This window comes from Hemibagrus wyckioides, linkage group LG28, assembly GCF_019097595.1.
Source record: "Hemibagrus wyckioides isolate EC202008001 linkage group LG28, SWU_Hwy_1.0, whole genome shotgun sequence".
Lineage (NCBI taxonomy): Eukaryota > Metazoa > Chordata > Actinopteri > Siluriformes > Bagridae > Hemibagrus > Hemibagrus wyckioides.
The window spans coordinates 10211409-10355587 of record NC_080737.1 but is presented as its reverse complement, the minus strand read 5'-3'; the positions used below and the strand labels follow the sequence as shown (position 1 = coordinate 10355587).

The following is a 144179-nucleotide window of genomic DNA, read 5'->3' as shown; positions in this document are numbered from 1 at the left end:
CTGTGGAATTAAGACCTTTTAGAATGTTACAAAATATATAGAAATTAAACAACTGAATTGACAAAAAAGACAGGTATAATCATTTAATTTTAATTTAATTTTAATCATTTTAATTTAACACTCCTACCACCCCCAACAAAAAAGTACCAGTACATCTCAAGAATTAGAATATCATGAAAAAGGTCAATATTTTTTGTCACTCAGTTCAGAAAGTGAAACCCATATATTATATAGATTCCTCACACATAGTGAAATATTTCAAGCCTTTATTTCTTGAAATTGTGATGATTATGGCTTACAGATAAGGAAAACCCAAAATTCTGTGTCTCAGAAAATTAGAATATTACATAAGATTTAATATTTCAAAGAGAAATGTCAGACTTCTGAAAAGTATGTTCGTTTCTACGCACTCAATACTTGGTTGGGCCTCCTTTCGCATCATTGCGGCATGGCATGGAGGCAATCAGCCTGTGGCACTGCTCAGGTGTAATGGAAGCCCAGGTTGCTTTGATAGCGGCCTTCAGGTCATCTGCATTGTTGGGTCTGGTGTCTCTCATCTTCCTCTTCACAATACCCCATAGACTCTCTATGGGGTTCAGGTCAGGCGAATTTGCTGGCCAATCAAGCACAGTAACACCATGGTCATTGAACCAGCTTATGGTACTTTTAGCAGTGTGGGCAGGTGCCAAGTCCTGCTGGAAAATGAACTCAGCATCTCCATAAAGCTTCTCAGCAGAAGGAAGCATGAAGTGCTCTAAGATTTCCTGGTAGATGGCTGCGTTGACTGTGGACTTCAGAAAACACAGTGGACCAACACCAGCAGATAACATGGCAGCCCAAATCATCACTGACTGTGGACACTTCACACTGGACTTCAAGCAACATGGATTCTGTGCTTCTCCACTCTTACTCCAGACTCTGGGACCTTGATTTCCAAATGAAATGCAAAACTTACTTTCATCTGAAAAGAGGACTTTGGACCACTGAGCAACAGTCCAGTTCTTTTTCTCCACAGCCCAGGTAAGATGCTTCTGACGTTGTCTCTGGTTCAGGAGTGGCTTGACACGAGGAATGCGACATTTGTAGGCCATGTCTAGGATTCGTCTTAAGCTCCCCCAAATTCTTGAATGGATTTTGCCTGACAATCCTCTCAAGGCTGCGGTTATCCCTTTTGCTGTTGCACCTTTCCCTACCACACTTTTTCCTTCCACTCAACTTTCTATGAATATGCTTGGATACAGCACTCTGTGAACAACCCGCTTCTTTAGCAATTACCTTTTGTGGCTTACCCTCCTTGTGGAGGGTGTCATTGACTGTCTTCTGGATAACTGTCAAGTCAGCAGTCTTCCCCATGATTGTGTAGCCTACTGACCCAGACTGAGAGACCATTTAAAAGCTCAGGAAACCTTTGCAGGTGTTTTGAGGTAACTAGCTGATTAGGGTGCAACACCATGACTTTCCAATATTGAACTTCTAATTCTCTGAGACACAGAATTTTGGGTTTTCCTTATCTGTAAGCCATAATCATCACAATTTCAAGAAATAAATGCTTGAAATATTTCACTCTATGTGTAATGAATCTATATAATATATGGGTTTCACTTTCTGAACTGAGTGACAAAAAATATTGACTTTTTTCATTATATTCTAAATTTTGAGATGTACCTGTACACATCTATGTGTATCCACTCATGCACATTTCAATCAAATGGTCTGTAAATGAAGACTGGTCAGAAAAAAAATCTAACCTGCTTTAAAACCCAGCTACACAACTGTAGCTGTACAACCACCCAACAGCAACACTGCTTTAAGAAAGAGTTATATATATTTCCACAATTAATTTACACCGTTTTCATATGCATTTACACCATTGTCCAGGATCCTTCCTCCTGTGTGCAATGCGTTGTGGGCAATATTATCCATTAGAGTGTGCATTGTTCTGCACTTTGAATTTCTACCGGAAGTAGTAGACCATCCAGGAATTTTTGGAATACTCTTTTCAGTATACTATGATTTGGGGCATACTAATTCTATTTTTGAATACCATTTAGGACACATCGTATGAGAATTTGGACACAGCATACGTTTTTGTGTGTTAACTAACATCATTACCAATGCGTTGGTGGTGTATAACATACAAAGCATATATTTGTCCATTTTGTCAGCAATTGAGTTCAAAACATTATGGAAAACCACTGAACTTTACAACACGTGACGCTACAAGAGTGAAAAAAAAAATCATCCTATGATAAATGTAACTACTTTCTACTCAATGACATTGACAGAAATGTAGTGGAGTAAAAAGTAGAGTATTTGTCTTTCAAATGTAGTGAAGTTAAAGTAAAAAGTATCCAGAAAAAATAATACTCAAGTAAAGTACAGATACTCAAAAAGTGTACTTAAGTACAGTACTCAAGTAAATGTACTTCTTTACTGTCCACCTCTGGTTATTCTACCATAATTTAAATCATATCTAAGGCTGGGTTTGATTAGGAGTGGGATTATTAGATAGATGAATTCAGACCCTCGGTGTGAAACATCACCCCCTGGACACAGGTGGACACAGCGTCCCTCATTTATTCCAAGTGTAGGGTCGCTTGAGTTCAGACACCATTAGTCAGGTGTGACAGCATTAATCATACTGCAGAATTACTCTTCACTAAACAGCTTACGAGACAGATACCCCCGCTGAAGAAATCTGTTTGCTTCACTTTTGTTCAGTCTGAATTCTTCAAATCTGCATTTGGCATACATTTCTTAAACCTGTTGTATTTTGCTGACATTTTAGGTCAGAGATTAAATAACTTCATGCTCAAGGGCAGGGAATAAAAAATATGATAAGGATAATTTAAGACAAATAAAGGTACTTGTGCACTGGAAGATCCCAGACCAAGAAAATCATTGTCAACGAATGACATTATCAATTAGTCGGCCGGCGTACGTCACCACACATTCAATCATAGCGTTGTTCTGGGTGCACATCGGAAGAATGGAGGAGAGTACAAGCACGTCAGATGAGTGTGTGACCCAAGTTCTCTAAGGTATGGGAGCATTTCATATTAAATTCCGCGTGAAATGTTGTAACTTGCAAACTTTACAAAGCTTGCACATAACAAGCACATAAAAGATTTGTCATGTGCCATATTTGTGTAGTTAATGTGTTGGTCATTCACACAGAATGTGTTTTATTCCTAATTTCTTTTCCATTATTTTTCAATGAATGCGATATACGTATGTGTTTGACCATTGCATCCCCTTGTTTGAGTTTTGCAGCCCCTCGCGCGTCTCATGTTAACATGATTTCAACTTTTCCAATCATCAGTGTCACTCACAGAACACTGGAAGAATCAGAAGGCCCCAGAGGCGGGGCAAGTGTTGCAAGCTTCGTTTACGGTAGCAGGTTGTCATGGTAACTTCAGGGAACATCCTGAGACCTTGGTGTACTGTACTGCGCTTTTTAAAACCATTCCTAAACACAGAGTCTTGCATCTGTAGATGCAAAGATGCCTTTTGTGTGAATGCTTTATTCTGTGTGAATGCTTTATCTGCATGTTTACAGTGTCCGGTGTTTATTGTGTAAAGAGCGTTGCGTTACTCCTCATTCACAATGTAGATGATAAGCAGCGGTAATAGTTGTAGTGCAAGACTGTTAAGTACTGTCAAAGTAAAACAGTTTGCTCAAAATAAACAAACAATATTTGTTTTTAATCAGTATTTGTTACCAATTAAAAATAATTCAATGCAAAATTTCTAGAAGATTGAATGGATCATAATTTGGTAGTCCAGTAGTTCTGCCTCTTGAAGAAACACAAACAGTTTATGGTTTAAGTTTTAGAAGTTCAAAGGTTTTCTGCTTAAAAGCTGGAAAAAACATTGTGGTAGTGTAAAGTTTTAGTTTTATGTATATATTTGTAATACCCAATGTGTAAATTTAATTTGATATAAAAAGGTGTTTAAAAATGTGGTGTTTTTATCCGATTCATTGATTAATCGAAACAATAATTGCCCAATTTATTAGATTATGAAAATAATCGTTAGTTACAGCCCTACCACAGTGTTAAACGTACATTTATGTATGCTACGGCAAAGAGATTTACCAATAGTTACCAACCAGAATTATCATCCATAATTGGATCACCGTCTGACCCCACAGAACTTGATCAGTCAACTGATCACTTGGAGTTAAAAACACCCTTCACTGTTAAAAATTGTCCCGTTAAAAAACAGTAAGTAACTGGCAGCACGGTTGCCAGCAAGTTAGTGTTAAATTAAGTGTCTTGCTGTTGTTGAAATTTACAGTTTGTTACTGTTTTTGGAAATACAGCATAAAGCTGTTATTTTCTACATTAACAGTAAATTACTGTCAAAAGTAGGGCTACACGATTATGACAAGAATCATAATTGTTGATTATTCCCTTGAAATTGTAATTGCGATTATTGAATACGATTATCACAATTTACATTAAATAATGTTTTGAATAGCTTTATACCATTGTTTGAAGTAACTGTATGCCATATTTTATAACATATAAATATTTTTTTATCTTGGTGACTTTTCTATCCTATTTCTTTGAGGGTGGAATCAGTCAATTGAGTATCTCCGAGACTTGAGGGTCAATCACCATACTAGTATTTATAGTGCTGAGAATTCCTTTATCAATTGACAGTTTGAATCTTGGCCATTGTTCACCTAAGCCATGTATGTATTTTAACTTAAATACTGCATTAGTTGAATAATAGAAAGTCATGATGTTCAGACTGTAATGTCTTAGTGCTTTAACAGTTTATATTTTATTTAGATCTATCTTTAGGCTTATTTAATTTAAGGCTTTTCTATGTCTTGGGTATGGAATAATATTCAAAAGGGTCCTTATGTTAATGTTATTTGCTTAATTAATGTTTATTTGCAATTTTTTTTATTGTGAACTATAAATATGTTGTTATATTGAGAAATGGTCTGCTAAAAAGAAAGGAATTATTTTTCTAGATACACTACTCACAAAAAGTTAAGGATATTTGGCTTTTGGGTGAAATTTATGGAAAATGTAAAAAGTTCACCCTACAGTGATATTATATCATGAAAGTAGGGCATTTAAGTAGCATGCAATGGTGATTTCCTCATCTCAAACAATTTATTGAAACAAAAGCCAACAACAGTGGTGGGTATAACACAACAAAAAATGTCAGTGTCTCAATAATTTGTCATGTGCCCTTGACCATCAATTACAGCTTGACAACGACGTCTCATGCTGTTCATGAGTCGACCTATTGTCTGCTGAGACAGGGCCTTCCACTCTTCTTGAAGGGCGGCCCTCAAGTCATTGAGGTTCTGGGGTGCAGGGTTACGAGCCTCTACACGGCGACTCAGCTGATCCCATAGGTTTTCCATGGGATTCAGGTCTGGAGAAAGTGCAGGCCACTCCATTTGAGGTACCCCAGCCTCCAGCAGCCATTCCCTAATGATGCGACCTCGATGAACAGCATGATGAAGAGGACTGTTTAAATACCAATTCTAATTGAACCAGAAAATTTATTGGTCGATTCATGGATCAAACACCAGTTGTGAATTTTGCCATTAAGCACCTTGTTAGAGAACAGCAAGTTATGCAAAAAGTACTGAAACACTGAACAGTTGGACATGTGCATTCAAAAGTGTAGAGAAGGTCAAATTAAGGTCACCTGTAAAGGTTATAGTGCATTTTAGGTGCATCCTGAAATTTGACCCGAAAGCCAAATATCCTTAACTTTTTGTGAGTAGTGTAAGTCCCTCAAGCCAACTCAAAAGAACTGGGCGTGGTGAAGAAAAAAAGGAAAACTTCAGTTGGTTCCCTTTTTGCAGCAGGTGAGTCAAGATTCATCTTTTTACCTTCTTGTGGTGGTGTCCTTTTCCTTGGTTTGGTTGGCTTGCTGTTTTAATTGTCTGTGTTTTTGTTGCTGTTTTCTTCCTCTCTCCATGCAGATTAAAATATACTTTATTGATATGAATCTTTTTAAAAGAAAAAAAACTAGCAGAAAAAAGTACTTGCAGTAAAAGAGATTCCCTTTAAAATCCTAAAGTTTCGCAATTTAAAATTGCTTCCTCAGAGGATTACTACTCAAACTATTAGGGATAGGGGATAGGGTTGTGTTAGGGTTAGGGTTATGAATAGGATAGGGTTAGGGTTGTGGATAGTGTTAGGTTTTTGAATAGGTTAGGGTATTGAAAAGGATACTGTTAGGGCTAGGTTTAGGGTTTTGAATACGATAGGGTTAGGGTTTTGGATAGGATTGGGTTAGGCTTGCGATTTATGAATAGGATAGGATTAGGGTTAGGGGATAGGGTTGTGTTAGGGTTCAGACTAATTTCGTGTGTGTTTCCTTGGAAAACAATATGGTTGTGTGTGCGTAGATATAAATATATAAATAAATAAAGTATATATATTGTCTATATCTTTTACAATTTGAGCCATAAAACTATGTAAACAATAAATCCTGACATTGTGATTGTGATTATGCCCATGCCATCCCGTTAGGGTTAGGGTTAGCGTAAGTAAGGGGGTTGGGGTTGAAGACCAATTGGAGGGATTAGGGGTAAGGGTTGGGAGGATGATAAAAGATGGAGAAAAGAAAATGTAGGAAATGGAGAAAAGACCAAAAAAAAGCAAAACCACCAGACTTAATGCAGGTCTTCTAAGAAAAAAAAATGTCATTTTTATTTTAAACCCTAATATCTGGAATGGCCCTGTTATCCACTGTCTAGGTGATAAGTGCTGATACCGCTGATACCGATAAGTGCTAATTGTAAATGCCGTGAAACATAGTAATCATGCCAACAAATAAGTGCTAATCATCAAACTCTACAAGTAAATATTTTTTAAAATTTTTAATTCCACACCAAACCTGGTGTTTTAAATAATTCCACCCCACTCAAAAATAGACATGGGTCATCCAGCAATCGTTCACTAATTCAGACTCAATTGATGAACTGGGTGAACTGCTCAACAGCAGCTGCTTGGTGATGTGGGGGCTTGAACCTGGATCCCCTGATCAGGAACGCAAGCCCTTAACAACTTGAGTCACTGCTGCCATTAAATGTAGGTAAGTATGGAAAGGGTGACTGGTTATGTCCCCACATACAGCTCTGGAAAAAAATAAGAGACCACTGCAAAATAATCAGTTTCTTATGCTTTTTTCTTACAGGTGCATGTATTGGTGAAATGAACAGTTTTGTTTAATTTTTTATGAACTGCTGACAATATTTCTCCTAAATTCAAAATATAACTATTGTTATTTAGAGTGTATATTTAAAGGAAATGACAACAGATCGAAATAACCCAAGATCATGCAGTATTTGCAGAGCTTTAATAACTCAAATAAAACAAAATGCAAATAATTTGTAAACAAATTGTGTTAATGCTTTGGCTAAATAACATTAAGAAATCAGTATTTGGTGGAATAACCCCGATTTGCATGCGTTTTGGCTCCATGCTCTCCACCAGTTTTTCACATTGCTGTTGGGAAACTTTATACCACTCTTTTTGCAAAAAAGCAAACAGCTTAGCTTTGCTTGGTGGTTTGTGACCATCAAGTTTGATAACATTGAAGAGGTTTTCAGTAGGGTTCAAATCTGGAGATTGGGCAGTGGTCTCTTATTTTTTTTTTCCAGAGCTGTATATGCACATACATATACACATGTCTACAAACATACACATGCATACACCTATAAATATATATTACACCATATATTAGGGATGCATGTAATATATATATATATATATATATATATATATATTAGGGATGCACGATATTTATCGGACAGATAAATTATCGGCCGATATGGGTGAAAATGACATCATTTTTATTGCCCCGATAAATAAATTAAATCAGATAACTAGATCTGATAAAGTATGCTTGCTGGTAAATCAATCAATCAGTCTGATTTACTGTATCCGAGATTCATCTGCTTTCCAAGGAGTACACGTGACTGCAGCTTTCAACTGCAGTGACTCTCAGCCCGTTTACCTTCTACTCCTTCTTTGAGGCCAAATACACAAATATTCTTTCTCTTTTGGCGATTTTCCAGATCATCTGTCTTCATCTCGAGATGTGCGATCCACTTTGTTGCCGAGGTTAATGCAGACTCTGTTTTATCAAGTTTGTCCTCTATTGCATAAATGCAGGCCTCAGTTACCTCAATCCATTTTTCGTTGACTGACACCCCGCGTTTAATGTCAGTCAGATTGCTCTCCAAAGCTGAGACAGAGTGTGGCATTACTCCTAAGCAACTGTTTATGCCGTTTAACTTTGAAACGAATTAGGAATGAAGAGCTTTTAGCTCTGTTAGGATTAATCTTAGTAAAGATAATAATGATTCACGAAACATCATAGCCCTTAAAACAGCTTCTAAGGTAAAAATTGTTAAGAGTAGAGAGGAGGATTTGTAAGAGGCTTACGAGTTTCTATAGCAGAGGACAAAATGGCGGAAAGAAGAAATATTCTCTAAACACTGAATGATCGTGAGTTAATTAAACACTACAGATTGGATCACGATGGGATAATGTTTCATCTTCCACCCAACAGAGTATGCCATAACGCCAGAAATGAAAGTGATTACAACACTGAGGTATTTGGCAACTGGAAAAATGCAACAGTAGTGATGACTTGTGTCCGTCACAACCTTCCATCAGCAGAGTGACCACACAAACTATTGAAGCACTTTCACAGTCTCATATAGTGACACAGTTCATTTCATTTCCACTGGATGTTCACACTCTGCAGGCTCACAAAAGGGCATTCATGGACATAGCGGGGTTCCCTGGTGTTGTTGGTGTAATTGATGGGACGCACACCTGCATAATCGCACCATCGGAAAATGAAGACATTTTTGTCAACAGAAAGAGGTACCACAGCATCAATGTGCAACTTGTTTTCAGTGCAGATTACAAGATTTTAGACATTGTTGCAGAATGGCACCATGGCTCCTCACACCTTACCTCCACCCAGGCCCAGGACCACAGCTAAACTACAACAGGGAAAATCAGCAAAAATCAAGAATGCATGATTATAATGTGTCATGGCTATGCAATCAAAAAATGTCGTTATAATGGAAGTCTATGGGGCCTATAGGGGGCAAAATTTTAAATCTGATGCTGCAAAAAAACTAACAATGCATAAAAGCTAATGTTGTTACTAATCTTTGACATGTCCAAGGCTGTGATAAAACAATAGGGTACCTAAACAATAGACTAACAGTGAATCATTGTGTATGAAAGTAAAATGTAGTTACAAATGTGCTTGAATATACTACAAACAAGAGATAGGCTATTTAATCAAACATATTCACATTATTGTTGAGTGCATTAGGCCACCTTAACTTGTGATGTCTTTTGCACTGACACTTAGAGCCCACAAGAAAACACGCTCAGTAGTTCAGTGGGGTATTGGCCAGCTGAAGAGGAGGTTTCATGTGTTGCATGGAGAAGTGCACCTGTCACCTGCTAGGGTCTGCAAAGTCATTACAGCCTGTGCAGTGCTTCACAACATCTGCAAAGCACGACAAATCCAAGAACCTCTCAAAAGCAGCCATGGTAACGGTGATGAAGATGATGATGATGAAGATGATGATGAAGACATTCAGTTTACCCAGGGGAGAGACATGTCAGAGTGGGATTCGTCACAGAGCTCAATTATACAAATTTGCATTTTAGGTAAGTAACAGTTGATGTAATATCCAAACTGGTGTCTGTAGCTTATTGAACAAACATTACATACAACTGTAGTTGAACACAACTGCTGTTATAAAGACCCTGTCACAGTGATACACTTTTTATTTGTCATTCTTCTTATATTTTAGCAGCTCAATTTTTAGCTTATAAAACTCCTCCTGTAAACAGAGAACTTTTTTGTACTGTGTGAGGATCAATTTCAATCTCCAACTTTCTGTCCAGCAGGGATGGTGTTGGGGTGGCTGCAGCAGGCAGACTTATCTGAGACACTGGATGAGTCCTGCGACATTGATGGCACTGGTTCCTCTGACAGCTCCATGCTGCAGAAAATGCGGAAAACAATTCTTTTATTTATTGTTTTGTTTGTTGTTCACATGCGAGAGCACAAAAAAATGGCACATGGTCTATATATTAAACAGCACTTGTTCTTGATATTTCTCTTTATTTGCCTATTGCCTACTTGTCCTGCCTATTGCCCTTTGTTGTATTCCCATTAGCTGGATCATTGAGCTGTCTGTGCCTTCCTTCAGTCCAGTGACAGATATTTCCGAGTGTCCAAGTACATTAAATACAGTTTCCGCTACCTGAGACAGTTGTTTAGCGGGTGGTCCTCCACCTAAAAACACAGTAGCTTAGGTGTATAGTTCTGTAGGCATATTTAACCAAGCCAGATATAGTAAGAAACTGCAATATCACTCACCTGTGCTTGAAGAATCCTGTTTGTGTGCTGTAATGTCCCTCCTGGCTTGAGAATGCAACACATACCACCGCTTTTCACATTCCTCACTGGTGCGCACAACCAGAGGGAATGAGGAGTTTCTCTCAGGTCTGCCTCTTTCCTTGAGCTGTGACGCCGGAGCCAAATTTACCTTTTAAAATTGCTTTATTTTCTTCAACTAACTGAGCTAAAAAATAAACACTGCTCTTCTGTCCAATTTGGTTTTCTTGTTCTTTTACTTCCTTCCATCTCTTTTGGATTGTTGGCTACATACCATCCAAAAGTGCGCCTTAAATATACTGTCCTGCAATCATGTAAACTGGTAAAAAGTGAGCCGATTTGCTCCCATCAATCTGAAATGCTGATTACAAGTAATAAAATCAGTATGGTATATAAATGTAAGAACTTAAATATAGTAACTACTGTGTGGAAATTACAGTGGTGGACTTGCTCTGCCTAATTTTAAAATATACTACTAGGCTGCACACATTCAAAAATAAAATTTTTGGATAAACTCATCTGAATCTCCATGGGGCACATTAGAGTTATTGTCTTGTAGCTCTACTTTGCACTTCTTTTCCAATCAAACCCGCTCAATATACTGATAATCCAATGGTACTTAACACTTATAGTTTTATAAGTTTAGACATTCCTATGTATACCTGTGTAGCACCACTACAACTGGACGAGAACTGTGGCTCTGTGCCGTGACGTCATCACGTGACGGTGGTTCACGGAAATAAAATATAAGCCGGTGGAAGGGGAGCACTCTAGGAGGAAAGGTAAAAAACAGATACTGCAGATCATTAGGGCCCAAGCACTAGCAGTGCGAAGGGCCCTCTTGTTCTTCTAAGGATTATTCTTTTTAGGGCCCAAGCACTAGCAGTGCGGAGGACCCTCTTGTTCTTCTAAGGATTATTCTTCTTCTTTTTTTTTCAATCATCCGGGCACTTTTGGGGGTCTTAACATGCTCATCAAAAACTCATGAAAATCAGCAGACAGGTTGGAATCTGCAGCCATTAGGACTTCACCGTGGCTCGGCCCTGGGCATGGCACACACCCGTTACATCGCCCCCTGGAAAATCTTGCTGCATAGCTGATACACACTTGCATGTATCCATGTAAAACTTGGTACACACTTAGATCTCATTGAACTGAACAACTTTCACACTGCATGTCATTAAGTCTAATCCACAGGAAGTGAGTTATTTTGAGTTGTTTGCAAAATGCACCCAATGGAATTCGAAATACTCCTCCTAGGGAATTGATACAACCGCCACCAAACCCAGGCTAAAATGATCTCAAGACATTGATACAACCGCCACCAAACCCAGGCTAAAATGATCTCAAGACATTGATAATGCAAAATTGTGAAGGGATTTTTGATATCTCAAACGGTTCAGCCGTGAGGAGCCCTTAAACTTATGGCGAATAAAACGAAACAGGAAGTGGCTAATAAATTCTGTGTACATTAAGTGATCTACATGAAACCTTAGGATTATGTTAAGCATAAAAAGCTGATCACAGATATGACAACTGTGAGTCTCGGTCATAGCACCACCAACTGGCAGCAGGAAGTGTGTCACCTTTTAAAATCTCTAATATTTTGTCCCTTACTTTCACCTGATTTGGTTCAAAATCAGTCAGAATAATGACAAGACATGGCTGATACCTTAAATCGTGTTACTATGGCGACAATTTACATGAGAACATAATAGAAGAAAATGAATCTTCTCATATCTTACGAGTGGAAAGGCTTTATTTTCCAAAATTTTTCACATAGAGAGTGCAAATGTTTATGAGAAAGGCCAGTGGGGCTGGTCCCTGGGCGTGTTTCATGTTTCAAAGTTTCATGATTTTGTGGTGCTCAAACGGCTCACAACAAATTTTTACATTTATTAGTCCACTGACTAGACATGGTTTTGGCCTGACTCCTGCAGTACTACACTATGTCCACTAGAAGTTTTCCCCATTATTATTATTATTATTTTTTTTTAAATATGGCTTCATGTTCGCAATTTATATATACAGAGTCAACCAAAAAATGTATATACACTTCAGGAAAAGAAAAATAGTATCATGTATATTATATTAGTATAATATTAATAATATTATCATATTATTTTCATAATATCATCATATATATCAATCTATAACATATGGCAATAAATTTAGTAATAAAATATTTATACAAATTTTTCTTTTCCTGAAATAGACATTGTGTAGACATTTTTCTGGGTGACTCTCTCTCTATATACACTATATTGCCAAAAGTATTCGCTCACCCATCCAAATAATCAGAATCAGGTGTTCCAATCACTTCCATGGCCACAGGTGTATAAAATCAAGCACCTAGGCATGCAGACTGTTTTTACAAACATTTGTGAAAGAATGGGTCGCTCTCAGGAGCTCAGTGAATTCCAGCGTGGAACTGTGATAGGATGCCACCTGTGCAACAAATCCAGTCATGAAATTTCCTTGCTCCTAAATATTCCACAGTCAACTGTCAGCTGTATTATAAGAACGTGGAAGTGTTTGGGAACGACAGCAATTCAGCCACGAAGTGGTAGGCCACGTAAACTGATGGAGCGGGGTCAGCGGATGCTGAGGCGCATAGTGCGAAGAGGTTGCCAACTTTCTGCAGAGTCAACCGCTACAGACCTCCAAACTTCATGTGGCCTTCAGATTAGCTCAAGAACAGTGCGCAGAGAGCTTCATGGAATGGGTTTCCATGGCCGAGCAGCTGCATCCAAGCCATACATCACCAAGTGTAATGCAAAGCGTCGGATGCAGTGGTGTAAAGCACGCCGCCACTGGACTCTAGAGCAGTGGAGACACGTTCTCTGGAGTGACGAATCGCGCTTCTCCATCTGGCAATCTGATGGACGAGTCTGGGTTTGGCGGTTGCCAGGAGAACGGTACTTGTCTGACTGCATTGTGCCAAGTGTAAAGTTTGGTGGAGGGGGGATTATGGTGTGAGGTTGTTTTTCAGGAGCTGGGCTTGGCCCCTTAGTTCCAGTGAAAGGAACTCTGAATGCTTCAGCATACCAAGACATTTTGGACAATTCCATGCTCCCAACTTTGTGGGAACAGTTTGGAGCTGGCCCCTTCCTCTTCCAACATGACTGTGCACCAGTGCACAAAGCAAGGTCCATAAAGACATGGATGACAGAGTCTGGTGTGGATGAACTTGACTGGCCTGCACAGAGTCCTGACCTCAACCCGATAGAACACCTTTGGGATGAATTAGAGCGGAGACTGAGAGCCAGGCCTTCTCGTCCAACATCAGTGTGTGACCTCACAAATGCGCTTCTGGAAGAATGGTCAAAAATTCCCATAAACACACTCCTAAACCTTGTGGACAGCCTTCCCAGAAGAGTTGAAGCTGTTATAGCTGCAAAGGGTGGACCGACGTCATATTGAACCCTATGGATTAGGAATGGGATGTCACTTAAGTTCATATGCGAGTCAAGGCAGGTGAGCGAATACTTTTGGCAATATAGTGTATATAAACTGATATAGAAATATAGTTTAGAGGGAGAGTCATTGTCCCTTTTGACATCACTGGACATGATCTGTTTCATTACACCCAAACTGTCACTTTTGTCCTTATATAATTTAGAGTGAGAGGCAGTTTTCTTTTTGCCATCAGTGTACATTGCTGTGATCACTTTCATTAGACCCAAATTGTCTGCTCACCCTTGCATGGAGGAAGGGTGAGGCCAATCCAAAGACTGCTTTGTGAATGTATATATTGTAAATAAGGGCTGAGTTTATTCAGAGACTGGGGGTGTGAGCTTTATTGTATATATTTGCCTGTTTGCTTATACATAGTGGTTGGGCGAAAGTTTACCTTTGTGTCGGCTACTTTATTATTGGTTACTGCTGTTCAAAGACCGTAGCCTGTTCACATTTAATCCATATCAGCAAGGTGTGATTTCAAGAATATATAATTTTATCTTATCACTTAGTAATTGCAAAATTACTAAAAGCAGGACTGTTTGGGAAAATTAATTGGGATTGCAGTTGAGTGAGGAATGCTGGGAGAAAGTCATAAACATATACGCTCCAGCACTTCCTGACTAGAATTAGTGCCTAACTAGAACCAGAAGATATGAACACATCACTCCTATCTTATCCACAATGCACTGGCTCCCAGTCAAATTTTGCAATGGTTATAAAATACTAATAATGACCTATAAAGCTCTAAATGGTCTTGCGCCACAGTACCTGAGCGATTATTTATGATCCACCACGCCTACTCCGATCAAAGGGTGCAGGTTATTTGGTAGTACCTCAAGTAGCAAAGGCTACAGCAGGGGGCAGACCTTTTTTTTCAAAGCCCCAAAGTTATGGAACAGCCTTCCAATTAGTGTTCGGGATTCAGACACAGTCTCAATGTTTAAGTCTAGGCTGGAGACACATTTGTTTTGTCAAGCTTTCATTGTATAGTTTTTCTTAAGTAAAGGAGCAGACCTGGAAGGTTCATGGGCATAGAGTGTTTGGTGTACTGGGATGTTTGGATGCTGTCGCCTTACCACCCTCGCAAGTCGCTCAGGTTTGCTGACTGAAGTGGTTGGACGCTTTATGTCCCGGGAAGCCTTCATGTCTGTCACCTTCTGGCTCTCCCTTTTAGTTATGCTGTATAGCTAGTCTTGCCAGAGTCCCTGCCTTCACTTAACCTATAACCTTGTCTTTAAACATCACATCACCATAAACATACTTAATATTTCTCTCTCTCTCTCTCTCTCTCCCTCTCTCTCTCTCTGTCAAGCTATACATCCCACTCCCAATCTCCTAGTGTTCTGAGTTTCCAGTGTGATCACTGCCTCTACCCGTGGTCGGAGTCTCGTCACTTGGTGGTGTTCACTGACGCCGTGGATGTATCTGTGTGGACAGCCTGTGACCCAGAAGAGAGCCGTGGACAGAGCCACTTGGGGACTTTCACACAGTCACAGATCTGCCATTTCATCTGTCAGCTTGTGACAGCAAGGAATTAGTGCCTATAATGAACTCAGAAACTACACTGACCTAATAGTTCCTCATGGGCCCTTGATTGCTGTTATAGAAAGGACATTAATTAGTTACAGTTTCATTATTTACTGTCCAGTGTCACCCAAATGAGGATGGTTCCCTTCTGAGCCTGGTTCCTCTCAGGGAGTTTTTCCTTGCCATAGTCACCGCAGGCTTGTTCATTAGGGATAGAATAGGAATAAAATAGTTTAATAATTTAATAATATTTTTTTCTCCTTTCTTTTGTAAAGCTGCTTTGAGACATTGTCCGTTGTAAAAGAGGCTATACAAATATTGAATTGAACTGAATTTCCTCACAGAAAAACTTTGTTTTTGTTTGGCTGTAGCTCGTTCACCTGGATTCTATAATCTGCAGCTCTGATGGAGCAGTACAGTAATCTCCTGTTTATCGCGGGGGTTACGTTCCAAAACCGATAAATGAAAATTCGCGATACATGGACGCCACCCCAAATGCTTTTTTATTGTTTAAACCCTCCCACACCCTTTAAACACACACAGAAAACATTTGCAAGCATATAGCAAGATGAATTTTGGGTAAATTCTTAGAAATATCACATTTATAGTGAGTACTGTATGTATGAAGCCTTAGAAGGTGCAGGGCGTTTGGGCGACATAATAGGGCTTGCAGAAAAAACGTAAAAAAAAGACGAAAAGCGTACACAGAACAAAACGAAAGTGACACGCGATGAATTGGGATGCTGGAGAATTCTGCTTCCCTTTCCCCAACTGAATGCATAGCCAGCAGCCAATCACAAGCGTGATTAAATGAATTGGGCATTCCGATTGGCCAGACTTGTTCCTCCAGCTGTGCTGTATTTTAATTTTCAGCATCCCTGCACTGCGCTTTCCTAAACAACGCTATATGTTCTTATTAACATTTTACTTCATTTTCAATTCATGTTTATATTTTGTAATTAATATTTTTTTAATTAATAAATTACCTTATTTCAACATAAAAACAATTCACTATACGGTTTGCGCCTACCGCGATAAAAAATTAGTTATATTCCAAATAAATAATATATGAACTGCGATATAGCGGGGGATTACTGTACTGCTCCTCATGCAATCAAAAACACCACAGTTTTCTTGACTGTGATTAATCTCCTGTTTAATTTCAACAGGTTTGCAGTAGGCTAATATATGACTTTGCAGCTGCTAGGTTAAGGCATCAAGTATTGCCAGACTATCTTTTGTGATGTGTTTATCCACCTTCTTTACTATTTATTCCTCAGGAACCTATGCAGAGCTTTTGGTTTTAATATTTTTTTTATTGAATTTTTAATATACATATACAAAACATTTAACAAACCCCCAGCCCTCACCAACAAACCCCTAGAGTAGCGCTCTTGCTGTCCATTAAATCCGATAAGAATAACAGATGTTGTTAAAGAAAAAAAAAATCAAATAATAATGATTATGGTAAATAAATAAAATAAAATAAAAATAAAATGAATTAATTTAAAAGAAGGAAGAAGGGGTTCAAATAATAATTATCTAAAACGGTCAACATAATCAGTGAAAGGGTGCCACATCTTAAAGAAGTTTTTTTCCGATCCTCTTAATGAGTACCTAATCTTTTCAAGGTAGAGACAAGACACCATTTCTCTAATCCATTGAATATGTGTGGGTGGGAGAGGATCCTTCCATTTTAATAGGATGGCTCTGCGTGCCAGCAGAGAAGAAAAGGCAAGGGTTTTGCGTATTGATGCTGACAGCCATTCTTCCCTTGGAGCAACTCCAAATAATGCCACTAGAGGCTCTGGCTCTAATCTGTGTTGAAGAACCAAAGAGAGTGCGTTAAATATCGATCGCCAATAACAGTCTAATTTTGGACATGTCCAGAACATATGGATTAAAGTACCCTCAGCACACTGACATCTATTGCACAAGGAGCTAGTACCAGGAAACATTTGGGCTAATTTAACTTTGGATATATGAGCTACTTTGAACTGGATGAGAGAGTGCTGAGCACACATAGACGATGAATGGACCTGCTTAAGAACACGGTTCCAAGTGTCATCTGAAAATGGTCTGCCAAGGTCTTCCTCCCAAGCTCTCTTAATGTTATCTAAGGAGGAAGATGGGTGATTATTCATTAAATTGTAAATAATGGAAATTGAGCCCTTAGCTAGTATATTACATGAAAGGTAACTATCCATAGGATTTTCAGGAGGCATCACAGGAAAAATCCGAAAAAAGTGACTTAACATAATCTCTTACTTGCAAGACTCTAAAGAAATCAGATTTAATAAGACCAAAATGAGACAATAACTGTTCGAAAGAAGCAAATAAATTATCAATAAATCTCTTTTGAAGCATTTTATCCCCTTGTCAGACCAACTCCTAAACGTCCCATCCTGCATTGAAGGCAAGAAGAGGTGATTACGGGCAAAAGGGCCAAGAAGAGAAGGATCCTTAAAACCAAATGATTTCCTAAACTGGGTGTATTTCCATGTCCACCCAGGGGGGTTTATTAGGTAGAAGGTGATAATGCCACCAATACAGTGTATTTCGTATGTTAGCTGCCCAGTAATAAAGCATATGACATACCACCACAGATTGCATCTAGACCACTGAAGTTATGTTTTACACAAACTAGGAAGCTTACCATTCCAAATATAAGTAGAAATAACAGAGTCCAAGGATTTAAAAAATGATTGAGGGATAAACAGCGGTAAACAATGAAAAAGATAAAGAAATTTGTGGAGAACTACCATCTTAATGGAATTAATGCGTCCAATAAGAGAAATCTTTAAAAGGGGCCAATTTAGAAAGTCTTTCTTAATCTGTTCCAAAAGCGTGTGTAGTTAAAGGCAGCATATTCCAGACATTATTTAAACTGTAATGCTAATTTTAAAATCAAATGAAATGTTTAGTAGCAGTTTTGTTATCTGTAATGAGGAATGTGTGTGATTGACGGATGTCCTTCATGAAAAAGTGAGAGATTCATTGCCATTTGTTAATATAGAATCATATATTGTTAAAGAATGAAACTAAATTTTGGCAACCGTTAAAAAGTAAGAAAAATGCAATTGGAAATAAATTTTTCAACTGAATTTGAATTATGTCTTTAATTTATTAGACCTCACAATGGAATTGCAATTGAAAATACACATTGAAAATATAGCTGCTGGCAGCAGTTAAGGGGCCAAGTCCACAATCTGTAGGGATGAAGACCAGAAACCACTGAAACCATCAGCACATGCTTACTCCAAGTAGATTTATTTGATTTTGACTGAAGACAATTATTAAATTATTTTTTTTGCAATTAAATAGTGAATGTGAGGTGATGGAAGAGAATTTAAGATTTAATGATGGTAGTTGGAGACCGTGAAAAGGGATTCTTCACAGTCGATATTACCCAAGTCTTTGCAAAACATTTCTTTCAACTTTCAGTGAAAGCTCAGCAGACTTAGCAGTTCTAGACAGTGAAGACATATCATGTATGGCACCAACTGGTCAGCTATCTTTTGTTAAGAATCTAACTGCAGTGACCTGACAAGTTTCAAAATTTCCGATGGACTCTTGTTTGTCTGTCTTCAAGTCCTCTGATGTGCATAAGCACTCCTGGCAGCTCAAGATTCATGATTACATAAATGAACTGTTGGGTTGTTGGGGAAAAAAAAAGATATTTTGATACCATTAATCCTATCACTGCCAAAATTGATACGTATTGTTTAAAGAGGGCTCTGACCACAAATTATTCAAAGAATATTGCTAGGGCAAATGATACAGCCACTGTTGTCCCGGAAGGGAGTCATATCTCAGGGAAGGATCTGTGTTCAGAGGAGACAGGAGATATTGATAAAATTAAATAAACTTCTATCCACTGATCTGTGTTATAATTGTAGTTTCTGTATGACTCTAATCATTCTCTAGTCACAATTGCTAAATTTGCATTTTTTCTGTGCAGATAAATGGGAGAGATGCAGTGTGAGGCAGCGATGCACTTAGCCTCACCTTGGATTGTGCAATCCCTCACAAACTGCATAGTCTAACTGCTGAAGTCTTGCATTTCACACTCCTGTACCTCTGTCCTGAGGGTAGGAGTGTGAACAGTCCATGTTGGGGACGGGTGGGGTCCTTAAGGATGGAGGCAGCTATCCTGTGGACTCTGCTGTGGTAAATAGTCTGCAGAGAGGGCAGTGGAGTCCTGATGATCTTCTCAGCAGTCTTCACCACTCTCTGCAAATGTTTGCGGTCCCTCACTGTAGTGCTGACATACCACACAGTGAAGCAGTTGGTCAAGACACTCTCAGCAACATAATTGTAGAAGTTGTTGAGGATCTTAAGTGACACACCAAACTTCCTCAGCCTCCTCAGGAAGTAAAACTGCTGTTGTGCCTTCTTAACCAGCTGCTCACCCTCTCCATTTCAAGCTCTCGGATAAACAGTGATTGGTGAGTTCTCCTCTCCTTCCTTATGTCTACTATCATCTCCTTTGTCTCATCTGTGTTGATGGTGAGGTTGTTGTCCTCACACCATGTCACAAGACCACCTCCCTTCTGTAGGCTGCTTCATCCCATCCAATGATCCGTTCTATCACTGTGGTGTCATCAGCAAACTCCAGGATGTTGTCCTTGTGGGATACGACACAGTCATGTGTGAACAGTGTGTAGCGGATGGGACTGAGAATACTGTGGTGTGCCAGTGTCTGTTATGATGGTGGCTGAAGTCCTATTTCCAATACTGATAGACTGCAGTCTGCCGGTCAGGAAATCCAGGAGCCAGTCGCAGAGTGTGGGGTGTAGCCCAAGTGCACACAGTTGTTGGTGAGTTTATGGGGGGTGACCGTGTTGAAGGCAGAACTGTAGTCAATAAAGAGCATCCTGATGTAGGTGTTCATATCTTCCAAATGTGAAAAGGAAATATGTAGGGCAGTGGCAATGACATCTGAGGTGGACCTGTTGGGGTGGTATGCGAACTGCAGGGGGTCCAGTGTGCCTGGTATGCTGCTCTAAATGTGGGCCAGCACCACTCTCTCAAAACACTTCATGATGACTGGAGTGAATGCTATAGTCTGCAGAGTGCTGTAGATTGGAGTGAGTGCTATAGTCTGCAGAGTGCTGTAGACTGGAGTGAGTGATATAGTCTGTAGAGTGGTGTAGACTGGAATGAGACTGGTCTGTAGAAGTTCAGGCAGGTCGGGGGGCTCTTCTTGGGGGGGGGGGGGGTTGAAGGGGGGTTTGAAGTCTTGAAGCAGGTGGGTATGGTGCTCTGACTGAGGGAGAGGTTAAAGATGGAAGTGAGTACATGGTGACAGGGTTTGTTTGTTTGAGTCTTTGTCTGTAAGCTGGGTACAAGAACAAAGAGATGTGGTCTGATTGTAGTGGGGGCAGGGGGCAGCCCTGTATGCACTGCGTATGTTACTGTAAAAATTGTCCAGTGACAAGAGAAGGAAAACCTCAAAATTAGCCCATTTTACTAAAAAAACTGCCCAAAACTAACCCAAACTTTCATGGCTAAGATGTTTTTTTTTCTCTTTACTTTGGTTACAAAGAATGGGGAAATAACACTTATTTCCCAGGAACAAGAAGAAAGTAAAAATTTGTTCCATAGTGATATCAGAGCGCAGCATTCTCTTAATTCCCGTTGTGATGTAATCCTTGCTCTCAGCTCGTCCAGTTTGTTTTCCAGAGATCGCACATTAGCTAACAAGAGGCTGGCCTAGCATGGAGCCCTCCCCTCTTGCCTCTCGGGTTAGCTATGGGGTGGCGGTGGCTGCGGGAGCGGGTAATGATTTGTAGCTCCGGAGGTATAAAATCTGTAAATTCAAAATGATTGGCTGAATTGAAATGCCCATTAATTCTTGTCTGTTGTATGTTAGCAGGCATGGCATTTGTGCACTGCAGAAGAAAGAAGAAATAAACAAAAAGAATTAAAAAAAAACAAGAGTGGGGCGAGCAAACGCATCTGCCTCGGGGGGTGGGGGGGTGTCATGTTATTATATCTAGTTGTTAGTACGTACTAAAGTGTGCTTATAATAGGCATGAGAGTATCATAATTGGACGATGGAGCATTAGAACAAGGTATCCTGGTCTGATTAATCACATACAGAAGGAAAGCCATTGGAGGCATTGTGATGCTCCAGGCAATTTTCTGCTGTGAAATCTTGGGTACTGGCATTCATGTGGATGATGATTTTGGCTAGGGATGCAACAACCCACGGTTCAATACGTACCTCGGTTTTTTAACCAAGGTTTTCAGTTCGGTTTGGTTCTGATGGCTTGGCAAATTAAAGTGTTTTTTTTTCATTATTCTTTGCTTAAGCGCCCCTAACTTTAGCGCTCACTGATTCCAATCATCCAATTATTTACTCGCGAGGAGGCGTGTCTGTCTCAGCGCGTAGACATACAGTACAGGCAAACAAACAGGCGGTTCAGAGAGTAATAAAACACATGGAATTTATTTAAACGAAAAACTGAAAAAAACGCGAGTCACATACGCGTATTGAACCATGGAGGTCCTACCGAACAGTTCAATATTATATGGAGTATTGTGGCATCCTTAATTTTGGCACATATCACCATCTAAACATTTTTACAGACCAAGTACAGCAGTCAAGTCAGTATATATATATATATATATATATATATATACACCAGTTAAAATGACTGTGTAAAAAAAATGAAACCATAATAAATCATGTCAGAACCATGTCATTAGAACCTTTATCCTCCTTAAATGTGAAATTACATCATATAAAAATTAAGTAAAAAACAAACTTTTGTTAGGAAAAAAGGGATATTATATGAGAAATATATATTAAAAAAAAAGGAAAATGTGAGGAATAAGAGAGATCGTTGTCACAGGCAGAGAGTAATCAATACTTGCAGCTCCTTTAATGTCACTGTAGGTCTCTTGTGAGCCTCCCTGGTAAGTTTTTATCTTGTCCTTTAAGAAATTTTTTGAAGGGATGTCCTGTTCTTGTTGATGTCACTACGGTGTCTTTAATGCTATGGTGCAATCAATTTTTGGTAATTCTTTTATACTTATCTCCTTATTTCAACAAGGGAGATACTATGCATGCTTTGTAAGCTCTTTGTGGATCATGACCTCAGCAACCAAAAGAAAACAAAGTGTCAGGAAAATCCTACAGGGTTGATTAGAAAAATGTCATCAATGGCCACTGTATGATGATTACTTTTGGACACAAGATTCAGAAGTCACCCACATGCACAATTATAAAAAGGTGTGCAACCAGAGTATTGCAGCTTATTTGTTGTATTTTTGTATTTGTCCGAAATGTTTCTTTCACTTTCACAATTTTAGACATTGTAATTTAACCCTGAGGGTGGGAAACATTTGACATTATTTGGTTTGATTTTTTTTGCATCACAACAACCTGCAATTTAAAACAGTGTATTTTATATTAATTTTGTATCCAAATATATACCCAGCTATTTCTGAAATGAGTCAAACACAAATCTGCATTTAAAAAGCAGTTAGCTACTTCTTGAAAATATATCATGTATAAGAGGGGAAATGCATTTACAGATTCTTTAAAACTTTCTGACCAAGTAACCTTGTCATAACTGCACACCTTGCATTTACAAGGGAGAGATGTTTGTATTATAAAATTGCAGTAATCGCTTTTTTGTGTAATCCAGAATGTTTCTATTATTATATATTTTCTGATGAATTATTCTCTCTCTCTGTCTCTCTCTCTCTCTCTCCCTCCCCCGTATGTGTGTGTGTGTGCCTTCGTACAGAGCACAGTGCAGCTGCCCGCCTGCCCCCCAGTCCTACCAGGACTTCTCTAGGTTGTGAGGTGTAAATACATGGAAAAGGAGCAGCAAGGGAGGAAAAGAGTGCCAGCCCCAGAGTAAAACAAAGTGATGGATATTACATTGCCCTTAAGACATCCAGCATTATCTCTTCAGTATTTAATTGGATTTATTCTTTGTGGAAATTGTGAATATACATTCATCCAGCATTTCTTGCGGACAGGAATGTCGGAAATGTGCATAATTCATAATTCATGACCTAATCAAAACCACTATGTAATAATCCATTACTTAATCAAAACCACTATTAAAGTAAAAATGGCAAAACAGGGAGCTTGTGGGAATTTCTTAGAACTTGTATGACTAGCTACACATCATTATACAAAATGCATCGCTATCTATTCAAATGACTTATCCTCAACTAGAGTTAACCGTTGTTGTATTGTATTATTGTTGCTTGACTCACTGACTAACTAGAAAAGATTAACTTTTCTCAGAACATGTGTAGAGTTCTATGTTTACCTTTGAAAATGAACCCAATGTACTGTACAATAAATGCACTTGTGTAATTTTGTCTTTGTGTAGAAATGTTTGTGTGTGTATTTATTTGTTTATTGTTAGGAGATGGTTGAAGTCCTTAATTATGTAATTTTATATATATATTTTATATATACACAGCTCTGGAAAAAAAATAAGAGACCACTGCCCAATCTCCAGATTTGAACCCTATTGAAAACCTCTGGAACGTCATGAAGAGGAAGATGGATGGTCACAAACCCTCAAGCAAAGCTGAGCTGTTTGCTTTTTTGCAAAAAGAGTGGTATAAAGTTCCCCAACAGCAATGTGAAAAACTGGTGGAGAGCATGGAGCCAAAACATATGCAAATCGGGGTTATTCCACCAAATACTGACTTCTTAATATTATTTAGCCAAAGCATTAACACAATTTGTTTACAAAATATTTGCATTTTGTTTTATTTGAGTTATTAAAGCTCTGCAAATACTGCATGATCTTGGGTTAATTTGATGTGTTGTCATTTCCTTTATATATACACTCTAAATAACAATAGTTATATTTTTTAGGAGAAATATTGTCAGCAGTTCATAAAAAAATGAAACAAAACTGTTCATCTCACCAATACATGACCTGTAAGAAAAAAACATTTCAAAACAAAGAAACTGATTATTTTGCAGTGGTCTCATATTTTTTCCATAGCTGTATATACAGGGGTTGGACAATGAAACTGAAACGCCTGGTTTTAGACCACAATAATTCATTAGTATGGTGTAGGGCCTCCTTTTGTGGCCAATACAGCATCAGTTCATCTTGGGAATGACAGATACAAGTCCTGCACAGTGGCCAGAGGGATTTTGAGCCATTCTTCTTGCAGAATAGTGGCCAGGTCACTACGTGATGCTGGTGGAGGAAAACGTTTCCTGACTCACTCCTCCAAAACACTCCAAAGTGGCTCAATAATATTTAGATCTGGTGACTGTGCAGGCCATGGGAGATGTTCAACTTCACTTTCAAGTTGAGGTGCACATTTAATTCTGCAGTGAGTTGGGCAGCTGTGGTTTTATGTTTTTTGGATACAATCCGGGTTAGCGCCCGGACATCCCTTTCAGACAGCTTCCTCTTGCGTCCACAGTTACTCCTGTTGGATGTGGTTCGTCCTTCTTGGTGGTATGCTGACATTACCCTGGATACCGTGGCTCTTGATACATCACAAAGACTTGCTGTCTTAGTCACAGATGTGCCAGCGAGACGTGCACCAACAATTTGTCCTCTTTTGAAATCTGATATGTCACCCATAATGTTGTGTGCATTGCAATATTTTAAGCAAAACTGTGCTATTACTCTGCTAATTAAACCTTCACACTCTGCTCTTACTGGTGGAATGTGCAATCAATGAAGATTGGCCACCAGCCTGGTCAAATTTAGCCATGAAACCTCCAACACTAAATTGGCCATTGTTTCAGTTTCACTGTCCAACCCCTGTATATACACTATATTGCCAAAAGTATTCGCTCACCTGCCTTGACTCGCATATGAACTTAAATGACATCCCATTCCTAATCCATAGGGTTCAATATGACGTCGGTCCACCCTTTGCAGCTATAACAGCTTCAACTCTTCAGGCCAGTCAAGTTCATCCACACCAGACTCTGTCATCCATGTCTTTATGGACCTTGCTTTGTGCACTGGTGCACAGTCATGTTGGAAGAGGAAGGGGCCAGCTCAAACTGTTCCCACAAAGTTGGGAGCATGGAATTGTCCAAAATGGATGCTTGGATGCAGCTGCTCGGCCATGGAAACCCATTCCATGAAGCTCTCTGCGCACTGTTCTTGAGCTAATCTGAAGGCCACATGAAGTTTGGAGGTCTGTAGCGATTGACTCTGCAGAAAGTTGGCGAACTCTTCGCACTATGCGCCTCAGCATCCACTGACCCCGCTCCATCAGTTTACGTGGCCTACCACTTCGTGGCTGAGTTGCTGTCGTTCCCAAACACTTCCACGTTCTTATAATACAGCTGACAGTTCACTGTGGAATATTTAGGAGCGAGGAAATTTCACGACTGGATTTGTTGCACAGGTGGCATCCTATCACAGTTCCACGCTGGAATTCACTGAGCTCCTGAGAGCGACCCATTCTTTCACAAATGTTTGTAAAAACAGTCTGCATGCCTAGGTGCTTGATTTTATACACCTGTGGCCATGGAAGTGATTGGAACACCTGATTCTGATTATTTGGATGGGTGAGCAAATACTTTTGGCAATATAGTGTATGTCTCTACATCTGGCAACAAGAGGTTAGCAGCAGATCCTTAGGTCCTGTAAGTTGCACAGTGGGGCCTACATGGTCGCCAACTTTCTGCAGAGTCAATCGCTACAGACCTCCAAACTTCATGTGGCCTTCAGATTAGCTCAAGAACAGTGCGCGGAGAGCTTCATGGAATGGGTTTCCATGGCCGAGCAGCTGCATCCAAGCCATACATCACCAAGTGCAATGCAAAGCGTCGGATGCAGTGGTGTAAAGCACGCCACCACTGGACTCTAGAGCAGTGGAGACGCGTTCTCTGGAGTGACGAATCGCGCTTCTCAATCTGGCAATCTGATGGACAAGTCTGGGTTTGGCGGTTGCCAGGAGAACGGTACTTGTCTGACTGCATTGTGCCAAGTGTAAAGTTTGGTGGAGGGGGGATTATGATGTGGGGTTGTTTTTCAGGAGCTGGGCTTGGCCCCTTAGTTCCAGTGAAAGGAACTCTGAATGCTTCAGCATACCAAGACATTTTGGACAATTCCATGCTCCCAACTTTGTGGGAACAGTTTGGAGCTGGCCCCTTCCTCTTCCAACATGACTGTGCACCAGTGACCAAAGCAAGGTCCATAAAGACATGGATGACAGAGTCTGGTGTGGAGGAACTTGACTGGCCTGCACAGAGTCCTGACCTCAACCCGATAGAACACCTTTGGGATGAATTAGAGTGGAGACTGAGAGCCAGACCTTCTCGTCCAACATCAGTGTGTGACCTCACAAATGCGCTTCTGGAAGAATGGTCAAAAATTCCCATAAACACATTCCTAAACCTTGTGGACAGCCTTCCCAGAAGAGTTGAAGCTGTTATAGCTGCAAAGGGTGGACTGACATCATATTGAACCCTATGGATTAGGAATGGGATGTCACTTAAGTTCATATGCGAGTCAAGGCAGGTGAACGAATACTTTTGGCAATATAGTGTATATATAATTTATATTATTAAAATATTATCAATAACTATATCATAAATATTATACATCCCCAGCATTATCTCTTCAGTATTTAATTGGATTTATTCTTTGTGAAAATTGTGAATATACATTCACCCAGCATTTCTTGCTGACAGGAAATGTGTGTAATTCATAATTCATAACCTAATCTAATTTTTATAATCAGCCTGAAAATATGACTACCTGCAATAATAATGAATTTTGTGGCTACAAATTGTTCCTTTTTTAAATAGCCAGACTAACAAAAATACTGTGCTGTCAGAGTCAAAAAGCTCAGGAGGATCTTTATCATGTACTGAGGCATTACAAACCAGCAACACACTGAAAAAAATATGTAAAAATATGTCCAAAAACACGACCCCAAAACAACTGGATGCAGACTCACTGTAACTAAACAGATGAAGATTAAAAAAATCACCTGGTCTTCATCAGCTGTCCAATTTTGTCCAAAATCACAGCCTCAGGTTCTTGTTCTAGGCTAATTGGAGTAATTGATGTGGTCTTCAGCTAGTGTAGCCCACCCACCTCATTGATGTGATGTGCATTCTAAGATGCTTTTCTGCTTACCACAGTACAGTGTGTATTACTACAGTAAAGAGTGTGTTACTACAGACTTCCTGTCAGCTTAGACCAGTGAAGTCATTCTCTCCTGATTTCTCATCAGTAAAGTGTTTCACCCTACAGAGTGTTTGGTTGTTTATTTGTTTTTCGAACCTTTCTGATGTTTGATGTGAACATTAACTAAAGCTCTTGGCCTTTATCTGTATGATTCTATTCACCCACTGGATTGGCTGACTGTGTATAAATGATCAGGTGTATATACAAGACATATACAAGAGAACAGGTGTTTATTTTAAAATATATTTCCATACACTCCTTACCATGCATATGCAAGAAACCCTAATGGTAGAACAATGTACACTGCAAATGTATTGCTTCTATATCATTTACTGCCAATCATGTCAGCATAATTAAGTAACTACTGATTTCAGTGCCCACAAGATGCGGACAGATGACTTATTCATTTATTAGATGAACTGTGCATAAAAGCCAAATAAACCATTTTGCTTTTGTTCTACTTTATTCAACAGTATGATTATTTCATCTTATTAGACATTTTGGCATGTTCCATGTTGTTTTGAAACAAGCATTACCATAAGTAGGTTACTGTGCTATTTCGACTGAACTGTTTCATACATGGTGGTTTGAGGGTGTTTCTTTATCCAAATGATGTTGCCATGCACAAGCATATCAATGTAAAATTTGTTGCATTTATCAATGGTCATTGCGTACAGCTGTGCATATGCATGCATGATAAATACCAATTTTCTTGTTCATAAAAACGGGTTTTACACACAAACATAGTACTTTGCAACTTCATTAGACATGTTGACCCTCACAGTTTCATACCAGTTAAGACTTCCACACTGTGGTATATTTTCACAGATTATAAATAGCTGGGATTAGCAAAATGTCGTCATGAATTGTAAGTCCATCTCTTAATACTTACTGCTAGAAACATTAAATTACTTGGTGGCTTTGGCACGCAGATGTGATATTTTTAAAAATATCAATGTATCAGGATAAAAAAATAGATTTAAAAACAGTTTTCTAAGTGTACTAAAAAATAAACCATAGTTGGACTATTAAATTCATAGCATGCTGATGGATTAAAGGTATTTCTAAGCCTAGATATTGATTACAGGGATCATGTTCACAACATGCATGAAATTAATTTTGCAGTGTTTAAAATGTTCGAGCATAGGAACCCACTTATGCAGCACACAAAGCTTAACCATTTTGATTTTTTTTTTGTTCAGTATAATTGTTTTCAAGTCAATTATGGCTCAAGTTAATCTAAAAAATGTATAAAAGCACCATTGTTAACATTAATAGACAGGTTTTTTTTACTTTTATACACACTTTTTTTCAGACTCCAAATAACTCTCCAAAGTTAAGTGCAACTTCTTAGCAGGGCTAGAAAACACCACATCTATCTATGTACATTGAGTGGCCAAAAGTATGTAAATACCTCTAATAATCATTCCATTCAGATGTTTTTGCCACACCCAATTGCTAACAGGTACATAAAATCATTCATAGACAAACTGGCAGTAGAATAAATTATACTGTGAAGATCTCAGGTGACTTTAATCCTGGCACTGTTAAAGGATGGCTCGTTTGCCTCAACTCAGTTCATGAAATTTCTGCCCTGCTAAATCTGCCCCATCAATTGTAAATTGTTTTATTATGAAATGAAAGCATCTTGGATCAGCTCTGCTGAGTGTCTAGCAAATAAAAATCACTTATCTTCTGTTGCATCACTCACTTAAATGTTCCAAATTGCTTCTGAAAACAACATATGCACTAGAACTGTGCATTAGGAGCTTCATGTTTCCATGCTAAGCAGCTGCACTAAGAATACTATGCCAAGCATCAACTGGAGCGGTGTAAATCTCTGGAGTGATAAATCATGCTTCACTATCTGGGAGTCTGCAGACAAATCTGGGTGTGGCAGATGCTACCTACTTGAATGCACAGAGTCAACAATTAAGTTTTTGGGGAAGGGATAATAGACTGATTCAAATGAAGGGTAACATTAATTCTACAGCATAAATATGTAATATAAGAAGAATTGAGGAGATACCTTTACACATGGGCATGATAATGCCCATGTGAACAAAGAAAAGATCATAAAAGGCATGGTTTGAACATTTTGAGAAGTAGCCTCAACCCCATTGCACACATTTAGAGATGAACTGGAATGTTAAAGGCAAGCCTGACCTCACAAATGCTCTTCTGACTCAACAGGCTCAAATCCTCACAGACACTCTCCAGAATCTTGTAAAGTCTTCCATGAAAATGTAGACTGTTAGGATTGGTATCTATCTAGCTAGCTAGCTATTGTGTTTTTATTCTTTACTTCATTTTATATGGAGTAACTGTGCATATACTTGATATAGCCATAGTACATCATTTAAATGTGTCTTGTTGGGTGATTATTTTGTAGTTGTGGTGAGTTATAACTGATTCAGTGATTCACTGCATGTACCACTGATTAGCAAACTGTCATGAAGACATTCTGAAAATACCCAGTGTAGCAAGATGTCAATAAATAGTTTGTGGTTTCTTCTTCGTAACCATGTAATATATTACATACATTAATACCTGTTTTTAAATAACAAAATACATATAAACTGTAATAATGAGCTTAATATATGTATTTGCATCTGTCATACATAACTAAATAACTATGTATATATGTATATATTTTTTATATACACAAAGGGTGTATTTATTCAAATAATATCATCTAGAAGATGAGGGGTGGCAACCCAATCCAAAGTCCGTGGCTCAGAGGCTGCCATTATCATGCACATGAACTGCTTGCCAGTTCTCTTGTCAATGGGATAAATACTGGTAGGAGTAAACCTTCTGTTGCTCTCCACAAACTCACACAGCTTCTGATACACATGGGGGTACTCATGGCGGAGGAACACTCCACGAATTCTCAGTTCCCGTTGAATGTTAATGAAACAAATCTCTCTAGCTTTTCTCCCCTCTTCACCTTCCTTGTCAATGTCAGCTGTACCTGGTGGTGGAGTAAGAATCAAAGTCTCCATTTCACGTTCTTTCCCGTGGACACTCCTTTCTGGGCTGTAAGAGGCTAAAGCAACCTTGGCATACTTTCGAACTGTTGGGGCCTTTACCCTTGGTGGTGATCTCTCAGGCACTTGTTCACCAACTGCAATGGATACATTCAAGAGAAAACATTCATTGGGATCATAGTCCTTACCTGCTTCCTGGAGCTCTTTACAATAATCTCCAAGGTTATCCATGTAACTATCTAGTTCACGTATGGATAGATATGTTGGAGACATTAAAAGGCTTTCTAGGCCATACTGAAGGAAATTTGTTGATGAGCCTGGGTTTGGAAAGCTCAAAAACAGCACTCCTCTTCCTCGTGACAGGTATCCCACTTTGGCTATACGTGAGAAAGCTTTGTGGACATCTGTGGTTTCTCTACAATATTTAATAATGTGGCGACATATACTGCCAATTCTTCCATACAGACAGCTCTCCTTGTGAATAGCCCAGTCCTCCCTGCGGCAGTTGCGAGAGCAGTAGTATGTGTAACAGCTGTGGCAGGATTTAAAGTACAGGCATGCATTAAACAATGTCTCTGTCCGACGACATTTATTGTTGGAACACATCATTGTCTCGTCCTCATCCGGACTCTGGTCAGGAGAGCAGTTCTCATTATTTTGCAGGCCATCACATCTCATCTCAGTTATGGTGTGAGGATCTATTGTTATGGATGTTGATGGTTTGTCATGGGACATGCTACTCTCATATAATGGCTTTGAATTCTTTCTTCCTGATGATACTGATTCTTCATCAATATGCTTCTTGAGTTGATCCATCACTGCTTCACTGGCCTGTATACTAGTGGGGGGTTTATAATCAATGACTAGGTCAGCTAAAAGCTTGTCAAGTTGTTCTAAGCTTTGTTGGAGTGAGGTGCTATGATATGTTTTATCTTTAGTTGAAAGGGGAATTGTCTCATGGTAAGCAGCATCTTCATCTGGAACTATTTTAGAATCAAGCACGTCCCAACTGGCTGAGCGGGCTTCTGCCTTATAGCCCTTGCAAGGTTTGATATCATTGTCTGTAATAGTAATTTCAGGAGTAACATACCACTGTTTGCTTGATGTTCCCTTAGTATCAATTGGGTTTTTGTCAATCAAGGAATTATCAGACAAGGATAAAGCTGCATAACGTCTAGGTGAACTGGAAAGATTAACAACCACAGGTTTTGGTCTGTCATTTAATGACAAAGTTTGTTTCCTTTGACATAGTAGATTCTCATCACTTTTTCCATGAGACACAGGTTGTTCCCGTGCTACATGAGTATTGAGGATATTGTCCCAAGACCTTGAGTGAGTCCTTGAGTCAGTTACTGATCTTGTCGGCTCCATACACAAGTTACTGTACCAAGGGGTAGGCATGGACTCTTGTCTAACTTTTGCTAGTGTAACATTAGGTGTATATGAAGGATAGGGTGTAGAGAAGCCAGACACATCTGAGCCAAACAAATCATTTGATTTTGGCTGAACCATGTGTGCATGACGCCTGTCATCTGTGTAGTATACCTGGGCTGGAATGTAAGTTTCCAGTGCAGGTACAAAGGGATCGCCAACATAGAAAATCCTAGGAGGAACTGTTTGAACCTGATGTGTCCTAGGATCATCCTCAATTAAGGTTCGTGCAGGGGGTGTCTGTATTATGTACTGTGCTTGGTCAGTATTATAAAGATCTCCTTCTGTGAAATATGGCCTGTCAGGTATAGTATGAACCACATGAGTTTTTTTATCTTGGAAATAATGTACTTTAGGAGAGTAGGTATGGCTAGGAATGGTAAAATAATCATCCTGATAGTAAGTTCTTTTTGGGGGTGAAGATTCATATTTCCCCAAATTGTCTACATTGGAGAATTTAGTTGGCACATTGGGGTTTGACTTAGCTCTTCTCTCCCTTCCATATGGTCTCATCTCCCACTGAGAAGGTATTCTGTGTGGTGGAGTCTTTAATGGCAGCATGTAACTGGTTGGCATACTTTGGGAATACTGGTAGGTAGGTGTGTATTCACCTTTGAAATATTCAGTGGGAGTTGGTGTTCTAGAGGTGGATACATGGGGAGGTACTGTAAGACTCTGACTGCCAGTAGTATACCTATGCGATGGTATATCCATTCTTGTAATGGATGACTTTTGGCCATGTTGCTGCAAAGCTGCCTCATCAGGTTTAATGTCTACTCGACATCTTACATGAGGACTAGTGGCAAGTTTAACAGGCCTTCCCTCATCCAAACTTTCAGGCATATAAATAGGAGAGTGCCTAATGGTATCAGTCCTCTGTGGTTGCAATTTGATGGGATGTACCTCATTAAGGACAGTATAAGTCGGTCCATAGAGGGTGTCCCTGGCAGACAACTCTGGCCTCCACTGAGAATGTTTTGGAGATCTATGAAAATCATGATTCCTTCTTACTGCAGGAGGGGAAGAATCAGTCATTAAAGGAATAAAATTGGTTTGGACTCGGGAGGCACTTCTTGATCTCGTTCTTCTTCTAAGTGCAACCTCACCAGCCATTTCAGCAGTCAGAACTTGAGGGTTTACTTGCATGTTATAAAGATCTGGGGATGAAAAACGGTGTAGTTTGTGTCTTTTATGTTGTGCTAACACATTCCAGACATCATCTGGGTTGGCTACATATCTGTTATCCCTTGTCCATGGGTACTCCATATTGATTTTGTTATATTTGGGCTTGTGTAGAGCATCAAAAATATGACTGAGCTCGTTAGGGTTGTTCCAGGGATCCTCCAGTTCACTGATGTATGTGGAATCACATTGTTTACAGGAAGAGTAGAGCTGTATGTGAATATAGATGGAATTCAGTTCAGCAGTTTGATACACAGCAGATTCCAGTATATTGGTTGGATCTGTGATTGTCATCTTAGTCAATTATCATCAAATCATTTTCAGGTGAATATACCCTGCAAAATTAGGGGGGAAAAAAATTACACTCTATTCAAAAAAATGTTTATAATACTGTTACTGTTACTACTACTACTAACAACAACAACAACAACAACAACAACAATAATAACAACAACAATATGCCTGGAAAAAATTGTTATCCTTCGTAAACAGAAATCTATCGTCACTTAGTTCATGATATCTACAAGTAACCAATGTGAAACAAAAAGTTATGAAATGTTGAAGATACAATTTCTGGTAAATATATTGTATGTTTGTATGATCAGCAGTGGTGCTGGAGTACATGCAAGAGCAGAGGAGGAATAAAGTGTACAATTAACATTTATGCATCCACATGGCCCCTTCTTAAACATACAGCTGGCCCAGAGAGGATATCATTTGGGTCTCACTCACTTGTTTAAACTCTTGTAGACTCTTATATATATATATATATATATATGTATATAGTGCATTTTAGGTGCATCCTGAAATTTCACCCGAAAGCCGAATATCCTTAACTTTTTGTGAGTAGTGTATATATATAGAATGTATGTATATATATATATATATATATATATATATATATATATATATATATATATATATATATATATATATATATATATATACACACACTACTCACAAAAAGTTAAGGATATTCGGCTTTCGGGTGAAATTTCAGGATGCACCTAAAATGCACTATAACCTTTACAGGTGAACTTAATTTGACCTTTACACTTTTGAATGCACATGTCCAACTGTTCAGTGTTTCAGTACTTTTTGCATAACTTGCTGTTCTCCTACAAGGTGCTTAATGGCAAAATTCACAATAAACACTATAGTTTACTAAACTTGTAAACCTGGGTTTTGTGGAATATGCTAAAATCAGACAAATTAACATAAAATACATCCAATTCCTTTTAAATATGTTGTATATTTGTATGACCTACAGTGGTGATAGAATACATGCAAGAGCAGAACCATAACATTAAAACCAACTGTTCTCCTTTGTGCTGCTGACCCATCAAGGTACACTATATTGCCAAAAGTATTCGCTCACCTGTCTTGACTCGCATATGAACTTAAGTGACATCCCATTCCTAATCCATAGGGTTCAATATGACGTCGGTCCACCCTTTGCAGCTATAATAGCTTCAACTCTTCTGGGAAGGCTGTCCACAAGGTTTAGGAGTGTGTTTATGGGAATTTTTGACCATTCTTCCAGAAGCGCATTTGTGAGGTCACACACTGATGTTGGACGAGAAGGCCTGGCTCTCAGCCTCCGCTCTAATTCATCCCAAAGGTGTTCTATCGGGTTGAGGTCAGGACTCTGTGCAGGCCAGTCAAGTTCATCCACACCAGACACTGTCATCCATGTCTTATGGACCTTGCTTTGTGCACTGGTGCACAGTCATGTTGGAAGAGGAAGGGGCCAGCTCCAAACTGTTCCCACAAAGTTGGGAGCATGGAATTGTCCAAAATGTCTTGGTATGCTGAAGCATTCAGAGTTCCTTTCACTGGAACTAAGGGGCCAAGCCCAGCTCCTGAAAAACAACCCCACACCATAATCCCCCCTCCACCAAACTTTACACTTGGCACAATGCAGTCAGACAAGTACCGTTCTCCTGGCAACCGCCAAACCCAGACTCGTCCATCAGATTGCCAGATGGAGAAGCGCGATTCGTCACTCCAGAGAACGCGTCTCCACTGCTCTAGAGTCCAGTGGTGGCGTGCTTTACACCACTGCATCCGACGCTTTGCATTGCACTTGGTGATGTATGGCTTGGATGCAGCTGCTCGGCCATGGAAACCCATTCCATGAAGCTCTCTGCACACTGTTCTTGAGCTAATCTGAAGGCCACATGAAGTTTGGAGGTCTGTAGCGATTGACTCTGCAGAAAGTTGGCGACCTCTTCGCACTATGCGCCTCAGCATCCGCTGACCCCGCTCCGTCAGTTTACGTGGCCTACCACTTCGTGGCTGAGTTGCTGTCGTTCCCAAACACTTCCACGTTCTTATAATACAGCTGACAGTTGACTGTGGAATATTTAGGAGTGAGGAAATTTCACGACTGGATTTGTTGCACAGGTGGCATCCTATCACAGTTCCACGCTGGAATTCACTGAGCTCCTGAGAGTGACCCATTCTTTCACAAATGTTTGTAAAAACAGTCTGCATGCCTAGGTGCTTGATTTTATACACCTGTGGCCATGGAAGTGATTGGAACACCTGATTCTGATTATTTGGATGGGTGAGCAAATACTTTTGGCAATATAGTGTATGTCTCTACATCTGGCAACAAGAGGTTAGCAGCAGATCCTTAGGTCCTGTAAGTTGCACAGTGGGGCCTACATGGATTGGACTACCAGCAAATTCCACAGATGTGGGACTGAGATTTGGCGAAAATGACAAAGCCAATTCCTTTTTATTTGAAATAAGAAATACTGGAACATGTGACTGACAGGTGTTTCTTGTTGCCCGTGTGTGCTGTTTAGATTGATTGTTTTATGCCAATAACTGTGAATGTACTTTTCAAGCCATGGGATTTGCATTTGTTGTTAGAAAGGATAAGATCAACATAAAGAGCATAGAACTGTTTATTAAAAAACACTGCTGCAAACAAAGTGTGCCCTTTTGTGGCAACAATATTTCCTAATGGCTGATAATTTATTAAGATAATGGGCCCTGCCACACTGCAAAAATTGATCATTATGCCTGGTCCCTTGCAAAACATACAGCTGGTCCAGACAGCTCACCAGCTCACCATATTTTGAGTCTTTTTGGTGCATATCCTGAAGATCATTGCTTGCCCACATTACACTGACAGTAAAAACTTTTAAAACTTGTGATGTGGAAAGGTCCAGTCACCCTGTCTGGCAATAACAACCATGTTAACCAAGTCACAGAGGTGTGAAATTTTCCCCATTTTAACGCTATTTGTGAACATTATCTGAAGCTCTTGCATGATTTCATACACTGGGCTGTTTCCCCATTAGGATAATTACACTGGATATGAAAAGGAAATAAACTGTTCTTAATATTTAAATGTAATGCTACATGTTGTTTATTAGCAAGCTAAAACTCAATTTTATATTTTTTATTGTTTTTTTTTGTTTTGTTTTCTAATTGAAATGTTTTTAAGTCCCTGAATAAATGTGAATAGATATGAATCACTGCACCATCTTAATGCACCATCTTAATGCATTATCTATCTATCTATATATGATTATCTATCTATATATATATAAAAGTTAAATATGAAATTGCAGTGGGTCCTGTGTTACCTGTCTTTCTCCCCTCATTCAACACATCGGCTGAAAAGTTAATGGATGGACCAGGACTGAGAACCGTGAAACGCTATTCTACAGCATTCTGCGCCACGTGACGTAGAAATGCATCACGCGTCATTTAAAATGAACGCGTCATTTAAAATGATTCTCTGGCTAACAGAAAATCATATTGAATCATGTAATTCACCACGTATCCCATGTCTTTATGAAACACATGATGATAGGATAATTGGCACACGACTAATATTCCTCACGCCCAGGAGAGCAACATGCACACAAACATGTATCGATACGTTTGCGGTGCCATTTCGTAAATATTTACCGTGTGGTACGCAACGACTTCAATTAACCTAAAATGCATGAAACTGAAACCTCAACATGGTAGAGGACACGATAAAAGAATCAGTAGGTTGAACTAAACTCGGAACTAAAATCGCTATTCCTCCATCATTTGCAAAAGATGCGAGTAAAAGCGCAGCACACCGAGGTATACGGCGATGATCTTACCGGTGAAATCCATCCGCCATAAGTATAATTATCCACTTTCCAGATGCACCACAATGACGCATATTCTGATGGAATCTGTATCTTAGTTTGCCGAAAACAGTGTCAGTCATTTCGCTCTTCAGGCCTTTTATAAGCTTTGAACTGCATACGTCGCGTTACTACTGCCTCTCTTCTCGGTAGAATCCCAATTGGGTTGCTAGTAGTGATGTGTCGAAAGCAAACGATTCGACTCTTTAAACCGGCTCTTTCTGGTTTTAGAACGAGCCGATTCGCATAAGAAAGAAAGAAAGAAAGAAAGAAAGATACGTTTTTAAAAGAACAACAAAAACAACAAGTCAGAGGTTATCGTTCTGTTGGAGCTGGGTGGTGGTGTTCATTTACATTTTAGGCATTTATCCTTATTCAGAGCGACTTTATTATGGCCTTGCTTACACACACACACAAACATTATATATATATATATATATATATATATATATATATATATATAATTAATTATATACACTACTCACAAAAAGTTAAGGATATTTGGCTTTTGGGTGAAATTTATGGAAAATGTAAAAAGGTCACGCTACAATATTATATCATGAAAGTAGGGCATTTAAGTAAATGGTGATTTCCTCATCTCAAACAATTTATTGAAACAAAAGCCAACAACAGTGGTGGGTGTACCACAACAAAAAATGTCAAAGTCTCAATAATTTGTCATGTGCCCTTGACCAACAATTACAGTTTGACAATGACGTCTCATGCTGTTCAAAAGTCGACTTATTGTCTGCTGAGGCATGGCATTCCACTCTTCTTGAAGGGCGGCCCTCAGGTCATTGAGGTTCTGGGGTGCAGGGTTACGAGCCTCAGCTGATCCCATAGGTTTTCTATGGTATTCAGGTCTGGAGAAAGTGCAGGCCACTCCATCTGAGGTACCCCAGCCTCCAGCAGCCATTCCCTAATGATGTGACCTCGATGACCTGGAGCATTGTCGTCCATGAAGATGAAATTAGGCCTGTATTGTTCATGCAGGGGCACAATGACTCAATTAATGATGTTATTCAGGTAGTAGTGGCTTGTCACTGTACCATTTACAAGATGTAGGGCAGTTCTGTATTGAGTAGACACACCTGCCCAGACTGTAACTCCACCTCCAGTGGCTGATGCATAGCGCTCTCCTTGACGTCTCCAATATTATTGGCGGCCATAATTTCTGCTCAGCGTGAATCAACTTTCATCAGAGAACAGCACTAAGGCCCACTGGTCCCTTGTCCAGCGTAAATGCTCCCTGGCCCATGCAAGACGATGACGCCTGTGCCTTGTGGTGTGGTCAGGTACCCTTGCAGGTCGTCTAGCTCTAAACTTAAATTTATATGTATCCCAAATGAGAAATCCAGGGGCAATAGTGGTAAGGAAAAACTGACTTAAATAGACTATGAATATGATTGTATGCATAATTTTGAATTCATGAGGTTTCTATTACATTCTGATACTATACTGGATCCATGATGGACACAGCTGCAGATCTTCTTATCAAAAATAATATTAAAGTCTCCAACAATGGATATTTTGTCTAAAGAAACAATTAGGTCTGAAATTAAATCTGCAAATTCATAGAGGAATCTAGAATATGGTCCTCAGGTCTGTAAAAATAATTAGTGGAACTGACCTATTTTGATCCATATTTTGTGGTTACATGTTAGGATAAAGAAATTTAAACACATTGGATTCATATCTACATTTTTGTGATGTCTAGAATCATTAATCATGATCAACAGTTCTTGCCCTGCCCAATAATTTAGTCTCAGTATAACCAGAGACTAAATTAAGGAAACCGTCATCTTCCATTCTACAGTTGTTGCTTGGTTTTTCTATTAGATAGGTGTAACTGTCATCCTGTCACATTGTCCATCCATTGAGTAAGCGTGTACGGGTTGGCCAATCTGGTAAGCAAGTAAGCGTGTATGGGCTGGCCAACCTGGTTCCGTCTGTTAAAGTTAATTTTGTCAAATAACGTTCACAGTCCTGGACAGTGAGTGACCTAACAGTCAAATAAATCCGGATTTTGACCAGTCATTGTTTAGTGGTTAACACGTTCGCCTCACACCTCCAGCATCCTGGGTTCACGCCTGCTCACTCTGTGTGTGGAGTTTGCATGTTTCCCCGTGCGATGGGTTGGCATTCCATCCAGGGTGTATCCTGCCTTCATGCCTGAGATGCCTGCACAGGCTCCCTGTGACCCGAGGACAGATCGGATAAGTGGTACAGACAATGAAATGAAATATAGGGGTAGAATCCGACAAGCAAAAAAAAAAAAATCTCCACAATACACACTATTTGGCATGAATAACAGTGGAGAACTTAAATTCATCCATTTAGCAGAAACCCTTTGCAGTCTCATTGAGTTTGTTAACGTTTGGAACAAAGATGTGTGATTGTTATAATCGTACAACACCCTGATGTTAAATTGTTAAATTATGTAAGAACATTCTGATTTGGTGGACCTTCTGTATTATGTCAATTTCTCCCAAATTTAATGCAGAACAGTGATTGTCACCTTCAGGTGAAAGAAACTGAGCACAGCAGTGTTTATAGTACGTGAGTCTTTATTGGTAAGATGTACTTATAGTAACTGCATAATCTAGCAAATATTGTTAATGCCAAATATCTTATTAAATATTTTACATTTGAAATGCAATTATGCTGCATTTTACATATGAAATGCAACTATGCTGCATTTCCTCCCAGGGCCTTCTGTCAGTTTATTAGAATTGTAGCTTCACAGACAACAAATGAACAGGAAAAGCCTTGAGTAGTCAACACAGTCAAACATGACAAAACAAACAAAATAAATAAATAAAATAAACAAAACAAAAATAAAAACACCAGCAACAACAAAGTTACAATTTGCAAGTTTGTTCCTATGTTTGAAATTAAGCAAAGTGCTAAGCAAAGAAAGTAACATGCAAATAATACATTTTAAGTTTGTTAAATGTTATAACAAAAAGCCATGTTATACATTGTTTTTTTTTATGCAAATAGTTAGGTCAACCCTAGTTAAAAGTGCTAGGGCAGTTTTAATCACCTGGATTCTTGAGTGTAGACACATGACAAAACAAAGTCAGACCTAAATGCAATTACAATTTCCTAAATGCTTACAATCTTATGAGAAAAAGAACAGATATAATGGCTATAAAGAGAAGATGCAGTGTACCATGGTATGGACAAGTTTTGCAGTCCATCTGTAGACCATGGTGAGCCAAAGATAAAGAAAATGAACAGGTGGTTTAGGAAATTGGATGCCCGCTACTCAATGTAAATGATAGTAGTGCAGGGCAAGCACCTAGCACAAAAGAAAATATGTATTTAAGAAATGCTGTATTTGTTAGTCAGTAGACTGAATGATTCACAATACTATGTGAAAAACAAGCAATTAATTACAAGATCACCCCAGAGTTATCAAGGCATTCACAACTGTCATAGCATGCAGTTCCCAGTGTTCAGACACTCATTCATAAAACAACTTTTAACTGGGTATTGAACAAGGTATTTGGACTAAAACTCTTCAATTCTGGTGTGTGAAACCTGCACTCTCATTTTTCTTTTATCTAAATATCTCAGCCATGTCATGTACATATGTGCACATGGTCCAAAGCATGATGAGGTGAGGAATGATGGCTGTATGACAGAGGTATATACTGACACATTTCAATCTGTGACATTGTAGGAAGCTCTCTGCATGTACTATCCAAAAGTGAGTCTAATCAACACTGGGGGCTTGAAAAGGGAGGAGAATATTATGAGTAATACTTGATCTTATCACATTTTTAAGTTCTGGAACAGCCCAATGTATTATAAAAATAAGTCTGGTTCAGTTTTAATGTTAAAAGTCACAAGGAAAAAATGCCTTGATTTAAGGTAATTTTTAAGTCCCCATACTGCTATATCTTGAATTTTAACCATACAACCTTAATTCCCTCACTAATTTGCATTCACCATATTTCTGGTTTATTAAAGCCTTCTATTTAACAGTGATTTTTCTTTCAATTTTTCTCTGTGCTTGGTTGAGAGAAAAAAGAGAGTCATATTCTGACTATGTTCTACTGGCTTGATTTCTTGTCCTTCTGAAAGCTAAAACTGGTACGTCGGCTGAGTTTGCGTTGCTTCTGTGCATAATAGTCAGCTCTTGAAGTGCTGGCTCGAGACTCAAGGATGTAGTTCACCTGACAGACAGCAAGAGCAAATGCACCATTCAGTGATAACATTTAAATGGTCTGATATTCATCAGACAAAAAAAAAAAAGACCATTTATTATGGCTCTTGAAAAGATTAATTTGTGTTCTATTGATTGTTATATACTGTTCCCCAGCAGATGCATGGGGGAAAACTGAAACAAATGTGCATGGGGGAAAACTGAAACAAAGGTGGAACCAGACAACATTTTAATGACAATAAAGAGATTGGATTTAGATTTAGGTAATAGATTTACTTCACCTTTAGCACGATCTCATTGACTGTAGCAGCATCGCATTCAAAGTAAAGGACCTTGTAGTCATGGTTGCTAAGATATGTGAGCTTAAATATTGCATGGCCTGGAACAGAAAACCAAAAAAAAACAAAAACAAACAAGTGACATAAGTTAGTCCATTAAAAATTAAATGCATAATCAAGATATTTGCTGATTTTTAACATTACTGTTTATAGTGCCCTTTGAAAGTAATATAATGGCAACATCAATTCACTTATGCTATGCAACACTGACAACATTTGGATTTGATATCTAAAGACGAATATGAGAATATGAAACAGATCAGAATTTCCAGAGTTTCCATTTCCTGTTATTTACATCTAGATGTGATAAACAACTTAGAACATAACACCTTTGGTGGCAGACAACCAATTGTTAGGTGAACAGGTAACAGAATAAGTGAATAACAATTTTTAGTTGCATATCCCTGCTTTGAAACAAATGCATCAAGCCAGCAACCCAGAGACACAACTAAACTGTTTCAAAGGGTTTTTTTGTGGTGCTTTCCCTGGCTTGTACTGCAGCTTCTTCCAGTTGTTGTTTTGGAGGTTTCGGGAGCTAAAATTCATTATTAATTGTGTTAATGTCTCAGTTAACATTAATATGATTGATCAGATTTCTCCTCATGAAGTTTTTTTTTGTGTTGGCAGGTTGAGGTCTTTGTCTTGAAAAATGATGACATTCCTCCAAATTAGGGTTTATGCATTTCTGTATAAATTGGCAAAAAGAATGTTTCTGTAAACCATCATAAGTTACATCATCAGTAAAGATTTGTGAGCCCACTTCAGAAGCAGTCCAAGAGGTCCATGACATACCTCCACCATGCTTCACTAATGAGTTTTGGATGTTTTCTTTTCATCACTGACCATTATTTTAATAATTTTTCTTCACTGCTGTTGTTTTCCATGGTCAACCTGTTCAACTGTGGTTGTTTTGTGGATTTCTTTTGTAGTTTCTTTGTTTTTCCTAATATTAACAATGGTTGTATTTACTATGCCAGATGCTTACACAATGGTACAAATTGAAAAAGAGGGGATCAGCTCTTTAGTCTTCATGTTGGTTTATCCTTTTTTTTTTTTTAAACACAAATGCAGTCTTCAAAGACAAAACTCAAGACATTTTTTTTATATTATTGAAATAAAAATGAGCGGATTCAAGCATAAAATGCCATGTTCTAAGTTTACCACAATTAGATATAAATAATCAGGAGTAAAAGCTTAAATTCTAATCCATTACCTAATATTCATTAATTGCTCTCAAACACACAGCTATAGTGAACAACAACAAATGAATAGGCCAATTTTTTATTTATTTATTTATTTAATTTCATTTTTTTTTTATAGAGAACTATATACATTTGCCTGACAAGTACTCACCTTGGTGAAACACAACAATTTTCACTAAGGTTATGTGAACAAATAAACTAAAGCCAACCTAGGCAGTACAAAGTGTTTTGTATAAGCCAACTTGTACACACCGGCTGGACATTCTCTAGTTTACTATGTTGCTAAGACAATGCAGCTATGAAAACCTGAAGTTGTCTAACCACCACTGTGCAAAGAGATCTATACATCTAAATTACTTCATTAAATACAGTACTAACTTGGACTCTTCTCCTCTACCAGGTCACATGCACAAAGCAGGTCTGAGTCAATAGAGATGGGCTTCTGTCGTATCCAAAACTTTGTGCTAGTTTTCTGATTGGTGACAGGGTCAATCTCCACCTTCTCCCCTGATATACCTAAAATAAAGTGGGGAAAAAGGTAAGCTTTTTTAAAAAGAATTCTACATTGTAATGTAACACAACATGTTTCATCAGTAGAATAAAGCAGTGATTAAAGAAAAAATAGCAAAATCTGCCATACATAATTAACTTTATTAATACAGTAACATGACAATTTATTATACTGGGATTGTACCACTTCAATTTTAACGAACTGTTAAACTTTTAACTAACAGACTGTTAGCGACTCACGGTTTCCCACATTCTGTTGTTTAATGTGAAAATTAACTGTAGCTCCTGACCTATATCTAAATATTTTTGTGTATCTATGTATTATGCATGATTGGCTAAACAGATAACTGCATAAATGAGCAGGTGTACAGATTCACAATAAAGTGGACAGTGAATGTATATCTTAAAACAGTGAACTGTCAACAAGCTAATTTTTCAAAAGTGAGCATAATTCATTTAAATGTAAGAAGTATTACTCTGCACTTATTGATTTGATGTCAACTGCAAAACTTCAGGAGACTGTCCCAAATCATTTAGTCATCTAGAACAGACTGAAAAAACTTTAAGGAGAGAAGCAGCAGTAACCATGAAAGCTCTGGATGGTGATTCTGAAGAAATGTGCGGTATACAATAAAAGACATCACAGTACATTTTCGATTTAATTTTGATTAAATTTTTAAAAAATCTTTATACATATGAATGCATAATTTTTTGTCATATTAATGAGTACAGTTTAAACTATAAGTAAGAAGTAAATCGGAATGTAAGATCCTGAAGTGAATATATGATCTGGAAGTATATAACTTGTATAACAAAAACAAGTGTCTGAATACCTCGTTCTCTCAGTTGTGCAGCACCATTTTATACCGTGTTGTTGAAAGGTGTAATAATACTACTAACAGCTGTATTTATGTTTGTATTTTTCATTACTGGCAAGTTAATTTGTAAGTATAAAAGTATCCATAATAATATTCAACACAAATTTATAGTGGAAATAGTTTACTATCCGCAACCATTACCATTTCAATTTAAACCATGCTCCTACTTGCTACACAAAGGTTTACAAAAAATGCACTTATGAAGACAACTTGAGGCAGTATTTTGCAGCAGTGGGTATTTTTGCACCCTTACAGCTCCAGAGGTCCCAGTTCAATCCTCAATTTACTACCTGTGTAAAGTTCTGCAAATTCTACCTATATTTGTGCGGGCTTCCTCTAAATTCTCTCTTTCTCCCACCTCCCAAGTAAAAGGTTGACTGGTTGTAATGAATAGGCTTTAGGTACGAGTGAGTGTGAAGAAATGTATGCATTTCTGTCTTACACCCAGTGTTCTCAGGATAGGCTCTGGATGCATCATGAACCTAACCCTACAGCAGCTGTGAAGATGTCGGGGTTTGGAAGAATAATTCTGCATTTTAATAAAATTATTCAGCAGTTGTATATGATTAAGCTCAAAATACCACTCACTGTACTTTATTAGTCTCCTTATATATAGATTTTTACTAGACAAGTGTCAATAATTCTGGAGGACACACTATGTAGCTCTTGGTAATCAACCTTAATTTGACATGGTTTTGATTAGTGAATCAATATTTGAAAGTGTCCATATTTGTCCACAGAGTAGCATACCTAGCTGAACATCAGTAGTAAAACGGAGCTTGTGGATCATGCTTATCTTGAAGGATTTGTAGTGGTGACTGCTCAACATATCTTGTACTGTATTGATATCTATGGGTGGGTCCTCTTCTGAGCTCTCTTCTCCTCTGGAGCCTTTTATGGAAGACAATAGCAGAGAGGAGACAGAGAGGACAAAAAGGGACAGACAAATAAGGAAGAGAAATTTTGGCAAAAAATGAAAAAGGAATAAAGGAAAGTAGAGAATAATAAGAATATAAATTAGAAATTTTTTTATTTAAAGCTACCAGTCTTCACAGCTCCCAAAAGTGTTTGGTACATAGGTATTAAAATAAGCTTGTGTTCATTAGGTGTCAAACTCACTGTTTTCTCGAACAAGACAGAACTCCAGTGTGCTCTGGCTCTCCAGTGTACTGTCCAGCTCCACTGCTACATTTGGCTCCATCTGCTTTTCTAAACGATACATGGGGCCTACAAAACAATAACATTTTCTACAAGGTTTAACTGTTTAATACCTCTGCAGTATATAAATTCCGGGTCCACACTGTATTGGTCAACAATGGGTAATTGCCAGTTGAAAGACTCACGGTACATAATATTCCACATAAATTAACAGTCAGGAATTTTCCAGTGACAAATCTGACAGATTTATAGTTATGTGGCACATGTCGACAGCAAAATTTAAAGGGCTCACTTTGTAAACACTGGGTCTGTAGTTCGCCTTTCCACATGATTACGTTGAACATAGGGTCATGGACAAGCATCCCAGAGCTAGTGCTAGACGAAATTTTGTGGTTAAAAAGTATACAGTTTTTAACTTTTCTAACAAAATGACCAATGGTTTGGCTAGATAAGACCCTTCTTCCTCGGCTGGGATTGTTTAGAGACCTTTGAAGCTGCATTTAAACTGCATTTTGGAAGTTCAAACTTGTAGGCACCATTAAAGTCAACTATATGGAGAAAAATCCTGAAATGTTTTCCTCAAAAATTTATTTTATTTTATTTTATTTATTTACGACTGAAGAAAGAAAGACAAACATCTTGGATGACAAGGGGGTGAGTAAATTATTTGTAAATTTTTGTTCTCAAAGTGAACTTCTCCTTTAAGGGGTGTGCATACTTTTTATACCCACTATACATGTTTAATATCTAAATCAGTCTTAAAATTGATCAGTTATTGTGATTAGTAGATTGTGATTGTAGTTCCTGTTTTTGAAATGTTTGCAGGAGTTTCTCACCTACGTCATCCTTTATACAGTTTGTCATTTTTTAATCATTTTGTGCTATGGTTTTCCTATTGTTTTATCTTTCAGCTTTCATCTTCTTGAATGTTTTTACTGTTTAAAGACAGCAAGCAGGATCACTGGATCTCTCTAAAATAAGGTCTATATAGCTTTGACTAAAATACACTTAACATGCAACATGGCAACATTCATCTTGTTTATTGTGTTGACTGCAGGATATTTCTTCCATTGTCTCATTCTTCTATTGTCATTAGTAATAGCTTTGGAGATTCACATGCAATCAGAGGGTTATACAGAGGATTGTAGAGTGGGAGAATCATAGTTTCTATAGGGAAAAGTCTTAAGCAGAGTGAGAAATCCCCTCTGACACTGAACAGTGGAGCAAATGTGTGATGATTCAGCGACATAATCACAACGCCAAAGCTAACATTAAGGCTTGCCCACCAGCGCTTCACTCCTCTATACTTCAAATCACAGCTTCAGGACTTATCAACAGTTCATGTCATTACAATAGAAGAATAGAATAGAAAATTAGAAGTTAAAAATATAAATCAATGGTTCTGATGCTTATAAGGTCATATTTACACAGTTGCAGGCTTTTACTATATAGTTTACCATTATAGAAGGTATTTTGCAGGCCTCCTGAGTTACACCTATTTATATTCTTTACCCTGTCTAAATTTAATGTTCCTTGTATGTGTGAGCATACTTGGCAATTATAAGCACAATCTGATTCCTTTGAGTGTAGTTTTGCTCAATCTCACAAAACTTTTATTTGGCACTGTCACCTTAAGCTTACTCATTAGTGAAAAATTTATAAATTTAAAATGTATGAGGAATTCCTATACTTCTGAAAATCTGCTTTGTAACAACATCGATTATTAATAGATGTATACAAATTACACTAAGTAGAATGTTTAAAATGTTTTTTTATTGCATATCTTTCATTATTCTGTGTACTGGTGAGACATTGTCATGTCAGAAAAATATCTGAATCTCAATAAGGTACTACAACAATCAACTATTCTTAGAGGTTGAATAAAAGCCTTGTTTTCAACTGTTTAATGGGTATTATATCCATGGACAGGTAAAATGTCAATTACTATTGCTGATTTTCATAAGTAGTGCCTTTAGCAAAAGCCAAAATTTGGGTCACTTGGCAAAAGCAGATGACTTATGTTAGTAATGTGTTGTGAAGTATTCATGTTTTTCACAATTTGATCTCACACAAAACCTGCAAGTAATTGAATACAGGGAGCAATTTACAGGTTTGTGACCTTTCTCAAGCTAGTTAGAACCAGTCAAGTGTCAAACCATAATATAATAATTTATCTTGGTCAAAGTCAGTGAAAGCTCTTACCTGAACCCTTTTGTGAGCCTTTTCTTTTCTTGAGGGCTTTCTGTAGAATCTCTTTCATGGTGACCTTTAAACTGTCCACTGGAATCAATGAGAAACCATGAGCAGCATTGCTGTATAAAAGAGAATATAGGTGATCAAAACAATCCTTTCATAAGCCTCATTTGCAGCAGGTCCAAAGAGCCCTGGAATTCATGGCAGATTTCAAAGGCCTGATCTGTACAGGAGAGCAGAATGTATAAACTGCATTTCAAGCCATTTAAGGTTGGTGAAGAGTTACCAAATGTCCTGACTTGGGTACCCCTATGCTTGATTGCTAACAGTAAAATGAATAATGTATAGCTAGTGAATGCTACACGCAATGAATATGTTCTCACAAGAGTATAATCAATGCATCTGCATTTAGCATTTGGGAAGCTCATCCCACTTAGCCAAGTCTCCATCATGCAAGACAAAACATGTTAGAACTTACATTTACAGCATTTGGCAGTCACCCTTATCCAGAGCGACATTCAAAAGAGCTCTGAAATCTCTAACACTGGTATACTAGATCACAGACACAGGATACCATCACCCTAAAACTCTGTTGAGGAATTTTAGCACATTTTTAAAAATAAATACATAAAATAAACAGAGGCAGAGGTGGATCTTCACCACTCAATTAAAGACAGCCAGTGACTCACCTATTCGGACATCTAGTGGAAGTTCATTCCACCACTTCAGTGCCAACAGAGAAAAGTGTATTGACGTATACCTACCTCTTAACGTGATTGCTAGTAGATCGGAGGGAATGTGGTGAATGTGGAGTGATGAGCAATTTGAGGTAAGAGGGAGCTGGTCCACTTTTGGCTTTGTAGGCAAGTATAAGTGTTTTGATCTGATGTCTGCAGCTACTGGAAGCTAGTGAAGCGAGCACAGCAGTGGGGTGGTGTGTGAGAACTTAGGCAGGTTGAAAACAGTTATGCAGCTGCATTTTGGATCATTTGCAGAGGACGAATTGATTCAGAGGTAGACCTGCCAACGGAGTGTTGCACTAGTCTAATCTTGAAATGACAAGAGACAAGCACCTGAGCAGCCTGTGTGGATAAAAATGGCAGAATCTTTGTCGTACAGAAGAAAACGACATGGACATGTCATATTAGCAACATGTGAGAATATGGAAAACTGAGTTTCAAGCAGAAGCAGAAATCGTGGTATATGAGGGAGGGAAGGAGAAGATAACTCAATCTTTTTATTGCAAAAGGTGGCAAAGTCTTCAACAGTCAGGGAGAATGAAGCAGCTGGAGCTGGGGGGTGTTGTGTAGTGAAGAGAAGATTTTGCTAAGCTTATGAGGTCTTGGCAGATCCAAAGATAATTTGGACAGGAGCGTATAGAAAGAGGCGAGATCTGAGTCGAGTGATTTCTTCCACTTTCTCCCTGCTGATCTTCATTCTTTGTTTGCTGTGCAACACATCTGTCAGCCAAGGAGCAGGACAAGAAGTCTTCCTGGGTTTAGTAAATAATAGAGTGGAGGTTTCCACGGGTAAGAGGAGATGCTGGAATTTGGTTTTAGGTAGCATAGGGAGAGTGATAATGAAGGATACCAGGTGATGTTCGGAGATGTGGATAGACGTGGGATAGCAGTTCTGTCTGTAGATGGCGTTGGATGGGTGAAACCCAGATCCAGGACATTTTCTCCCTTGCGTGGGAAGGCAGTTGTTGAATGCAAATGAGATGGAATTCAAAAGTGTCTGAAGGCAATAAGACTTGTCAGAGAGAAGGCTGAAATCATCAAGCACTGAGGACTGCGTCCATTTCATGCTGGCATGGCTGCATACACTCGTTTTATGGCCATTATGCATTATTCTACTCATTATCTATTTGTTTATCAGTTATTTTCAATACATTTGTATGTATTTTACAATTTATTTTTTTTAGTATAGTGATATATTAGTAGTAAACTTAAGTAAAACATACTGTGTGCTTCTGAGTTCTACTCACTATCGAGAGTCATCTAATTTGATGCATTTTAAATATTTCCAAGCTGTATCTCTTTTTAAGATTTTGTCCATTGGACCACCACAACAACAACAATACTTTTATTAATTTACCCATTAGTCATTCATTTACTCACCTAATATGCTTTTTCCTGCCTACATACATTTTTTTACTAGTCTACAGGGAAAACTGATAAAAAAGAAAAGTGATACCGGGAAAATCCATGAAAAAAATTAGTTATGTTCCAAATAAAAATCCGCGATATACCTGGACCACGATAAATGAACCGCGATATAGCGGGGGATTACTGTATTACACTGTAACAGACAGATATACATATCACACTGTAATATACTGTGCAATGTTTACTTTGTATACTGCACAATAATGTATCATATGTCATCATGGTCATTACCATACTGCTTATTTACCACTTATTCGACTGTGCGTACTGTACAATAATGTATCATATGTCATTACCATACTGCTGATCCAAAGCATATATTTATAGTAGTATTTAAATATGTACGTTCCATATTTTATAGAATAGAATAAATAGAACAATAGAATAAATATTACTAAGCTTCTATTGCTGGGTCTTTGAAGCAAGGTCATTAACCCTTAACTACTGTTATGTTATCTCAGTTGTAAGCCAAATGAGGTAAATGTAAATTGAAGTGTTTGCTAAAAATTCTGACAACTCACATTCTGACAAAAAGTGACTGCTTGGGGCCTAGTCCTGGAGAGGAGTACTTCTCCACCAGAGCAAGAGTGCTGAAACCAAACTTATGGATGGGCTCATTGGAATCTAGAGGGGGGAAATCTGTATCGACCTCCCCATCATCCTCAGCTATGTGGAGGCAGTATGTATTGACATTCTCACTGTAGAGGAAAGGGGGGGAAAAAGAGTCAGGTCAACAATGACATTTTAAAGTATCATTAGGTAGCTGTTATTAATTATAGCCAAATCCCACCTCACAACCTTCATAATATTCATGATCAAGGTACAAACATTAAAACATCTGCTCACTTTCTTCGACTAGTTCTTTAACTAGTTTTCATATTGCCATCTGCCCGCTAGCTGACCAAGCTTTCCACCATATTTGTTGCTCTTTAGCATTAACAGTTATATCATTATGAATAGTTACTGTAGCAGAACTACTCGTGGCCTGGTTACATGCACAGGGATGTGATGAACAATTAAATTGTTCACAATACAATATAATTTAGTTTTTATTGTAACATTTTGCCATTTATTTGTACACTCAAGACAATAAAACAAAAAAGCCATTTTGTGGCTCCAACATTTGTTTTGAGGATCTGCTTGCTCCAGGATATAATGTGGTTTTTCAAACACCAAATAATCTCTAAACAGGGCAGTACCACATAACTTTGCACTAAGGCAGATAAATAGTCTGATGAATAGCTGCCATGGAGGCCAAATAGTGCAAAATAACGCACTGAACACAGTACAAAAAAGGAGATGTATTAATTAGAATTAATAATCAAAAATGTTTATGAAAAATTATTTATTGTGACAAAGTATGATTTTTGTATTTGAGGAGTCATTTGCTTAACAAATAACATGTTACAGAAGTGTTCAGGCCTTTAATTATAAGTAGAGTATAATATCACAGAAAAACACTGACAACTACTACATGATGTTACATTCTCTCCAAGAGTTTTCTCAGCTTCTTACTCTGCTTCAGCTGCCATTAACTATTATGACCATAATTAACTGTTTAGGATATGGCATTTGGGTCATAGGAATTGGCATGCCTGCCCTACAGTAGACAAACAAGGAATCTGCAGGAAAGTCAAAAAAGTCAAATTAGTTAAGTGAACATTATGAACATGAGTAATAACGATGCTATCCACTGAACCCTAGCTAGAAAAAGGAAAATAAGAAAACAGAACAATAGGGCACATAACCTAAAGTGTTTGGCCTGACTGTTTGGCTGTCAGATAATAATGATAAATTATAAGAATTATAATAAGACTATTATTATGTTGGCTTGAAAATGCCAACATTCTGTTTTGCTTAATAAGCTTCTTAGGATTATTTTTCTTAGACAATTAATTACTGACTAACAACTCCTAGAGCTTTCAAGCTATATGCACCAAACTCGCCATGGTTGTTCATCCAGGTTTGTTGGTTGAAATTTGTTGCTGTTACTTTTCTAAGCAATCGGAATTACAAGATTCCCGGTACAGAAGCTCAAAGTGGCCTTTTTTCAGATAGAATTCCATTCAAAACTTTGGAGGTTTATAGCTCGGCAGTCTTTCAAGCTCAGTCTTTCAGCAGTGATGAATCTTTGGACTGATGAAGCCGTAAATTTTAGAACTGATCAGCCTTTTGGTTTTCCCATACAGGAAGATCAAAAATCCCAAAAATTCCCATAGACTTGTATCTATCCATTCAATATTAAGTGGAATCACAAAGTTATTGCAATATAAACGTGACATATCCATATACTCAGCACAATGAGGGGGAACTGCGTTACGTGTGTTCTGTCACATGACGTCACACCACAAAATTTGTGAAATCGCAAAACTACTGTAACATATAAATGTGACACATCAAAACACTCAGCACATTGTGGGGAACTGCGTGACGTGTGTCCAAGTGAGGTCACATGCACATCAACCCTGAAAACAAGCGAAATCGCAAAAATTCCCCAACATACACATACACATTTTGACATATCAAAATGCTCAGCACAATGAGGGGAACTTTGTGACGTGTGTTTTGGTGACATCATGTGCACACCAACCGCCAAAATAAGCGGATTCGCAAAATTACTGCATCATACATGTCAAATCAAAATGCTCAGCATAAGAACTGCGTGACGTGTATCCTGGTGACATATCCACCTGCCTCCAAAAGTATCAGCACCCTCTCTCTCCACTTGCCTCCAGACGGATCCGTCTGCTCTCCACCAAATGTATTGGCGACCTGTCTATCCACTCGCCTCTGAAAAGCATCAGGCATTATGACTACTTGCTTCGTCAACTCAACATAAACGTTTGTCGTGACAAACTTTAAAAATCTAGTTATCATTATTATTACTATTATTATTAATAATAATATTATTATTATAGGTTGACTTGTTAAAAACCTATATCCACTTAAGCAGCAATTAACAGGGACAAGCAGATATCTGTCCACGCCCCTTAGGAATAGAGGAAGACTAGTATCCACTAGGAACATCAGTTCTTGTTCCCAAGGAGATATACTAAATCTGAAGGCCAAAGATCAATTCTGGTTGCTTTTCCAGGTTACAAATGAAATCAAATCTTGTTTCTTGACCGTAGGTCATGTTGTCAAATATACAGTACTGTGCAGAAGTTTTAGGTAGGTATAAAAAAAATACTGTAAAGTAAGAATGCTTTCAAAAATATGATTTTTTTTTTTTTTACATTTGAATTATTTTTATCAATTAACAAAATGGATAAGGAGTGAGCAGACAAAAATATTCAAATCAAATCAGTATATAGTGTGACTACCCTGTGCCTTCAAACCAGCAAGTTCTTACACTTGCACAATCTTGGGGATTTTTAGGATCAGAGTCAGGTGTATATTTAACCAATTATATCAAGCAGGTGCTAATGATCACTCCATACTTAGGAAAATGGATTTTATGTCTCAGGTCACACACCATTGCAAGAATGAGCACAGCAACAAGACACAAGGTAGTTATACTGAATCAACAAGACATCTCCCAGACAGAGATTTCAAAGCAGGCTGATGTTTCAAGATGTGCTGTTCAAGTTATTTTGAAGAAGCATAAAGAAACAGGCAATGCTGAGGACCGTAGACACAGTGGTTGACCAAGGAAGGCTGGAGCCTCAGTACTGAGGACACCCCATAAATCATGACCAACCTCCATCATGCTTCACTAATGCCTGCAGACACTCATTATTGTACTGCTCTCCAGCCCTTTGGCAAGCAACCTGTCTTTGGCTATACTACAGCCAAATATTTGAATTTTTGACTGATCAGACCAGAGCACCGGCTGCCCATTTTCTGAAACACAGTTCCTGTTTAGTTGAGTCACTTTTGCCAGACTTCCCTGGACAGTAGATGGGTGTGCCTGGCTCCCACTGGTTTCTGCCAGTTCTTTGCTGATGGCACTGCTGGACATCTTACAATGTCAAAAGAAAATGCATGATCTGTCTTATCTGTTGCATTAAGTTTCCTTGGCTAAACACTGCCTCTATGGTCATCAACATTGACTGTTTCTTTATGCTTCTTCAAAACAGCTTGAACAGCATATCTTGAAACCCCAGTCTGCTTTGAAATCTTTGCCTGGTAGAGACCTTGCTTATACAGTATAATTATCTTGTGTCTTCTTGTGCTCAGTCTTGCCATGGTGTATGACCTGTGACATGAAACTGTCTTCCACAATCTCACATTAGTAGCAGGGTTTGGCTGTTCCTCACCCAAGCCTCCAACACAGCTGTTTCTGTTTCAGTTAATGACTGGTTCAACATACATACACTATATTGCCAAATGTTTTGGGATACCCCTCCAAATCTTTGAATTCAGGTGTTCCAATCACTTCCATGGCCACAGACATATAATATCAAGCACCTAGGTATGCAGACTGCCTATACAAACTGTGACAGAATGGGTCACTCTCAGGAGCTCAGGGAATTCAAGCATGGTATCGTGATAGGTTGTCACCTGTGCAATAAATCCATTCATGAAATTTCCTCACTACTAAATATTCCACAGTCATCTGCTGTGGTATTATTATAAAGTGGAAGCAATTGGGAACAACAGCAACTCAGCCACAAAGAGGTAGGCCACGTAAAATCAGAGAGTGGGGTCAGTGCATGCTGAGGTGCACAGTGCATAGAAGTCGCCAACTTTCTACAGGGTCAATAGCTACAGAGCTCCAAACTTAGTGTAAAATTTAGATCAGCTTAACAGTGTGTAGAGAGCTTCATGGAATGGGTTTTTATGGCTGAGCAGCTGCATCCAAGCCTTACATCACCAAGTACAATGCAAGGGCCGGATTCAGTGGTGTAAAGCAGGCCACCACTGGACTCTAGAGCAGATGAGACGTATTGTCTGGAGTGATGAATCACCCTTCTCTGCCTGGTAATCCGATAGACAAGTCTGCGTTTTTCGGTTTCCAGGAGAATGGTACTTGCCTTACTGCATTGTGCCAAGTGTAAAGTTTTTGGAGGGGGGATTATGGTGTGGGGTTGTTTTTCAGGGGTTGGGCTTGGCTTCTTAGTTCCAGTGAAAGGAACTCTTAATGCTTCAGCATACCAAGACATCTTGGACAATTCCATGCTCCCAACTTTGTGGGAACAGTTTGGGGATGGCTCCTTCCATCATGACTGCACACTAGTGCACAAAGCAAGGTCTATAAAGACATGGATGAGCGGAGTTTGGTGTGGAGGAAATTGACTGGCCTGACCTCAAATCGATAGAACACCTTTGGGATGAATTAAAGTGGAGACTGTGAGCCAAGCCTTCTCGTCCAACATCATTGAAATGGTCAAACATTCCCATAAATACACTCCCAAACCTTGTCGAAATTTTTTGTTAAAGCTGTTATAACTGCAAAGGGTCGGGGCAACTCCATATTAAACCCTACAGATTAAGAACGGAATGTCATTAAAGTTCAGGTGCATGTAAAGCCAAAGCTTTTGGCAATATATATAAAATAAAATTGTATATGTGTATAAAATTGATGATCATTAGCACCTGCTTGGTATAATTGGTTAATCATACACCTAACTCTGATCCTACAAAATCCCTGACTTTATAAGTGTAACTGATGCTGATTTGATTAAGCTAATTAGGAATAAAATAGCTTAATAATTTAATTTAATAATTTATTCTTATTTCTAGTTGTTTTTTTTTTCATTTTTTCCCCTCCCCTTTCTCCGTTTCTCTTCTTTGGTAAAGCTGCTTTGAAACAATGTTCACTGTAAAAGGCGCTATACAAAATAAATTGAATTGGAAGGTATAGGATAAGTCACTTCAAATATTGACCTGATTAATTTTTTTTTGTTCTCTTTGCATTTCGCAAATTCATAAGAAAAACAATTAAAATCTATATATCTATATACTTTACAGCATTTCTTTACATCTGCCTAAAATTCTGCACCATACTCTCTCTCTCAACAGGGGGTTGTTAATCAGTTTCAGCTGCTTTGGTGTTAATGAAATTAACAGGTACACTACATGGGCAACAATGGGATGACCCCCAAAACAGGAATGGTTTTACAGGTAGAGGCCACTGAAATTTTTTCCCTACTCATCTTTTCTCACTGTTTTTCACAAGTTTTGCATTTGGCTAGGGTCAGGGTCACTACTGGTAGCATGAGGCTACAACTGGACCCTAAAGAGGTTGCACAGGCAGTCCAACTCCTCCAGGATGGCACATCAATACGTACCATTGCCAGAAGGTTTGCTGTGTCTCCCAGCACAGTCAAGAGCATGGAGGAGATAGCAGGAGACAGGCAGTTACTCTAGGAGAGCTGGACAGGGCCATAGAAGGTCCTTAACCAATCAGCAGGACTGGTATCTGCTCCTTTGTGCAAGGAAGAAAAGGATGAGCACTGCCAGAAACCCTACAGCAGGCCACCTGTGTGAATGTCTCTGTCAAAACAATCAAACAGACTTCATGAGGGTGGCCTGAGGGCCCAATGCCAGAATAGGCAGGTTGAACACTGGCACCCTGTACTTTTCACAGATGATAGCAGGTTCACCCTGAGCACATGTGACAGACGTGAAAGGGTCTGCAGAAGCCATGGAGAACGATATGTGGCCTGTAACATCGTTCAGCATGACCAGTTTGGTGGTGGGTCAGTGATGGTCTGGGGAGGCATATCCATGGATGGACACAAGGACCGCTACAGGCTAATCAATGGCACCCTGATTGCCATTAGGTATCGGGATGAAATCCTTGGACCTACTGTCAGACCCTACACTGGTGCAGTGGGTCCTGGGTTCCTCCTGTTGCACAACAATGCCCGGCCTCATGTGGCAAGAGTATGCAGGCAGGTCCTGGAGGATGAAGGAATTGATACCATTGAATGGTCCCCAGGCTTGCCTTACCTAAATTCAATAGAACACCTCTGGGACATTATGTTTTGGTCCATCCGATGGAGCCAGGTTGCACCTCAGACTGTCCAGGAGGTCAGTGATGCCCTGGTCCAGATCTGGGTGGAAATACCTCTTGACACCTTCCATCGTCTCATTAGGAGCATGCCCTGACATTGTCAGGCATGCATACAAGCACGTGGGGGCCATACAAACTACTGAGTACCATTCTGAGTTGCTGCAATGAAATTTTGCAAAATGGACTGGCCTGCTGCATCATTTTTTCACTTTGATTTTTGGGGTGTCTTGGAATTCAGCCCTCTGTAGATTCATAATTTTTTATTTCCATCAAATTATGTGGCATCTTTTCATTCCTAAAACGTTACCTAGCCCATATCAGTATAGATATCCAGCATGATCATGCTGACATGGTCCTGTCACGTTAACACCCTGGTGAAGAAGGCCCGGCAGCGTCTTTATCATCTCAGATGCCTGAAGGACTTTAAACTGCCCTCAAAGGTGCTAAAGACATTCTACACCTGCACCACTGAGAGCATCCTGACGGGAAGTATCACAGCCTGGTTTGGGAACAGCACCAAACAGGACAGGCAAGCTCTCCAGAGGGTGGTGCGATCAGCCAAGCGTACCATCCGCACCGAGCTTCCTGACCTGGACACTATATACAGCAAGCGGTGCTGGACTAAAGCCAGGAAGATTATGAAGGACCTCAGTCATCCCAACAATGGACTCTTCTCTCTGTTGAGGTCAGGGAAATGTTTCCGTTCCTTGAAGGCGAACACAGAGAGAATGAGGAGGAGATTCTTCCCGCAGGCCATTCAGGCCCTCAAACAGTACACCTAGAATCTGGAATTTCTGGACTTACCCCCACACGACATAACATTCTACCTCAGCTGATTGTTGCACATGCAATAATTGCACTACTTTGTACTCTGCACTACTCTGTACACACAATAACACTCTCACTGTACATCTTTGTGTTCACACTGCACTGACACTTTACTCCCTGTTCAATTGGACATTTATATTTGCCTTATATATATATATATTTATATATATATATATATATATATATATATATATATATATATATATATATTTATATATATATATATATATATATATATATATATATATATATATATATATATATACACATATATTTTATATATATATATACACACACACACTTATATATATATATATATATATATATATATATATATATATATATATATATACATACATATACATACATAAATATATTTGTAGGTGGGTGTGTGTGTGTATATAAATATATATATATATATATATATATATATATATATATATATATATATATATATATATCTTACATATGCACACTGTACATACTGTATTCATTTGCCACACCATTTCAAAGTTGACCTTTTTATCTACATATATGCATATACTGCACCTTTTTATTTACATATATGCATATACTGCACCTCTGAGTCTGCTGAGTCTACACATATTTATTCATATTGTTCTATTTTTCACATAAACTATATACATACTATATTGTACTGTATTATATTAGTGTATTATATTTGCTTTTATATTTGTTTTTTAATATTTAGTTTTTATTATTTTTTATTTTATTTTTCATTATTTATAATATTTACTGCTATATTGATACTACATATATATATATATATTATATACATATATATTTATATATACATACATAGACATACACTATATTGCCAAAAGTATTCGCTCACCCATCCAAATAATCAGAATCAGGTGTTCCAATCACTTCCATGAAAGGAGGTGTATAAAATCAAGCACCTAGGCATGCAGACTGTTTTTACAAACATTTGTGAAAGAATGGGTCGCTCTCAGGAGCTCAGTGAATTCCAGCATGGAACTGTGATAGGATGCCACCTGTGCAACAAATCCAGTCGTGAAATTTCCTCGCTCCTAAATATTCCAGTCAACTGTCAGCTGTATTATAAGAACGTGGAAGTGTTTGGGAACGACAGCAACTCAGCCACGAAGTGGTAGGCCACGTAAACTGACGGAGCGGGGTCAGCGGATGCTGAGGCGCATAGTGCGAAGAGGTCGCCAACTTTCTGCAGAGTCAATCGCTACAGACCTCCAAACTTCAGGTGGCCTTCAGATTAGCTCAAGAACAGTGCGCAGAGAGCATCATGGAATGGGTTTCCATAGCCGAGCAGCTGCATCCAAGCCATACATCACCAAGTGCAATGCAAAGCGTCGGATGCAGTGGTGTAAAGCACGCCGCCACTGGACTCTAGCGCACTGGAGACGCGTTCTCTGGAGTGACGAATCGCGCTTCTCCATCTGGCAATCTGATGGACGAGTCTGGGTTTGGCGGTTGCCAGGAGAACGGTACTTGTCTGACTGCTTTGTGCCAAGTGTAAAGTTTGGTGGAGGAGGGATTATGGTGTGGGGTTGTTTTTCAGGAGCTGGGCTTGGCCCCTTAGTTCCAGTGAAAGGAACTCTGAATGCTTCAGCATACCAAGACATTTTGGACAATTCCATGCTCCCAACTTTGTGGGAACAGTTTGGAGCTGGCCCCTTCCTCTTCCAACATGACTGTGCACCAGTGCACAAAGCAAGGTCCATAAAGACATGGATGACAGAGTCTGGTGTGGATGAACTTGACTGGCCTGCACAGAGTCCTAACCTCAACCCAATAGAACACCTTTGGGATGAATTAGAGCGGAGACTGAGAGCCAGGCCTTCTCGTCCAACATCAGTGTGTGACCTCACAAATCACAAATGTGGCGCTTCTGGAAGAATGGCCTTGCTTTGTGCACTGGTGCACAGTCATGTTGGAAGAGGAAGGGGCCAGCTCCAAACTGTTCCCACAAAGCTGGGAGCATGGAATTGTCCAAAATGTCTTGGTATGCTGAAGCATTCAGAGTTCCTTTCACTGGAACTAAGGGGCCCAAGCCCAGCTCCTGAAAAACAACCACACACCATAATCCCTCCTCCACCAAACTTTACACTTGGCACAATGCAGTCAGACAAGTACCGTTCTCCTGGCAACCGCCAAACCCAGACTCGTCCATCAGATTGCCAGATGGAGAAGTGTGATTCGTCACTCCAGAGAACGCGTCTCCACTGCTCTAGAGTCCAGTGGCGGCGTGCTTTACACCACTGCATCCGACGCTTTGCATTGCACTTGGTGATGTATGGCTTGGATGCAGCTGCTCGGCCATGGAAACCCATTCCATGAAGCTCTCTGCGCACTGTTCTTGAGCTAATCTGAAGGCCACATGAAGTTTGGAGGTCTGTAGCGATTGACTCTGCAGAAAGTTGGCGACCTCTTCGCACTATGCGCCTCAGCATCCACTGACCCCGCTCCGTCAGTTTACGTGGCCTACCACTTCGTGGCTGAGTTGCTGTCGTTCCCAAACACTTCCACGTTCTTATAATACAGCTGACAGTTGACTGTGGAATATTTAGGAGCGAGGAAATTTCACGACTGGATTTGTTGCACAGGTGGCATCCTATCACAGTTCCACGCTGGAATTCACTGAGCTCCTGAGAGCGACCCATTCTTTCACAAATGTTTGTAAAAACAGTCTGCATGCCTAGGTGCTTGATTTTATACACCTGTGGCCATGGAAGTGATTGGAACACCTGATTCTGATTATTTGGATGGGTGAGCGAATACTTTTGGCAATATAGTGTATAATAAGTATATATATATATATATATATATATATATATATATATTATACATACATATATATATATATATATATATATATATATATATATATATATATATATATATATTATACATATATATATATATATATATATATATATATATATATATATATATATATTATACATATATATATATATCTATATATATATATATATATATATATATATATATATATATATATATATATACACACACATATATTATATAACAATACTCTAGTTATGCTATATATGGCAGCTCATCACCTCTCTCATCACCAAGAAAGACTATGATCTTTTTCTTGGAAATGCACACCCACACCTTGATTTTCTACCCAACTGCACACAGTAATAGATATAAACTATGCACAGTGTTGGATGATCAACAATTTTCAAAAGACTGCAAATAAAATATAATTCACATGTTCTAGGACCTTATTTTATAAATTAAAATCTGTTTAATGTCCATTGCTCATATACTTAAAAAAAAAAAAAAAAAGCTCTTTTATAGCACGTACACAGTAAAATAACAGAGTATTTCTAAGCAAAACAGGCCAACTAATTATGCCAACTTATATATATATATAGATGACCCTGATTACTAAAATAATATTAAAAGAAATCATACAAAATAATACTAGAAAAAGCTAAAATGAAGCTAAAAAAGAAGGCAGTTAAGTAAAGTAGCCAGTAAACAGCCAAATATAAGTCATAATTATGAATAAATTTATTCCATTACTATTTCTGTATAGTTTTATCTTCATTGCCTGTACTTACTTTAGTTTTGGTTCACGGCCCTCACTGGTGTATTGCCAGCAAATAAGGCCAATAAGATCTTGGACTCTAGCATTCGCCATAGTCACTACCATCATAGGATGCAACTTCTCCTGAGTAGACTGCATTGAGAGGTAGACATCTATTTTTTTAGTTGCAGTTGTACCCACATGGCCCTATACAAGAAAAAGATCAAAAACAAAATCCTGAAAATTAAAGTGCTTAACAAAAATTCAAGATAAGCAAAAAATAATTAGCTTTTTCTCATCTTTAGAACTTCTGATAACAAAATTTAAAAGTATGTAATGTAACGTCATATTTTATTGAAAATTTGCAAAAATGTAAAACTATGCAGTGCTAAATTCAGACTGAAATGGAGCTGTGCAAGCACAATCTATGTAGAATTATGATTCCTTCCTGCATATTTTATTTATTTCCTTTGCTCTATTACAGATAACTCTACAGTCATTATGTCAGCATTTCTGTAATGCCAGACAAAGAATTCCAGGATTATGAATATGAAATTCAAATCCAAATTAATGCACAGAGTCTCATTGCAAAGAGAAGCAAAGCATCAGTGAAACAGTTGCTTAACCTGCACTACAATATTTTGTTCCAAACAAGACTTGGATATAGTCTTTCATCAGCATTATATGACCTTCAGGGCTTTAAAAATACAAATGTCCAAAAAAGCCAAAACTAATAGTTCAGACCTTGCCATCAAACTTGGAGTACTCATTAAAGGGGTTGTTGAGCTGCTGAGGACACTGCTCTAGGCGTAGAGAGAGGGTGGATTTGGTTCCTGTGCTTCGAGGCCTGTCCTTAAAGTCCTTCTTTTCAAAAAGGAAGCTTAAGTCCTCAGCTAAAGAAATTAAAGCAAACATATTCGACAGAAAATGCAAATTCTAAATAATAATACAAATGCAACAAAATAATGCTACACATAGGATGAAAATTACCTGACTGAGACGATGTCCTCTCCTTCCATGGAATGTTTTTACACTTGATCTGGTTCTGTCGTTCCTTTCTTAGCCTTTCCAGCCGTTGAGCTTTACAATAAATAATTAAGACAATTTGTGACTTTAGCAATGTCAAATATTACATACTCAATATTGTTTCAATGTTAATTGCACAATAAGACAAACCACAGCAATATTTTGGGTAATAATGATGTCACTATGCGTATGTGTATTGGCACATTCTGATTACACAAATTATATATCTAAAGCAGTGAGAACAATTTAACAGTTCCTCAGGTCAATCACTGCTTACCAGTAGGCTTTGGCCCCATGAAATTCTCTTCCTTTCCTGTAGACAAACGCCTCAGATGTTTCTCCAATTAAAAAAACCCAACCCAACAAAGTAAAACACTTTCCACCAAATCAACCAACCCAACACCAGAGCCAAGCCAGTAGAGAAAAACATGGACAAATTCTTTACATTATATGGATATTAAAGTTTAAGAAATGGATTAGACAAATTATGTGCTCTGCAATTTTTTTAAAAAATTAAGAAAGTTTTAGCAGGGCAAGATGAAGAACAGAATACTATGTCCATGCAGTTCACACACTGGACAACTCTTACCTGAGATCATCACCTTTTTGCCCCCGCCTCATGGCAACACAATGCTTAAAGCCCATCAGAGAGAAAAATAATAATAAAAAAAGCTTTTAAATAAATTTTTTAATCTTTTTTATCCCACTTCCTCAGCAATTATTTTTATTAACAAGAGAAATTTTCTAACTATAAGTTTATTCCAAAATATAAACAAATTAATGATACCACAATTAATGAAATCACTTTGACACTGGACATTAAAAGGATTTACTGAAGGAGTGGACATTTTGCACAGTGCCACATGAGCATCAAGTATACTTCCCATGAACGTATATATATATATGCTCCCCCAACTTATTGTAATCCCAATGCACACATTTGTTGCTGCTACTTGCCAAGAAGCACTTGTGCTCCTGAATTGAGCAAACCAGAAGCAGAGAGAGAGTCTGAGCACAAATTTGACTAAACACTTAAATTTTGTCAGTTTTCATCAAATCTGTCCTAAAATGCAAACTTGGTGTAACCAGCTGCCAAAAACAGGCTGAGTTGGTCAGGCTGGTGGTATGTCCAACTGGCATTTCTAATTCCGTTGCTGTTTAGTTTTATGGTTGTATAATCACTTGTCTATAAATGTTGCATTAGGAGCACAAAAATAGGTAATTCTATACATTTTTAGCACTTTCTTTAGGACTTTCAACAGGAAATGAGCATGTTGCTAATTACTGTTAGCCTGCCAAAAAATGCAGTGTGTCTCAATTACATCTGATTATGACAATGGCTGTTTTAGCATTTTTCGTGTGTGATGTAGCCTGTAGGCTATGCATCCACAGCCAGTAGTGGCCTTTTATTGAGGTCCTACTTTTATAGTAACCTGAAGGACATAACAGATATACAGTAGCGTCCACTCTGTTATTGCCTTTAACCACAGCTGTAGTTGTTTTTTTTTGTCTGGCAGTGGCAGCAGGTACGCAATAATACTTCACATTATTGAAGTATTATTGGAGCCTGTACTCCATCGATTCTGGCACCCAACAACACAAGATGACATTTGCTTTCCATGTGTAGCTACTGGTTTATATTGGCTGCCTCCAGTTTTCCCTTTGTTTTGCCAAAAGCTAGCGCTGTGATGTAATCATGACATTGGCACAAAAAGGGTCTATATGATGCACATGCCTTGAAAAACAACTTTCCATTCCTCACAGTGATCCCAGAATGCTACAGTTAAACACATTAGTTTTATTTCCTTTGCACAAATTTACTTACACTTAGGAGTATAAATAGAAGGCAAATTATTTTTATGAAATGATGGAATTTTCATGAACACAAAATTACTTATGTAAATGCACCAAGGAATGATTTGCAAATAGCTTTATTCATATCCAGCCTGATATACAAGGCCCATTAGTCAAGTCAAGTCAATAAGCTTTTATTGTCATTTTAACCACATATAGCTGACATAGTACATAGTGAAATGAAACAACGTTTCTCCAGGACCATTCTTCATTAGTTATACAAAAATTGGCAATAACTTAAAGCCTAAAGTCATTTTGTAATGCCACACCAACTAGATAAAAATGCTGAACTTCACTGTGTTCTGCCTCTGCCTCAAAATGTTAGGTTGATGCCCATATAACTGAGTATTCTTACACCTGAATGTCAGAAAAATTGCAATTAATACAGCCAGAAGCACTGTTTGTACAGACTTCACTCAAACTGTTTAAATTTTAAAGCTCACACAACATGTGCACTGTGCTTAGGTACATAAATACACCTGGGCTCTGTGTCTGATGCCTGAGCTCTGTGCCACAAAGCCTAAACGTAACTGCCAAACTGACTGCTAAATGCCATTACACACACACATCGGCACAGCTCAAAAAATTAGAATTTCATGGGAAGGTTCAATACTTTTTGCAAGTTACTTCTGAAAATGAAAGGTGTATATATTCTAGACTCATTATAAGTAAACTAAAATGTTCCAAGCATTTTTTTAATTTTCATATTAATATTTGTGACCTACATTGCAAAAGCATATCTCAAAATATTAGGATATTTCATTTATACTTTGAGCAAATCACTCTTTATGCAGAATAAATAACAAATCTCCCAGTCAGGTTCAGTACACACTTCCACAAGTGTCACATTCCTAGTGTCAAGCAACTCCTGAACCAGAGACAACGTCAGAAGCATCTTACCTGGGCTAAGGAGAAGAAGAACTGATTACTTAATAGTCCTCATTTCAGATGAAAGTAAATTGTGCATTTCATTTGGAAGTCAAGGTCCCAGGGTCTGGAGAAAGAGAGGAAAGGCACAGAATCCAAGCTTCTCCAAGTCCAGTATGAAGTGTCCACAGTCAGTGATGATTTGGGGTGCCATGTCATCTCCTGGTGTTGGTCCACTGTGTTTTATTAAGTCCAAAGTCAATGTAGCCATCTACCAAGAGCTGCTGCTATGCCACGCCGCATTGACACAGTAATTTGTGCAAAATGAGCCCCAAACAAATATTGATGAACATACATTACTCAGAAGTTTGACTTTTGTGTTATAAATCATTTCACTGATTATCTTATAAAATATTCTGATATTTTGGGATATTGGATTTTTGATTTTCATGAGTTGAGATTTGTGACATGCCATAATCATCTAAATAAATTCAGTATAATATTTCAGTTCTAAAATCTTTAAAAATCTAAAATATATGAAATTTTTAATGTTTGAATTAAATTATGGGGAAATTGATTTTGCATTATTTAATTGGACTGCCTTTTGCTTTAATTATGGCATGCATAAACCATGGCATGGTTTGGATTTGTTTAGTCCAGAGTTGCATTAATTTCTCGCCAAGATCTATAGCAACGATGGGGGAGTCAGACCTGTGTCACATCCTCTCCAGCACATCCAGAGGATTCTGAATGGGGTTAAATTCTGGACTCTGTGGTGGCCAATCCCTTTGTGAACATAATGTCTCATGCTCTTTCACAGTTTGAGCCTGATGAATCCTGACATTTTGGAACATGATGGAATATAACCGTGCCAACAGGAAAGATGACCAACTGAAGCAACCCCACATAATAACACTGCTCCCACAGGCTTGTACAGTAAACACTAGTTATTTTGGGTGCACTGTGCTAATGAAGTGATGCACCTATCACTTTGGGTAAATCTGGACTCATCAGACCACATGACCTTTTCCCACTGCTCAAGAGTTCAATCTTTACACTCCATAGTAAACTGAAACCTTTTTTCTAATTAGCCTCACGTATAAGCTGTTTAGTCCCAATCTCTTGTGTTCTCTTTGACATGGCTGTTTAAGAAATGAGAAGCCACTCACTCTATCAATTAGGGTTAAATAACTTGTTGCCAGCTGAAAAATATTAATCACTGCAGTAATTATACAATGGAAGGTTTTTACCTATTTGCTCAGTTAGAGACATAATTCCTCTAAAAAATGAGATCACTCCAAATTTTTCTTAAATCAGCTCTACATCTCTACATGTATGACAGCCATTCCATTCCAATGTATGTTGAATTCCAATACAGGCACACCTTATTAATGCATAACGAAGTACTGATTAGGTGAACACCTGAACCAAATCTTATTTAACGAGGACAAGTATAAAAACCACTGCTGCTGTAATCACTATTCTCTTAAAATACGACCAGCTGGAAGGCAAAACCAGTGCTAGTAGTACCTCCAGTGGAGTCAAATAATAATTATTAACCATGCCAAAAGAGTGGAGAAAAGTTTAAAAGAAAAGTTTTGAGTGAGGAAAAGAAGGCTTTACTGGCAGATGGATACAGTAAGTGTCAGGTTGCTTCCATCCTTAAAATTTCAAAGACAGCAGCTCATAAGAACAAGGTCAAGCTGCAGACATGGGAGACAGAGAACGAAAATGACTCTCCACTAACCGGGATGACTGCCAACTCATTCGAATGTCAGTCAACATCTGTAATATGGCATCAAGTGACCTACATAAAGAATGGCAAATGGCATTTGTGGTGAAGTGCACGGTAAGGACGGTTCAAAACAGGTTTCTAGAGGCAGGGCTGAAGTCATGCAAAGCCAGAAAAAAACCCTTTTTCAATGAGAAGCAAAGAGCCAGACAGGTTTACAAAAGACCATAAGGATTGAAATGGAGTGTAAATTCATCTTCTCTGATGATTTTCCAATTTTCAGCTTTGCCCAATACCTGGTCGTCTAATGGTTAGATGAACCCCTGGAGAAGTCTAAGCGCCATGGTGTTTCACACCCACTGTGAAATTTGGACAGAAGATCGAGATATATATATATATATATATATATATATATATATATATATATATATATATATAAAAAATAAAGGGTTACACGATTATGACAAAAATCATAATTGTCGATTATTCCCTTGAAATTGTAATTCCGATTATTAATTATGATAACATTTTAAATGTTTTGAATAGCTTTATACCATTGTTTGAAGCAACTGCATGCCATATTTTATAACATATAAATATTTTTTATCTTGGGGACTTTTCTATCCTATTTCTTTGAGGGTGGAATCATCAGAGAGTATCTCCAAGACTTGAAGGTCAATCACCAAACTAGTATTTATAGTGCTGAGAATTCCTTTATCAATTGACAGAACAGCCTAATAATGGAGTCTGTTCTGGCCCATTGTTTACCTAAGCCATGTATGTATTTTAACTTGCATTAGTTGAATAATAGAAACTCACGATGTTCAGACTGTAATGTCTTAGTGCTTTAACAGTTTACATTTTATTTAGATCTATCTTTAGGCTTATTTAATTTAAGGCTTTTCTATGTCTTGGGTATGGAATAATATTCAAAAGGGTCCTTATGTCAGGGGTTTTCAGAATCAAAGACAGTGGGCCTCCTTTTTGACACAACAGACATTTGTTAGCCTACTTTTATCAACTGTGTTAACATTAAAAATTAAAAGTTAGGCTATTATCTCAATAATATCATTATTGTGTTTTCTGACCGTTTTTTTATTGCTGTCGCGCTCAAGGGCTGTAAGGTATTTTTGTCACGTGGTGTGAAAGCGGCGCTGCGCAGACCGGTGTAGGACATTATAGTATCGCGAGAGCGGTTCTAGAGCATATTCAAGCGCTCACAAAGTAACATGCAATAAACACCCCTTAAGCACACAGAATAATTACAAACATTTTTTTGTAATCGCAGCTTTGAACGATCAAACGATCACGTAATCATGGCATCTGTAATCGTAACTGCGATTAGAAAATCAATTAATTGTGCAGCCCTTATATATATATATATATATATATATATATATATTCTTTCACAATATACCCATTCTTTCACAAATGTTTGTAAAAACAGTCTGCATGCCTACGTGCTTGATGGGTGAGCGAATACTTTTGGCAATATAGTGTATATATATATACATATACACATATATATACACATACACATATATATACACATATACACACACACACTATATTGCCAAAAGTATTCGCTCACCCATCCAAATAATCAGAATCAGGTGTTCCAATCACTTCCATGGCCAAAGGTGTATAAAATCAAGCACCTAGGCATGCAGACTGTTTTTACAAACATTTGTGAAAGAATGGGTCGCTCTCAGGAGCTCAGTGAATTCCAGCGTGGAACTGTGATAGGATGCCACCTGTGCAACAAATCCAGTTGTGAAATTTCCTCACTCCTAAATATTCCACAGTCAACTGTCAGCTGTATTATAAGAACGTGGAAGTGTTTGGGAACGACAGCAACTCAGCCACGAAGTGGAAGGCCACGTAAACTGACGGAGCGGGGTCAGCGGATGCTGAGGCGCATAGTGCGAAGAGGTCGCCAACTTTCTGCAGAGTCAATCGCTACAGACCTCCAAACTTCATGTGGCCTTCAGATTAGCTCAAGAACAGTGCGCAGAGAGCTTCATGGAATGGGTTTCCATGGCCGAGCAGCTGCATCCAAGCCATACATCACCAAAGTGCAATGCAAAGCGTCGGATGCAGTGGTGTAAAGCATGCCGCCACTGGACTCTAGAGCAGTGGAGACGCGTTCTCTGGAGTGACGAATCGCACTTCTCCATCTGGCAACCTGATGGACGAGTCTGGGTTTGGCGGTTGCCAAGAGAACGGTACTAGTCTGACTGCACTGTGCCAAGTGTAAAGTTTGGTGGAAGGGGGATTATGGTGTGGGGTTGTTTTTCAGGAGCTGGGCTTGGCCCCTTAGTTCCAGTGAAAGGAACTCTGAATGCTTCAGCATACCAAGACATTTTGGACAATTCCATGCTCCCAACTTTGTGGGAACAGTTTGGAGCTGGCCCCTTCCTCTTCCAATATGACTGTGCACCAGTGCACAAAACAAGGTCCATAAAGACATGGATGACAGAGTCTGGTGTGGATGAACTTGACTGGCCTGCACAGAGTCCTGACCTCAACCCGATAGAACACCTTTGGGATGAATTAGAGCAGAGACTGAGAGCCAGGCCTTCTCGTCCAACATCAGTGCGTGACCTCACAAATGCGCTTCTGGAAGAATGGTCAAAAATTCCCATAAACACACTCCTAAACCTTGTGGACAGCCTTCCCAGAAGAGTTGAAGCTGTTATAGCTGCAAAGGGTGGACCGACGTCATATTGAACCCTATGGATTAGGAATGGGATGTCAATCTTCATTGATTGCACATTCCACCAGTAAGAGCAGAGTGTGAAGGTTTAATTAGCAGAGTAATAGCACAGTTTTGCTTAAATTATTGCAATGCACACAACATTATGGGTGACATATCAGAGTTCAAAAGAGGACAAATTGTTGGTGCATGTCTCGCTGGCGCATCTGTGACTAAGACAGCAAGTCTTTGTGATGTATCAAGAGCCACGGTATCCAGGGTAATGTCAGCATACCACCAAGAAGGACGAACCACATCCAACAGTCTGTCTGTTCAACAACTGTCTGAAAGGAATGTCCGGGTGCTAACCCGGATTGTATCCAAAAAACAAAACCACAGCTGCCCAACTCACTGCAGAATTAAATGTGCACCTCAACTCTCCTGTTTCCACCAAAACTGTCCGTCTGGAGCTCCACAGGGTCAATGTACATGGCCGGGCTGCTATAGCCAAACCTTTGGTCACTCGTGCCAATGCCAAACGTCAGTTTCAATGGTGCCAGCAGCGAAAATCTTGGGCTGTGGACAATGTGAAACATGTATTGTTCTCTGATGAGTCCACCTTCACTGTCTTTCCCACATCCGGGAGAGTTACGGTGTGGAGAAGCCCCAAAGAAGCGTACCACCCAGACTGTTGCATGCCCGGAGTGAAGCATGGGGGTGGATCAGTGATGGTTTGGGTTGCAATATCATGGCATTCCCTAGGCCCAATACTTGTGCTAGATGGGCGCGTCTCTGCCAAGGACTACCGAAACATTCTGGAGGACCATGTGCACCCAATGGTTCAAACATTGTATCCTGAAGGCGGTGCCGTATATCAGGATGATAATGCACCAATACACACAGCAAGACTGGTGACACAGTGGTTTGATGAACATGAAAGTGAAGTTGAACATCTCCCATGGCCTGCACAGTCACCAGATCTAAATATTATTAAGCCACTTTGGGGTGTTTTGGAGGAGCGAGTCAGGAAATGTTTTCCTCCACCAGCATCACGTAGTGACCTGGCCACTATTCTGCAAGAAGAATGGCTCAAAATCCCTCTGGCCACTGTGCAGGACTTGTATCTGTCATTCCCAAGATGAACTGATGCTGTATTGGCCGCAAAAGGAGGCCCTACACCATACTAATGAATTATTGTGGTCTAAAACCAGGCGTTTCAGTTTCATTGTCCAACCCCTGTATATATATATACACGCACACATACATACATACTTTATTTGGATAGCGATTTCAAATATATAAATTTAGAAGAAACATTCTTTAAATTCAAACTAAATATAGTTCTCTAAAATCTAAATCTAAAATAAATACACCAAAATAAATACAGACATTCAGTTGCATGGTGCCTCACTTTGTTTTTCACATTGTTGTTTCTTGGTCTTACCAGCATCAACTCTCCATTGTGATGTGTGGACAGGTAATTTGGGCATACATTTACATATTTTTCCATCGGTAGTTTGACTCTGTTGAGACATAGTAGGTCAGGGATGAGTCCCATGTGTTATTTTCTTTCTTTTTTTTTTTAGCACTGTCAATAGTCCACCCTCATAGCATGCTTGGGGCTAGCCATGTTGCCATACCCACTCAGTTTTTACATCTAGTTTGTTTATTTTTAACAGGGTACCAATCCAATCCATACGCTTGTCTCTTTATTCTATTACACATGTGTTTGTTTAAAAAAAAAAAAAAGACTTAATACTGCTTAATACTGCTTAATACTTAAAAGTTAATACTAATACCCTTAGTATTAGGAGCCTCTGATATTAAGGTGATGTGACATTTTGTCTATTTAAGTCCACTAGCCTACACTGAGCAATCCTCACTACCAAGCTTTATCTCTTTTCAGAACATGGCATGCATGGAAGAAAGACAGATTATGACAGGAAAGTAACTATAATCTGTGGTTAAATACAAACAAATATTTGAATTTGCGATAGATCGATAGATAGTCATCCCTCTATTCACTAAATGCCCTAAAAACACATTGTACATTTGTATTTAATTATGTGTCCAGAATGGTTTTTATGTTCTATATCTATGGTGAAAAATGACTCCTGGAAGCCTTGACTGAATGCCATTCGGAATTTCCTTTAAAATTTTCCAATTAGACTTTTAAACTTTTTAAACAGGCCATTAAATTAGCTACTGAAGTTACTGCAGCCCAGAAATGCATTGTCCCTACGAGAGGGAGATCACAAGTTTGAATCCTAAAGACCCAGAAAGGTTACATAAAGTCTACAATGAGTTGAAAGGTAGCCCAATCTGATGCCCTACACACATTCTACATGTTAGTGGTGAATGCAAAAGAAAGCTACTGGACTTAGACTAACTAGAATGCAAGAATACGAAATTAAAATTCTAATGCTTCAGACATGCCCCTTGAATATTGGTCCAGCCAGGCAAAAAAGCTGATATTTAATTAAAGAAGTTTAATTTTGTTACATTATATTATGAAGATTTCCTTTATTGGTAATGCTAAGATTGATTGGATCACACAACTACAGTGTCACTGCATTATCATACTGAATAATGGCATGGCTGTGAATCGGCCATTGGCATGAACACTATTACATCTCTTGAGAAAAATTACAACATGCAAGTATCAGACAAATATAAATAAAGTAGAAATAATATGAAAGAAACATACCAAAATAAAAGAAACTAAAACTAAAAATTGAGGCTAAGAAAGAGCAAAAAATTTGCTTTGTGTAATATTTTATTATGCTCAGACAGGCTTATCTGAAAATGTGAGGAAGGAAAGTCCTTATATTTAACTGCTTCAAGACACATTCCCATTAACAAACAAGACTTAAAACCCACAATTTGGCAAGAGTCTAAGTTGCCTACCTGTATTTGAGCGCCGACGGATGCCAAAGTCCCAACTGGAAGTGATGTCCATGGACTGAGAGAGGTCACAAGGCTGCACTTCTCCACTAACAATGGAATCCCCCAACAAACCCGTCAGTCCACTACCAGCAGATATGGCACCTAAATAACACTTCTCTAAGTCAACATCATGGTCAATCAGCACCATCTCACACATTCCTGAGTCATCACTAGTCACATGGGACTGTCGGATGTGGGCCAGTATGATGGTGGGATTGTCAAGGAAAGCCATTCTCATTGGTACCTCCTGCCACAGCTTTCATAAATCATCCAACTCTCCACTTTCTTTCATTCACTTTCCATCAAGTTCAGACACCCAAAAAAGGTCCAATGTTTCTTCACAAATTATAGTTTATTGTTTCCAGTCAGTAGTGGAGCATTTGTAGTTGCCTGAGGAAATGACAGTTATCAAGTAAATTCAAGTATATTTAATGTGTTAACATATTACATCACACATATACATCATGGCAGTGGTATTTAATATATTTATATGTGCTCAATACTGTTAAGCACACCTACTGTCATTCCAGTATAAACACTGCAAAATAATTGATTAATCATGCACAATATGGACAAGTTAACCATTGTAAATCTAATTAACTGTTGTATAAATTTGTTTATATAGTGCATAGCAAGTAGGTGACCACAGCAGTGTTCACCTTTTTCAAGTATTTGCCCATCACACAGCAAAAACCCTGTAAAGATCTGGTGACCATAAAGAGGATAGAAAATTCTTTACATGATTTTCATCCTCATCAATCCATTCACTAAACCCTTCTGCCGTGTGGATGTGGATGGGTAATTCTGGTAGAGACAACTCCCATCATCACAATAGAAATGTTTCAATGTACAATAAAGGTGATCAATCAGAACAACCTTTTTGACTTACAGTGACATTTTTATAAGGAAACAACTGAGCCATTCCACGAACCACCACTTGACTGATTTCTATTACTTAGTAAATAATAAACTATAAGACATTTTTTTTAAGAATATCTATCACTTCAGTTAGAGACAGTTTATTATGTGCAACATATGAACTTAGCTTGGATAACAGATGTGATAAACTTTTAAGTTAAAGTCACAACTGTATAAATTAAGCTGCCCAAATATGCGGCAATGAGCCACTGACATACACTCAGGTTTTTCCTCTCCACCTCCTAGGACCTTCTGGACAGCAATCTCTGTAATCCTATGGGAGAGTGTTGGTACCTCCAGAAAAATCAATATTCAACAGACGATGTGACGCCACACAAGCAGCTTGCCTTCTTTTGCACGAATGCCAACAACAGCAAAGGCAATCTTTATTTCATATTTAGTACTGGCAAAATACTGAATCTAAAGGGGGCAGCGAGTTAGGATGGTTAGTTCATGTATACTAGCTTAGACTAGTGAGCGAGTTATGTATCGTGACCTGATTTTCCCAGAGTTAGCTATAACGCTATCACTCGATAGTAAGGCCTTGACATAGTCTCCCAATGTTATTCAAATGCTCGAAAAGAGCTTAAAGCAACTTTACCTTCATGCATAATCAATTCGTTGGTTAAATATATTGGCCATAAAGACAATCACGCAAGTAACGTACAAGTTAATCTGAATAAAAATCAATGTTTTTGTTAAAGCCTTTGGCGTCCAACGGTAAGCCATAACTAAATTACATCATTTTATTTCCGGGCTCTTCTTCTCAATCTTCGACTTTTATAGCGCTTTGTTGACCAAAGTTAGGTGCATTCCCGCCACCTACTGGGCTGGAGTATGAAACCGCGACAATGTGTTTGTATGTGTGTGTGTGTGTGTGTGTGTGTGTGTGTGTGTGGTGGGGGGGGGGGACAAAAATGATTAAAATGATTTAAAATGTTTACAACATAGCAGTAATTTAAAGATGTATGACCAAGTCTAGTTAGAATTGTCTTCTCTTCTCTTACCAAAATCTGTTTAATCACTGCCAACCTGATATTCAGTGTCTTATTATATTGAATATACTGGAAATGTCTTCCCCTTCTTCCTTATCTCAAACTTCTTGCCACTTTCTTTTCTTCTTTTCTCACATACAATCATATGGATTATTGCTTTAACTTAAAAGTAAAAATAAAAAAAACTTAAAAAATCCACCAAATGAAACTCAAAATCCAGTAAAGTGCTGCTTTCTACTTGCTTCTATCACATTTTCAGCCTCTTTCCTTACATGGCAGACCCCTTAACCTGCACTGTGCTATTCACCACAACTGTAATGCTTCAGCTTTGCTTCTTGCCCACATTTCCCATATTCAGTTTCACCTCCACATATGCCACATCTGTCCTCTACATGCAGCTGCAACATGTTTATACTTTTTGCATTTGTTCTTTTTACATTTGTTGCACTTTCTGCATCTTAAATCCACAGCTCCAGCTCCATTTTTTATTTAAATGAATCTAATGGAATGTCAGTTGGTATACCAGATATCACTCCTCTTATCCACTTCTCCCCTTTTACTTCTGTGTAAATTAGTGCAGGCAACATTTTTGATGCATTTGCTTTTTTGTTGCATTCTATGATTACATGCTATCCGTAATTTGCCATCTGTTAATTATTTAGTATAGTCAACCATTCGACTCCATAATTTTTTTTGTTACTCTTAGTGGATTAATTTCTTCACCATCCTCCACTGTAAATGTCATCAAAACTTGTTCCTGACACTTTATTCCAACTTTCTTTTATGTTTTTCTACCACCATGCAGTTAACGTTTCTCTCAACTCTTTTTTCTCCACCAAACATTTCATCTTCTATCTCCAGACCACTTCCTGTTTCTGAAGTATTTCCTTATATCAATCACTCATAGCCCAATGTGACCTCCCACCATCTAGCTCACCCAACTCCCTCCCGGGAAGACCAGTAGCCATCAAAAGTTCTTCTTGTTATTCTTCAGCCATTTTAAGGGCTGTCTCAATTGCAATACCATTCTAGTGCTTGGAATGCTCACTAAGAAATCCTGCAATACACCTGTCATGAATCTCTCCTTTTCTGGGTGCTGTGAGCTTTTGTGTTTTCATATTTTTTGTACTGTTTACATTACCATGTATGTTTTTGTTTTGGTTTAAGTCCATCAGTTTAAAAACTGATGTCTGCCCTCAGTAAATATGGCTTATTAAATTTAATAGATTTTACTTAAAAAAGTTAGCTTTAATTACTTAATTTAAAGCTGCAATTGTTACATAATATATTGAGTGTATGGTTTACTTTGAATAATGAAGAAAAATTACCAGTAATTTTGAGCAAAGTCAACAATAATGTGGAGTTTAATCAATGTAGTACAATTTTTTAGGATCCAATCAGGATACCACCTGATGTAGAACTGGCTTGATTTTGAATCTAGCAATTTGCTGCGTCCATTTTACACAAGCCAAGCTTACAGTGAAGGACTGATCATCCACGGTGAAGGTAAGCAGCTAAATGTTATGTGAAATGAGCAAAGCTTTTCTTTATCAAGTATTCTGAATATGCACTTTTCAAAACTATTTTTTTTAAATAAATGTAATTCACATTTTTAATAAATTTTGAATGAACACCTGTGTGCATGTCAGAGTTTTGAACTTTTGTGAGACCAAAATTTACATTGTAAAGTTATTTTAGATGTTGAACGATTAAAATATCTCTGATCGCAGTATTGTGATATAGTGCACAATCTGTCAGTTCTGTAATATTCGGACAAGTATACTGTATAACACAACGTATGTTTGTAGTCGCATCACAGAGGTAGTGTAACATTGCAGTTCTTTATCATGAAATTTTACGGTTGCATACATTTTATAGCCATGCTACTTTAAACTTTCAAATGTTTTTTAGCATGCTCTTCTGACGATAGCAAAAAGCCCGGCACACAGCGCGAATATTGATCTTTTTCGTGTCTTGTAGCCCTTTGTGTAAACACTTTGTGTTGAATACATGCTGTGTTTACAAAAATGTTTATATCTTTAATAAACGTTAACAGATGCTGGATGTATCAGTATATTAAGTCTATCCATTAGGTCTTAACATGGCCTTAGCCTTATATGCTCATTATCAAGTCATTATGCTAAAAAAAAAAAAAAATTAAAAAAAGGTAATAAGTAAATAACTCACTCTTGACAGAGTATCTTTCATAGCTTTGTTAATAATAAAAGCGATATAATAAATACATTACAATATTAAAATTTTTATTACAATATTTTTAAAAAATATTTTATGACACCCATATCCAGCTGCGGCGCTGCGCAGACCGAGCGGTGTATGACACCAAAGTATCGCGAGAGCGATTCTAGCGCATATTCGAGCGCACACTCTCAAGTCACTCTCGCAGTACTTTGACGTTACCAGATCGATCTGCGCAGTGCCGCTTCAAGTCACTTTATATCATAAGCATAAACCCGCGTTTTTAGGCACATGCTGGATATGGGTGTCATAAAATAATTTTTAAAAATATCTTAATAAAAAATTGTAATAAAAATAAGAATATTGTAATGTATTTATATATATATGTTTTTATTTATTTAAAAAGTCTTTACTGGAAAAAAAAACTGCATTAATAAATTTTCTCTATGTGTGCGTATGCCATGCAAATACGTTTTTCACAGCTGCTGATCTGCTCATCATGTAAAATAACTGTGGAAAATACTGATCCTGGACCTGCAGTTATGAGCAGCTTTTCCCTTGATAAGCAACTAGAAGCAGCCGCAGGCAGTGGTTTGAGTGAGAATATTCCACAGCAAATTTTATATTGTTAGTCTAAGAACATTCAGGAAAAAAATCATGCAGCGAATATCTGGAAAACAACCCTTACCAATCCAATTCAAGTTTGAAAATATCAACAAAAAAAAAAAAGGTCTGGCAGCAGAATGCCTTATGAACGGGAAGATCGGTTGGAGTGTCTTACCACTAAAAGAACACCACCTGGGGATTTGGGCACAAAAAACACTGGACCATCAGAACCCTACTCACCTGAATACCTGAAAACCCTGTTCGGTAAGCAAAACCGCTTGTTTTTGTCTGATTACTACAATGCATATGAATTCATTGAATACAGCAAAGAGGCAGATGTGATAATCTGCTTCCCATGTAGATTGTTTCAGTGCAGATCTAGTGGTGCATACAGGGTTCCTGATTTTATTGCAAATGGAGTATGTGACTGGAAGAATATTTTAGCAAAGTTACAGAAACACACAGACGGAGCACCACATCGTCACTGTACGGAGCAATGGCACTGCTTTCACCAAACCAAAGTAACTGGTTCAGTCACTCAAGTGAATCAAGTGAGTCTCACAGGACCACAGAGTAGTGCAAAAGGGAATATGCAGCATCCATTGTTGACATATTGCTCTATTTAGGAAAACAAGGACTTGCACTGAGAGGGCACAACAGGAGAGACAGGGAACTTTTTGAAACTGTACGACTGGTATGCCAGGCGTGACAAGGCTTTCTGTACTTGATTAAATGCCCCATTCAATCTAATGAGCCCTGACACACAAAATGAATTTTTAGAAATAGCTGCTTGTTTAGTCAAAGGCAAGATAATCCACGGAATCGTAGAAAATGTTTTTTTTACTGTTTTAGTGGATGAAGCACGCAGTTTTAAAGAGGAACAAATGGCCATGTGTGTGAGGTACACAAAGAGTTTGGAGTTAAAGGAAAGATATCTAGGATTTGCTTAATGTTCTAAAAGAGCAGATGCTAATGGAATTTATTTACATGTAAAGCACTTTCTGGATGCATGTGGAATATACACTTTACCCATTGTTGCACAAACTTATCACGGAGTAGGTGTTGTGTCCGGTCATGTAAAGGGAGTTCAGTTTCTGAGCCTGCAGGGTAAATCGCACAGCAACTGTTTTTTCAAATCCTCGAGAGTCTGTATACGTTTTTCTCACAACCAGGCACTCACCATGCATACCAGCAGCACCAAAAGAAGCTTGGAGTTAAAGCAGAATAAGAGTTAAAGTTCAATAAGAGCCCTGCTCTCCACTCTTTCCGAGCTCTCTGTGCCAGCTACAAAAGAAAGACACAACACTATCTTAGACTTCAAGTGTCATGGAATCTACAATAAAGAGCCTTGAGAGTATGAGGACCACTGAAAAGTGGGAAGAATTCTGGATTGAAATTGAAGCATTCTTTAATTCACTTGACATTCCAGTCTGTGAAGATGAACGCAATCATACACGTAAGTGAGCAGTGAAAAGAATGGCTATGTTGGATTCCTGTGTTGTCGCAAGGTCCCTTGGACAAAGAGAATGCCAAACAGATATCATACAAAGCATGCAAGAGAAATGGGCCCAAAAGGTATACTTTCCTGTTTTGGATACTCTTTTGGGTGAGTGTCAGTCCTGGTTTTCCACCCAGACCATGGAAACAGCAGAGTGTCGATGCAGTGCTAAAATGCGATCCAGAGGGATCGATGCAGTGTCTTTAAAATAAATATGCACCAACCCTCTCTATAAAGTCAAAACTGGCCTCTACCAAGATAAAAAACTGCACTCACCACACTAATCTCTTGACTTTGTGAAGGAGGCACTCTTGACTGGATTTTATCTGTAGAATATGTCTGTGTTGCAGCATATTTGGAAAAAGACAGGTGGCGGTGGAAAGTAGTAAAGGAAACATCTATGACACATAGAACCGCTCATATTTGATGATAACAACTGGCTGAAATTCAAGAGGGAATGGGACGTGTACAGCAAAGCAGGACTGTTGGACAAGTCAAAAAAGGTGCAAGCTTACACCCTCCTCAACTTAGCCGGTTCAGATGCACTAGATAAATATGAGTCGTTTCATTTCCAAGAGGGTGAGGACCAAGAGGATCCTGATGTGTTAATAAAAAAATTTGATTGAGATATGCTTGCCAGAATGGCTAATGGCTAGACATGCATTCAATATCACAGTGCAAAAACCTGATGAAGGTAGGAATTCAATCCTACATGGCCATGTTGAGGCTGTTAGCAAAAAAAATTAACTATGGCTTACTAACTGATGAACTAATATGAGACTGAATTGTCTGTGGTATCTACAATGATGCAGTTCGTGTTCAGCTATTAAGGGAAAAAGACTTGATATATATATATATATATACATATTACAGCACCTTTTGTACTGCTGCACCGCACACACTTCAGCCTCTCTTTTGAGCTACTTAGTACCACTTTCAGCACGATGAAACAGCATGTTGATCGTGGTACTAAGTAGCTCAAAAGAGTGGCTGAAGTGTGTGCGGTGCAGCAGTACAAAAGGCGCTGTAGTAATTGTGGGGGTGAACACGGCTTTTAACAAACGCTGCAACTCGTGCAACAAGTGGAACCACTTTGCCAAGTGTTGTAGAGCCAAGCCTCAAAATACAGGTGGGCAGATGGCAGCATTTAGTGGAACTATTGAAAGGAACCTACACAGAATTATGAAGTGGAAAGTGAGGTCCACCAAGGTTATTTTCACTGTGAAAGTGTGGAGCTGTTTGCAAACAAATGAGAAATATTCACCACTCTCCCAATAACCAGTAATAAGCAGGTCAAGCTGAAAATAGACACTGGGGCTAAATGCAATGTAATGTCGTTATCCACACTGCAACACATCAACCAAAACATCTATATTTGATAGCCTTTGGTGGTCAAACAATTAAAACACTGGGCTCTGTTACCCTAGATTTTCCTGGGGAAAAATTGCTATTCCACATAGTGAACAGAAATGTTAAGAGCCTGTTAGGCTTACAGGATAGCATGAAGTTAAATCTCATATGGCTCAGCCCTGAAGTACATGCTGTACAACAGCAGGCTCCCGAGATGAGTGATTATGAGGACTTTATTTCGTACTGACACTGTTGGTAAGCTTCCAGTCATGAATCATATGCGCCTGGATGAATCGGTGCATCCTATTGAGTGTGCCCTGAGAAGGATTCCACTAGCCATGAAAGATAGTCTTGCAAGAGTTAAAGAGGATGACTAGACTGGGTATTATCTCAACAGTGGAGGAGACTACCCCATGGGTCTCTACTCCATGGCAGCTACAGTCAAAAAGGATAGCACGGAACACATATGCATTGACCCTGTGCATCTTAATGAGGCTCTCCTGAGGCCTCATCATCCATTAAAGACTGTTGAGCAAGTGATCACTGACATGCCACAGGCCAAGGTTTTCAGCATTCTGGATGCAGATGCCGTCTGCAAACATCTCATAAACACTATTCTCACTGGCTGGCCTGACTCATATAAAGATCTTCCACATGATATCCATCCATTTTAGGCCATGAGGGATGAATTGACAGTGGATGATGGCTTGATTATGCATGGTCAGAGGTATGTATTACCTCACTCTCTTCAGAAACACTACTTAACACAGCTTCAGAACCAACGTCACCTTCTAAAAGTGCCTGAGTCATACTGTCCCACCATTACCATGAAAGAGCAAATTCATGTACAGCAGTGCTACAGTACATGACATTTCAAAAAATGGATGTAACGTGTCATTACCACTAAACACTCACAGTTCCATACAAGTGGATCCAGATTTACAAGCTCCACTGGTTGTCACTTGATCAGGACAAGTGTCCAAGCCTAATCTAAGGTTCAAAGACTTTGTCACACACTAATTGCTCATGTAGTATGTTCATTACACATGGGAACATAGTTAGATGTTGTTGGTGTTTATTTCTATGTTGCACACTTCTTGTTCTTCTCTTTGGTTTATGCTATGTTATTTGTAAAAAAAAAAAAAAAAAAAAAAGAAAGATGTGCAATATGTCTGTGTTGCACACATATGTATGTTTAAGGGAGCTGCATATTTGGAAATGGACAGGTTGGGGTGGAAAGTTGTAAAGGAATTTGGGGCATGTTCTTTTCTGGTGCGAACATTCATTAAACGGCAATTATCAAGACAACACGCAACTCCCTTGTTCTTGTGCACATCTACATTATCCAAACTTCTAAAAACTTTTCAAGTTGGCACTGACATTACTGGTGGGGACCGCAACTTGCAAGAGATCATTTTCAGCAATGCGACACATAAGGAACTGGATGCGTTCAACTGTGGGCCAGGAGAGACTCTCATCTTTGAGTCTGCTGCATAGTGAAAGTGACATAACCACAGGACTAAACAACGAGGACATCATCAACGCATATGATGCCAGGTCTAAATGCAAGATTTTGCTGCATTAGTTAAGGCAATGGCTATTTAATATACATACAGTATTTCTTTTCTGCTAAAATTAACAGTGGTTTGTAAAGTATTTCCTTTAATAACAAATAATTTATAGGGAGCGATGTGCACTGCAATGTGTATGTTGTTGCTAGGTGACACTTCGGTTGAAACCTCTTTTTGGTTAGTTGGAAATCTTTTTAAATGCATCAAAGGGAAACGCATATCTTAGGCTTACCATGGAGTTGGTTCACCCTCTGTCTATGTGTACCTGCACATTTCAGTGAAAAGTGATTGCTTAATGTCAATGAGTCCAGTCATATATGTGGCAAAAACCTACAAACTGAATTCTTTTGAGAACTGGACAGATTCACTCAATGTTTTCTTGATATCGTTAAGGCCAAAGGTGAAGACATTGGCTCCAAACAAAAGAAGATTGAAAGAAGATTCTGCAACAGATTGAAAATGACGTAAGCCTCTCAGACACACCATAATCCCCACCCTGTAAATCTACTATTGCTTTGGCTGTTATTGTTTGCTCTGTGTTGTGTTTGTGCTGTGAGTGCTATTAAATGTAACTTTTTTCATAAATTTACAGTAATCTAATTTCAGTTGGAGAGGAACAGCCATTCTCCACGGCCTTCCACTCTGCCTTGGAGAGTTCCCTATTGATTTTTACAAGACATGTTTTGTAAGTAGTGGAAGATAAATTAAGAATTCAAAGAAAAAGAAAAGAAACAAGAAGAATATAAATTGGATGAGATGAAGAGTAAGAAAAATAATTCTAAGAACAATAGAAAGGAGGTTATGAGGTTACAAATGTAGACAAAGGTAGGAAGAATAAAGGAAAGACACAATGAAAATTCAGAAAAGAAGGACAGAAAAGAAAGTGAAAAATATAAAAGGCTAAAAGAAAGTAAGAAAGAAATAAAGAAATCAGAAAAGCGATAGAAGGAAAGAAAATGACAATCATTTATGTGAATGATGCACTTCATTTACACTCGTTTATAACATGGCCTGTGTAGGTGATCACTTGTTATGGTTTTCTGATAAATCTGTAGAAATCACAGAACAAAATATGTCAGTGTTTAATCAATTCCTCTCAGAAATTCTGTATTTAGATCACTTTTCAAATATCAACCTTGCAGTTTCTGAATTATGTCTTATTTTTATAGATGTCCTTTAGCTTGTTTTATTGTCTTTTCTTGCAAAGGTTTAAATGTTTTATTCGTCTTTGCATCCACTGATGTGTCTTGTTTGAAAAGGCCTCTAGACATAATACAGCATTATTAATTTATTTGCACATTTTTAACATGTGCTCTTAAAATGTGAGGTGACTTATTTTGACTTTTTTTGTCATATACTACTCATCTTTTAGGACTGTGATGACGGAAAAATTGTCCAACATTTCAGTCAGCATAATGACTGTGATCCCTGAGGACTCTGAAACAATACCTTACTCACTGCACGCCACATCCCGTCTGTCCGTTATCTCGATGCCACATTTATTTTACACATTCATTCTGCTATACGCAGTTTTAAAACTTGCGTGTCGAGCTGTTGAACAGAACAGTACCTATTGCGGTCAGCAGGTGGCACTGTTTTTAGTATACGGCCATTGGACAGTGGTCATTTATTCATTCATTGGAAGAGTTGGTGAGGTAATAATAATGCAACTGTTCCGCCAAAATTTAAGAGTTTGAATTTCAAGTTAGTTCTGATGAACTTTTTTTCTTTTAATTTTTATATGCTAGCCGTACCCATTTGCTATAGCTAGTCATGCAACTGGCAAATAAAAGTGTTAACCAGGGTTGACTTTCATACCGAAATTATTTTTTCAGATTGAAAACATGCAGAAAATCACAGCATTTAAAAAAAAAAAAAAACAGACACCGCAAATCAGGGGGAGACAGGGGACTCAAGCAGTTTGACAAACCAATAAATTAAATGTGGGTTGATTTTTTTGTGATTTATTAGGTTTCATATTTGACTTTTTATAGATGTTTAGAGTTGGAAAATGACGGTGGCATGGGTTTAAAAAAGAAAGAAAGAAAGAAAGAAAGAAAGAAAGAAAGAAATTAAAGATTTTAACAAATAAATGAATAGGTTTTTAACCTCAGTTTTAGTCAGCTCAAGCACTGAAGATCGGCCAGTCAGTGACAGTCAGCAGCAGCCAGATGGTATGCTTACTGATATCACTACAATACTCAATCAGCACACTAAATAATGACGTTTACCTTTAGTTCAGAACTCAGAAGTTATTAACTTATTCAGGAATTCATTTGAAATTAATCAGTTCACGTAATGGTGACTGGTTTGGTTTCTTTGTTTCAATCAAAATATTGGCTGTAAGTGTGGTGCCCACAGAAAATGTATACACAGATATAATGATTTTCTATGTGGACTAAAAAAAGGGGGACTCTTAACTTTTTTTTTTACGCTGCCTGTGCAGAAACTTTTATTTTGAAACGGGAATATTGCATATATACGGACTGTATCTGTAGCTGCCGCTCATATATACAGAAGAGCTGACAGAGAAGACACGCGATTCCCGACTCTCTTTGTTTCCTGTATTTACAGTAATCTGGTTGCTGGGTCTCCAGAGCCGGGACCTGCAACAGATTCTTGGAGGCTCGTCCGGGATCGGCTTTACGTGACATGGGAAGGCTGATCCAACTATCTCAGGACCATTGGGACCGGGCGGCGTTGGGCTAGAGGCCGGCGGCTGCTACATCCACAAACGACGAGACACGAGGCGCGTGCCAGTTGGTCTGAAAACGATTATCTCCATCCTGAGGTCAAGGCTGCAACGGAAGGAACGACAGAGAACGAGAGCATGGCGGATCGTACGAGGAAACGCTTGGTGTGGGACATCCGAAAAGATCTGATCACACTACCTGCTGATGAACTGTTCCGCATTGCCAAGGTCATCGGTCCCGTACAAGGTAAAGATTCATCTGCACTGGACCTGGAGGACAGTGAGGGTTGTTTTGAGTACATCAATGCCTATATGTCAAGTGAATCCTTGCTCGAGACTGAGGATGAAGTTATGAGTAAACTGTTGTCATTGCAGGAAAATGTTAAATCAGCAAAACAGATTTGTAATACTGTATGTACATCTGATGTTGATACAACCACTCACCTTACATATGTGTCACCTCCACCCACCACCGATAGACAGACACTGGCCCCTAATAGCACTTATCTGACACCAACACATGCTGCAACTGATTTAAGGGGTGTTAAGGGGGCTGAACCTAGAACGAACACAGACCTAAGTATAATGCTAGCAGAGTATGATGCACTTAGCAAGAAAATACAATAGTACATGACAACACCCACACAGCACACTGATGTGGCCCAACCTGGTGCACAGGGGGACACCATTCCACCACCTCTAAACCAGACTAAGCGACCTCAGCTGACAACTCATGGCAGTACATTTCCAATGGCTGGACTCCCATACATCCAGCCCCACGAGTTCAAGGTACACAGAGGCCAGATTGGGGACCACTCATCAGACATCTCGTATAAAAATGTATGCAGGCAAATGGACGCTGGCCTCAGAGAGAACTTCAGTGATACTGACATTATCAGGGGTGTGCTAAGAATCATCAAACCAGGCATTTTCAAGGACATGCTGATAAATAAAGATGATATGACGGTAGACAAATTAAAAGGGTTCCTACAGTCACACCTGGGAGATCGGAGCAGCACAAAACTCTTTCAAGAATTGATGTGCACTAAACAAAGCGACCAGGAGACCCCTCAACAGTTCTTATACCAGGTAATGGGGCTGAAACCAAAATCAGATCACAAGTACAGTGCAGCCACTGTACAAGACATGTTTCTACATACAGTGTACCAGGGCCTGAGTCACCGATGTAAAGACATCCACAGCGAATTAAAGCCGCTACTCTCTGACAGTAATGTGACCGACGATGCTATCCTTAGACACGTAATGAAAATCACAAGTGATGAAAATGAGAGGCTGCGACGCCTGGGCCCACCTGCCAGAACAAAACAGTCCACAGTGAGTAGTGCTCAAGTACACAGCGAACCTGGGGGCGACGAGGGAGGAAGGACAGAGGCTACTGGGAGGAAAAGCCAAAATGACCAAATCAAACAACTGACCGTGAGAATTGACACTCCTACCAACATGGTTGATGCCCTACAACACTCGCTGATGGCACGGGTAGAGAGGGGTTGCCAATGCTCAGCCAGTCAACCAGGTTCACACAGAGTTAGCCGCTCACAATGCTGTTCACAGTGTACAGGAGAAGGGAGGCAGGACTGTCCTCATTGCTTCATTTGCAGTGAAGAGGGGCACAGAGCAGCTGGGTGCTTGAGACGATCTCAGCGGCAGGGAAACGGGAACCGGCCACTGCAGAGGGACAACCAGTGACCGCAGGGCAAATGTCCCAAACTGAGTCGACCCACACAACGCTGAACAGACCTGGAGGAGGAAAAGCCATAGATCAAAGACACATCAACCAAAGACAAAAGGACACATCAACAGGCCCAAAAGTGGACCAAAGGACTCAGGGAACAAACAGTCTTGATCCTTACCAGACCAAAACTGACACCATAATTAAGCTAATAGGAAGTAAAGCATTAACTCAGTGTAACTTAAATGGACTCACCGTGAGGGCACTGCTTGACACAGGGGCACAGGTCAGTATAGTTGATTGTGTGTGGAAAGAAAAATACCTATATACCTGATATCGAGGTGAGGCCACTACAAGACCTACTGGGATGCGGGGATGATCTGAAGGTATGTGCAGTTAATGGAGACCCGATTCCATTCGCCGGATGGACAGTCATTACAGTCAACTTGCTAGGAAACGAGGACCCCAGCCTGTCCATCAATGTACCGTTCTTGGTGAGCAAGATGCCAATTGAGAGACCACTCCTGGGCTTCAATGTGATTGAGGAACTGATTCAGGGGCAACCCAAACAGCTCATGCAAACACGCACCGCTCTATTAGCTGGAGCTATTGATGTCCCAAATGAGAAGGCAAAAACCCTAATTGACATTATACGGACTACAGAAGAAGAAGACGAATGTGGTCATCTGAAGGTCGGCCAGAGTGGAGTGATCATTCCGGCAGGACAGGTTGCTTGGGTGCAATGCCAGATCACGTCAAAGTTAACACAGTTAGATTCTGTAGTCTTGTTTGAGCCACAAGGGGATAACACCCATTTGAAATGCTTGGATATTGGAGAGGGACTCTTGGAGATACATAATAAAGGTGACTCATACACATCTGTACCCATAGGGAATTACACAGAACGTGACGTAGCTCTCCCACAGGGAACGGTCCTTGAGACACTGCAGCGGATAGAAAGAATAGTGGATCCTGGACAATCAAGTGGAGCAAGGCAGATGGTGAGGGTCCAGACGGCAGGTACACAAGAGGCAGACACTAACACAGGCTTGTGGCATCCTCCTGTTGACTTGGGGCATCTGAGTGACAGTCAACGTGAAATCGTACAGAAGATGTTATATGAGGAGTCTAGCATCTTCAGTAAAGGTGACGATGACATTGGATGTATCCCCAGTCTGCAAATGTCCATCACCCTTCAAGATCCTATTCCAGTTCAGAGAGCATACTCCGCTGTACCGAAACCCCTGTTCAGTGAAGTAAAAGGCTATATACAAGAACTCCTGGCCAAGGGTTGGATTGTCAAGGCCAAGTCGCCATATGCCGCTCCGGTAGTTTGCGTTAGGAAAAAGGACGGCAAGCTCCGGCTCTGTGTGGATTACCGCCTCCTAAATAAAAAGACCGTTCCCGATCGACACCCATTGCCTAGGATACAGGAGTTAATTGACACACTTGGGGGATATTCCTGGTTTAGCATTCTAGATCAGGGTAAGGCCTACCACCAGGGCTTTATTGATGAGGGTTCCAGACACATGACAGTGTTCATTACACCTTGGGGGCTGTACGAGTGGGTCCGGATCCCTTTTGGCCTGTCGAATGCACCTGCTGCTTTTCAGCGCAGCATGGAGGGGATGCTCGACTCGTTAAGGGACCAGTGCTGTATACCCTACCTTGATGATGTCCTATATTATGCCAAGTCATTTGAAGAGCACATTGAGAGCCTTAGGATAGTTTTAAGGGCCCTTCGGTGCCACAGTGTGAAACTGAAACCTGAAAAATGTGAGATGTTCCAGAGGGAGGTAAGGTATGTGGGCGCCTGGTGTCAGCTGAAGGAGTGAGGATAGATCCAAAGGACCTGGAAGCTGTTCGATCTCTCACCTGCAGGATCCCACAGACAGTGGGGGATGTACGGAGGTTATTGGGTTTCCTCAGCTATTACCGGACGTTTATCCAGGACTTCTCCAGAGTTGCAAGACCCTTGTACGAGTTGCTACAGGCGAAGACAGGGGCTGAACAAGACTTGCATCGTCAAAGGAAAGCTAAGGGGCCACAAGTTCCCTCAAAGACTCCAGTGGAATGGACGAGAGACCATCAGCAAACTCTAGAGAGACTAGTTGGCATGCTAGAGGAACCACCATATCCACCATCTGGCATATCCAGATTTTAACCTTTCTACCTTTCACACTCCACACGGACGTGTCAGAGGAGGGCCTGGGGGGGATCCTCTACCAGCGACAGGAGGGAAAACTGAAGGTAATTGGCTATGGGTCCAGGACACTGACAAAGGCTGAAAGAAACTATCGTTTACATAGCGGCAAACTTGAGTTCCTGGCTTTGAAGTGGGCAGTATGTGAAAAATTCCAGGACTACCTGTTCTATGCCCAGCACTTCACAGTGTATACTGACAACAACCTACTGACATACGTGATGGGCACGGCAAAGCTGAACGCGGTAGGCCATCACTGGGTCGGGGAGCTATCTGACTTCCGGTTTGACATCAGATACCGGCCAGGAAAAGTTAACATCAACGCTGACACAATGTCCCGTCTTCCCCTGGACATTGAAGCTTTTGAGTCTGAGTGTACAGAACAATTACCTACCAGTGTTGTACAAGCGACCTGGGAAGGCAGTCGTGTATCCAGGGAAAAGGATGTGGCCTGGATCGCTGCTTTGTACATGTCCAATGTAGAGGAGGAAGTAGAGCCATCCCCTACCTGGCTGCCAACAATTAGCCTGGAAGATTTCACAGGTAAGGCAGTGGAAATGTGATGGGGTCAATCCAACAGAGGAAATGAGAGGAAACTTAACAGGGACCAGCAGGAAGCTCATGTATGAGTGGAACAAACTACATGCGGAAGGGGGACTTCTCTACCAAAGGATGATGGAGAGAAAGCAACTAGTCCTGTCAAGCAAATACAAGAAGCTGGCCCTTGAACACCTCCATGACAGGATGGGACATGTGGGGACGGAAAGAGTACTAAGTTTGGCCAGGGATCGATTCTACTGGTCGTACATGAAGGCTGAGATGGAAGGGTACGTGACCAGGAAGTGTCCCTGTATAAAGCAGAAGAAACCCACCGCACACATCCGAGCACCTATAGGTTGTATTACAACACATTCACCTATGGAGCTGGTGTGCATAGATTTTCTTCACTTGAAACTGAGCCGTGGGGGGTATGAGTACATCCTGGTGGTTATGGATCATTTCACTAGGTTTGCCCAGGCCTACCCAACTAAAAACAAGTCAGGGCGGACTGCAGCAGAGCAATTGTTTCAGGACTATATCCCACGCTTTGGATACCCGGTTAAGTTGCACCATGATCAGGGCCGTGAATTCAAGAATGAACTGTTCCGGACTCTCAGACAACTTGCTGACATTGGGCACTCCCATACGTCACCATACCACCCGCAGGTGGAAAGGTTCAACCAGACCCTCTTGCAGATGCTGAGGACGTTGACAGACAGGGAAAAGGAGAGGTGGAAGAACTACTTACCCCAAGTTGTACACGCATACAACTGTACCCGGCATGAGTCTACGGGGTACTCTCTCTTTTACCTGCTGTATTAATGGCATCCCCATCTCCCAGTGGATCTGATCTTTGGTCTGGTGGAGCCAGAGGAAGAAACAACACCTAAGGGGTATGCAAGGCATTGGGCACACAGAATGAGTGAAGCGTACAAGATCGCTGAGAGCCACAGTCAGCAGTCAAGTGCGGGAGGGAAAGCGCAGTATGACCAGAAAGTGAGGGGGGTTGTGCTGAAGGGAGGAGATCGAGTACTGGTTAGGAACCTTGGGGAGCGAGGAGGCCCAGGAAAGTTGCGGTCCTATTGGGAGAAATCTGTGTATGTGGTGAAGGAACAAGTATCAAACAATCCTGTGTATGTCGTATATCCTGAGAACAGTGACAGTGGAAAGACCAGAACACTACATCGAAACCTTTTGCTACTGGTGAACGACCTACCTTTAGAAGCTCCAACGATGACACCCGGACACACAAGAAGTGAAAGACAGAAAAGGACAGTGAGAAACACAAGTAACAACAATATGGATGATGAAGACAGTTACCTGGCAAGCTCTGATGCAGAGAGTAGTGCAGGAGGATACTGGTTAAGAGCTCCAGTCAACTGGCCAACATCAGGAGGCAACCAACCCCCAGAGCAAGTTCCTGTAAGGGAAAACATCCGTGTTCTACAAGGAAAGGAAAATGCAGCACAGATTGAGGACAGAGAGGTACAAAGAACAAGTAAGAGTCCAGCAGATAGACGGACAGCTACTTGTCTTGAGGTGGTACATCCAGTTTGTGCTGGTGAAGGAGCCGGAGCAAATACACAAGCTGAGTCTGATGGTGTCGACAGAGCTGAGTGTTAGAAGGTCAGCTAGGGAGCGGAGACCAAGACAGATTTATACCTATGACACGTTGGGCCAACCTGTGATCCACCCTTACACCCACACGCTGAACTCAGTTACTGCTTACTCCACCCCACACATGCCTGTTTGGGATTTACACAACTATACCCCACCCATTACTTACCCTCACTTATACTTACCTTCAGTCTACACACCATATGTGGTTACAACTGCTGTTTACTAAGAATGGTTAAAGTGTTTGGTTATGGGAAGCTTTGATCTTTTTGTCAGGGAGAGTGTGGTGCCCACAGAAAATGTATACACAGATATAATGATTTTCTATGTGTACTAAAAAAAAGGGGGACTCTTAACTTTTTTTTTACTCTTGACTTTTATTTTGAAACGGGAATATCGTGTATACGGACTGTATCTGTAGCTGCCACTCATATATACAGAGGAGCTGACAGAGAAGACACGCAATTCCCGACTCTCTTTGTTTCCTGTATTTACAGTAATCTGGCTGCTGGGTCTCCGGAGCCAGGACCTGCAACATAAGCAAACATTAAAACTATTTATGTTCATGTAAAGCATCTCAGATTTGTACATCATATGTTTACTATTTATTTCTTTATATATACTTTGTAGATCAAGCTGTGAGGGTAGGAGAAGAGCACAATATTTTTTAAATATCAGGAGATGATGTAGGAAGAGCTAGGAAAGAAAAGGATGACCTGGGTGACCTTGAAACAGGCCCTAAACAAGTGAAACTTACCCAATATCCAGTGATGTCAAATATTGTAAGAAAGCCCTTAGTTCATTTAGCGACCATGAAAAATAAAACACTGTTCATGCTACCACTATGGTCTCATGGCAAGGCTACAAAAGTACAAAAGAGCATGGTGATATATGCATGCAGCTGCACAGCCAATTTATCTGAAATCCAAGAAAGGCATGAATACCTATATCACATTGCTGCAATAACAGGATTTCTAGCAAGGCATAGTAAAAAAAAGAGACCAGAGAGAATCAAGGAAATTTCTAGAGTGCTTCAAACTTCTTCCTCAGTTTGACCCATTCTTTCAGAATGATCAGGAAAGCTGCTTCTAATTCCACCTATCTCTCTGCAGTCTCTCAAAATGAATTTATATAATTCTTTGCTGAAGAGGTTACTGAGGAGATTAGGAAAGAAATTCAGTTTTCTGGCATGTATGCTGTAATGGCCGATGAGGCAAGTGATTGCAAGACAGAGCAATTAGCTCTTTGTGTATGATAAGTCAACTCAGATGGTAAAGTGATGGAACAGTTCCTGGGCCTTCAAGACCTAAATGTCTTTGATGCAAAGACAATTATTAACACAATTGAAGCACTGCTTGATGGCAACAAATTGGGAAATGTGACGTGTAGCTCAGACATATGATGGTACATCTGTGATGAGCGGGGTAGACAGATTTGTCTCCAGCTGACTGTATCACTGGCGCAGCGAGTTTGCAGGATATCACTTTTCCTAATGATGAGCCAAATGATGACTGCCTTTCTCAAGTCCAACACGTTTTTCTTCTATTTTTCTCTTCAACACATGATTATAAAGCAGTGTGTCACTCACTGTGTGTACAAGGTCATGATTGCTATGTGTCACAATTTCTGTTGGAAGTCTGCAGTTCTTGCTGTTCAGCGCTAGAGGAGGTGCTGCTTCAGTGTCCAAGTCATTCTGAAATAGACTGTGTAAAAGCCAGAAAACATTGAATTATTCAGAGATTTTTCTTTTTTTTTAATATTAAATTTACTCTCAGACTGAGCAATGGTTAACTGTTACTCAAGCTGATATGATGATTAACTGTTACTCAAACTGATTCAACAGTTAATTGTTACTTGAGCTGACATGACAGTTACTTGTCACTCTGGCTGATTAATTTGCTGGTTGATGTGAAGGTTACACTTATGTGATCTTATGTAATACGTAATAATCTAAGAGGAACTAAGGCCTGATGTCCTTATGTTCTCTCTGAACCTACTGAGTAGGTGGCTTATTCAGGTGGCAGTAAGGCTTAGAGCTTACAGTAACCCTATGCCAGGTTTTCACAGAAGATGTTGTATGTTCCTGTGTTTTAACTGATTCATTCAGCAGTATGGTTTGGATTTTGGTGAAATCTAGGCGGAAGCCTTGCTAAGGAGAGGTGAGTGTTGTTGAGTGCTCCTGTTAAAAGATTGTTAAAACATGCAAAAAATGTTAAATGATAGTTCAGATCTTTCTTTGTAAGAGTCATAGGCCGTGCGTTATCTGTTTTGACACCTATTTTAGTTCATATGTTTAATTGATGTAAAGTACAGCACATTAGTATAACATGCTAGATCGCCGTTTTCAGGTTCGGCTCCGGAGGACTACAGGTGTTTACTCGTGGTGCATTGTTATTTTTCTGTCTCATTTGAAGGTGTGCATGTAGAAGCCAGGTAGATTAAAGTTGCTATACTTATTTTATTTTATTTTTTTTTAAATTTTGCAGAGCTCTTATGCTCTTCTTTCCTTTTCTGTCTGGCAAATACTTCATTCACGTCATTACGGAACACAGCACAGATTTTTCAGTCAAGCTTCAAGCATTAGGTGAAGGCCAGCTACATTTACACAAGATGATGCTGTGTTACAACCAGAGGTGGACAGTAAAGAAGTACATTTACTTGAGTACTGTACTTAAGTACACTTTTTGAGTATCTGTACTTTACTTGAGTATTATTTTTTCTGGATACTTTTTACTTTAACTTCACTACATTTGAAAGACAAATACTCTACTTTTTACTCCACTACATTTCTGTCAATGTCATTGAGTAGAAAGTAATTACATTTATCATAGGATGATTTTTTTTTCACTCTTGTAGCGTCACGTGTTGTAAAGTTCAGTGGTTTTCCATAATTTTTTTAACTCAATTGCTGACAAAATGGACGAATATATGCTTTGTATGTTATACACCACCAACGCATTGGTAATGATGTTAGTTAACACACAAAAACGTATGCTGTGTCCAAATTCTCATACGATGTGTCCTAAATGGTATTCAAAAATAGAATTAGTATGCCCCAAATCGTAGTATACTGAAAAGAGTATTCCAAAAATTCCTGGATGGTCTACTACTTCCGGTAGAAATTCAAAGTGCAGAACAATGCACACTCTAATGGATAATATTGCCCACAACGCATTGCACACAGGAGGAAGGATCCTGGACAATGGTGTAAATGCATATGAAAACGGTGTAAATGAATTGTGGAAATATATATAACTCTTTGTTAAAGCAGTGTTGCTGTTGGGTGGTTGTACAGCTACAGTTGTGTAGCTGGGTTTTAAAGCAGGTTAGATTTTTTTTCTGACCAGTCTTCATTTACAGATCATTTGATTGAAATGTGCATGAGTGGATACACATAGATGTGTACAGGTACATCTCAAAATTTAGAATATAATGAAAAAGGTCAATATTTTTTGTCACTCAGTTCAGAAAGTGAAACCCATATATTATATAGATTCATTACACATAGAGTGAAATATTTCAAGCATTTATTTCTTGAAATTGTGATGATTATGGCTTACAGATAAGGAAAACCCAAAATTCTGTGTCTCAGAAAATTAGAATATTACATAAGATCAATAAAAAAAAGGATATTTCAAAGAGAAATGTCAGACTTCTGAAAAGTATGTTCGTTTCTATGCACTCAATACTTGGTTGGGCCTCCTTTTGCATCATTGCGGCATGGCATGGAGGCAATCAGCCTGTGGCACTGCTCAGGTGTAATGGAAGCCCAGGTTGCTTTGATAGCGGCCTTCAGGTAATAAAGGCTTGAAATATTTCACTATGTGTGAGGAATCTATATAATATATGGGTTTCACTTTCTGAACTGAGTGACAAAAAATATTGACCTTTTTCATGATATTCTAATTCTTGAGATGTACTGGTACTTTTTTGTTGGGGGTGGTAGGAGTGTTAAATTAAAAATAAATGATTATACCTGTCTTTTTTGTCAATTCAGTTGTTTAATTTCTATATGTTTTGTAACATTCTAAAAGGTTTTAATTCCACAGAAAGTATTGCATACATGTAACGACTCGTCAGGCGTCGGAGTGTTAGAATCCATATGCAGATTTATTCGAGGACGGCAGGCAAAAATCGTAGCCAAGGTAACGTAGGCGAAGAGTCAAAAACCAGAAAAACAAACACTATGAATCAAAGCCAAAAACACAAAATCCGAAACTCGTAATCAAAAAACGGGCAAACGGGCAAACGGGCAAACGGGCAAGGTCATACACGAGGCAACTAGAACTAACTAAATAAAGGCTTGGCAAGGACCACAATGGGAAACAATGCTTCGCAACAAGGCAGAGATGGCGCGCTGCTTAAATACGCCTCTGTACCGGAAGTGGGCAGAGATGGTTAATATTCGGGCGATGGCTCCCTCTGGTGTTCAGGCCCAGACTGCCTTGTGACAATACAACAGTGCAACAATAATAAAACAATGTGTTGACATTTACTTTTGATACTTAAGTACTTTTAAAAACAAGTACTTCTGTACTTTTACTTAAGCAAAAAATCTGTCTTTACAACTTTTACTTGTAATGGAGTAATGTTTGACCAGTAGTATTTGTACTTTCACTCAAGTAAGGAAGTTGTGTACTTCGTCCACTTTTGGTTACAACAGGGCTACCTAAAACCTGTAGGGATATGTGAATAAAAAATAAATATTTTTAGCATGATTACGTGTGTTAATGTAGTTTTTTTTTCACATTTTTGCAGCACTTTGCAATTGTGTCAGATACACTACTCACAAAAAGTTAAGGATATTTGGCTTTTGGGTGAAATTTATGGAAAATGTCATACATTTTCCATAAATTTACAGTGATATTATATCATGAAAGTAGGGCATTTAAGTAGAAGCATGCAATGGTGATTTCCTCATCTCAAACAATTTATTGAAACGAAAGCCAACAACAGTGGTGGGTATACCACAACAAAAAATGTCAAAGTCTCAATAATTTGTCATGTGATCTTGACCATCAATTACAGCTTGACAATGACGTCTCATGCTGTTCACGAGTCAACTTATTGTCTGCTGAGGCATGGCATTCCTCTTTTCTTGAAGGGCGGCCCTCAGGTCATTGAGATTCTGGGGTGCAGGGTTACGAGCCTCTACATGGCGACTCGGCTGATCCCATAGGTTTTCTATGGGATTCAGGTCTGGAGAAAGTGCAGGCCACTCCATTTGAGGTACCCCAGACCCCTGCAGCCGTTCCCTAATGATGCGACTTCGATGAGCTGGAGCATTGTCGTCCATGAAGATGAAATTAGGCCTGTGTTGTTCATGCAGGGGCACAATGACTGGATTAATGATGTTATTCAGGTAGTACTGGCTTGTCACTGTACCATTCACAAGACGTAGGGCAGTTCTGTATTGAGTAGACACACCTGCCCAGACTGTAACACCACCACAACAGTGGCTGATGCATAGCGCTCTCCTTGACATCTCCAACATTGTTGGTGGCCATCATTTCTGCTCAACGTGAATCGACTTTCATCAGAGAACAGCACTGAGGCCCACTGGTCCCTCGTCCAGCATAAATGCTCCCTGGCCCATGCAAGACGATGACGCCTGTGCCTGGTGGTGTGGTCAGGTACCCTTGCAGGTCGTCTAGCACGCAGACCACTCTGATGTAAATGGTTTCGAATGGTCTGAGGTGACACTTGGGTGCCTCTCACCTCCCTTAAATGTGCCTGACATTCATCATCTGGTTCCGCAGGGCACTGTTCACAATGAAGTGGTCATCAATGTGGGATGTGGCCAAAGGACGTCCACTTCTATGCCTTTCTGTGACTCTTCCAGTCTCTCTGTATCTCTGTCCCAACCTGCTGATGACACTCTGTGACACTCTAAGCTCAGTGGCCACTTACCTCTGAGAACATCCTGTTTGAAGCCTCACAATGGCGAGGTACTGTTGATCAATTGTTAGGTGTCGTCTTGGTCTCATGATGTCAAAATGTGAACAGCATGATGAAGAGGACTGTTTAACTACCAATTCTAATTGAACCAGGAAATTTATTGGTTGATTCATGGATAAAACACCTTGTTAGAGAACAGCAAGTTATGCAAAAAGTACTGAAACACTGAACAGTTGGACATGTGCATTCAAAAGTGTAGAGAAGGTCAAATTAAGTTCACCTAAAAGTTATAGTGCATTTTAGGTGCATCTTGAAATTTCACCCAAAAGCTGAATATCCTTAACTTTTTGTGAGTAGTGTATATAACTTCAAATATATATCTTAATAATTAAATAACGTGATGAAATGTAAGATTATTAAACATTTACAGTAGAAATATTGGAGCTGGTCCAGGGATATTTGTATCCTATTATTATTAGATCCTGATATTTCTACCATTGTTGATGTACTTGCTCTTTGGTGTTCATATTATTGGCTGCTGTTCTTATTGCTGGCATCCTGCTTCCTCTTCTCATGTTCCTGGTTCTGTTGCTCTCGCTCTGATGCCAACTTGGCCTCCAGCTGAGCAAAACATTTCTCCGGTGCTCTCTCATCAAGCATTGTCTCTCAAGCGTTGTCTCTCAAGCGTTGCCTCTCTCGTCTTCACCCGTTGTACAAAGAGATTCATTAAATCTTTGAGCCTGGTGATGTTCTGGAGGAGAGCAGTAGTCTTCTCCACGTTCTGCTTGATCTTTTTCCTGCTCCTGTTGCTCTTGCTCTGAAGCCAGAATGACTTTCAGAAGATCAACAAGTTTCTGCAGTCACTATCTGTCTCTCAGCAAGCTCTCTGTCTCTCCAGTACTTTAGTCTTCTCCTCTATCTTTTCTTTTTCCTGCTCTTGTTGCTCTCTTTGTCTGAAGCTAAAGTGTCCTCCAGCTGAGCTAACAAGTTTCTCCAATTTCTCTCGGTCTCTCATCAAGCTTTCCCTCTCCAGCTCTGCTTTCTCTATCCCATTCCTCACAGCGTTTCAGGGAATTTTGAAGCTCTGTGATGTTCTGAAGGAGTGCATTATTCCTCTTCTTCATGTCCTGCATGAGCTCTTTTTCCTTCTGCAGTTGCTTTAGCTCTGAAACCAGTGTGTCCATCACCTGAACAAAATATTTCTCCAGTTGCTTTTTTTCCTGCTTCTGTTGCTCTCGCTCTGAAGCCAGAGTGGCCTCCAGCTAATCAACACATTTCTGTAGTCGCTTTTGGTCTCTCAGCAAGCTCTCTGTCTCCAGTACTTTAGTCTTCTCCAGGTCCTCAAAGAGATTCAGGGAATCTTTGAGCCTGATGATGTTCTGGTGGAGAGCAGTAGTCTTCTCCTCCACATCCTGCTTGATCTTCTTTTTTCCTGCTCCTTCTGCTGTTCTCCTGAAGCCAAAGTGGCCTCCAACTGAGCAACATGTGTCTGAATTTGCTCTTGGTCTCTCAGGAAGCACTCTCTCTCTCCTCACAGAGTTTCAGGAAAGCGTGGAGCTAGGTGATGTTCTGCTGGAGTCTGGTGTTAGTCTCATCCATGTCCTGCTTACTTTAACTGAAAAGCCAAATTGCATCCAGCTTTGCCACCGTATTCACCCACTTCTATTTTCTTTTCCTCCATCACTTTACATTCTTCCATCTCATTTACTTCTGTATCCAATTCCTCCTGCAATAACAAAGTGCAGGAGGACAACAGAACGCAGTTGTTTCTGAGGCCGGAATGGAGACGTGTCTCTCCGGCATGGTGTCAGTGGAGCACTGTAAAGTGTGTCATTGATGCTGTGAGATCATCTGTAGAGATCTCATTGATGCTGTGAGAAGGGTATTGATATCAAAATCTCAGTTTTTTTTGTGCATGGTTTCTCAACTCTGGCAGTACTAGTCTTTATAAACTCAATCTTTATGAACAGCAGGTGTGTTTTACTGCAGCGCACACAATCTGACTTTATACCTCCCTTTTTGTGTTTTGTCACATCAAGCAACAAAAAAAGAACAAAATCAACTAATAGTTAATTTACCCAGAGGTAATAACACACTCACACTATAAAGATCAGCAATTAAATAACATTTCTAATAACCAACAACTTTCACACACTATTTCACACGCAATGTTTTTTTTTTTCAATCAAATAAAAACTTTCTCATATGGTTGTGTAATGCTACATGTTTAGAGAAAATTTTGATGTCGATGTTAATAAATAAGAGAAAATGCTCAGAAATAAACATATCACATGATGTAAAATATCAAATCATGCACAAATTTACTTAAAAAAAATATTCAGTTCAAGCATCTCTCAATAAACACATCCTGATACTGGCTCAGAATATGATCAGTCTAAAAACCCAGTAAGAGGCAATACAACAAAAAAGATGACAAGATTTTTTAGTATTTCAGGAAGAGGTCGGTCTTTAGATGTCGTTTGAAGGCGGTCAGAGACTTGGACATCTAGGGGTAGTTTGTTCCATTAGTGAGGCACCAGATCAGAGAAGAGTCTTGATGCAGGTTTTCTTTGTTTCCTGAGAGACGGTGGGATCAGTGTAGCAGTGCTGGAGGCCTGGAGGAAGCGTGGTGCAGTGTGAGGTGTGAAGAGCATTCTGGATGGTTTGCAGAGGTCGAGCGCTGCTCAGAGGCAGACCTGTAAGGAGCTAGTGCAGTCTTGAAATGAGAAGGGACTGAACGAGCACCAGAGTGACCCGTGTGGATAAAAATTAAACCAATCCTTCTGTAAAGGAGAAAGCGCAGTATGAGAGGAAAAGGACAGCTGATTGTCCTTGGTTGCTCTCAAGGTCACATGCAGTGACTAAAAGGTCAGAACGATGAGTTGTCCAGGGAGGTCACAAGATCCTGAAACAAAATGTTTGAAATCATTAGCTTGATTTGACTGCAATATCAAGTACATCTCCATTTACTACTAAACTTAACATTCAAGAAGAGATTCATGTTATTTTTTTTTATTTATAAAGTCTGTTTTTTTCCCAGACAGGAACATCACTATCTCAAAATATTTATTAAAAATTCAAAATGTATTGTTATGAAGTAAACAAATACATTTTTACATTTATATATTTATTTTTTATTTGACATTTTCAGTTAGTTGTCAAGACTCACTATAATCTATAAGACTAACTATATCACAAAATCTCACAATACAATGGAATAGTTTATTTTGTCACCATTAAACACCAGTGAATCAGCCATGTGTGCACTGGCAGCATTGGCAAGCTTGGAGGGTCATGTCGCCACAACAAGGCATCCCCTTTGCCGATTTTAGAGCCGAGCTGATACATGACTGTGAACTGGAACCTCGTAAGCCCACCTGGCTTTGCACGGGTTCAGCCGCCGGGTGCTATGGAGGTATTCCAAGTTCTTGTTGTCCATTAGTACCAGGAAGGGGTGCCGGGCCCACTCCAGCCAGTGGTGCCACTCCTCCAGTGCCACCTTAATTGAGAGAAGCTCCCCGTTCCCCACATCATAATTAGTCTCTGCTGGGGTTAACTTCCTGAAGAAGTACGTACAGGAGTAGATCATCCCTGGGTTCCCATGGCGTTGAGAGAGTGCGGCCCCGATCCTGCAGCTGGATGCATCCACCTCCACGATAAACGGATGACTGGGGTCAAGGTGTCTTAATGCTCACTGGAAAATAAATTGGACTACATTCGACTCCAGCGAACTACACGGTGAGAGTACAGAGACTGCTGGGACCTTGTTTTTATGGAGACGTGGCTCAGCGACAGAGTTCTGGACGTCGCCATTCAGCTAGCCGAGCTAACCATGTTTCGTGCCAACAGGAATGCAGCTCTGTGCAGTAAGACTCGCGGTGGTGGTGTGTGTGTTTACATCAACACAAAATGGTTCATGGACTCTGTGCTTGTGTCAAACTACTGTTCATCACTAGTTTGTGACTGTTAGATGCAGACCTTTTTATTTACCCTGGGAATTCACCACCGTATTCATTGTCAGACTGTACATTCCCCCCAGCGCTAATGCTAAGGAGGCTCTGTGTGAGCTCTATGGAGCAATTAGCGAGCTGCAAAATGCTCACCCCAACAGACTGTTTATTATCGCTGGAGATTTCAACCATGCAAATCTCAAGTCTGTTCTTACTAAATTCCATCAGCATGTGGACTTTGCAACGAGAGGGGCGATCACACTGGATCTTGTTTACACAAACATTCCTGGCGCATGTCATGTAGAGCCCCGTCCCCACCTTGGCTACTCAGACCACGTCTCTGTTATGTTGATTCCAGCATACAGACCACTCGTCAGAAGCTGGACCCCTTGCAGTTTGCTTATCGTCCTAACTGCTCCACAGATGATACCATCACCACAACCCTCCAACCCTCCACACACACTCATACACACACTCTCTCTCATCTGTGTGAACAAACTTATATTGTTCATTACTTATTGCACTACCTCAACCCTGTTAACATTTTATCCGCTGCTATATTTATGTTTATTTCTATTTGGACTACCTCAACCGCTGCTACTGCAGTTTTGCACACAATACATGTTGTCAGGCCGCTATATATAAATAAATATATATATATAATGTGTGTGTGTGTGTGTGTGTTTGTGTGTTATAATCATATATGTTATTAGTTTCCTGTTTTTCTCTACAGTTCTCAAATGTTGTACATTATTTCATTTTATTTTACATTTCATTGCACATGTCCTCTTTTTCGGCGCTAAGTGTCCTGTTTTTTGTGTTGTCTTTTTGTACTTATTGTTTTTTCAATGTCTTGTCTTTTTCTCTGTTTGCACCTAGTTGCACACTTTACTTTATGTGGCTAGGACAAACTTCTGTCCTAGCTCCGTGTTGTTTTTGTGTTTAAACTTGTAGCACCAGGTCCTGGAGAAACATTGTTTCATTTCAATATGTACTGCATCCGCTATATGTGGTTGAAATGACAATAAAAGCTTCTTGAATATTGAATCTTGAATTAATATGGGCGTTGTGGTGAAGCTCTTCTTTAGCAGAGTCTTGAGAATCTCATTTATGAACGCCTGGAACACATCTAGGGCATTCATGAATCCGTAAGGCATGACGAGGTACTCATAGTGCCCCTTAGTGGTAGCAGGCAGCAGGTAGTTCTAATGCTGCCGGGACTAATGGTAACAGGTAGGGGTAGCGCATTGTGATTGCATTGAGGCCCCTATAGTCAATGCAGGGTCGAAGACTGCTATCCTTTTTTTCCATGAAGAAGAAGCCGGTGGCCGACGGCAATGTCGATGGCCGGATGTAACCGGCGGCTAAGGCTTCTTTGATGTATTCGCCCATTGCCTTTGATTCGGGCAGTGAGAGGGGGTTATACTACTCCCGGGGAATTATGGTGTTGTCAGAGGTGCTCAGGCGCTCAATGGATGTAACCAACAGGTCAACTCCCCTTCCTTCCAGGATAATTTGGGGGTCATGGCGCTGAAGCCAGGGAAAGCCCAGGATTACAGGATTAGTGGGAGACTGGTGGGTGATGAGTGAAGGAAGTAAGTTTTTACCTGCGGGTTGTGATCCCAAACAGCCCAGTCGAGAGCCCTCCCTGTGAGCAGTGAGAGAAGGAAGGCACATTTGGTAGCCTCTTTATGATAGACGTCAGGCTGGTGCACGAAGTTGTTGCACTGCCGCAAGAAACTGTAGCAGCAGTGTGCAGAGCCTTCAAACTTCTCTGGTAGGGCCATGAGCACCAAATCAATGCATATGGGGCCGGCAGTGACTGGTGGGGTCATTTGCACAGGCAGAGCCGGCTGTTGTAACTCAGTGGCAGCTTCAGGGCAGCCAGTTGCTCTTGATATGCACGATTGATAGCTCCCTGGCGAGCTATCACCACCTGAAGATGGGATCAGATTAGATGGGATACTGCACAGGATCCACAGGTGGTGAAGTATTCTGTAACGATTCTCTGGCAGCAGGCTGGGTAGGATCCATATGCACAGTCAAATCCAATACAATAAGCACAAAACAGAAGCCAAACTTGAATAAACAGTTTATTTTTTATTCGAGGTTGGCTTCTGTTTTGTGCTTATTGTATTGGATTTGTCTATTGTCTATCATGAAGAGGCTACCAAACCTTCCATCTCTCACTGCTCACAGGGAGGGTATTAGCTGTTTGGGATCACGACCCGCAGGTAAAAACTTCCTTCCTTCAATCATCATCCGCCAGTCTCCCAAATACAAACACAAGTAATCCAAACAACAGGTAACAGCTCGGTATCTCACTAAATGGGACGAAACTTCGTGTTCTTGTTACAATGTGGTTCGTATGCCACTTAAATGTTCTAAAAATCCGGAAGTGTTTGTCTGAATAACCGCTTTCCCTTGCTCATAGAGCGCTGAGACTTGCGGAATCGCATTTTCAGCGCGAGAGAAGCACAATGCAGAGAGCACACTGCACTGAGGCAGGAAACAAGCCTGTTCGATGAAAAATGATGAAAGTTGACTATGTTAAGTGAATTTTCACGGAATATCACCGTTTCCATGTATCTTATGAATTTTGTGCATGCCTGTATAGGGTTGGCCTGAGGTTGTCCGTTAAGCAGAAGAGAGAAAAGTTTATTGCTTCTTGGCCTTTTGGCTAAGATCAAGTGTTCTCTGGTCTGGTTTTGGGCTTTGATTGGGTTTGAGAAGGAGAATAGATGGAATGGGGTTTGTGTAGGATCGCTTCTCAGGCTTTTTAGCTAGGATCTATTGTTTTCACTGGTCTGGTTGTTTGGCCTTGGTCTGGGTTCACATTACAATCCTTAGTCTGTCCTTGAGAAGGTGAATGGTTAGGTATGGATATGCGTAGGATTTGGATTAAAAAAATAAACTGTTCTTATCAATTTAATATCTGATACGTCCTCTATATTAAACAGATTTTTAGAGCTGGGAGCCGGAAAAGGGCCTTACTACATTCGCTCTGTGGATCGGCCTGGTATTGCAGTACTTCCAGGCTTGGTGCACCATTTTCTGATGTAAAATGAAGGAGAAAATTTTACTGACTTACTGACTTACTTACTTACTTACTTATCAAATTATGTCTGCATTCAACCCGCCCTGTTCCCTAGCCTATCTTCACCTCTTTCTGCTCACCACTGTCAGTTGTTGCTCGTCAACCTTTCCCCACCCCTTTTTGCACTCAACCACACCAAAGGGGCCTGCCTCACCCTCATCAAGCATTGTGTTTCTCTGACAAGGGTTTCCCGGTGCTGCTTGGCTTTTTCCTCTTCATAGCTCTGGTTTCTCTTCAGTCATGCATAAATTTTTCCCCTTTTATTAAAGATTTACATGGATAGGAACATCAATGAGTTTGATGTATTTTTGTGAGCTTTGCTCTGGCAAGGCTGTGTATGGTTCAATGATAAATGGGTAGTTTCCAGGAGTTGGGTCTTATTTGGTCATGTGACTTTATGCATGCCTGTATAGGTGTGGCCTGAGGCTGTCCGTTAAGCAGAGAAGATAAAAGTTTATTGCTTCTTGGCCTTTTGGCTAAGATCAAGTGTTCTCTGGTCTGGTTTTGGGCTTTGACTGGGTTTGAGAAGGAGAATAGATGGAATGGGGTTTGTGTTGGATCGCTTCTCAGGCTTTTTAGCTAGGATCTATTGTGTTCACTGGTCTGGCTTTTTGGCCTTGGTCTGGGTTCACGTTACAATCCTTAGCCTGGCCTTGAGAAGGCCAATGGTTAGGTATGGATATGGGTAGGATTTCTAATTAAGCCTAAACAATGCCCAAAATTATATCCAATCCCTCCAGGTTGTTTTATTAAGGGAAACATTAATACGATTTTATTGCATGATGTACATTTGATAATGACGCATGTAACCTATAACATTTCAAATATTTTGTCTGCTTTTGTGAAACATTGTAGTGAGGATGATTAAACAGCTACAGTCACGAATTGATGATTTAATCTCCAATTACGAAAGGCAGGCTTGCAGTCCAAATTCCACCTGTACGTTTTAAGCGAGATCTGTTTGGAGATTTAGCAGGTCTCTTTGGCTCTGTGAATTCAATTGCCAACACTTACAATATAACAGGACAATCACAATTCTCAGCTTAGTTGGCAAACCAGGTGGCCACTGGTTTTTAACACATCACCAATAGCAATGAAAATATCATCAAATCTGTTAGATCTGAAGCGCAGGCACTTCTATTGGTCAGCCATACATTATTCAATCAAAGCCATACCATCGAACGTGACTTAGCCTGCAGATCATATGTACAGGATTTCTTTACTGCTGCAAGACAAGAAATTTTAGACCTTCATCTTTTCAAGACACCTAGGCATGCTTTAAATGATCTTATAGAAATTTTAGACTTGCATAGATGGTATGCATCAGAACAGATGAAAGATATTAAATACTCTGAATTACTGTCTACTTTGATCTTATACACTGGGAATGATCGCACCGGCTGCATTGGGGTTTTTGCCAATTTTCCTTTTATACACCCAGAGCAAGTATTTTTGAACTCCACGACTATATGTTCTATAGGTGTAGTAGTGAAGAATCAGATCACTAAATGGGACCACCTAACAGGATATATGACTTTAAAAGGGGATGAGACCTTGTTTACCACTCGCACCTGTTGTCATGAAACTTCCAGTTATGTTATTTGTACATGTAATACTTTACTACAACCCTTCTCTTCCAATGATACTAAGCTGATCAATGTTCAGGCATGGTCATGCTGATGCGAGTCAAGTATCTCACACACAGTGGTGTTTCGTCAGTGAAATGAACTCCTTCACCTATGGCGGTCTGACCTGCCCTGCAAACCATACCTTCTGCTTGGAGGTTACAGAGGATTTCTCAATGGGTCAGATAAATATCTTGGGGAGGATAGCACTGGACACAGATGTTCCCCCATGGTGGGAAGACACTTTCTTTGAACTTAGCACAAAAGCTCTAATGGACACAATATATTTGGTACAACAAACTATACTACAGACTGAGTATCATCTGAACCAGGCTCAGGCGGAAGCAAACCTGGCCAAGGGAACAGCAGAGATCTTGTCAAATTCAAGTTTCCCCGGCCCCACTCTCCAAATCAGAGTATACTAAAGTTTACACATAGTCTGTACTCCTGTTGGAGATATGTCCTTATGACCTTATTCAACCCCCTCGCAGGTCACAAGACAACAATCTGAACTATGTCCTTTACAACCCATTTGGTGTGAACCAAAACTAAAAGCCAGATCCATACGACCCATCCAAAACCAGGTCTTCTGTGGACTCATAGATTGTATGACCCTTTGTCTCTTCTGGGTATATAAGGTGCATTGGCAAAAGACTCAGGGAAGCATCTGCATTCAGAACTTTCCACACTATTATTATGTGTCTCTGTTGCCAGGTATGACTTTAACTTTAATAATAACTTTAACTTTAATTGTTACTGTGTTTGGTATTTTTCTAATTGAATAGACTGATTTAAGTGGAACCTGCCTGGCAAAATAAAATTGTTAATTTTGACTTATTCTGAGCCTATGGAATATCATTATTATACACCTCTTTAATCTTAGATTGTGAACTTTAATCGGAATGGAGAAACCTAGGTTTGTGTTGGAATGGAGTAGCCTCGAATTAAACTTGAATGCAGAATGCCTCGGTTTAAAGTTAAATTAGAACAATCTGAAACTTAAATTTGTATGGAGAAACCCAGGTTTAAGTTTAAATAAATCATTTCAGTTTTCTATCTACTTAATAAATTAAGAATAGTCAACCCTCTAAATTCTTGTAATGAATTTAGCTCAAAATTTAAATATTTAAGTGTAATTATAACTGGTTATAATTAATTATGAATATTCAAATGGGGTTTTAGAACTAACTGTTAGACAATCAATAACACAATTATTTGATTTGTTCGTCAAGCGACCAGACAGTATAATTATGTATTAATTCCAGGGAAAGTTATCTTCCTGGCCAAGAAAGAATAACTACTTTATAAAGTACTAGCTGTAATTTAGCACGTTGCAAGAGCAATGTTCAGGGACCCCGAAATTGTGAGCAAAGCACAGAGACAATCACTCGTGAATAAAATGCATTTAATAAAAAAAAACACACAACACATACTAACTACAACACACATACATAAAAGACAGGATAAGGATTATAGAGAGGGGATAAGTAGGCAAAGAGAGATTGAGATTAAGGAAGGGAATATGGAGGAAATCAGAACGAGACAGAGAGTGAGAGAGAGAAAGAGATAAGGAACTAGAGAAGAGATCAAATATAGCAAGTTTCAAATCTAGTTTTGATTACAACCGTGTGAGAATCGTCAAGGTAATTAGGATTCGCCTTAATAAAGGGGCTTCATCTTAAAATTGCGGATCTAGGAGAGTCATGTGATGACAAGTTGGGAAATGGCAGCATGCTAGAGTACGGCTCTGAATACCCACCATTAAATTGATCGTTTATTATACCTGCTTCGCAAATTCAAACAAATTTCGACTGATAACTCACTTTTTACTTAAAATAAACGACAAGCAAAAAGATGACATATTCCAAGCAACCAATTCGAGGGGTTCAAACACGCTTGAAAACAACGAGCTCAGAAGCTAACGACTCCTCGTCACCAGAGTCAGGTAATCAAAACCCAAAGTTGGAAGATCTTTTACTGAAATTAGCAAGATGAACGCTACTTTGCAGGGAGTAGGAAATGATGTGACTACCATTAAAGTGACAACTACAGAACTTAAAGATGCAATTAGTCGGTACAGGCTAGACTCCACGAAGCTGAGAATCGTATTTCACATGTAGAGGATGTGTCGAATTGTTTGACTGATGACAATGAGAAAACGGTGAAACTTGTGAATGAGCTCTGGAATAAAACCGAGGATTTGGAAAATCGTAGCAGACGGAATAATATCAAAATAGTCGGCCTTAAAGAGGGGAAAGAAGCAGGATACAAAATGCATAAGTACATACTAAAGATCCTGTCAGAGGGGTTCGGGTTGACTGGACCGATGTTCGTGATAGAGCGCAGCCACCGGAGCTTCGGACCTAAGCCTAACAATGATCAACGTCCCCGGGTCATGTTGGTGAACTTTTTGCGCTATACTGCGAGAGAAAGAGTCCTGGCTGAAGCGAAAAAGAGCAAAGGATTACAATGGGAGGAATACAAACTGTCCTTTTTTGAGGACATGTCGAGGGATAGAGCAATGATGACGAAAAAATTCTCTGCAGTGAAGAAGTTACTCTGGGACCACGTGGTTCGATGTACCTTGGCTCATCCAGCGACACTTAAATTTACTTGGAAGGGGAAAAAGCAAAGTTTCACGGATCACATGGAAGCTGAAAGATATATAAAGGAGCACATTCGACTACAAAGAACTGATAAGTAAATCACTGGAAATATGTAAGTTGAAGCATTATAATAATCAGTTCAGAAGGTGGGTCCGGGAAAGCTGTGGGGTCTGTCTTCCCGAGTTAGCGAATGCAGTGACTGAGAGCATCACGGACCAAAATGTTACACCCGCAAGTGGGATTGCTGCCCCTTAAGGGCAGTGTTTTGAGTTCCTATTTTTCTTTTTTATTTGTGCTTTGTATGTTTTTCAAGGTTCTATTGTTCACAAAAATGTTGGAAGTTTGACTGTTGGTTTTCAATCAGAAATGACTGGATATAATACCAGTTTGTATGTCCAAGGGTTATTTATTATTTTTATCTGGAGCACAACAGTGAATCTGCTTTTAAGCACAAGAGGTGCACAGTATCATACTTTATTAGTGTGTAATGGATAGACAAGTTGTAAATATCATAACTTGGAATATAAATGGCTGTGGGTCACCTGTTAAAAGGAAGAAAGTACTTACATACCTTAAGATTAGAAAAGCTGATATTGCTTTTTTGCAAGAAACACATTTTAAGGACAAAAGGGAAGCCCTGAAATTGAGACGTGACTAGGTCGGACATGTTTTTCATAATTCGGTATCAAGCAAGAGGAGTGGAGTGGTCATACTAGTGAGGAAAAAAATACAGTTTGTATTAATGAATCAATATAAAGACAAGGAGGACCGTATACTTTGCATAGAAGCGAAGCTCAATGATGTTCAAGTAGTGCTGTGTAATATAAATGCGCCAAATAGGGAGGATCCCGAATTCTTTTATGAGGTAAACAAAATTTTGGCTAACCTTGAGGGATATGTTATACTTGGAGGTGACTTTAATCAAACTATGGATAGCATCCTGGACAGAAGTCAAAAGAACATCAGACCTAGCCCCAGAGATACGGCTGCTATTCATGCTCTGAAGGATGACAATGGACTAACAGATATTTGGAGACTGGTTAACCCACGAGAAAAGGAATACACATTCTTCTCAAATTGTCATAAATCCTTCTCGAGAATGGATTATTTCCTGATCTCTAACTCGTTAACTGACTCTGTTCTCGACTGTGTTATTGGAGTTATATCACTGACAGATCATGCACAGGTGGAGTTAAAACTAGAAATGAAGATGTGGTGTATAAAATCACACAGGTGTATAAAATCAAGCACCTAGGCATACAGACTGTTTTTACAAACATTTGTGAAAGAATGGGTCGCTCTCAGGAGCTCAGTGAATTCCAGCGTGGAACTGAGATAGGATGCCACCTGTGCAACAAATCCAGTCGTGAAATTTCCTCGCTCCTAAATATTCCACAGTCAACTGTCAGCTGTATTATAAGAATGTGGAAGTGTTCGGGAACGACAGCAACTCAGCCACGAAGTGGTAGGCCACGTAAACTGACGGAGCGGGGTCAGCGGATGCTGAGGCGCATAGTGCGAAGAGGTCGCCAACTTTCTGCAGAGTCAATCGCTACAGACCTCCAAACTTCATGTGGCCTTCAGATTAGCTCAAGAACAGTGCGCAGAGAGCTTCATGGAATGGGTTTCTATGGTCGAGCAGCTGCATCCAAGCCATACATCACCAAGTGCAATGCAAAGCGTCGGATACAGTGGTGTAAAGCACGCCGCCACTGGACTCTAGAGCAGTGGAGACGCGTTCTCTGGAGTGACGAATCGCGCTTCTCCATCTGGCAATCTGATGGACGAGTCTGGGTTTGGCGGTTGCCAGGAGAACGGTACTTGTCTGACTGCATTGTGCCAAGTGTAAAGTTTGGTGGAGGGGGGATTATGGTGTGGGGTTGTTTTTCAGGAGCTAGGCTTGACCCCTTAGTTCCAGTGAAAGGAACTCTGAATGCTTCAGCATACCAAGACATTTTGGACAATTCTATGCTCCCAACTTTGTGGGAACAGTTTGGAGCTGGCCCCTTCCTCTTCCAACATGACTGTGCACCAGTGCACAAAGCAAGGTCCATAAAGACATGGATGACAGAGTCTGGTGTGGAGGAACTTGACTGGCCTGCACAGAGTCCTGACCTCAACCCGATAGAACACTTTTGGGATGAATTAGAGCGGAGACTGAGAGCCAGGCCTTCTCGTCCACATCAGTGTGTGACCTCACAAATGCGCTTCTGGAAGAATGGTGAAAAATTCCCATAAACACACTCCTAAACCTTGTGGACAGCCTTCCCAGAAGAGTTGAAGCTGTTATAGCTGCAAAGGGTGGACCGACGTCATATTGAACCCTATGGATTAGGAATGGGATGTCACTTAAGTTCATATGGGAGTCAAGGCAGGTGAGCGAATACTTTTGGCAATATAGTGTATATTCAGAAGTACTTCAGGACAATATGCTGCCTGAAAGTTTTAATGAAGCTTTAATAACTCTCATACCAAAACCAGGAAGAGATACGATAGATCCTGCTAATTACCGTCCAATAAGTTTATTAAATGTAGACTTCAAAGTATTAACAAAATTATTAGCCACTCGGTTAGAAGGTATTATACCTAAAATCATATATAAAGACCAGGTGGGCTTTATTAGAAATAGATCCTCGACTGACAATATAAGGAGGCTATTGCATCTTATGTGGATGAATCATTCTAATCTAGACCCCATTGCTGCAATATCACTCGATGCTGAAAAAGCTTTTGATAGGGTAGAATGGGGTTTTTTGTTTGCTGCCTTAGAGAAGTTTTGTGAAGTGGGTTAAAAATTTTAACTCCAATCCTAAAGCAGCCATAATAACTAATGGAATAACCTCATCTTTCTTTAATTTATCTAGGTCTACTCGTCAGGGCTGCCCTCTCAGTCCACTACTTTTTATATTAGCTTTAGAACCGCTTGCCTCAATGATTAGAGAAGACATCAGAATTAACGGGGTATTTGCAGGGGGCAGAGAACACAAATTACTGTTATATGCTGATGACATATTGCTTTTAATTAAAGACCCAGCATGTTCCTTACCAGTAATTCTTAATGTGATTGAATCTTATTCAAAATTTTCAGGATATAAAATCAACTGGCATAAGTCAGAGGCTATGCCAGTATCAGGAGCTTTTCTTCCTCAGTTAGTGCATTTAAATTCAAGTGGATGAATAAAGGAATTAAATATTTGGGTATCCAATTGAGCCCTAATTTAGAGAATATATTGTATTTGAATATGGAACCTTTGTTACAGAAAATGCAGGCTAAATTAGATAGTTGGAAAAAGCTTAACTTTATGGGGAAAGATTAATATAATAAAGATGGTGGTAGTGCCACAGTTTAATTATATATCAGGAATGGTCCCAGTTACCATGCCTCCTCAGATAAATAAACAATATAATGCTATGGTTAAGAATGTTTTATGGGAAGGTAAAAGACCCAGGATTGGGGTTAATAAATTATGTTTGCCTAGAGATAGGGGAGGTTTAGCATTACCTAATGTAGAGATCTATAAAGTAGCATTTGAAATGTCTAAGCTCGCTAGGCACTGGGGGAATGAAGATTTAGATTTAGATTGGGTATTAATAGAACAACAACTTACTTCTCCTTTTCAGCCAATAGAGGCCTTTTCACAAAACCCAGAGGGGGACTTGCAACATCATATGACCAACCCAATACTGCTTCACTCTAAAGAGGTTTGGAAAATTGCCCACAAAAAGTGTCAGATTTCTCACTGGTGTCAACATTACTCGTCAGTGTGGAATAACCCATATGTTAAAGTAGGGAAAAAGCCGTTGTTTTGGAGACAGTGGTTTAGAAGTGGAAAATGTGCTTTAAATTATTTATTTAGTAATGGTAAGCTTTTGTCTTATAATAATTTGAAAGAAAAATTTCAGTTAGAAGGCCATAATAATTTCTGGAAATATCTACAATTTAGACACTGCTTGGAAACGAAGGTCCCTATGAAACAAAATAAAAATATTTTAGAAACGTTTTATGAATTACCAAGGCACCTTCAAAAAGCATCAAAATTTGATCAACTCTGTTTAAGGATGGATGATAATAACTGTGAAAACCTAAGACTGATCTGGCAGAGAGACCTTTATAGTGACGGAGATAAAGACACCTGGAACAAAATTTTGTCCTACAGTGGTATGTATATAAGAGAAGCAAGCGGTAACGATAGAAGAGGTCGTGCCAGGAAGAAAAGGCGCACGGGGCCCCCCGACCGCGGGGCTGAGCCGAGCTGAGCCAAGCCGAACTGAGCTGAGCAGAGCAAAAAGCTGAGCTGGACAAAAAGCTGAGATAGATGGGTGCTTAGGGTTTTTATTCATCCCTTGGTCGCGCCCAGTTTTTCAGAGTGACAAATCCAATACCTGAAACTTTTGGAGGGAAAAGTTTCTTTGTCTCCGCTCAGTCACTCATTTGCATAGTTTCAATTAAAGTATCATAGGCTCATATTATGTACTTGGATGACCACATGGCATACACCATTACTTATAAAAGTAAAAGCGGATCATTTTGATAGTAGACACGAAAGAGACAGCATGACAGGAGAGGAAACTGGGTATAGGCAATTAAACATATAATCTTATCTTATGAAACATGTTCTGTTTCATGAAAACACAGAACAATAGGTCATGAGTGGTAATACAACAATAAAAATATAAAAGCATAGGGGGAATATATACAGGTGTGTTAGGCATGGGTCAGGTAGGGTTTTACTATTGTTTTATTGAAACTTCTCCTTGTTGTATTGAACTCTCCTTATGTGTGTGCGTGTGGGGGTCAGGATGAGCGTTTCCAGACGCTTTGTGTGTGTGTGTGTGCGTGTGTGGGTGTGTGTGTGTATGTGTGTGTGTGTGTGTGTCTTCAGTCAGAACTTTGGTCATCCCCCGGTCAAGGCATTGATTCGGTTTAGATTAGGGAATTCTTGTTGACTTTTAACGGCAGTAAAACTGCTAGGCACAGGGTGATTTTATATTAATAACTTATATTAATTATTAACTGGAGTCAGATTATCATTATACACAGAACTCAATGGATGAATCGAAATTTTAATGAATTAAACAAATTCTTCTACAAGTGCAAAGGAAAGATAGAATACGAGATCCCTTAACCCATGCTGCTGGATTCCGTCGTTGGGCCAGCGGGTGGTCCTTACAAATGTAAACAATCACATTTCATATCATAGTTGACCCCAAACGTGTGAAAAAAGTCAAAGAAAACTGCACCATTCAGCTGCACACATGCATTTGCCTGAAAAACCGTTTTCCCTTGCTCATAGAGCGGTGAGACTTGCGGAATCGCATTTTCAGCGCCAGAGAAGCACAATGCAGAGAGCACTCTGCACTGTGGCAGGAAACAAGTCTGTTCAATGAAAAATGAATGTTAAGTGAATTTTCATGGAATATCACCGTTTCCATGTTTCTTATTAATTTTGTGCATGCCTGTATAAGTGTGGCCTGAGGCTGTCCGTTAAGCAGAGGAGATAAAAGTTTATTGCTTCTTGGCCTTTTGGCTAAGATCAAGTGTTCTCTGGTCTGGTTTTGGGCTTTGACTGGGTTTGAGAAGGAGAATAGATGGAATGGGGTTTGTGTAGGATCGCTTCTCAGGCTTTTTAGCTAGGATCTATTGTGTTCACTGGTCTGGCTTTTTGGCCTTGGTCTGGGTTCACGTTACAATCCTTAGTCTGGCCTTGAGAAGGTTAATGGTTAGGTATGGATATGGGTAGGATTTGGACTGGAAAAAAAATCTGTTCTTATCAGTTTAATATCTGATACGTCCTCTATATTAAACAGATTTTTAGAGCTGGGAGCCGGAAAAGGGGCTTGCTACGTCCACTCCGCGGATCGGCCTGGTATTGCAGTACTTCCAGGCTTGGTGCACCATTTTCTGATGTAAAATGAAGGAGAATCAATTACTGAATTACTGATTTATTGACTTAATTACTTACTTACTTACTTACTTACTTACTTACCAATTTATGTCTGCATTCAACCTGCCCTGTTCCCTAGCCTATCTTCACCTCACCACTGTCAGTTGTTGCTTGTCAACCTTTCCCCACCCTTTCTCCACTCAACCAACCAAAGCCTTACCCTCATCGAGCATTGTGTTTCTCCGACAAGGGTTTCCTGGTGCTGCTCGCCTTTTTTTTCCTTATAGCTCTTGTTTCTCTTAAGTCATGCATAAATCTTTTGCCTTTTATTAAAGATTTCCGTGGAGAGGAACATCAATGAGTTTGATGCCTTTTGGCTAAGATCAAGTGTTCTCTGGTCTGGCTTTGGGCTGTGACTGTATTCACATTGCACTTCTTAGTCTGGCTTTGAGAAGGAGAGTATGACAAAAAGGATATATAAAAAAAAGTGACTGTATTCACATTGCACTTCTTAGTCTGGATTTGAGAAGGTGAGTGTGACGGAAAGGATATAAAAAAAGAAAGAAAAAAAAGGGGCTGGCCTTACTCTCATCGATCATGTTTCTCCGACGAGGGTTTCCTGGTGCTTGGCTTTTTTTCTTTATAGCTCTGGTTTCTCTTCAGTCATGCATAAATCTTTTGCCTTTTATTAAAGATTTCTGTGGCAAGGAACTTCAATGGGCTATTGCTTCTCTGCTTTTTGGCTAGGATCAAGTCTAGTATCTTAAGCCATGCAGCGGGAGAGCGACACTCGGCCGGGGGTAGGGGATGGGAAGGGAGATGGAGTTGGGATACTTTTTGGCTCCTTTGACTGGGCCTGCGGTTACAGTAGTGCCGGGGAGAGTGTTGTGCATGGATGGCTCTTTCAGGGGCTCAAAATTGAGAGCCATAGCCGTCTACACACCTTGTAGGGTTGGGCAGAGCCAAGGTTTTTTCCGCCTCTTGGAGCCCCAGGTGGATGGATGGGTGGAGTTGGGGGGAGGAGGGTCGGGATAAGTGGGTCTTTTTTTTATTTGTTTTGTTTTCTTTTACATTTTCTCTTTTTGTTTTCCCTCAGCCTCTTTTTGTCTGTTTACTGTTTATGTGTATTTTGGGTTTGTTTTTGTTTTTGTCTTTTTTTGTGTGTGTGTTTTGCAATAGTGTAAGTGTGATGTCTTTGTTTTTCCTTCATAGAATGTCTGTGGTTTTTTTGGTTCCAATTACTATTGTAAGGATGTATGAGTGTTGGTGGGGGGTAGGGAGCGATGGGGAGAAGGATTGTCCTATTTATTTTAGGGGACTGATTGGAAATGTGTTGAAGTTTTTTTTGTTTTTTGTTTTTTTTCTTGTGCAAACTGATTTTAATTAAAAATAAATAAATAAATAAAAAAGTGACTGTATTCACATTGCACTTCTTGGTCTGGCTTTGGGCTGTGACTGTATTCACATTGCACTTCTTAGTCTGGCTTTGAGAAGGCGAGTGTGACGGAAAGGATATAAAAAAAAGAAAGGAAAAAAAAGGGGCCGGCCTTACCCTCATCGAGCATTGTGTTTCCCCGACAAGGGTTTCTTTGTGCTGCTAGCCTTTTTTTCTTTATAGCTTTGGTTTCTCTTAAGTCACGCATAAATCTTTTGCCTTTTATTAAAGTTTTCTGTGGAGTGGAGCATCAATGAGCTTGATGTATTTTTATGAGCTTTGCTCTGGCAAGGCTGTGTATGCTTCAATGTTAAATGGGTAGCTTCTCTGGCAGACGAGCTAAACACCTTTTATGCTCACTTCGAGGCTGCAGCTCACAGTGCTAATGACATTAGCAGTGCTAACAGTGCTATAGGCAGCACACACGAGGAGCATGTCGGAGAGGACAACGTGAGAAAGGCATTCAGGAGAGTGAACACCAGGAAAGCAGCAGGACCAGATGGCATCACGGGTCGGGTCCTGAAGGCCTGTGCTGACCAGCTTGATCCTGTGTTCACTGAGATCTTCAACCTCTCCCTGGAACAGTCTACAATCCCGACATGCTTCAAACGGTCCACCATTGTTCCTGCCCCCAAGAAACCCCAGCCCGTCTGCCTGAAAAACTACCATCCAGTGGCCCTGACCTCAGTGGTTATGAAGTGCTTCGAAAGACTCATCAGAGACTTCATCACTTCTTCCTTACCTGACACCTTGGACCCGCTACAGTTCGTGTACCGTCCTAACCGATCTACTCAGGACGCCATCACACACCTCCATCACGCAGCCCTGAGCCATCTGGACAGCAGAAGGGGGAATTATGTCAAAATGCTGTTTGTCGACTACAGTTCAGCATTTAACACCATAATTCCCTCCATACTCACCACTAAGTTGGAGATCCTGGGCCTTAGCCCATCCCTGTGTCGGTGGATCTCCAACTTCCTGCGAGCCAGACCTCAGGCAGTACGGGTGGGCAACCATGTCTCACCCTCACTCACCCTCAGCACTGGAGCCCCCCAGGGTTGTGTTCTGAGCCCCCTGCTGTACTCTCTGTACACCTTTGACTGTGTGGCCACTTCCAGCTCCACCGACATCGTGAAGTTTGCGGACGATACTGTAGTGGTGGGCCTGATCTCCGACGAGACGGCCTACCTAGAGGAGATTAAAAACCTGGAGACATGGTGCCAGGTCAACAATCTCCTCCTGAACGTCAACAAGACTAAGGAGCTGATAGTGGACTTTAGCACAAAGCAGGAGAGGAATTACCAGCCCCTCACTATCAACGGGACCCCAGTGGAGAGAGTGGACAGTTTCCGATACCTAGGTGTTTACATCACGCAGGACCTGACATGGTCCTGTCACATTAACACGCTGGTGAAGAAAGCCCGGCAGCGTCTTTATCATCTCAGGTGCCTGAAGGACTTTAAACTGCCCTCAAAGGTGCTAAAGACATTCTACACCTGCACCACTGAGAGCATCCTGACGGGAAGTATCACAGCCTGGTTTGGGAACAGCACCAAACAGGACAGGCAAGCTCTCCAGAGGGTGGTGCGATCAGCCGAGCGTACCATCCGCACCGAGCTTCCTGACCTGGACACTATATACAGCAAGCGGTGCTGGACCAAAGCCAGGAAGATAATGAAGCACCTCAGCCATCCCAACAATGGACTCTTCTCTCTGTTGAGGTCAGGGAAACATTTCCATTCCTGGAAGGCGAACACAGAGAGAAGGAGGAGGAGCTTCTTCTCGCAGGCCATTCAGGCCCTCAACCAGTACACCTAGAATCTGGACTTTCTGGACTTACCCCCACATGACATAACAAATAATATCTCGTACGTCCTCTATATTAAACAGATTGTTAGAGCTGGGAGCCGGAAAAGGGGCTTGCTACGTCCGCTCCGCAGATCGGCCTGGTATTGCAGTACTTCCAGGCTTGGTGCACCATTTTCTGATGTAAAATGAAGGAGAATCAATTACTGAATTACTGATTTATTGACTTACTTACTTACTTACTTACTTACTTACCAAATTATGTCTGCATTCAACCTGCCCTGTTCCATAGCCTATCTTCACCTCTTTCTGCTCACCACTGTCAGTTGTTGCTCGTCAACCAACCCAAGGGGCCAGCCTTACCCTCATCGATCATCGTGTTTCTCCGACAAGGGTTTCCTGGTGCTGCTCGCCTTTTTTTCTTTATAAATCTGGTTTCTCTTAAATCACGCATAAATCTTTCGCCTTTTATTAAATATTTCTGTGGAGAGGAACATCAATGAGTTTGATGTATTTTTATGAGTTTTGTTCTGGCAACACTGTGTATGCTTCAATGTTAAATGGATTGTTTCCAGGAGTTGGGTCTTATTTGCTTATGTGACTTTTATTAAAGATGTCAGTGGAGAGAAACATCAATGAGCTTGATCTATTTTTATGCTTCAATGCTAAATGGGTAGTTTCCAGGAGTTGGGTCTTATTTGCTTAAGTGACTTTATGCATGCCTGTATAGGTGTGGCCTGAGGCTGTACGTTAAGCAGAGGAGATAAAAGTTTATTGCTTCTTGGCCTTTTGGCTAAGATCAAGTGTTCTCTGGTCTTTTTTGGGGCTTTGACTTGGTTTGAGAAGGAGAACAGATGGAATGGGGTTTGTATTGGATCGCTTCTCAGTCTTTTTAGCTATTGTGTTCACTGGTCTGGATTTTTGGCCTTGGTCTGGGTTCACGTTTACAATCCTTAGTCTGGCCTTGAGAAGACTAAAAATACCAAAATTCATATTTTTATCACTTTCCTATGTATCTCATGAATTTTGGTATTTTAAAGTAAACAATCACTTTTCATATCATAGTCGACCCCAAATGTGTAAAAAGTCAAAGAAATCTGTCCCATTCAGCTGCACACATGCGTTTGTCTGAAAAACCGCTTTCCCTTGCTCCTAGAGCGCTGAGACTTGCGGAATCGCATTTTCAGCGCCAGAGAAGCACAATGCAGAGAGCACATTGCACCGAGGCAGGAAACGAGCCAGTTCGATGAAAAATTATGAAAGTTGACTTTGTTAAGTGAATTTTCATGGAATATCACTGTTTCCATGTTTCTTATGAATTTTGGCACTTTGATGAAAAAAATCATATTTCATATCAAAATTCATATTTTTGATGACTTTCCTTTGTTTCTTATGAATTTTGGCATTTTAAAGTGAACAATCACTTTTCATATCAAAGTCGACCACAAACGTGAAAAAAGTCAACTAAAACTGCATCATTCAGCTGCACACATTCGTTTGTCTGAAAAACTGCTTTCCCTTGCTCGTAGAGCGCTGAGACTTGCGGAATCGCATTTTCAGCCCCAGAGAAGCACAATGCAGAGAGCACACTGTGCTGAGGCAGGAAACGAGCCAGTTCGATGAAAAATGATGAAAGTTGACTTTGTTAAGTGAATTTTCATAGAATATCACTGTTTCCATGTTTCTCATGAATTTTTGCACTTTGATGAAAAAAATCATATTTCATGTCAAAATTCATATTTTTTATGACTTTCCTATGTTTCTTATGAATTTTGGCATTTTAATGTAAACAATCACATTTCATATCATAGTTGACCCCAAACGTGAAAAAAGTCACAGAAAGCTGCCCTAGTCAGCTGCACACATGCATTTACTTTTACTACAGCTTTTAAAAAATAATGCAGTATCCCGCATTCAACAAGCATTGATCCATGGCGCAGAGACACCTGAAAATCGGGCACTAGTGGAATGGGCCTCTAAAATAGATTCCAGACTGAAGTAGAATAAAACTTGTTCTGTAGCCACAACATAATGGTTGGCAGAAGGAAATGGAGCCTTACCCACCATTCATGAGATAGTGAAACAACTTGAGATGAGGAAAAAAGTTCCCCGTGTTTACCAGTGCCTAAACCTAATGGTAAATGGCGTTTGTGTATTGATTATCAGTGTCTTAATCGCGTGTTGCCCAAGGCTACACCGAAAGTGACAGATCCTTCTACCATTTTAGCCCAAGTTTCCACTAATCCTTCTTGGTTTTCTGTACTTGACATCAAAAATGCATTTTGATCCTTTAAAGTAATCAAGAAGACCTATGGAAGTTGGCCTTCACAGTAAATCAAAGAGATGACAAATATATAGTCCCTGAAACACTCCAGAAACCAATAATCTAATTATATCATGATTATTCGCATGTATCCGCTACAAAAAACAATGCAGCTAATACAGAGACAATTCTCGTGGCAAGGGATGGCATCTAAAATTGAAAGATAGCGTAGTACATGCATTGTGTGTGCCACAGTAAACCAGTAATTCAGCACCAAAACAAGTGGATTGATGCATTGCCCACAGTTCTGACTGTATTGCAAGCAACCCCATCTAAAGCTACAGGTGTTAGCCCATAAGAGCTTATGACTGGAAGGGTAATGAAACTGCCCATTGATCCAGAAATTTCTCCATCCGACTTGGGGCCTCTGATGCTTGCAACACAGCAGACTTTGCTGAAACAGCTTCAAGAAAGGCTGAAAGTGTTGCAGGCTCAGGCTGTGCTGAGACAGCAACAGTCTGACCTGACTAATGATGCTCATTTCAATCCATCAAACAAAATTTTCAGAAGGAGACATGATAATGATACGTGTCTTTGTAAAGCAAAGCGCGTTCTCTCCTTGGTGGCACGGGCCCTATGAGATTAAAGCTATCTGTAATAGCTGTGTGGCCGTGTCTATACTACAGCCAAGAACTAACTAATGTTTCTCTGTGCTCTTTCTCAGGCTGATCACAGCAATCCCATGGAGACCAGACGAAAGGAAGGTGTCCGGGCACACTTGCATCAAACTACGCCAAAGGGTATCTCTTACATACACCCTGAAATATAACTATTTTTTATCACTGTTCCAATGTTTCTTATGAATTTTTGCATTTTAATGTAACCAATCATATTTTATATAAAAGTTCATACTTTTCATCACTGTTTCCATGTTTCTTATGAATTTTTGCTTTTTAATGTAAACAATCACATTTCATATCATAGTTCACATACTCTGCCATTGGCAGAAGGTTTGCTGTGTCTCCCAGCACAGTCTCAAGAGCATGGAGGAGATTCCAGGAAACAGGCAGTTACTCTAGGAGAGCTGGATATGGCTGTAGAAGGTTCTTAACCCTTCAGAAGGACTGGTGTATCTGCTTCTTTGTGCAAGGAGGAACAGGACAAGCACTGCCGGAGCCCTCCAAAATGACCTCCAACAGGCGTGGTGTGAATGTCTCTGAGCAAACAATCAGATACAGAAAAAAAAAAAAAAAAAAAAAGAAAAAAATATATATATATATATATATATATATATATATATATATATATATATATATAAAATTCAAATTTTATTGGTCACATACAAAATCATACACAGTACGACATCTTACATAAAAAAGAAATAGTAAAACAGAAAAATTTAAAGTGTGGACATGAAAAACAGGGGATATAGTTAAAATATATAGGGAAAAGTAGGGAAATTAAATGGTGGAATTCACAAACGAAAATAACTTAAAAGTCAAGTGTCAGATATGCATATGCAAATATATGTCTATGTATGTATATATAAATATATATATATATATATATATATATATATATATATATATATATATATATATATATATATTATATACATATATATTTATATATACATACATAGACATATATTTGCATATGCATATCTGACACTTGACTTTTAAGTTATTTTCGTAAAGTTATATATACATATATATATATATAGTATCAATATAGCAGTAAATATTATAAATAATGAAAAATAAAAAATAATACTAAAATAGTAATATAATATATAATGTATACAAATATAAAAACTGCTATATAAACTAAATATAAAAAAAACAAATATAAAAACAAAAATATAATAAACTAATATAATACAGTATATATATAGTATATGTGAAAAATAGAACAATATAAATAAATATATATGTGTAGACTCTATAATATATAGAAGGTACAGTATATGCATATATGTAGATAAAAAGGTCAACTCTGAAATGGTGTAGCAAATGAATACAGTATGTATTCAGTGTGCATATGTAAGATAAATATATAAATATATTTGTAGATGTATATATAAGGCAAATATAAATGTCCAATTGAACAGGGAGTAAAGTGTCAGTGCAGTGTGCACACAAAGATGTACAGAAAAGATGTACAGTAAGAGTGTTATTGTGTGTACAGAGTAGTGCAGAGTATAAAGTAGTGCAATTATTGCATGTGCAACAATCAGCTGAGGTAGAATGTTATGCAAAGTTGGATGAAGTACACAACTTCCTTACTTGAGTGAAAGTACAAATACTACTGGTGAAACATTACTCCATTACAAGTAAAAGTTGTAAAGACAGATTTTTACTTAAGTAAAAGTACAGAAGTACTTGTTTTTAAAAGTACTTAAGTATCAAAAGTATGTCAACACATTGTTTTATTATTGTTGCACTGTTGTATGCAATACTTTCTGTGGAATTAAAACCTTTTAGAATGTTACAAAACATATAGAAATTAAACAACTGAATTGACAAAAAAGACAGGTATAATCATTTATTTTTAATTTAACGCTCCTACCACCCCCAACAAAAAAGTACCAGTACATCTCAAGAATTAGAATATCATGAAAAAGGTCAATATTTTTTGTCACTCAGTTCAGAAAGTGAACCCATATATTATATAGATTCCTCACACATAGTGAAATATTTCAAGCCTTTATTTCTTGAAATTGTGATGATTATGGCTTACAGATAAGGAAAACCCAAAATTCTGTGTCTCAGAAAATTAGAATATTACATAAGATTTAATATTTCAAAGAGAAATGTCAGACTTCTGAAAAGTATGTTCGTTTCTACGCACTCAATACTTGGTTGGGCCTCCTTTTGCATCATTGCGGCATGGCATGGAGGCAATCAGCCTGTGGCACTGCTCAGGTGTAATGGAAGCCCAGGTTGCTTTGATAGCGGCCTTCAGGTCATCTGCATTGTTGGGTCTGGTGTCTCTCATCTTCCTCTTCACAATACCCCATAGACTCTCTATGGGGTTCAGGTCAGGCGAATTTGCTGGCCAATCAAGCACAGTAACACCATGGTCATTGAACCAGCTTATGGTACTTTTAGCAGTGTGGGCAGGTGCCAAGTCCTGCTGGAAAATGAACTCAGCATCTCCATAAAGCTTCTCAGCAGAAGGAAGCATGAAGTGCTCTAAGATTTCCTGGTAGATGGCTGCGTTGACTGTGGACTTCAGAAAACACAGTGGACCAACACCAGCAGATAACATGGCAGCCCAAATCATCACTGACTGTGGACACTTCACACTGGACTTCAAGCAACATGGATTCTGTGCTTCTCCACTCTTACTCCAGACTCTGGGACCTTGATTTCCAAATGAAATGCAAAACTTACTTTCATCTGAAAAGAGGACTTTGGACCACTGAGCAACAGTCCAGTTCTTTTTCTCCACAGCCCAGGTAAGATGCTTCTGACGTTGTCTCTGGTTCAGGAGTGGCTTGACACGAGGAATGCGACATTTGTAGGCCATGTCTAGGATTCGTCTTAAGCTCCCCCAAATTCTTGAATGGATTTTGCCTGACAATCCTCTCAAGGCTGCGGTTATCCCTTTTGCTGGTGCACCTTCTCCTACCACACTTTTTCCTTCCACTCAACTTTCTATGAATATGCTTGGATACAGCACTCTGTGAACAACCAGCTTCTTTAGCAATTACCTTTTGTGGCTTACCCTCCTTGTGGAGGGTGTCATTGACTGTCTTCCGGATAACTGTCAAGTCAGCAGTCTTCCCCATGATTGTGTAGCCTACTGACCCAGACTGAGAGACCATTTAAAAGCTCAGGAAACCTTTGCAGGTGTTTTGAGGTAATTAGCTGATTAGGGTGCAACACCATGACTTTCCAATATTGAACTTCTAATTCTCTGAGACACAGAATTTTGGGTTTTCCTTATCTGTAAGCCATAATCATCACAATTTCAAGAAATAAATGCTTGAAATATTTCACTCTATGTGTAATGAATCTATATAATATATGGGTTTCACTTTCTGAACTGAGTGACAAAAAATATTGACCTTTTTCATTATATTCTAAATTTTGAGATGTACCTGTACACATCTATGTGTATCCACTCATGCACATTTCAATCAAATGGTCTGTAAATGAAGACTGGTCAGAAAACAACTGTAGCTGTACAACCACCCAACAGCAACACTGCTTTAACAAAGAGTTATATATATTTCCACAATTCATTTACACCGTTTTCATATGCATTTACACCATTGTCCAGGATCCTTCCTCCTGTGTGCAATGCGTTGTGGGCAATATTATCCATTAGAGTGTGCATTGTTCTGCACTTTGAATTTCTACCGGAAGTAGACCATCCAGGAATTTCTGGAATACTCTTTTCAGTATACTACGACTTGGGGCATACTAATTCTATTTTTGAATACCATTTAGGACACATCGTATGAGAATTTGGACACAGCATACGTTTTTGTGTGTTAACTAACATCATTACCAATGCGTTGGTGGTGTATAACATACAAAGCATATATTCGTCCATTTTGTCAGCAATTGAGTTAAAAAAATTATGGAAAACCACTGAACTTTACAACACGTGACGCTACAAGAGTGAAAAAAAAATCATCCTATGATAAATGTAACTACTTTCTACTCAATGACATTGACAGAAATGTAGTGGAGTAAAAAGTAGAGTATTTGTCTTTCAAATGTAGTGAAGTTAAAGTAAAAAGTATCCAGAAAAAATAATACTCAAGTAAAGTACAGATACTCAAAAAGTGTACTTAAGTACAGTACTCAAGTAAATGTACTTCTTTACTGTCCACCTCTGGATATTAAACTGATTAGAAAAGATTTTTTTGATCCAATCCAAATCCTACCCATATCCATACCTAACCATTCACCTTCTCAAGGCCAGACTAAGGATTGTAACGTGAACCCAGACCAAGGCCAAAAAACCAGACCAGTGAACACAATAGATCCTAGCTAAAAAGCCTGAGAAGCGATCCAACACAAACCCCATTCCATCTATTCTCCTGCTCAAACCCAGTCAAAGCCCAAAACCAGAACAGAGAACACTTGATCTTAGCCAAAGGGCCAAGAAGCAATAAACTTTTATCTCCTCTGCTTAACAGACAGCCTCAGGCCACACCTGTACAGGCATGCATAAAGTCACATAAGCAAATAAGACCCAAATCCTGGAAACTACCCATTTAATATTGAAGCATACACAGCTTTGCCAGAGCAAAGCTCATAAAAATACATCAAACCCATTGATGTTCCTCTCCACAGAACTCTTTAGTAAAAGGCAACAGACTTATGCACAACTCAAGAGAATCCAGAGCTATAAAGAAAAAAAGGTGAGCAGCACCAGGAAACCCTTGTCGGGGAAACACCATGATCGATGAGGGTAAGGCCGGCCCCCTTTTTTTTCTTTTCTTTTCGTTTTTTTATATCCTTTCATTCACACTCGCCATCTCAAAGCCAGACTAAGAAGTGCAATGTGAATACAGTCGCAGCCCAAAGCCAGAGCAGAGAACACTTGATGTTAGCCAAAAGGCCAAGAAGTAATAAAATAAAACTGAAGCATAAAAATACATCAAGCTCATTGATGTTCCTCTCCACGGAACTCTTTAATAAAAGTCACAAAAGCAAATGAGACCCAACTCCTGGAAACTACCCATTTAACATTGAAGCATACACAACTTTGCCAGTGCAAAGCTCATAAAAATACATCAAACTCATTGATGTTGCACTCCACAGAACTCTTTAGTAAAAATCAAAAGATTTATGAATGAAGAGAAACCAGAGCTATAAAGAAAAAAAAAAAAGGCAAGCAGCAGCAGGAAACCCTTGTCGGAGAAACACAATGATCGATGAGAGTAAGGCCGGCCCCTTGGGTTGGTTGACGAGCAACAACTGACAGTTGTGAGCAGAAAGAGGTGAAGATAGGCTAGAGAACAGGGCAGGTTGAATGCAGACATAATTTGGTAAGTAAGTAAGTAAGTAAGTCAATAAATCAGTAATTCAGTAATTGATTCTCCTTCATTTTACATCAGAAAATGGTGCACCAAGCCTGGAAGTACTGCAATACCAGGCCGATCCGCGGAGCAGACGTAGCAAGCCCCTTTTCCGGCTCCCGGCTCTAAAAATCTATTTAATATAGAGGACGTATGAGATATTAAACTGATTAGAACGGATTTTTCTGATCCAATCCAAATCCTACCCATATCCATACCTAACCATTCACCTTCTCAAGGCCAAATTAAGGATTGTAATGTGAACCCAGACCAAGGCCAAAAAGCCAGACCAGTGAACACAATAGATCCTAGCTAAAAAGCCTGAGAAGCGATCCAACACAAACCCCATTCCATCTATTCTCCTTCTCAAACCCAGTCAAGCCCAAAACCAGGCCGGCCCCTTTTTTTTTTCTTTTTTTTTATATCCTTTCCGTCACACTTGCCATCTCAAAGCCAGACTAAGAAGTGCAATGTGAATACAGTTGCAGCCCAAAGTCAGAGCAGAGAACACTTGATCTTAGCCAAAAGGCCAAGAAGCAATAAACTTCTATCTCCTCTGCTTAACGGAAAGCCTCAGGCCACACTTATACAGGCATGCATAAAGTCACATAATCAGATAACACCCAACTCCTGGAAACTACCCATTTAACATTGAAGCATAAAAATACATCAAGCTTATTGATGTTCCTCTCCACAGAATTCTTTAACAAGAGGCGAAAGATTTATGCGTGACTTAAGAAATACCAGAGCTATATAGAAAAAAAGGCGAGCAGCACCAGGAAACCTTTGTCGGAGATACACCATGATCGATGAGGGTAAGTCCGGACCCCATTTTTCTTTCACTTTTATTTATATCCTTTCCGTCACTGTCGCCTTCTCAAAGCCAGACTAAGAATTGCTATGTGAATACAGTCACAGCCCAAAGCCAAACCAGAGAACACTTGACGTAACGGACAACCTGAGGCTACACCTATACAGTGAAAATGCAACAAGAAACAAGGAAACAGTTATATTCTAAGAAAATTCACTTAACAAAGTCAACATTCATCATTTTTCATCGAACTGGCTCGTTTCCTGCCTCAGCGCGGTGTGCTCTCTGCATTGTGCTTCTCTGGCGCTGAAAATGCGATTCCGCAAGTCTCAGCGCTCTACGAGCAAGGGAAAGCGGTTTTTCAGACAAACGCATGTGTGCAGCCGAATGGGGCAGTTTTCTTTGACTTTTTTCACATGTTTGGGGTCGACTATGATATGAAAAGTGCTTGTTAACTTCAAAATACAAAAATTCATAAGAAACAAAGGAAAGTCATAAAAAATATGAATTTTCATATGAAATATGATTTTTTTCATCAAAGTTCAAAAATTCATAAGAAACATGGAAAAAGTGATTATCCATGAAAATTCACTTAACAAAGTCAACTTTCATCATTTTTCATCGAACTGGCTCGTTTCCTGCCTCAGCGCGGTGTGCTCTCTGCATTGTGCTTCTCTGGCGCTGAAAATGCGATTCCGCAAGTCTCAGCTCTCTACGAGCAAGGGAAAGCGGTTTTTCAGGCAATCGCTTGTTTGCAGCTGAATGGGGCAGTTTTCTTTGACTTTTTTCACATGTTTGGGGTCGACTATGATATGAAAAGTGCTTGTTCACTTTAAAATGAAAAAATTCATATTAAACAAAGGAAAGTCATAAAAAATATGGATTTTCATATGAAATATGATTTTTTTCATCAAAGTTCAAAAATTCATAAGAAACATGGAAAAAGTTATATTCCATGAAAATTCACTTAACAAAGTCAACTTTCATCATTTTTCATCGAACTGGCTCGTTTCCTGCCTCAGCGCGGGGTGCTCTCTGCATTGTGCTTCTCTGGCGCTGAAAATGCGATTCCGCAAGTCTCAGCTCTCTACGAGCAAGGGAAAGCGGTTTTTCAGACAAACGCATGTGTGCAGCCGAATGGGGCAGTTTTCTTTGACTTTTTTCACATGTTTGGGGTCGACTATGATATGAAAAGTGCTTGTTCACTTTAAAATGAAAAAATTCATAAGAAACAAAGGAAAGTCATAAAAAATATGGATTTTCATATGAAATATGATTTTTTTCATCAAAGTTCAAAAATTCATAAGAAACATGGAAAAAGTTATATTCCATGAAAATTCACTTAACAAAGTCAACTTTCATCATTTTTCATCGAACTGGCTCGTTTCCTGCCTCAGCGCGGGGTGCTCTCTGCATTGTGCTTCTCTGGCGCTGAAAATGCGATTCCGCAAGTCTCAGCGCTCTACGAGCAAGGGAAAGCGGTTTTTCAGACAAACGCATGTGTGCAGCCGAATGGGGCAGTTTTCTTTGACTTTTTTCACATGTTTGGGGTCGACTATGATATGAAAAGTGCTTGTTAACTTCAAAATGCAAAAATTCATAAAAAACAAAGGAAAGTCATAAAAAATATGGATTTTCATATGAAATATGATTTTTTTCATCAAAGTTCAAAAATTAATAAGAAACATGGAAAAAGTTATATTCCATGAAAATTCACTTAACAAAGTCAACTTTCATCATTTTTCATCGAACTGGCTCGTTTCCTGCCTCAGCGCGGGGTGCTCTCTGCATTGTGCTTGTCTGGCGCTGAAAATGCGATTCCGCAAGTCTCAGCTCTCTACGAGCAAGGGAAAGCGGTTTTTCAAACAAACGAATGTGTACAGCTGAATGGTGCAATTTTCTTTGACTTTTTTCACATGTTAGGGGTCGACTATGATATGAAAAGTGCTTGTTCACTTTAAAATGCAAAAATTCATATTAAACACAGGAAAGTCATAAAAAATATGAATTTTCATATGAAATATGATTTTTTTCATCAAAGTTCAAAAATTCATAAGAAACATGGAAAAAGTTATATTCCATGAAAATTCACTTAACAAAGTCAACTTTCATCATTTTTCATCGAACTGGCTCGTTTCCTGCCTCAGCGCGGGGTGCTCTCTGCATTGTGCTTCTCTGGCGCTGAAAATGCGATTCCGCAAGTCTCAGCTCTCCACGAGCAAGGGAAAGCGGTTTTTCAGGCAATCGCTTGTTTGCAGCTGAAAGGGGCAGTTTTCTTTGACTTTTTTCACATGTTTGGGGTCGACTATGATATGAAATGTGATTGTTCACTTTAAAATGCGAAAATTCATATTAAACACAGGAAAGTCTTCAAAAATATGAATTTTCATATGAAATATGATTTTTTTCATCAAAGTTCAAAAATTCATAAGAAACATGGAAAAAGTTATATTCCATGAAAATTCACTTAACAAAGTCAACTTTCATCATTTTTCATCGAACTGGCTCGTTTCCTGCCTCAGCGCGGGGTGCTCTCTGCATTGTGCTTCTCTGGCGCTGAAAATGCGATTCCGCAAGTCTCAGCGCTCTACGAGCAAGGGAAAGCGGTTTTTCAGACAAACGAATGTGTGCAGCTGAATGGGGCTATTTTCTTTGACTTTTTTCACATGTTAGGGGTCGACTATGATATGAAAAGTGATTGTTCACTTTAAAATGCGAAAATTCATATTAAACACAGGAAAGTCATAAAAAATATGAATTTTCATATGAAATATGATTTTTTTCATCAAAGTTCAAAAATTCATAAGAAACATGGAAAAAGTGATTATCCATGAAAATTCACTTAACAAAGTCAACTTTCATCATTTTTCATCGAACTGGCTCGTTTCCTGCCTCAGCGCGGGGTGCTCTCTGCATTGTGCTTCTCTGTCGCTGAAAATGCGATTCCGCAAGTCTCAGCTCTCCACGAGCAAGGGAAAGCGGTTTTTCAGACAAACGCATGTGTGCAGCCGAATGGGGCAGTTTTCTTTGACTTTTTTTACATGTTTGGGGTCGACTATGATATGAAAAGTGCTTGTTAACTTCAAAATACAAAAATTCATAAGAAACAACGGAATGTCTTCAAAAATATGAATTTTCATATGAAATATGATTTTTTTCATCAAAGTTCAAAAATTCATAAGAAACATGGAAAAAGTGATTATCCATGAAAATAAACTTAACAAAGTCAACTTTCATCATTTTTCATCGAACTGGCTCGTTTCCTGCCTCAGCGCGGGGTGCTCTCTGCATTGTGCTTCTCTGGCGCTGAAAATGCGATTCCGCAAGTCTCAGCTCTCCACGAGCAAGGGAAAGCGGTTTTTCAGGCAATCGCTTGTTTGCAGCTGAATGGGGCAGTTTTCTTTGACTTTTTTCACATGTTTGGTGTCGACTATGATATGAAATGTGATTGTTCACTTTAAAATGCGAAAATTCATATTAAACACAGGAAAGTCTTCAAAAATATGAATTTTCATATGAAATATGATTTTTTTCATCAAAGTTCAAAAATTCATAAGAATCATGGAAAAAGTTATATTCCATGAAAATTCACTTAACAAAGTCAACTTTCATCATTTGTCATCGAACTGGCTCGTTTCCTGCCTCAGCGCGGGGTGCTCTCTGCATTGTGCTTCTCTGGCGCTGAAAATGCGATTCCGCAAGTCTCAGCTCTCCACGAGCAAGGGAAAGCGGTTTTTCAGGCAATCGCTTGTTTGCAGCTGAAAGGGGCAGTTTTCTTTGACTTTTTTCACATGTTTGGGGTCGACTATGATATGAAATGTGATTGTTCACTTTAAAATGCGAAAATTCATATTAAACACAGGAAAGTCTTCAAAAATATGAATTTTCATATGAAATATGATTTTTTTCATCAAAGTTCAAAAATTCATAAGAAACATGGAAAAAGTTATATTCCATGAAAATTCACTTAACAAAGTCAACTTTCATCATTTTTCATCGAACTGGCTCGTTTCCTGCCTCAGCGCGAGGTGCTCTCTGCATTGTGCTTGTCTGGCGCTGAAAATGCGATTCCGCAAGTCTCAGCGCTCTACGAGCAAGGGAAAGCGGTTTTTCAGACAAACTAATGTGTGCAGCTGAATGGGGCAATTTTCTTTGACTTTTTTCACATGTTAGGGGTCGACTATGATATGAAAAGTGATTGTTCACTTTAAAATGCGAAAATTCATATTAAACACAGGAAAGTCTTCAAAAATATGAATTTTCATATGAAATATGATTTTTTTCATCAAAGTTCAAAAATTCATAAGAAACATGGAAAAAGTTATATTCCATGAAAATTCACTTAACAAAGTCAACTTTCATCATTTTTCATCGAACTGGCTCGTTTCCTGCCTCAGCGCGGGGTGCTCTCTGCATTGTGCTTCTCTGGCGCTGAAAATGCGATTCCGCAAGTCTCAGCGCTCTACGAGCAAGGGAAAGCGGTTTTTCAGACAAACGAATGTGTGCAGCTGAATGGGGCTATTTTCTTTGACTTTTTTCACATGTTAGGGGTCGACTATGATATGAAAAGTGATTGTTCACTTTAAAATGCGAAAATTCATATTAAACACAGGAAAGTCATAAAAAATATGAATTTTCATATGAAATATGATTTTTTTCATCAAAGTTCAAAAATTCATAAGAAACATGGAAAAAGTGATTATCCATGAAAATTCACTTAACAAAGTCAACTTTCATCATTTTTCATCGAACTGGCTCGTTTCCTGCCTCAGCGCGGGGTGCTCTCTGCATTGTGCTTCTCTGTCGCTGAAAATGCGATTCCGCAAGTCTCAGCGCTCTACGAGCAAGGGAAAGCGGTTTTTCAGACAAACGCATGTGTGCAGCCGAATGGGGCAGTTTTCTTTGACTTTTTTTACATGTTTGGGGTCGACTATGATATGAAAAGTGCTTGTTAACTTCAAAATACAAAAATTCATAAGAAACAACGGAATGTCTTCAAAAATATGAATTTTCATATGAAATATGATTTTTTTCATCAAAGTTCAAAAATTCATAAGAAACATGGAAAAAGTGATTATCCATGAAAATAAACTTAACAAAGTCAACTTTCATCATTTTTCATCGAACTGGCTCGTTTCCTGCCTCAGCGCGGGGTGCTCTCTGCATTGTGCTTCTCTGGCGCTGAAAATGCGATTCCGCAAGTCTCAGCTCTCCACGAGCAAGGGAAAGCGGTTTTTCAGGCAATCGCTTGTTTGCAGCTGAATGGGGCAGTTTTCTTTGACTTTTTTCACATGTTTGGTGTCGACTATGATATGAAATGTGATTGTTCACTTTAAAATGCGAAAATTCATATTAAACACAGGAAAGTCTTCAAAAATATGAATTTTCATATGAAATATGATTTTTTTCATCAAAGTTCAAAAATTCATAAGAATCATGGAAAAAGTTATATTCCATGAAAATTCACTTAACAAAGTCAACTTTCATCATTTTTCATCGAACTGGCTCGTTTCCTGGCTCAGCGCGGGGTGCTCTCTGCATTGTGCTTCTCTGGCGCTGAAAATGCGATTCCGCAAGTCTCAGCTCTCTACGAGCAAGGGAAAGCGGTTTTTCAGGCAATCGCTTGTTTGCAGCTGAATGGGGCAGTTTTCTTTGACTTTTTTCACGTTTGGGGTCGACTATGATATGAAATGTGAGTGTTCACTTTAAAATGCGAAAATTCATATTAAACACAGGAAAGTCATAAAAAATATGAATTTTCATATGAAATATGATTTTTTTCATCATAGTCCAATAATTCATAAGAAACATGGAAAAAGTTATATTCCATGAAAATTCACTTAACAAAGTCAACTTTCATCATTTTTCATCGAACTGGCTCGTTTCCTGCCTCAGCGCGGGGTGCTCTCTGCATTGTGCTTCTCTGGCGCTGAAAATGCGATTCCGCAAGTCTCAGCGATCTACGAGCAAGGGAAAGCGGTTTTTCAGACAAACGCATGTGTGCGGCCGAATGGGACAGTTTTCTTTGACTTTTTTCACATGTTTGGGGTCGACTATGATATGAAAAGTGCTTGTTCACTTTAAAATGAAAAAATTCATAAGAAACAAAGGAAAGTCATAAAAAATATGGATTTTCATATGAAATATGATTTTTTTCATCAAAGTTCAAAAATTCATAAGAAACATGGAAAAAGTGATTATCCATGAAAATTCACTTAACAAAATCAACTTTCATCATTTTTCATCGAACTGGCTCGTTTCCTGCCTCAGCGCGGTGTGCTCTCTGCAGTGTGCTTCTCTGGCGCTGAAAATGCGATTCCGCAAGTCTCAGCGCTCTACGAGCAAGGGAAAGCGGTTTTTCAGACAAACGCATGTGTGCAGCCAAATTGGGCAGTTTTCTTTGACTTTTTCACATGTTTGGGGTCGACTATGATATGAAAAGTGATTGTTCACTTTAAAATGAAAAATTCATAAGAAACAAAGGAAAGTCATAAAAATATGGATTTTCATATGAAATATGATTTTTTCATCAAAGTTCAAAAATTCATAAGAAACATGGATAAAGTTATATTCCATGAAAATTCACTTAACAAAGTCAACTTTCATCATTTTTCATCGAACTGGCTCGTTTCCTGCCTCAGCGCGGGGTGCTCTCTGCATTGTGCTTCTCTGGCGCTGAAAATGCGATTCCAAGAAGTCTCAGCGCTCTACGAGCAAGGGAAAGCGGTTTTTCAAAGAAACGAATGTGTACAGCTGAATGGTGCAATTTTCTTTGACTTTTACATGTTAGGGGTCGACAATGATATGAAAAGTGCTTGTTCACTTTAAAATGCAAAAATTCATATTAAACACAGGAAAGTCATAAAAAATATGAATTTTCATATGAAATATGATTTTTTTCATCAAAGTTCAAAAATTCATAAGAAACATGGAAAAAGTGATTATCCATGAAAATTCACTTAACAAAGTCAACTTTCATCATTTTTCATCGAACTGGCTCGTTTCCTGCCTCAGCGCGGTGTGCTCTCTGCAGTGTGCTTCTCTGGCGCTGAAAATGCGATTCCGCAAGTCTCAGCGCTCTACGAGCAAGGGAAAGCGGTTTTTCAGACAAACGCATGTGTGCAGCCAAATGGGGCAGTTTTCTTTGACGTTTTTCACATGTTTGGGGTCGACTATGATATGAAAAGTGCTTGTTAACTTCAAAATGCAAAAATTCATAAGAAACAAAGGAAAGTCTTCACAAATATGAATTTTCATATGAAATATGATTTTTTTCATCAAAGTTCAAAAATTCATAAGAAACATGGAAAAAGTTATATTCCATGAAAATTCACTTAACAAAGTCAACTTTAATCATTTTTCATCGAACTGGCTCGTTTCCTGCCTCAGCGCGGGGTGCTCTCTGCATTGTGCTTCTCTGGCGCTGAAAATGCGATTCCGCAAGTCTCAGCGCTCTACGAGCAAGGGAAAGCGGTTTTTCAGACAAACGCATGTGTGCAGCCAAATGGGGCAGTGTTCTTTGACGTTTTTCACATGTTTGGGGTCGACTATGATATGAAAAGTGCTTGTTAACTTCAAAATGCAAAAATTCATAAGAAACAAAGGAAAGTCTTCACAAATATGAATTTTCATATGAAATATAATTTTTTTTCATCAAAGTTCAAAAATTCATAAGAAACATGGAAAAAGTTATATTCCATGAAAATTCACTTAACAAAGTCAACTTTCATCATTTTTCATCGAACTGGCTCGTTTCCTGCCTCAGCGCGGTGTGCTCTCTGCATTGTGCTTCTCTGGCGCTGAAAATGCGATTCCGCAAGCCTCAGCGCTCTACGAGCAAGGGAAAGCGGTTTTTCAGACAAACGCATGTGTGCAGCCGAATGGGGCAGTTTTCTTTGACTTTTTTCACATGTTTGGGGTCGACTATGATATGAAAAGTGCTTGTTCACTTTAAAATGAAAAAATTCATAAGAAACAAAGGAAAGTCATAAAAAATATGGATTTTCATATGAAATATGATTTTTTTCATCAAAGTTCAAAAATTCATAAGAAACATGGAAAAAGTTATATTCCATGAAAATTCACTTAACAAAGTCAACTTTCATCATTTTTCATCGAACTGGCTCGTTTCCTGCCTCAGCGCGGGGTGCTCTCTGCATTGTGCTTCTCTGGCGCTGAAAATGCGATTCCGCAAGTCTCAGCTCTCTACGAGCAAGGGAAAGCGGTTTTTCAGGCAATCGCTTGTTTGCAGCTGAATGGGGCAGTTTTCTTTGACTTTTTTCACATGTTTGGGGTCGACTATGATATGAAATGTGATTGTTCACTTTAAAATGCGAAAATTCATATTAAACACAGGAAAGTCATAAAAAATATGAATTTTCATATGAAATATGATTTTTTTCATCAAAGTTCAAAAATTCATAAGAAACATGGAAAAAGTTATATTCCATGAAAATTCACTTAACAAAGTCAACTTTCATCATTTTTCATCGAACTGGCTCGTTTCCTGCCTCAGCGCGGGGTGCTCTCTGCATTGTGCTTCTCTGGCGCTGAAAATGCGATTCCGCAAGTCTCAGCGCTCTACGAGCAAGGGAAAGCGGTTTTTCAAAGAAACGAATGTGTACAGCTGAATGGTGCAATTTTCGTTGACTTTTTTTACATGTTAGGGGTCGACAATGATATGAAAAGTGCTTGTTCACTTTAAAATGCAAAAATTCATATTAAACACAGGAAAGTCATAAAAAATATGAATTTTCATATGAAATATGATTTTTTTCATCAAAGTTCAAAAATTCATAAGAAACATGGAAAAAGTGATTATCCATGAAAATTCACTTAACAAAGTCAACTTTCATCATTTTTCATCGAACTGGCTCGTTTGCTGCCTCAGCGCGGTGTGCTCTCTGCAGTGTGCTTCTCTGGCGCTGAAAATGCGATTCCGCAAGTCTCAGCGCTCTACGAGCAAGGGAAAGCGGTTTTTCAGTCAAACGCATGTGTGCAGCCAAATGGCCAGTTTTCTTTGACTTTGTTCACATGTTTGGGGTCGACTATGATATGAAAAGTGCTTGTTAACTTCAAAATGCAAAAATTCATAAGAAACAAAGGAAAGTCTTCACAAATATGAATTTTCATATGAAATATGATTTTTTTCATCAAAGTTCAAAAATTCATAAGAAACATGGAAAAAGTTATATTCCATGAAAATTCACTTAACAAAGTCAACTTTCATCATTTTTCATCGAACTGGCTCGTTTCCTGCCTCAGCGCGGTGTGCTCTCTGCATTGTGCTTCTCTGGCGCTGAAAATGCGATTCCGCAAGCCTCAGCGCTCTACGAGCAAGGGAAAGCGGTTTTTCAGACAAACGCATGTGTGCAGCCGAATGGGGCAGTTTTCTTTGACTTTTTTCACATGTTTGGGGTCGACTATGATATGAAAAGTGCTTGTTCACTTTAAAATGAAAAAATTCATAAGAAACAAAGGAAAGTCATAAAAAATATGGATTTTCATATGAAATATGATTTTTTTCATCAAAGTTCAAAAATTCATAAGAAACATGGAAAAAGTGATTATCCATGAAAATTCACTTAACAAAGTCAACTTTCATCATTTTTCATCGAACTGGCTCGTTTCCTGCCTCAGCGCGGTGTGCTCTCTGCAGTGTGCTTCTCTGGCGCTGAAAATGCGATTCCGCAAGTCTCAGCGCTCTACGAGCAAGGGAAAGCGGTTTTTCAGACAAACGCATGTGTGCAGCCAAATTGGGCAGTTTTCTTTGACTTTTTTCACATGTTTGGGGTCGACTATGATATGAAAAGTGATTGTTCACTTTAAAATGAAAAAATTCATAAGAACAAAGGAAAGTCATAAAAAATATGGATTTTCATATGAAATATGATTTTTTTCATCAAAGTTCAAAAATTCATAAGAAACATGGAAAAAGTTATATTCCATGAAAATTCACTTAACAAAGTCAACTTTCATCATTTTTCATCGAACTGGCTCGTTTCCTGCCTCAGCGCGGGGTGCTCTCTGCATTGTGCTTCTCTGGCGCTGAAAATGCGATTCCGCAAGTCTCAGCGCTCTACGAGCAAGGGAAAGCGGTTTTTCAAAGAAACGAATGTGTACAGCTGAATGGTGCAATTTTCTTTGACTTTTTTTACATGTTAGGGGTCGACTATGATATGAAAAGTGCTTGTTCACTTTAAAATGCAAAAATTCATATTAAACACAGGAAAGTCATAAAAAATATGAATTTTCATATGAAATATGATTTTTTTCATCAAAGTTCAAAAATTCATAAGAAACATGGAAAAAGTGATTATCCATGAAAATTCACTTAACAAAGTCAACTTTCATCATTTTTCATCGAACTGGCTCGTTTCCTGCCTCAGCGCGGTGTGCTCTCTGCAGTGTGCTTCTCTGGCGCTGAAAATGCGATTCCGCAAGTCTCAGCGCTCTACGAGCAAGGGAAAGCGGTTTTTCAGACAAACGCATGTGTGCAGCCGAATGGGGCAGTTTTCTTTGACTTTTTTCACATGTTTGGGGTCGACTATGATATGAAAAGTGCTTGTTCACTTTAAAATGAAAAAATTCATAAGAAACAAAGGAAAGTCATAAAAAATATGGATTTTCATATGAAATATGATTTTTTTCATCAAAGTTCAAAAATTCATAAGAAACATGGAAAAAGTGATTATCCTTGAAAATTCACTTAACAAAGTCAACTTTCATCATTTTTCATCGAACTGGCTCGTTTCCTGCCTCAGCGCGGGGTGCTCTCTGCATTGTGCTTCTCTGGCGCTGAAAATGCGATTCCGCAAGTCTCAGCGCTCTACGAGCAAGGGAAAGCGGTTTTTCAGACAAACGAATGTGTGCAGCTGAATGGGGCTATTTTCTTTGACTTTTTTCACGTTAGGGGTCGACTATGATATGAAAAGTGCTTGTTCACTTTAAAATGCAAAAATTCATATTAAACACAGGAAAGTCATAAAAAATATGAATTTTGATATGAAATATGATTTTTTTCATCAAAGTTCAAAAATTCATAAGAAACATGGAAAAAGTGATTATCCATGAAAATAAACTTAACAAAGTCAACTTTCATCATTTTTCATCGAACTGGCTCGTTTCCTGCCTCAGCGCGGGGTGCTCTCTGCATTGTGCTTCTCTGGCTATGAAAATGCGATTCCGCAAGTCTCAGCTCTCTACGAGCAAGGGAAAGCGGTTTTTCAGGCAATCGCTTGTTTGCAGCTGAATGGGGCAGTTTTCTTTGACTTTTTTCACATGTTTGGGGTCGACTATGATATGAAAAGTGATTGTTCACTTTAAAATGAGAAAATTCATATTAAACACAGGAAAGTCATAAAAAATATGAATTTTCATATGAAATATGATTTTTTTCATCAAAGTTCAAAAATTCATAAGAAACATGGAAAAAGTGATTATCCATGAAAATTCACTTAACAAAGTCAACTTTCATCATTTTTCATCGAACTGGCTCGTTTCCTGCCTCAGCGCGGGGTGCTCTCTGCATTGTGCTTCTCTGTCGCTGAAAATGCGATTCCGCAAGTCTCAGCGCTCTACGAGCAAGGGAAAGCGGTTTTTCAGATAAACGCATGTGTGCAGCCGAATGGGGCAGTTTTCTTTGACTTTTTTCACATGTTTGGGGTCGACAATGATATGAAAAGTGCTTGTTAACTTCAAAATACAAAAATTCATAAGAAACAACGGAATGTCTTCAAAAATATGAATTTTAATATGAAATATGATTTTTTTCATCAAAGTTCAAAAATTCATAAGAAACATGGAAAAAGTGATTATCCATGAAAATTCACTTAACAAAGTCAACTTTCATCATTTTTCATCGAACTGGCTCGTTTCCTGCCTAAGCGCGGTGTGCTCTCTGCATTGTGCTTCTCTGGCGCTGAAAATGCGATTCCGCAAGTCTCAGCGCTCTACGCGCAAGGGAAAGCGGTTTTTCAGACAAACGAATGTGTGCAGCTGAATGGGGCTATTTTCTTTGACTTTTTTCACATGTTAGGGGTCGACTATGATATGAAAAGTGCTTGTTCACTTTAAAAAACAAAAATTCATATTAAACACAGGAAAGTCATAAAAAATATGAATTTTGATATGAAATATGATTTTTTTCATCAAAGTTCAAAAATTCATAAGAAACATGGAAACATAAGAAACATGGAAAAATTCCATGAAAATTCACTTAACAAAGTCAACTTTCATCATTTTTCATCGAACTGGCTTGTTTCCTGCCTCAGCGAGAGGTACTCTCTGCATTGTGCTTGTCTGGCGCTGAAAATGCGATTCCGCAAGTCTCAGCGCCCTACGAGCAAGGGAAAGCGGTTTTTCAGACAAACGAATGTGTGCAGCTGAATGGGGCAATTTTCTTTGACTTTTTTCACATGTTAGGGGTCGACTATGATATGAAAAGTGATTGTTCACTTTAAAATGAAAAAATTCATAAGAAACAAAGGAAAGTCATAAAAAATATGGATTTTCATATGAAATATGATTTTTTTCATCAAAGTTCAAATATTCATCAGAAACATGGAAAAAGTGATTATCCATGAAAATTCACTTAACAAAGTCAACTTTCATCATTTTTCATCGAACTGGCTCGTTTCCTGCCTCAGCGCGGGGTGCTCTCTGCATTGTGCTTCTCTGGCGCTGAAAATGCGATTCCGCAAGTCTCAGCGCTCTACGAGCAAGGGAAAGCGGTTTTTCAGACAAACGCATGTGTGCGGCCGAATGGGGCAGTTTTCTTTGACTTTTTTCACATGTTTGGGGTCGACTATGATATGAAAAGTGCTTGTTCACTTTAAAATGAAAAAATTCATAAGAAACAAAGGAAAGTCATAAAAAATATGAATTTTCATATGAATTATGATTTTTTTCATCAAAGTTCAAAAATTCATAAGAAACATGGAAAAAGTGATTATCCATGAAAATTCACTTAACAAAGTCAACTTTCATCATTTTTCATCGAACTGGCTCGTTTCCTGCCTAAGCGCGGTGTGCTCTCTGCATTGTGCTTGTCTGGCGCTGAAAATGCGATTCCGCAAGTCTCAGCGCCCTACGAGCAAGGGAAAGCGGTTTTTCAGACAAACGAATGTGTGCAGCTGAATGGGGCAATTTTCTTTGACTTTTTTCACATGTTAGGGGTCGACTATGATATGAAAAGTGATTGTTCACTTTAAAATGCGAAAATTCATATTAAACACAGGAAAGTCTTCAAAAATATGAATTTTCATATGAAATATGATTTTTTTCATCAAAGTTCAAAAATTCATAAGAAACATGGAAAAAGTTATATTCCATGAAAATTCACTTAACAAAGTCAACTTTCATCATTTTTCATCGAACTGGCTCGTTTCCTGCCTCAGCGCGGGGTGCTCTCTGCATTGTGCTTCTCTGGCGCTGAAAATGCGATTCCGCAAGCCTCAGCGCTCTACGAGCAAGGGAAAGCGGTTTTTCAGACAAAAGCATGTGTGCAGCCGAATGGGGCAGTTTTCTTTGACTTTTTTCACATGTTTGGGGTCGACTATGATATGAAAAGTGCTTGTTCACTTTAAAATGAAAAAATTCATAAGAAACAAAGGAAAGTCATAAAAAATATAGATTTTCATATGAAATATGATTTTTTTCATCAAAGTTCAAAAATTCATAAGAAACATGGAAAAAGTTATATTCCATGAAAATTCACTTAACAAAGTCAACTTTCATCATTTTTCATCGAACTGGCTCGTTTCCTGCCTCAGCGCGGGGTGCTCTCTGCATTGTGCTTGTCTGGCGCTGAAAATGCGATTCCGCAAGTCTCAGCGCTCTACGAGCAAGGGAAAGCGGTTTTTCAGACAATCGCATGTGTGCAGCCTAATGGGGCAGTTTTCTTTGACTTTTTTCACACGACTTGGGTCGACTATGATATGAAAAGTGCTTGTTAACTTCAAAATACAAAAATTCATAAGAAACAAAGGAATGTCTTCAAAAATATGAATTTTCATATGAAATATGATTTTTTTCATCAAAGTTCAAAAATTCATAAGAAACATGGAAAAAGTGATTATCCATGAAAATTCACTTAACAAAGTCAACTTTCATCATTTTTCATCGAACTGGCTCGTTTCCTGCCTAAGCGCGGGGTGCTCTCTGCATTGTGCTTCTCTGGCGCTGAAAATGCGATTCCGCAAGTCTCAGCGCTCTACGAGCAAGGGAAAGCGGTTTTTCAGACATACGAATGTGTGCAGCTGAATGGGGCTATTTTCTTTGACTTTTTTCACATGTTAGGGGTCGACTATGATATGAAAAGTGCTTGTTCACTTTAAAATGCAAAAATTCATATTAAACACAGGAAAGTCATAAAAAATATGAATTTTGATATGAAATATGATTTTTTTCATCAAAGTTCAAAAATTCATAAGAAACATGGAAAAAGTGATTATCCATGAAAATAAACTTAACAAAGTCAACTTTCATCATTTTTCATCGAACTGGCTCGTTTCCTGCCTCAGCGCGGGGTGCTCTCTGCATTGTGCTACTCTGGCGCTGAAAATGCGATTCCGGAAGTCTCAGCTCTCTACGAGCAAGGGAAAGCGGTTTTTCAGGCAATCGCTTGTTTGCAGCTGAATGGGGCAGTTTTCTTTGACTTTTTTCACATGTTTGGGGTCGACTATGATATGAAAAGTGATTGTTCACTTTAAAATGAGAAAATTCATATTAAACACAGGAAAGTCATAAAAAATAAGAATTTTCATATGAAATATGATTTTTTTCATCAAAGTTCAAAAATTCATAAGAAACATGGAAAAAGTTATATTCCATGAAAATTCACTTAAGTCAACTTTCATCATTTTTCATCGAACTGTCTCGTTTCCTGCCTCAGCGCGAGGTGCTCTCTGCATTGTGCTTGTCTGGCGCTGAAAATGCGATTCCGCAAGTCTCAGCTCTCCACGACCAAGGGAAAGCGGTTTTTCAGGCAATCGCTTGTTTGCAGCTGAATGGGGCAGTTTTCTTTGACTTTTTTCACATGTTTGGGGTCGACTATGATATGAAATGTGATTGTTCACTTTAAAATGCGAAAATTCATATTAAACACAGGAAAGTCTTCAAAAATATGAATTTTCATATGAAATATGATTTTTTTCATCAAAGTTCAAAAATTCATAAAAAACATGGAAAAAGTTATATTCCATGAAAATTCACTTAACAAAGTCAACTTTCATCATTTTTCATCGAACTGGCTCGTTTCCTGCCTCAGCGCGGGGTGCTCTCTGCATTGTGCTTCTCTGGCGCTGAAAATGCGATTCCGCAAGTCTCAGCTCTCTACGAGCAAGGGAAAGCGGTTTTTCAGACAAACGCATGTGTGCAGCCGAATGGGGCAGTTTTCTTTGACTTTTTTCACATGTTTGGGGTCGACTATGATATGAAAAGTGCTTGTTCACTTTAAAATGAAAAAATTCATAAGAAACAAAGGAAAGTCATAAAAAATATGGATTTTCATATGAAATATGATTTTTTTCATCAAAATTCAAAAATTCATCAGAAACATGGAAAAAGTGATTATCCATGAAAATTCACTTAACAAAGTCAACTTTCATCATTTTTCATCGAACTGGCTCGTTTCCTGCCTCAGCGCGGGGTGCTCTCTGCATTGTGCTTCTCTGGCGCTGAAAATGCGATTCCGCAAGTCTCAGCGCTCTACGAGCAAGGGAAAGCGGTTTTTCAGGCAATCGCTTGTTTGCAGCTGAATGGGGCAGTTTTCTTTGTCTTTTTTCACATGTTCGTGGTCGACTATGATATGAAAAGTGCTTGTTCACTTTAAAATGAAAAAATTCATATTAAACACAAGAAAGTCATAAAAAATATGAATTTTCATATGAAATATGATTTTTTTCATCAAAGTTCAAAAATTCATAAGAAACATGGAAAAAGTTATATTCCATGAAAATTCACTTAACAAAGTCAACTTTCATCATTTTTCATCGAACTGGCTCGTTTCCTGCCTCAGCGCGGGGTGCTCTCTGCATTGTGCTTCTCTGGCGCTGAAAATGCGATTCCGCAAGTCTCAGCTCTCCACGAGCAAGGGAAAGCGGTTTTTCAGGCAATCGCTTGTTTGCAGCTGAATGGGGCAGTTTTCTTTGACTTTTTTCACATGTTTGGGGTCGACTATGATATGAAATGTGATTGTTCACTTTAAAATGCGAAAATTCATATTAAACACAGGAAAGTCTTCAAAAATATGAATTTTCATATGAAATATGATTTTTTTCATCAAAGTTCAAAAATTCATAAGAAACATGGAAAAAGTTATATTCCATGAAAATTCACCTAACAAAGTCAACTTTCATCATTTTTCATCGAACTGGCTCGTTTCCTGCCTCAGCGCGGGGTGCTCTCTGCATTGTGCTTCTCTGGCGCTGAAAATGCGAGTCCGCAAGTCTCAGCTCTCCACGAGCAAGGGAAAGCGGTTTTTCAGGCAATCGCTTGTTTGCAGCTGAATGGGGCAGTTTTCTTTGACTTTTTTCACGTTTGGGGTCGACTATGATATGAAATGTGATTGTTCACTTTAAAATGCGAAAATTCATATTAAACACAGGAAAGTCTTCAAAAATATGAATTTTCATATGAAATATGATTTTTTTCATCAAAGTTCAAAAATTCATAAGAAACATGGAAAAAGTTATATTCCATGAAAATTCACTTAACAAAGTCAACTTTCATCATTTTTCATCGAACTGGCTCGTTTCCTGCCTCAGCGCGAGTTGCTCTCTGCATTGTGCTTCTCTGGCGCTGAAAATGCGATTCCGCAAGTCTCAGCGCTCTACGAGCAAGGGAAAGCGGTTTTTCAGACAAACGAATGTGTGCAGCTGAATGGAGCTATTTTCTTTGACTTTTTTCACATGTTAGGGGTCGACTATGATATGAAAAGTGATTGTTCACTTTAAAATGCGAAAATTCATATTAAACACAGGAAAGTCATAAAAAATATGAATTTTCATATGAAATATGATTTTTTTCATCAAAGTTCAAAAATTCGTAAGAAACATGGAAAATTTGATTATCCATGAAAATTCACTTAACAAAGTCAACTTTCATCATTTTTCATCGAACTGGCTCGTTTCCTGCCTCAGCGCGGGGTGCTCTCTGCATTGTGCTTCTCTGTCGCTGAAAATGCGATTCCGCAAGTCTCAGCGCTCTACGAGCAAGGGAAAGCGGTTTTTCAGACAAACGCATGTGTGCAGCCGAATGGGGCAGTTTTCTTTGACTTTTTTCACATGTTTGGGGTCGACTATGATATGAAAAGTGCTTGTTAACTTCAAAATACAAAAATTCATAAGAAACAACGGAATGTCTTCAAAAATATGAATTTTCATATGAAATATGATTTTTTTCATCAAAGTTCAAAAATTCATAAGAAACATGGAAAAAGTGATTATCCATGAAAATTCACTTAACAAAGTCAACTTTCATCATTTTTCATCCAACTGGCTCGTTTCCTGCCTAAGCGCGGTGTGCTCTCTGCATTGTGCTTGTCTGGCGCTGAAAATGCGATTCCGCAAGTCTCAGCGCCCTACGAGCAAGGGAAAGCGGTTTTTCAGACAAACGAATGTGTGCAGCTGAATGGGGCAATTTTCTTTGACTTTTTTCACATGTTAGGGGTCGACTATGATATGAAAAGTGATTGTTCACTTTAAAATGCGAAAATTCATATTAAACACAGGAAAGTCATAAAAAATATGAATTTTCCTATGAATTATGATTTTTTTCATCAAAGTTCAAAAATTCATAAGAAACATGGAAAAAGTGATTATCCATGAAAATTCACTTAACAAAGTCAACTTTCATCATTTTTCATCGAACTGGCTCGTTTCCTGCCTCAGCGCGGGGTGCTCTCTGCATTGTGCTTCTCTGGCGCTGAAAATGCGATTCCGCAAGTCTCAGCTCTCTACGAGCAAGGGAAAGCGGTTTTTCAGACAAACGCATGTGTGCAGCCGAATGGGGCAGTTTTCTTTGACTTTTTTCACATGTTTGGGGTCGACTATGATATGAAAAGTGCTTGTTCACTTTAAAATGAAAAAATTCATAAGAAACAAAGGAAAGTCATAAAAAATATGGATTTTCATATGAAATATGATTTTTTTCATCAAAATTCAAAAATTCATCAGAAACATGGAAAAAGTGATTATCCATGAAAATTCACTTAACAAAGTCAACTTTCATCATTTTTCATCGAACTGGCTCGTTTCCTGCCTCAGCGCGGGGTGCTCTCTGCATTGTGCTTCTCTGGCGCTGAAAATGCGATTCCGCAAGTCTCAGCTCTCCACGAGCAAGGGAAAGCGGTTTTTCAGGCAATCGCTTGTTTGCAGCTGAATGGGGCAGTTTTCTTTGACTTTTTTCACATGTTTGGGGTCGACTATGATATGAAATGTGATTGTTCACTTTAAAATGCGAAAATTCATATTAAACA

General features: G+C 39.2%; 2 protein-coding genes, 6 non-coding genes and 6 pseudogenes across 11 annotated transcripts; 9 read left to right on the top strand and 5 right to left on the bottom strand.

Annotated features, from left to right (window-relative positions):
* Positions 1-26989: 26989 nt before the first annotated feature.
* Positions 26990-37522, bottom strand: ajm1 (apical junction component 1 homolog). Its single transcript, XM_058382507.1, has 2 exons — positions 37291-37522; positions 26990-33510 (listed from the first exon to the last, which is right to left on the bottom strand). The coding sequence occupies exon 2, from the start codon at positions 33467-33469 to the stop codon at positions 30254-30256; it is 3216 nt and encodes a 1071-aa protein (XP_058238490.1). The 5' UTR covers positions 33470-33510; positions 37291-37522; the 3' UTR covers positions 26990-30253.
* Positions 37523-39866: 2344 nt separating this feature from the next.
* mapkap1 (MAPK associated protein 1) lies at positions 39867-74106 on the bottom strand. Of its 4 annotated transcripts, none has more exons than XM_058382741.1 (13): positions 73929-74105; positions 72371-72799; positions 62593-62628; positions 62280-62369; positions 62034-62182; positions 61324-61496; positions 50460-50636; positions 47780-47889; positions 45539-45646; positions 45170-45310; positions 43410-43547; positions 41773-41870; positions 39867-41501 (listed from the first exon to the last, which is right to left on the bottom strand). In XM_058382741.1, the coding sequence occupies exons 2-13, from the start codon at positions 72645-72647 to the stop codon at positions 41379-41381; spliced, it is 1620 nt and encodes a 539-aa protein (XP_058238724.1). In that variant the 5' UTR covers positions 72648-72799; positions 73929-74105; the 3' UTR covers positions 39867-41378. The 4 variants fall into 4 exon arrangements, with proteins under 4 accessions (XP_058238724.1, XP_058238726.1, XP_058238727.1 ...); XM_058382743.1 differs by having other exon boundaries at positions 72371-72511; positions 73929-74102; XM_058382744.1 differs by lacking the exon at positions 50460-50636 and having other exon boundaries at positions 73929-74106.
* Positions 74107-103016: 28910 nt separating this feature from the next.
* Positions 103017-103186, top strand: LOC131348811 (U2 spliceosomal RNA; annotated as a pseudogene).
* A 262-nt stretch (positions 103187-103448) lies between these two features.
* LOC131348785 (U5 spliceosomal RNA) lies at positions 103449-103563 on the top strand. The gene has a single exon (XR_009203973.1). It is a non-coding gene; the product is annotated as a U5 spliceosomal RNA (small nuclear RNA).
* A 463-nt stretch (positions 103564-104026) lies between these two features.
* Positions 104027-105280, top strand: LOC131348684 (uncharacterized; annotated as a pseudogene).
* A 7871-nt stretch (positions 105281-113151) lies between these two features.
* On the top strand, positions 113152-113362 carry LOC131348803 (U2 spliceosomal RNA; annotated as a pseudogene).
* A 268-nt stretch (positions 113363-113630) lies between these two features.
* LOC131348784 (U5 spliceosomal RNA) lies at positions 113631-113742 on the top strand. Its single transcript, XR_009203972.1, has one exon. It is a non-coding gene; the product is annotated as a U5 spliceosomal RNA (small nuclear RNA).
* Positions 113743-113989: 247 nt separating this feature from the next.
* Positions 113990-114112, top strand: LOC131348786 (U5 spliceosomal RNA; annotated as a pseudogene).
* An 849-nt stretch (positions 114113-114961) lies between these two features.
* On the top strand, positions 114962-115076 carry LOC131348782 (U5 spliceosomal RNA). Its single transcript, XR_009203970.1, has one exon. It is a non-coding gene; the product is annotated as a U5 spliceosomal RNA (small nuclear RNA).
* A 1566-nt stretch (positions 115077-116642) lies between these two features.
* Positions 116643-116764, top strand: LOC131348781 (U2 spliceosomal RNA; annotated as a pseudogene).
* Positions 116765-117013: 249 nt separating this feature from the next.
* Positions 117014-117128, top strand: LOC131348783 (U5 spliceosomal RNA). The gene has a single exon (XR_009203971.1). It is a non-coding gene; the product is annotated as a U5 spliceosomal RNA (small nuclear RNA).
* A 6974-nt stretch (positions 117129-124102) lies between these two features.
* LOC131348787 (U5 spliceosomal RNA) lies at positions 124103-124217 on the bottom strand. The gene has a single exon (XR_009203974.1). It is a non-coding gene; the product is annotated as a U5 spliceosomal RNA (small nuclear RNA).
* A 357-nt stretch (positions 124218-124574) lies between these two features.
* Positions 124575-124684, bottom strand: LOC131348788 (U5 spliceosomal RNA). The gene has a single exon (XR_009203975.1). It is a non-coding gene; the product is annotated as a U5 spliceosomal RNA (small nuclear RNA).
* A 246-nt stretch (positions 124685-124930) lies between these two features.
* LOC131348810 (U2 spliceosomal RNA) lies at positions 124931-125091 on the bottom strand (annotated as a pseudogene).
* Between the last annotated feature and the right edge of the window lie 19088 nt (positions 125092-144179).

Bases quoted from the DNA above. Each gene is read 5' to 3' on its own strand.
- ajm1 (XM_058382507.1), bottom strand. From the start codon at position 33,469: ATGACAATCACAGATCCAACCAATATACTGGAATCTGCTGTGTATCAA.
- mapkap1 (XM_058382741.1), bottom strand. From the start codon at position 72,647: ATGAGAATGGCTTTCCTTGACAATCCCACCATCATACTGGCCCACATC. The intron at 62,370-62,592 runs GTAAGCAGTGAT...TTTATTGTAAAG, and splicing joins CATGGGGCCAAAGCCTACTG to CTCAACGGCTGGAAAGGCTA. The intron at 45,647-47,779 runs GTAAGAGCTTTC...ATTGTTTTGTAG, and splicing joins AGGCTCACAAAAGGGTTCAG to GCCCCATGTATCGTTTAGAA.